Source organism: Notolepis coatsorum, assembly GCF_963971535.1.
Source record: "Notolepis coatsorum genome assembly, chromosome: 15".
In the NCBI taxonomy this organism is placed as follows: domain Eukaryota; kingdom Metazoa; phylum Chordata; class Actinopteri; order Aulopiformes; family Paralepididae; genus Notolepis; species Notolepis coatsorum.
Window position 1 is genome coordinate 12,718,929 of NC_140179.1, and position 144,179 is coordinate 12,863,107.

Genomic DNA, 144,179 nt, shown 5'->3' on the forward strand with positions numbered 1-144,179 from the left:
ACAGCGACTCCTACGGGTCGGTTGGGGCGCCTGCACAGCAAAGTCAGGAAAATGGCGGGGGCAGTGTGAGCCTCCTACACGCTACTCCTCGCCAAATTGGAGTCCGCGCTGGCAGGTGAAAAGATGTGACTGTCTGCCTCCACATGTATCGGAGGGGACATGTGATGCAAGGCTTCTATCCTCCCTACATCCGGCCAGTGGAGGGCACATGCGAGCAACGATCAAGACAGGGGAGGGGAGAATTGGCACGGCTAAATTGGGATGGGAGAAAAAAATTTAAAAGGAGGAGAAAAAAATTGGATACAAATAAAAATAGTGGAGTGCCAGCCTTTTCCTGATGACACCACAAGTTTGAGTTCTCTGGTTTATGGCTTTGGGAGAGAGAGTAGCTCATGTTCACACATGTATTGAATGAACTTTCCTAGGCCTTGGAAATAACACATGGGAATTCTTGATTTGGGGATTGGAGTTTATCCCACCCATGCAAAATAAGATGTCTTTAACCTTCTGTATTGCCGCAGTGAAAGGGTTAACCCTTTGGTAGTGTGGTATAGTGAAAGAGTTGAGGCGAGTCGGCAATCCACTTCCCTCAGTGTTTCCTCCTTGACTGAGACAGTAGGGAGGCTGACGGGCCTTCTGAGTGGAGGACACTGGGGAGGAAATGTACCTTTTATCTCAAACCCTGCCTTCTTCAGGGCACGGACACTTGTGAGGATCGAGAAAAGAGGGCAGAGTTTTGGATGGTTCTGGTTCAGATTGAATCCTATTGGTAGCAGGGGGTACACTAGGGATGCACCGATCCGATATTGATATCGGATATCGGCCCCGATATGCAGGGGTGTAGCTCCAGATTCTGGGCCCCCTGAAAGAATGTATTTGTAGGCCCCCAGTGAATGCGAGCGCGCGTAAGCGCGCGAGCGGAATTTTTTTTTTTCATTTTGTGAATGAAAACGCATAATATGGTTTTTACCTATACATTCGGATCAGCAGTTCAGCACCTGCACTGTTGGTGGGTGAGCCTAGTAAAGGATGTCGCATTGCGTTCATCTTCAATGAATGGACCAATGCAATAGTCTACCAAAGCCCCCCCCTCTCTCTCTATATATCTCACACACACACACACACACACACACACACACACACACACACACACACACACACACACACACACACACACACACACACACACACACACACACACACACACACACACACACACACACACACTTCAGAAACAAACATAGTATCAATGAGAGCATCAATAATACACCTGAGTGATGTCTAGTAAAAAAAGATTTTTTTTTTTTTTTTTTTTTTTTTTTGGGGGGGGGCCCCAGTGCTGGGCCCTTGGAATCATCCTAAGCTACCCCCCCCCCCCCCCCAGCTACGCCCCTGCCGATATGACTAAAATAGCTAGATTGGGTATAGGAGACAATAAAAAAATATATATTTATATATTTTTTGTTATTTAATTTTAATAATAAATAACAATTCAGTACATTTATATCTATGTGTTAATTTGTTACATTTTGTTTCATTAAGCTAGGAAAGTAATGTTTTAAGTCAAGCCTGATGTTGCCTTGCACAAAAGAATGATCCCTTCCACACAGTGAGGCATACAGGTTATTAATTGAACAATGGGTATCGGATCGGTACTCGGTATCGGCCGATACCCAAAGCCCAGGTATCGGTATCGGGACTGAAAAAGTCGGATCGGTGCGTCCCTACGTGGCTCCAGAGGAGAGAAACCTAACCACTGTCTGTCTGTCGATCTATCTCCGGTCTCACACAAAATAGGATGCATAATTGATTTACACCCAGACTGCCAAAGCTGACACTTAACGCTCTGGGAAACCTGACCCCTGACCCCATGCCATGCTGTCTGATCTGGGTCACGACCTCTGCCATCCTAAAGTAATCGCAACTTGTTTGCAAGTTACCATATTGCTCTGTGATTTTATTAAATGTTTTGGACAGTTGTTATTCTTTGTTTACAACCCCATCAAGCTACAGGGGTCCTGTGTAGCTTGGGCAAGGCACTACCACTGCCAGGGTTAGGGGTTTGATTTCCACTGGGACCACTCATACTCTCAACCACTAAAAATGTTACTGTATGCTGTCATTCTATTGTGTAGTACTATAAACGCGCTATAGAAAAAAGCAGTCATTCACATTTTCACATGTGTGAGAAAGAGGGAGAGAGAGGTGTGTGTGTTTACAGTATACACTGTAGTGTACACTGTACGTGTGTCCGCTATGTACACAGCTCAGCCATTCTCTACACACTCGGGCTGGACAATATATCAATATTATATCGATATTGTGATATGAGACTAGATCTCGTCCTAGATTTTGGATATTGTAATTTATTGTGATATAGCTTAAGTGTTTATATTCCTGTTTTTAAAGGCTGCATTACAGTAAAATTATGTCATTTTCTGAACTTACCAGACTGTTGTAGCTGTTATTATTTGCCTCTAGCCACTTGGTTGTTTTATTCATTTTAATTGTTTTTATAAATCTTATTTTGTATCTTTATCTCCTGTAGCAATTTGAGATTGTCACAAATATAAAGTGCGTTACAAATTGAACTTGTTTTTTATGTTATTATTATTAGTCATTATATCCACATTTCTGATGATTATTTATGAAAAGTCCCATTGTGTAAAATATACACTAATCAATAGTCATCCCTACAATATTCTCACAATATCGATATCGAGGTATTTGGTCAAAGATATTGTGGTATTTGATGTTGTCCATATTGCCCACCCTAATACACATACGACCACATTGGGTGCAGGAAATACAAAACAGCCTACAAAAGAAACTTCACAGTCCTATGTTCTTTTTATGACAGAGATGCTTTGGAACCATATAATAGACTAGAGCAGTGGTTCCCAAACTGTGGTGCGCGCACCCCTTGTGGTGCGCGAGCGCCCTCTAGGTGGTGCGTGACATGAAAAGGCTAATGGTGGTAAATCTTTTTTTTTTTTTTTTTTTACAATAAAATGTCATACAAATCTTAGTCAAACCTTTAGTATTATGGATATTAAACATGCTGGCAAAGTATTGTCGTGAACATTTGAATTAAATAAAGAAATTCCCTATCCATTCCCTATCCATTCGCCGTGGGAAGAGATAAAATAAAAAATTGAATCTGTGCACGGAGACCAGCAACAATTTTTTCTAACAGAAACCCATTGGGGGGTGCGCGAGCTAGGTCGGGAGGTGACGGGGGGTGCACGGCCAAAAAAGTTTGGGAACCGCTGGACTAGAGCATCACAGATCCATCATAGGCGCGTCAATGGCCCAGGAGGTAGAGTGGTCATCTGATAATGCGGTTCAATTCCGGTTCCTCCCAGCAGTGTCGAAGTGTCCTTGAGCAAGACACTTAAGTTAACCCCTAACTGCTCCTGATGAGCAGGTTGGCACCTTGTATAGCCGGGCTCGTATTGCCACCTGTGCGTTGTGTGTTAAACTTCGATGCCCCGAGTGAGTTTCCGGGTCAGCCGCACCGCGGGCGACATCACAGAACACTATACCAAGACGTGAATTCACTTCTTGGTAACGTGTCTGCATGCCTTTTAACACATTGTGTGCTGGCAGGGGGTGCGCTATTTATCGCTTTAGTCAATGAGAGGACGGGGATATTTGCGAACGCATAAACTATATCTTATGTGTCTAATACAACCGTCGCTTATCAAATCAAATCAAATCAAATTTATTTATAGGGCCCGACAACACACGTTAATGTCCCCATGGGCCGTACAGATCTTCTTTAAACAAGTCAAGAAGAAAACATAACAATAAGTCAAGAACAGAACAAGAACACCATAAGGTGCAAACATTTTTAGATGGATGCAAATAAATGAAAGAATGCAAGCACTCCCAGACATACCCCACGCGAAGGTAAGGAAAAACTCACTAAAACCTAACAATAGGGAAAAAAGCTCCACAGGCAGTGTGGAGGAGAGAAACCTTAGAAGGGCCATTCAAGGGGGGATCTCCCTTCTTAGATGTTGGTGATAGTAGTGTTGCAGACGGACAGTTGGTAAGCATGCACTCATGTGTGTAGTGGAACACAGATGAGTGCATGCAATAGCAACTGTACATTTTGAAAAATTAAAGATAGAGCTAATAGCGATAGCAACTGAACATTTTGAAAGATTAAAGATAGAGCTGATAGCAATCTATTTGAGGCACAGGGGCGGCGCAAAGAGGGTCACGTCCTCCCCGTCTTAGTCAAGGGACATTTAACACTCCGGTCGTTGCTCAGGGACAGCCGGAGACAGGGAGATAGGGGGCGGCGCAGAGAGGGTCACGAACTCCCCGACATCATCGCGGGACATCGGGCACTCCGGTCACCACTACGAGACCTCCGGAGACAGGGGGGCACGCAGAGGGGGTCGCAACCTCTCGGCCTTCGTCACGGGACGTCCAACACTCCGGTCAACACTCCAGGACAGCAAGTCATAGGGAGACAGGGAGACGGGACAGGCGTTAGACGGCTCATGAGATTGTAGTAGGCGGACATAGCAATAGATACAAGTGGTAGGCATATATGTGAAAGGAGCAGATATATGAAGTAGGCGTATTATGTGAATAGAAATGGAAGTACTTAACCCAGCAATGGAACCGCATTGACTGTTAATCTGTTAACAGTCTGTTAATACTGTTAATCAGTTGACAGGACCACGGACAGACGGCGGTGAATAACTGATCCAAGGCCTCGGAGGTGCATGTAGAGCAGTCACTACAATCTTGGCCAAGACCCCGAGGCATCCATCACCTTAGTCAGCGCCAGGAGACGGGCACTCAGAGAGAAGGGGGGGAGGGGGGGGGGGAAGAGGGGGGGGGGGGGGAAGAGTTAGAGAGTTCCCATGTTTGTGGTGCTGCAAAGGAGCAGACATGTAGTACCCTGTAGTGCCATGTAGTACCATGTAGTACCCCGTAGTGCCATGTAGTACCCTATAGTACCCTGTAGTGCCATGTAGTGCCATGTAGTACCCTGTAGTACCCTGTAGTACCCTGTAGTGTCATGTAGTACCCTGTAGTGCCCTGTGGTACCCTGTAGTGCCACGTAGAGCCATGTAGAGCCATGTAGAACCCTGTAGTGCCATGTAGTACCATGTAGTACCATGTAGTACCATGTAGTACCCTGTACCCTAACTAAACTACCCTGTAGTAAACTACCCAGTGGTACCATGTAGTACCCTGTACCATAACTAAACTACACAGATTAATCTAAAGGTCAGTCCCCGACCAGGTGAGATCAGGGTAGGTTGAAGGAGAGAGAGAAAAGATGAGTCTTAAGCAGGGATTTAAAAGCTTCGACAGAGCAGGCGCCCCTGATGACGGCAGGTAATTTGTTCCACAGGTAGGGAGCGCGGTAGACAAAGGCTCTGTGGCCGGCGGATTTCTTTTTAACCCTAGGGGTCGATAGAAGCCCCGCATTTTGTGAGCGCAGAGCACGAGCGGGCGAGTATCGGGAGATGAGATCGGATAGATAGAGCGGTGCAAGCCCATTTAAAATTTTGTAGGTGAGGAGTAGCACTTTAAAGTCAGAACGGGCTTGGATAGGAAGCCAGTGTAGGGCGGACAAAACTGGTGTGATGTGATCAAATTTTCTAGTTCTAGTTAGTATCCGTGCAGCCGCATTTTGCACGAGTTGAAGATTTTTGATGCTTGAATTAGGTAGGCCTGAAAAAAGTGCATTACAGTAGTCCAGACGTGATGAGACAAAAGCATGAATCAGGGTTTCAGCATCAGCCAGAGTTAAAATGGGGCGTATTTTTGCGATATTACGAAGATGGAAGAATGCAATCTTGGTGAAATTTTTTATATGTGCATTAAATGAGAGGGAGGAATCAAAAATGACTCCGAGGTTTTTTATGGTGGAGCTCTGGGATACATGACAGGTATCAAAGTTGAGGGAGATGTCCTGAAACAGGCCTCTGTGGTTTGGGGGGCCAACAATTAACATCTCAGTTTTATCTGCATTAAGGAGTAGAAAGTTTTGCGACATCCATTTTTTGACGGCAAGCAAGCAGGCCTCAAGGTTTTGAAGTTGGGAGGAATCATTTGGCTTAATAGGTATATATAATTGGGTGTCATCAGCGTAAAAGTGAAAGTTTATGCCAAATTTGCGTATGATATCGCCGAGGGGTAGCATGTAAATCGAAAATAGCAAAGGGCCCAGGACAGAGCCTTGTGGGACACCACATTGCACTGGGAGGGTCTCAGATGTTAAATCATTATAGACCACGCAGTGTGTTCTATCAGTTAAATAGGATTTAAACCAAGCTAGTGCGACACCCCGAATGCCAACATGATTCTCAAGCCGATTCTCAAGCCGACTTGCTTGCAGTCAACATGTACGAAACGGATTGTTTTTTCATCAGTACATTTCCGTTTTATACCATTTTGAATACGAGTATAGTTTTGAAGATTTCTAGTGATTCCAGAAAAATCCACGAAAATAGCCCTTTACTGGAATACACAAAACACGTTGTCATTTTTCGGGCTATTTATGAATCCTTTTCAAATAAACGCTAGATTATCGATAGTATATGTGTACTTATGCATGCTAGAGAAGCGGGCTGAAAAATCGATTATCCATGACCTGGTCAGCGCTAACGTCATATACACACATACACACATAGGGGACACGTTGTGAACGCTGTGAAAAAAAACTCTGATTAACCCAATACTGGTAAAGTAGATTCCTTACCTCAGATCAGATGTTCTGCAAAAAGATTATTCCAATTCCTGATCGCCATTCCAAATATCGATCGCGTTTATTGATCCAACGTTAGACCTCAAAACAGATAATCCACGGTGCGTTCGGTTGCCTCAATGAATGCAATAGTCTCAGGTTACATGGCTCAGAAGTAAAATGTGGAATCCGGAGTATTTTTTTCTCATGCATTTTCATTGACTCCAATCCAATGGGTGCAATACCATCCGGGAGACGATAGGGGGCGGTATTTGCCCGTTTCGAGGTCAGAGCCAGTCCCAATGATAACGTGAGGCTGGATGGATGAAAAATGAATGGATATCGGCGCTAATAAAAGAAATAACGATTAAATAACCAGATTTCTCGTCATTGGCACTCAACGCATGGCGGCCAACAACGAGATTTGTCGTTGCTGGCACCTAATGTGTTAAAGGGTGGATGAGTTTAACTTGCAGTACCGCTACGTGCCACAGTCACTTCACAACACTTGAAGTCCATCGTGACGGTGGATATACTCACGGACCTTCGTTACACTTGCATGGTTGCTTTCGCCGTTGGTGTGTGAATGTGTGAGTGAATGGGTGAATGTGAGGCATTTAAGTTGTAAAGCGTTTTGGATAAAAGCGGTGGTATGGTATGTAGGTATAGAACCACCAGTAGCCTATACCTGGTAACTGATGCTTAACCACGCTCTCTCTGTCGCCCCCCAGATAGCCTCAGCTCTGTGGTGGTACCTGATGCCTTTAACCACGCTCTCTGTCGCCCCCCAGATAGCGTCAGCTCTGTGGTGGTACTACATCTCCAAGGGCATCGAGTTCCTGGACACGGTGTTCTTCATCATGAGGAAGAAGTTCAACCAGGTCAGCTTCCTGCACGTCTACCACCACTGCACCATGTTCATCCTCTGGTGGATCGGGATGAAGTGGGTCCCCGGTGGCCAATGTGAGTACTACGCCAGTGCGTGCGTGTGTGTGTGTGTGTGTGTGTGTGTGTGTGTGTGTGTGTGTGTGTGTGTGTGCGTGTGTGTGTGTGTGTGCGTGTGTGTGTGTGTGTGTGTGTGTGTGTGTGTGTGTGTGTGTGTGTGTGTGTGTGTGTGTGTGTGTGTGTGTGACGGTGTGTGTGTGTGTGTGTGTATTAAGGTTTTGGGGGAGCTTTTCCTTGTAATGTGAAGCCAGTGAAGCATTCACACTGCAAGCCTTAGTGCTTCATTCTGATGTATTGCTCAAATTAGTTTTTGTTTGGCTGTTGAGTATGAACCGTATGAACCGAACTGCTCCTTACGAAGATGGACGTAAGAAATTGTGACACATGTCAACGTAGAGTGACATAAAAGTTGCATTAAGAGACATCAGTAACTGTGATTAAGGTTCTCTAGAACCCTTTGAGACATCAGTAACTGTGATTAAGGTTCTCTAGAACCCTTTGAGACATCAGTAACTGTGATTAAGGTTCTCTAGGAACCTTTGAGACATCAGTAACTGTGATTAAGGTTCTCTAGAAACCTTTGAGACATCAGTAACTGTGATTAAGGTTCTCTAGGAACCTTTGAGACATCAGTAACTGTGATTAAGGTTCTCTAGAAACCTTTGAGACATCAGTAACTGTGATTAAGGTTCTCTAGGAACCTTTGAGACATCAGTAACTGTGATTAAGGTTCTCTAGAAACCTAGGGCGGCTAGGTGGTGTAGTGGGCAAGGCACTCGCCACCAGTGTGGAGACGCTAGGATTCGCGTGTTCGAATCCAGCTTTCCACATTGTTTTCAGTTTAGCTGGTCGTCCGCAGTAATACACATTGGCCGTATTACGGGGAGGGAAAACTGAAGGGTGGGGATCGAACGTTGTGAACAAGCGACTCCTACAAGTCGGTTGGTGCGCCTGCGCAGTAGAATCAGGAAGTGTCGGGGGCAGCGTGAGCCTCCCACGCGTTACTCCTCGACACTGAGAGATCGAGCTGCGCAGGTGAAAAGATGCGACTGCTGTTACGTCAAGTACCGGAGGGGACTTGTGCTATGTATGACTTAGTCCACATTGCAGCCGGCTTGTGGGAGGCAAGAAACAGCGTTCATGACAGGGGAGGGTTGAATTGGATGATACGAAATTGGGATGGGAGAAAAATATAGAAAAATGGGAGAAAAAGTGGATAAAAAAAAAAAGTTCTCTAGAAACCTTTGAGACATCAGTAACTGTGATTAAGGTTCTCTAGAAACCTTTGAGACATCAGTAACTGTGATTAAGGTTCTCTAGAAACCTTTGAGACATCAGTAACTGTGATTAAGGTTCTCTAGAAACCTTTGAGACATCAGTAACTGTGATTAAGGTTCTCTAGAAACCTTTGAGACATCAGTAACTGTGATTAAGGTTCTATAGAAACCTTTGAGACATCAGTAACTGTGATTAAGGTTCTCTAGAAACCTTTGAGACATCAGTAACTGTGATTAAGGTTCTCTAGAAACCTTTGAGACATCAGTAACTGTGATTAAGGTTCTCTAGAAACCTTTGAGACATCAGTAACTGTGATTAAGGTTCTATAGAAACCTTTGAGACATCAGTAACTGTGATTAAGGTTCTCTAGAAACCTTTGAGACATCAGTAACTGTGATTAAGGTTCTCTAGAAACCTTTGAGACATCAGTAACTGTGATTAAGGTTCTCTAGAAACCTTTGAGACATCAGTAACTGTGATTAAGGTTCTCTAGAAACCTTTGAGACATCAGTAACTGTGATTAAGGTTCTCTAGAAACCAACTTGGGACCTCAGTGTACTCACCTTTTTTTAAGCCGATATAAATCTTTCAGGTTGCAGTTTATACTATACATTATTATAGTAAATAGTATAATTTAAATTAAATAAATGAGAGAAAATAGAGGATGATTACTAGATTATTTTTTTCTTATCATAATTTGTGTGTAGACGTAATTCCGCTGTCTGTAAATGATGAAATACACAAACTTGTGTAACAATTGTGAATTTAGCATAATCATATAGTAATCAAATTGCGTATTGGTGTAATCAAACAAAAACGTGCCGTGATCAGTAATGAGATGATCTTCATTTTGTGCTGAGCTACTCATCCTGGAACTCTTGACATGGTGTGCTAGACATGCTTAAGCTGCTTGACCCCTGTGACCTTTAACCCCGTCCACAGCCTTCTTCGGTGCGGGCATCAACTCTTCCATCCACGTCCTGATGTACGGGTACTACGGCCTGGCCGCGCTCGGGCCCCACATGCAGAAGTACCTCTGGTGGAAGAAGTACCTCACCATCATCCAGATGGTAGGCCTGTGTTCTTAGAGCTCTGTGAGACGTTGAATGGATGAATTAATGAATGAATGAAAGATTTTTTATTTTCGAACAAGCATAAAAACGAATATATATCTGTTAATTTGACATATACAAAAGATAATAAAAAAAGAAAAGAGAACAAACAGATAATCAAATCATAGTTTACCCTGTTCGAAAAAGGAGTAGGAAGAAGTATACACTTTAAAAAAATTCCTACCCCTTTTTAACTGTCACAAATGATCATTTAATCTATTGTTAATTATATGTATAAACGCTGTACAATCCAATACATTTATATATAAATATATTTATATAAATATACCTATAAATATGTAATATATAATATATACTAAATAAATACCATCAACACACTTCCTCTTCCATGATACCTATTATATATTTGTTGTAAAAATGTTTAAACTGATTTATGTTTTGAAGGGGAACATCATGATTAATAATATGGATGATGTTATTTCTGTGGCCTATGAATATTCAATTAGTGTTTGTGAACGTGAGCTACAGTACTCTTCCCCCCAAAGCCAGAAACCAGCGAAAATAAGATTTAAAACGTGATGATGATGTTGATGATGGTGACGTCATCAGGGGTAAAGTCTGGAGCTGCTCCGTAGACGATGAATGGGAGACTGATTTGGTTGGACCCACAGAATCTTTTGAGTTTTTAATCCTCAAATGAGCTTCACTATAATGGCAGTGTCATCACTCAGTAGAACATCCCCTGGGTGTCACCTATACCATCCAATCTGTGGGAAACATGTAATAACTCACTCCGTCGAATGGCTCCGGTTAATACGATTTATTAACTCAGAGTGATCAATACAACAACTGATGCTTTTGTTTTTTTTAAACGTGCACCACATTGAAACATCGTGAAAGTTTCCTTGAAAGTTTCTTTGAAATACATGTCCCCTCTTTTTGCCATTTCATTGCACTTCTTGAGATTGTTATTCCTTCTGAACTTCTGAAATGTGTTTTTGTGTGTGTGTGTGTGTGCGTGTGTGTGTGTGTGTGCGTGTGCGTGTGTGTGTGTGTCTGTGTGTGTGCGCGTGAGACAGATCCAGTTCTTCGTCACCATCGGCCACGCCGGCCACTCCCTGTACACGGGCTGTCCGTTCCCCGCCTGGATGCAGTGGGCCCTGATCGGCTACGCCGTCACCTTCATCGTCCTGTTCGCCAACTTCTACTACCACGCCTACCGGAACAACAAGCCGGGCCACGGCCAGAAGGGGGGGGGAGGAGCCAATAATAAGCCCGTCACAAACGGCATCTCCACGGCGACCAACGGCCACAGCAAGGCGGCGGCGGCGGCGGAGGAGGAGGAGGTCCAGGACAACGGGAGGAAGCAGAAGAAGGGAAGGGCGAAGAGGGAATGAAGGGGAGGAGGGGGGAGTCGGCCTCCCTATACGACGACGGGAGGACAGTTGTTGCATCGACAGCCGAGGGAGGAAGAGGAGGAGGGGGGAGGGGGGGGGGGGGGGCAAAGGGAGAAGGTCAGAAGGTCAGAAGGTTCGGGGGGGCCTCCGACACCCTGGCAGAGTGAATGAGGATGTGATTTGTGATTTATATATAGGTGAAAGGGTAGCAAGAGTGTGTGTGTGTGTGTGTGTGTGTGTGTGTGTGTGTGTGTGTGTGTGTGTGTGTGTGTGTGTGTGTGTGTGTGTGTGTGTGTGTGTGTGTGTGTGTGTGTGTGTGTGTGTGTAACTGTGCGTTTCAGACAAAGCGCGATGAGACATTTTGTGTGGGGGGGGGGGGGGGGGGGGGGCTATCGTAACAAGAGCGCTTGGCTTTAGGCAGAGATGTGTTGGGGGGTGGAGTTGGAAAATGGTTGGGCCTTGTCTTCTTCACGATGCGTAGGAAATAGACCGCTATGCAGGGCTTGGCATTAACACCCGCCACTCTGAAGAGTCTCTTTCTCTCTCTCTCTCTCTCTCTCTCTCTCTCTCTCTCTCTCTCTGTATCAAGTAGCCAAAGTTTACACTATAAAAACAAACTGAATATTTGGATAGAGTGTGTGTGTGTGTGTGTATGTGTGTGTGTGTGTGTGTGTGTGTGTGTGTGTGTGTGTGTGTGTGTGTGTGTGTGTGTGTGTGTGTGTGTGTGTGCGTGCGTGTGTGTGTGATTTTTGGCTGGTGAAAATGCTGAGTGGCTAGTGACTTTGGAAAACCTGGTGATCCAAAAAGTTAACGTCAAGCCCTGCTGCTATGAGTGATCTGTAGTCTATAAATATCAAACGGGTTACTGGAAAACGGTGTCCAGTTCATGTAACCCTTGACGACGACGACACTGACGTCATCGATCGAACGTGATCGCATGTATGTTCGTGCCGGTTTTTGCTCGTTTGTCGTTTCCAAGTCAAGTGGTCATGAACTCGTTGCGACTAACGCGAGGCTAAATCTCTCATCACGCTCTGTCTGAACGTACAGGTAAAAGGACGGTTGCGGGGGTCGGGAGGGGCACAAGTGAGGGGTGTTGGTTGTCTCCATATCGGTTCTTTTTTACAGCGAGAAAACAAAACAACGACAACAACAAAATGCTGATCAAGAAGGCTCTGTTGCTACTCTGTTCGCTTGTGTGTTGTCTTGACGTCAGGACTGTGATCAGGACTACGGCCACCATCACAGGGACCCACAAACTGCTCAGCGACTGCTACTTCCTCAACCAAAACTCACCTCTTTTGTATTCTCTGGATTTAAACTTTTTTTGTGTGTGTGTGTTGAACTAAAATCTAATGTGTACGGTAGTCTTTGAAATGCTTATTTATTTTCTAGCATTCTAAAAGAGAGTTTTTATGGATTATTTACAGTGTGTGGGAAAAAAAACGATAATTTATACCAAAGTGGGTTATTTTTATGTCAAAAGAAGGGAGGGGGGGGGGGTAAATGATTGTTGTGTTTAGAGTTCAACATGGTTCTAGGATGAAATAGGTTTGCTTTTATCGACGTGTTCTCAGTTCTCACGACTGCTTTTAATGTCCTCTCGCACAAATGTGCCGTAATAATAATAATAATGTCATGCGTTCCCATCGCTTCCCGTTTTAAGAACGGACATGCAGTGTCACCGCAGTTCACAAGGGATGTCTTTCTCTTCGTATCCATGGCAGGTGAAACGCTCCGGGCGGCACATTGAAGGGTTTAACCCTTTTCACTACCACCCTACCATAGGGTTAACCCTTTCACTGCGACACTACAGAAGGCTAACCCTTTCACTACCACACTACAGACGGTTAACCGTCTGTAGTGTGGTAGTGAAAGGGTTAACCTGCTGTAGTGTGGTAGTGAAAGGGTTTAAAAGGTTGTGAGGGGTGGGAGAGAGACATAGATTATCTAGTATTAAAGCAAAATGTTTGGATATCATTGTCATAATGTATATTATTGTTTGTGGGTCCTCATGAGTTTGTTTACTTTTTTTTGCCGTGCAATGTAGCTACCTGAAAGAGAAACTCAACTCCATACTGCTTCACTGCCATGTAGGACTGAAGGGAAAAACTCATCCCCCCCAAAAAGAGCTTTTCTTTTCTTTTTTTTTTAAAGAAAACAAACAGTATTTTAATTATTTTATTATAAAAATAAAACTCACAGCTTCCTGCTGCAGATGTAATGGAAATAAAGAGGATGCCAACACCCCAAGATTGTGAGTGTGTGTGCGTGTGTGTGTGTGTGTGCATTTATGTGAGTGCATGCAATGTTTCTTGTCTGTGTGTGTGTGCACATTGCACGTGGCAGTATACATGCATCTTACACGGCCATACAGCGTCGTATACATTTGTATTTGCATGTCTCTTGACCAAATAATAGACTTATTGCTAAATAGCTTGGCATAATGTGCTTGATATTGGTGATTGCTAATATCTACCACCCAACCAGTGTGGAGCTCTGCTGTAATGTACGGAAACCAAGATGTCACCCATCAAGAACATGCCAACTCAATCTAAAACCATAAGTAGCTGAACCTAAAACCCACCCTCGCTCGTCTTCCTCGTCCTCTCATCCAGTAATCCCAGTCTTCCTCCCCTCACCCTCCCCAGCCATCCTCCCCTCCTTCCTTTTCCTAGTTATAATGAGAGAAAATCTAAGAATAAAGACACTATGCCAAATTATTCTACCTTTCAATTCGAAGGCACTTTTTGTACCCCAATTTCATGGCCACTTTTTTGCCCTTAAACCCTGTTAGGTTCCCACTCTGGGCCCTAGTGTAGGTGTGAGAGAGAGACCCTGTTTGTTAGGTTCCCACCCTGGCCTTAGTGTCGGTGTGAGAGAGAGAGAAGATGTAGCCTGTGTGTCTTCACCTTGTCCAGACATATCTGCGCTAATCTTGGGGGGTAAATTGGCTTTAGCTGTAAAAGAGCTTAGCTCCCATGTGACGCCACTTGCTGCCCCGGGAATCCAGGTCAGTGTGGAAAAGAGCTAATCTCCTGTTAGGTTGCCACGTTAATGCTCACACACCTACATGTGCAGCACCGTGTCAAGATGTACCTAATACTGTACGTAGATATGTGCATGTGGGGAAACTTTGATTGCACTACATACTAAATATCTACTAACTTCAAGACTGGACATCCACCATAATGTGCCGACACAGCACATTGGGGGACTTGAGCACACGCAAAAAAACACCGGTCTTTGGACTTTGTGGTACCATATGTTGGCACAGAGAGGGCAAGAAGAGCCTCGGTGACATCACTAGCTTCCCGATTTGACATCCAGCCTCTTTCCAGAACCTTATCCCTCCCTCTGTCTTACACCTCTTTATACATTCTCTCTCCGTCCACTTCTCTACCTTTTAAGCACCACCACCACCTATCATTCTCTCACCCTAAATGTGCCCTAAATGTTGTATTTATTTGTTAGCCAACTCTCTCACTTCCACTTCACCTCTCCGGGTTTCTGTGGAGGATTTTGTGCTTCACCTTTATTTCTCACATGTAGAACCATGTGTGTTTTTTTTTCTAACGTTCGATTCCACCCTGCACACATACACACCTCTTTACGTGTATCCTGCACACATACACACCTCTTTACATGTATCCTGCACACATACACACCTCTTTAAGTGTATCCTGCACACATACACACCTCTTTACATGTATCCTGCACACATACACACCTCTTTAAGTGTATCCTGCACACATACACACCTCTTTACGTGTATCCTGCACACATACACACCTCTTTACGTGTATTCTGCACACATACACACCTCTTTACGTGTATCCTGCACACATACACACCTCTTTACGTGTATTCTGCACACATACACACCTCTTTACATGTATCCTGCACACATACACACCTCTTTACATGTATTCTGCACACATACACACCTCTTTACGTGTATCCTGCACACATACACACCTCTTTACGTGTATCCTGCAAACATACACACCTCTTTACGTGTATCCTGCACACATACACACCTCTTTACATGTATCCTGCACACATACACACCTCTTTACGTGTATTCTGCACACATACACACCTCTTTACATGTATCCTGCACACATACACACCTCTTTACGTGTATTCTGCACACATACACACCTCTTTAAGTGTATCCTGCACACATACACACCTCTTTAAGTGTATCCTGCACACATACACACCTCTTTACATGTATCCTGCACACATACACATCTCTATTTCCTCAGAAAGACCCCATTTTCATGTAACTTGCGTCAGTCTAACTGTATATGAATTTCAGCCGTGGAGATTCATATCATCTTTTAACGGTAGAATCTGTAATGTCGGCAAACAGCAAACTCTTTGTTTACATTTTTTTTTTTTGCTTTTGTCTGATTGTGTGGATTGCATTTCAGTGGGAATATAGGGGGAGGTGTTGCTACTGCTGGCTATATACCTCGAGCTCTGCCGAGAGACATCTGGAGATATTCACACTATAATAAGTTACTAAAACTCCAGCCCACGCGTCAGCAATACCAGGCGGTATGTCCTGGTGTTTCCTGTCGCTGTGTTTGCTTATACAATAGCCGACAGGAAGTAAACACGGACCCAAGCTGTTTCCCTCGCGACGCCATTCCATTGGACAATGTCTATAAAAAGGGAGTTTTTTTTTTTACCCTCTACATCAGTGCTTCCCAGTCCTCTCCTCGAAGCACCCCAGCCGTTCCATGTATTTGTTAAATTTCACCACCAGCACACCTGATTCAACTTAACAAGCCCTTTATTAGTTGAATCAGGTGTGCTGGTGGTGGAATTGAACAAATACATGGAACGGCTGGGGTGCCTCGGGGAGAGGTTTGGGAACCACTGCTCTACATCTCTGCTCCCCCTCCTCCCCCCCCCCCCCCCCCCCCCCCCGCGAGGAGAAAGGGTGGAGCGGATCGGGTGGAGATATGAGAGAGGAGGGAGGATGAGATGAAAGGGTGGAGGTCTGGTCGTCGTCCTCCTGAGGGACACAGGGGGATATATGTACCAGGCTTTAAGAGGATTGCAGAAGGCCACAGCTTTCGGCAGAAGCACTTAGCATAGGTCACACTAGCACGTGCACACTTACATATGAACGGACGCAATGCCCGCGCATAGACACAAATAGTGCGGAAAGACCAGATCAATTATTATTAGTAGATCCATACAGTAGTCTCCAGGTTGAAATGCACATCTTGATGTCTGCGACCCAGAGCACCTACTGTAGTGACTTTTCAAATGCAAATGCTTCAAGGTCAGAACTTAACCAGCTGTTACGTAACGTTATGCTAATTACGACAGGACAGAACTCACTCCGGTCCTTAACCCTTTCACTGCTGCACTACCAAACGGTTAACCCTTGCACTGCGACAATACGGAAGCTTAACCCTTTCACTGCCACACGACAGCATGTTAACCCTTTCACTGCCACACTACAGAAGGTTACCCCTTTACTATCACACTACAGACGGTTAACCTTTCACTACCACACTACAGACGGTTACCCCTTTACTATCACACTACAGACGGTTAACCCTTTCACTACCACACTACAGAAGGTTAACCCTTTCACTACCACACTACAGACGGTTAACTCTTTCACTACCACACTACAGAAGGTTAACCTTTCACTACCACACTACAGAAGGTTAACCCTTTCACTACCACACTACAGAAGGTTAACCTTTCACTACCACACTGCAGAAGGTTAACCTTACACTACCACACTACAGAAGGTTAACCCTTTACTATCACACTACAGACGGTTAACCCTTTCACTACCACACTACAGAAGGTTAACCTTTCACTACCACACTACAGACGGTTAACCTTTCACTACCACACTACAGACGGTTAACCTTCTGTAGTGTGGTAGTGAAAGGGTTAACCAGCTATACGTTATGCTAATTACGACAGGACAGCCGTGATGCTGGTGGTCGTTGGAAGCAACGTCCCAGTGGTAGAATGACCAAGATTAAGAGGGAAGGGAAGACATTCTTCTACATGAGTGTTTGGAACTGGAGAAACGATACTGTAGGATACTATGGTGTTGCTGTACTTTATGCACAGACTCACACCTGCTTCGCTATCTCTCTCTCTTATTACATGAAAGACTAGATTTACATTGAGTCATTTAGCTGATGCTTTTATCCAAAGCGACTTACAAGTTCTGTACGACAAGTCAGCAGGAAGGGTACAACTCTATCAGCTGAGTAACAATGTTCATCAAAGTGTTGAGTGCTACAGTGTAGGTTAGTTTATTAGGACAAGTGCATGACAGTACGGTTAGTTAGGGTTAGACTAGAATGATGAACAAGCATACATCGCACCCCTCTACCCTTGACACACAAAGAATTGTATTATTTATTCTATTTTATTCTTATTTTTAATATTATTATATTCTTATGCTTATTTTAGTCCTATTGTATTGACTACCTAAATGTCTATTGTTGTTCTATGTGAGCGATCTGTAGTGCCGAGTTTCCCTCAGGATTATTAAAGGATTTCTATTCTATTCTATTCTATTCTATTCTATTCTATTCTATTCTATTCTATTCACAGTAGCACAGATGATGATCTAAAGACATTGGAAATAGGCTCTTTAACAATTGACTCCACATAAGCCACTAAATCACCTGATGAGGGCGTCGGCCTGTCGGGAGAGGGAGTGTGTAGTTTGACAGGACTTTAAATCCAGGAGACGGGTTCAGAGTCAACCAGTCACTCATCTCATTATCCATTATATGACTAAGGAGCTCATTCTAGTTTTAGAGGAGTTGAAACAGTCAGCGTTTTAACGGCACCCCACCCCATATGTGTGCCACAGATGGCTGCCTTGTGCAATAATGTCAGCTCCATTTATGGGTGGAGACTACCCCCATGTGGCCCACAGAAGTACTGCATGTACAGAGTACAACGAAAAGAGGGTTGCCATCCAACCAGAGTGCAAATGTAACAGTAAAGTGCAATAGTGATATGCAATGTACATTAGTACTACTGAGTAATAGTGCTAATCAGATGTATGTACAGAGTTGAAGTATTGATATGTACAGTGATACAGGAATAAAGACACTATGGTAGTAACTAGTAAGTCATAGTGGCAAGCAGCATAACTAGTAAGAGAAGGAATATGTACAAATATAGATATAGTATCTGCAGATATATAAAAAGGATTATATGCAGATATGTACAGACATATGTGGATATATATATATATATTAGGGCTGTCAGTTTATCGCGTTAATTAGATTAATTAATTACACAGCAAATTATCGCGTTATGAAAATTAACTCAAAATTAATTACAAAAAAAAACGTTTTTTTTTTTTTTTTTTTATATAATATTTTTTTTGTATCTCATTCATTCCATAATAATGTAGAATACACATTTACAGACTTTTTTATTTTTTAATATGGTCCATTTGCATGTTCTTGGTATCTGATTCTAGGGAGATCTATCTCAGGGAATGTATTCCCAGTGTCAGAAATACTGTGGGCTAGATCCACAAAGAATGGATTCCCTGGTCTGCATCCCCTTAACAATTGTGTGCCGTACTGTATTGTACCCATTCTGCAATCTGTTAATAACATTTTCATTCAATCAATCAATCTGCGCGGTGATTGATTGAATGAAAATTTTATTTTGAGTAAATTGTAATGAACCAAATGAGAATATCAATAAATTTTTTTGTATCTTTGACTGTGAATAACACCATGCTCAAATTGACCAGACCTGAAAAATCTAAGCAAATTAATAGATGGAAGATGATTTAACAGAAGGTTTTGTAGATACAGTACTGAATTCTGCCATCCGGACACATGCAATTTGAAATATGATTATATAATATAGAATATCAGGCATAAAATGGTTATGCGATTAAAATGCGATTAATTAGATTAATTAATTACAAATCCTGTAATTAATTAGATTAATTTTTTTAATCGCCTGACAGCACTATATATATATATATATATATATATATATATATATATATATATATATATATATATATATATATATATATATATATATTTATTGTAATGTATAATATAACCGGTAGGGCATACAGACCCTCATCTGCACCTTTGTTTAGACCATATATATATATATACTATATATACTACCTATATATATATACTTATATATATATATGGTCTAAAAAAAGGTGCAGATGAGGGTCTGTATGCCCTACCGGTTATATTATACATTACAATAAATATAGGCAATAAAGAATTTGAATCAGAATATATACTATGAGTAAGAGTAAAAGTAAACAGTATACACAAGGTACCCTAACTGGCATGATATACCGTTTTTTGGTTGTTTACTTCTTGTCTTAAGTCTATATTTTAAGGAAATAAATGATTGCACAGTGTGTGGAGGATTTCAAAGTGATGATGATATGGGTTGGTTCAGGATTCAGTAGTTCTGCATGTTGGTCCATCCCTTCTGCATGGTAGGTCTAAGTAAATAGTATGATGGCAAACAACCAATAAATTCAAATGTAAACAACTAAATATATATCAATAATAATAATAATAAATATGTTTTCTCTAATAATCAAAATGGTATTAATCTATGTTTAAATATTGATTTACTTAAACATAATTGTTGTATAAGCTACTTTTAGACAACAGTGACTTAATCAAACTCATTACTGTATAAAGGTGTGTCCATGTTCAATTCAGCATCCAGCCTATGCGTCGTTAGCCTATTGCATGCAACGTGATTATTCCTGTCTCGTTTATGGAGCACTCAATGACATCACACCTCTATGGCTGTAGGCTACTCTATTATTGGGAATAAATCTGAGTTTAGTCTGCTGCCAAATAGGCCGCACTATAGCAGGCTGTTGCTACATCTACAGTATAGATACACTGATAAGAGAGCGGGAATGTATAGATACACTGACAAGAGAGCGGGAATGTATAGATACACTGACAAGAGAGCGGGAATGTATAGATACACTGATAAGAGAGCGGGAATGTATAGATACACTGACAAGAGAGCGGGAATGTATAGATACACTGACGAGAGCGGGAATGTATAGATACACTGACAAGAGAGCGGGAATGTATAGATACACTGACAAGAGAGCGGGAATGTATAGATACACTGACAAGAGAGCGGGAATGAATAGATACATTGACAAGAGAGCGGGAATGGCAGGCATAAATAAATAAGATTGCATTTGTTTGCTTCCTGGTTTGACGTCATGTTTTTTTCCTGTTTGGCCCGTGCCTCTGCAGTGCCTGGTGGCGCCCACCAGGGTCAGCCTCTGTCTGTCCAGCACACTGTAGTGAGAAAGACTGCTTGTTCTGTGGTTAGAACTCTGGCCTGTACTGGATAAATTCCACTGTATAATAATACGAGACAAAATATTTAGTTTGAGTGCATTATAAAGTTTTCAAATTAGTGGGCCTATAATTGGCTACTACTACTACAGCCTATACAAATCCCAATGAATTTAGATGGTCTACTAGTACAGGCCATTTCAAAGTCAAAACGAGGCTATATATATTCAGTTGTCATATTGCAGACTTGTTTATAATGCAGATGAAGTGTTTGCCCTATTTCATTTGAAAAATAGGCTTTTGTCCACCCCAAAAAGGGGGGGGGGGGCCCTGATGTAAACAAGACAAAAGTCTTTCTCTGGTCTGCATCCCCTTAACAATTGTGTGTATTGAGCCGTACTGTATTGAACCCATTCTGCAATCTGTTAAATAAAGTTTTCAATCATTCATTCATTCATTCATTCATTCATTCATTCATCCCAATACTGCAATTATAGGCTTAAGTTAGCCTTACTCAGTCATGTCATGATATGCAAACGGAGGTTTTACTGAACAATTTCCCCAGTGGCAGTGCTGCCCAAGATGAACTAGAACTAGAAGAAGTGAGCTTTGACAGATGAGAGAGGAGGATGAACCCGCAAAGAAGAGCTGCGGATTTTCCACCGGTGCCAACAGCAGCAGAGTGCAGGGAAAGTAGAGGCGCAAAAAGCAATAGCATAAAACTGCAGTGCCGCAGCCCCATACATAGGAGGGGCCTGTACTGTTCGTTGGGGGCCTGTACTGTGCGTTGGGGGCATGTACTGTGCAGTGCACTACTGCGCAGGCCCGGACTGGCCATCGGGAGCACTGGGAGTTTTCCCGGTGGCCTGGCCTGCACAGATAAAAAAAAAAAAAAAATTATATATTTTTTTTATAATTATTATTTTTTTTTGCCAGGCCATTGTTTCTAGTTGTGGCGGCGGCGCGGCGCGATAGTTAGATAACCTAGGTGGGTGGGGAACAACCAGGATTTCACTGTCTGCGACAGAGTTGGAGAACTATCTGACTCTCTCCCTCGGATCACACACACACAATGGAGCCGTGCTGCCGCTTGTGATTGGTGGAGGCGGGACCAGGCGATACAACTGATTGACAGTGGAGGCGGCGAATGGAATGGCAGATGGCACTCTGCAGAATACTGTAACAGCCAGGCAGTGAGCCAGGTAGTTTTGTAATAATGAAAGGTCTGTTATTTAATGTTTGTGTAAGGGCTATTTTAACTGTTGATGGGTAGTGCATCAGTAAAGTGAATATGGTATTGTGCTCTTGCTCTGTTTGAATAGGTGGAGAGAGTGGTTAACTGTATTATAATAGTAAATAGACAAATATGTTGTGCTCTTGCTTTTTTCTTTTTGAAGGTGGAGAGAGTAGCATTGCTAGTGCCACAACAGTTTTATTTGAGGTTCATAACAGTACATTGTACTAAGCAATTGTTGGCTCATTAGTTTGTGATTCACATGCACTAAAATGCACCAGAATGCAGGAAATTAAGTCTTTGTAACAAAAGAAATCCTGGTGGGGGACCCCCAGACCCCCCGCTTAAAAAGTGGCCTGACTGGGGCTATATTTCGTGCTATATCTCCCGGTATGAATTATTTCCCCAGTCCGGCCCTGCTACTGCGCATGCAAGAAACAAAGTAAAGTAATTATAATCTAGTCTAAGGGTTAAGTTTAGGCCCTCATCCAGAAGAGGTTAAGCTTAGAGTAACAGTCAGGGCTGGTAATCCAATTGATATTCAGTTTAAGATAAAAATTCTAGTCTATAGACAATTGGTTGCATTGAATGCTTTATTTGGTTACTCCTAATCCAATTGATATTCAGTTTAAGACAAAAATATTTTGGACATTAGGTCCTATTTTCCGTATGTTACTTTATGTTCCGTATGTTACTTTATGTTTCTAGTGTCCTATATTATGTTACTTTGTTTCTCGCATGCGCAGTAGTGCACCGCACAGTACAGGCCCCCAACACACAGTACAGGCACCCAACACACAGTACAGGCCCCCAACACACAGTACAGGCCCCCAACGCACAGTACAGGCCCCCAACACACAGTACAGGCCCCCAACACACAGTACAGGCACCCAACACACAGTACAGGCCCCCAACACACAGTACAGGCCCCCAACGCACAGTACAACAACAGATGAGGTACTCAAAAAACTGAGCGCCCTCCAACCAAACAAGGCCACTGGCCATGACAACATCCCCTCCAAATTCCTCAGAGACTCAGCAGCCGCCATCACCCCAGTCATCACACACATAATAAACCTCTCCATAAAACAGGGACACGTCCCCAAGGACTTCAAAATTGTGAGAGTGACCCCCCTGCACAGAAAGGGCAGCAAATTAGACCCAGGCAACTACCGCCTTGTTTCTATTCTTACCTCCATCTCGAAAGTCATGGAAAAATTGTATACGAACAGGTCGAAAAGTACCTAGCGGGAAAAAATCGAATCTACGAATTGCAATCTGGCTTCAGAACATCCCACTCCACTGATTGATTGATTGATTGAAAACTTTATTAACAGATTGCAGAATGGGTACAATACAGTACAGCTCAATACACACAATTGTTAAGGGGATGCAGACCAGAGAAAGACTTTCGTCTTGTTTACATCAGGGTCCCCCATTTTCAATTCATCAGGACATTTATGACATACATGACATACAGATAGTCAGTACTGCTACATCTATACATTTATGACATACCAGATTTGCAAATACAGTACTGTTTGTGATACAGAAGGAGTCAAGAAAAGGGAGTATATACATTTGACGTAGAAACTGTACATTGGAGGAGGTTGGGTGGGGGGGGTTGGGTACATTGGGATATTGACAACCATACTGGGTAATTTACATTGGAGGTGGGGGGGGGGGGGGGGGCACACTGTATAAACAAGTAAAACTGTACATTGAGGGGGGGGGGGGGGGGGGAGACACTGTACAAACAAACAAAATTGTACATTGGACTATTGACAAAACCATACTAGGTAAATGACATTGGAGGGGGTTGGGTTAGGATATTTACAGGGGCCAGTGTTGAATTGCAGTCTCCCGTAGGTGTCCCTTGAGAGAGGTTTTGAAAGTGGATAGTGATCCACATTCCTTTACAGCTTTGGGTAGGGCGTTCCACATTGATGTGGCATAATTGCGAAACGTGTTTAGTCCCTTATTTGAGCCGAATCTGGGTTTAACATGATTTGTGGAGCTCCCTCTGGTGTTGTGATCGTGGTATTCACTGACCTTTGGGAAGTATTTTGACATGTACATGGGTACCTTGGTCGTGTAGTGTATCTTGTAGACCAGGCCCATTGCTAGTTGCTGTACTCTGTCGTCTACTCTAAGCCATCCTAGGTTGTCAAAGTGGGCAGGGGTGAGGTGGGTTCTAGGAGTAAGGTCAAGCAGTAGTCTGACCAGTTTGTTTTGAGATGTTTGTAATTTTGTTTTTAGCGCCTTTGAGGTGCTTTGGTACCATGAGGTGCAAGCATAGTCGTAGTACCCCTGAATGAGTGCTCCTGCCAGAGTCTTCAGGGTATTCTTGTTTACCAGAGAGGAGATCCGGTACAAGAATCGAGTTCGTTGGTTGACTTTTTTTATTACATTGGATGCCATTTTGTCACAGGAGAGATTAGCCTCTAGGATGGAACCCAGGTAGGTAATTTCATCTTTCCTTGTGACAATATTGTCACCCACTGTAACTGAGAAGCCGTCGGTCTTGCTGAGTTTGTTATTTGAACCGAAGAGAATGGACTCTGTTTTGCCCATGTGTAATGATAGTTTGTTATCAGCGAGCCATATGCAGATTCTGCCTAGTTCTGACACATGCCTTCTCTATTTGAACGACCACATCAAACAAGAGGTGGCCGCGGGCAAATACTGCGGCATGGTCATGCTGGACCTACAAAAGGCCTTCGACACTGTCAATCACTCCATTCTGATTGACAAGCTAAAAGCAATTGGTTTTGATAGTTTATCAGTGAGCTGGATGCAATCCTACCTTGAGGGGAGAGAACAGATGGTGGAGGTAAACGGTACTCTATCCCCCCCTCACAGTGAGCTGTGGTGTTCCACAAGGAAGCATACTAGGACCGCTACTGTTCCTAAATTATGCAAATGACATGTTGTCAGCTTGTGACTGCAACTTGTTCTTGTTCGCGGACTACTCAGCCCTGCTGGTCTCTGACAAGAACAAGTTACAGGTTGAAAAAACCCTCAGCTCAGAACTCGGCAGAATCTGGACCTGGCTCGCTGATAACAAACTATCATTACACCTGGGTAAAACAGAGTCCATTCTCTTCGGATCAAATAACAAACTCAGCAAGACCGACGGCTTCTCAGTTACAGTGGGTGACAATATTGTCACAAGGAAAGATGAAATTACATACCTAGGTTCCATCCTAGAGGCAAATCTTTCCTGCGACAAAATGGCATCCAATGTAATAAAAAAAGTCAACCAACGAACTAGATTCTTGTACCGGATCTCCTCTCTGGTAAACAAGAATACCCTGAAGACTCTGGCAGGAGCACTCATTCAAGGGTACTAGTACGACTATGCTTGCACCTCATGGTACCAAAGCACCTCAAAGGCGCTAAAAACAAGACTATACAAACATCACAAAACAAACTGGTCAGACTACTACTTGACCTTACTCCTAGAACCCACCTCACCCCTGCCCACTTTGACAACCTAGGATGGCTTAGAGTAGACGACAGAGTACAGCACAAGATACACTATACGACTAAGGTACCCATGTACATGTCAAAATACTTCCCAAAGGTCAGTGAATACCATGACCACAACACCAGAGGAAGCTCAACAAATCATGTTAAACCCAGATTCGGCTCAAACAAGGGACTAAACACGTTTCGCAATTATGCCACATCAATGTGGAACGCCCTACCCAAAGCTGTAAAGGAATGTGAATCCCTAACCACATTCAAAACCGCTCTAAAAGAGCACCTACGGGAGGCTGCTATTCGAAACTGGCCACCGTAAATGTCCAAACCCCTCACCACCTCCTAATAGACAGTCTCCTCCCCATCATATGTTCTCTGTTAGGTATGGGTAACAGTACTGTATATTTGCATATCGTATATGTCACAAATGTAACAGTACTATATACCTGTCATGTAGGCCTACTGTATGTCCCTATGCCATAAATGTCATGATGTCATGTATGTTGTGTATGTCATAAATGTCACTATGAATTGAAAATGGGGGACCCTGATGTAAACAAGACAAACGTCTTTCTCTGGTCTGCATCCCCTTAACAATTGTGTGTATTGAGCCGCACTGTATTGTACCCATTCTGCAATCTGTTAATAAAGTTTTCATTAATTCATTCATCCCAATACTGCAATTAGGCTTAAGTTAGCCTTACTCATGTCATGATATACAAACAGAGGTTTTGCTGAACGTGGCCTGCAAATCCTATTTCTAACAATTTCCCCAGTGCTGCCCAAGATGAACTAGAACTAGAAGAAGTGAGCTTTGGCAGATGAGAGAGGAGGATGAACCCTGCCGCAAACGGCGCTGCAGGGAAAGTAGAGGCGCAAAAAGGGTAGTTTAAACCCTTTCACTGCCACACGACAGAAGAAGGGTTAACCCTTTACTAGTCTATCACACTACTACCGACGGCGACGGGCGACAGTTGAACCTTCTGTCGTGTGGCAGTGCAAGGGTTATTAAAGACCTCTGATGACGTAGTAGTGGAGAGGAGAGGGAGCTGGACGTGGCAGCTGTTCTTTCCCCGGGTGATGGTGCTGAGGCTGACGCTGCTGCCGCCTGCAGACCGAGGAGGAGCAGGGCGGATGATGCTGCTGTAGAGAAGATAACGGCGAGGAGAGAGAGGCACCCCGCGGCGACAGACAGACAGACAGGCGGCTCCCGGTCCCGGTCCCGGTCGCGAGTCTTCTTTACAGCTGTCCTGCCTGCCTGAAAGAAGGGCGATTATTCGTCCCGGTCTTATACCGTGTGACTGAGATCGGACCGAGCAGCTGATGATAGCCTTCATGCGTCGGCCGGTTCGTCGCGGCGAAAGAATTAAACGCAGAAACGGAGCGAGGAGGAGGAGGGGGGCTGCACGGCGCTAGTAGCGGGCATCAGCCGCCGGGAGAGGAGGGCTGCGGACCGGGCTTGTTGAGCTGCAGAGGAGGAGGAAGGATGCTTACTACAGGCCGAGCTCATCCAGTTCCACCTGCACACACAAGAGGCTAGTGCGGAGGGAGAGGCGGTGGGGAAGATGCAAACCAAGGCGGCTGCTGCGGGCTCCGTGCAGGGAGGCGAGGCCGGCGCTCAGGCCGCAGAGCTACAACCGGCTGCAGAGGCCACAGAGGCGGGGTCCGTGACACAGCAGCAAGACCAGGCCCCCCTCCACCACGACGAGATGATGGAGAGACTGCTGGAGGAAAACGAAGATCTCAAGGTTTGACGATAATCTGTAAATCTGCGTTTTATAGACCGATAGTTGGCTAGATTAACAGGGTGCTGTCCAGGCTATTATGATTATTATGATTACAGGTAATTGCAGACATAATAAGCCATGGAGCCAGCCTATAATCCTGTTACACTGGACATATCTATGCACAGCAGCTACTGTCATTTTGTTGACAAGGTTGACAAAACAAAGTCTTCTAATTCTATATTTCATCCAATTGCATCATTTGTCCCAAACCCTTTCATATGTTAACAGTCTCACCATATTAGCCCTATAGATACTGATTGACATAGAAACAAGTAAACACCAATTGATTTTTCCAACCATCGTTCGTGTCCCCATTGGACACCCCCCCCCCCACATCCACATCCATAGAATCTTCACACAAGCCGAATCAATGCAATAGGGATTACATCACACAGGATATAACTGATCACTCTTGCATTGATCTAGTGTGTCTGTGTCTTATACCATGTTCAAATATATAGGGAAATGACTACAGCGTTGACACCATGTGCTGTGCCTGTGTATAGGTGTAACCACGACATTGTAAGCACCCTACAAAACAAATGCCTTCCTATACACTAAACATACTCATGCATCTTCCTTCCTACACTAAACTCATGCATCTTGCATGCAAGACTCTGACGGGGTTGTCTGTTGGTGTGGAGAGATGACACTTAAAATGGCTGATGTTCAAGATGTCCATTAATTGAATTAATTAATTAATTAATTAATGATCATTGCATTTATATAGGGCAATAGATACTCAAAGTGCTTTACAATTTAGGGTGGACATGGCCTCTTTCTCCTTCATTGACATGTATGTGAATTCCATGTAGATTGATCAATACAGTCAAGTGACTGTGACATATAGGCCTCTAAATAAAGGCTTTTATTATATAGCCCACATCTGACCGGTCCTGGTTCTGGTCCTGTCTTCTTGTGTTGCCCCTCTTAGTCCAATAATCAACGATTCAAGATTCAAGATTGTTTATTGTCATGTGCACAGTTAAACAGACAGTTTGCCATACAATGAAAATCTTACTTTGCTATAGTCCGCCCTTCACACAAAATCACACAATAGTTAACTAAAACATATTTAAATACAAGCGAGTGCTAAGAAATAAGGTAAAAATAGATAAATATAATATATACAAGGCACAGTGAGTAACATTGCCTGTTCCGATTCAGTGTTTACAATATAAATGGAGGTCACAGTCACAGTGGGTCACAGCAGCAGCAACGGGTTGATTCATCGGTCAGTTTGGACTTAGTTGACAAAGACTTTGTTGGTGGTTTCTTAGTTTTTTTTTCTCCCATGCTGACTGAGTTATTTCTTGATAAATGATAAGCAATCTTAGTTGAGTCTAGATTCTAAGATCTATGCTCGCTGGCATAATTGCGGTAATAGAGGCTCACTACGCCATCTGCTGTGGAACTATGGCCAGCCTTCGAAACAGGCAGAAGCGATATCAATGATGTCAAACGTGTTCAATGTTAACTTCCCTGTATGGCCAGAGGGCGTCGGAGCCACTGCCCACCCGGCTGGGGACTGGGTTGTTGCTCGTCTGTTGAAAGACTATCATAATTCATTGGGGGGAAGGAGAACCAGCCTGCTTCTCTGTGGACCCTCGGTTGGGGGATTATTTGGGCCTCGTGAATATGGAACGTGCAGCCGACCAATGCTGGGGCACTTTGACAGGGGTCGTTGTTAGAGATCCAAGATTCAAGAGTTTATTCATCACATACATACCAGTGCATACAGTGAAATGCGGTCGGCCATGCCCACTACGATTGTGCAATAAAACGATAAAACAATAGTAATAGTAATAATAATAAAAAGATAACTAGAATAGACATGGTAAATAGACATGTTAATAAATCGCTTAAAGGCTTAGAGATCATCTCGCCTGGCAACAGGGATCCTGTGATATCATATTTATACATGAAGCATGTAGATAATGATTGATTGATAATGATGTAGATTGTTGTTGATATCCGGCACTCTTATGTAGGCCTAGTGCAGGCCTCTGGGTATATAGAGCAGTACATGCTACACTGTAAAAAATGAAACTGTAAAAAACTGTCTGGCAGCAACGGTCAAATTACAGTAAAATCAAATACATTTACAGATTACAACCTTTATTTAATGGTTAATATTTTGATAAAAGGTAATTTACTGTATTTTTATGGTATTTACACTTAAAGTAGAAAAACAAAAGTAATATGTAAAATAAAACAGTGAATTTCCAGTGTACAGAGTTATATGGGTTATATGCAGGTATATAAATAGGTATATAAAAAGGATTATATGCAGGTAGCCTATATGCAGACAGATGTGGATTCTATTCAGACAGAGGTGGTCTTGTGTTTTTTGGTTGTTTTGTTTTGTATATTTTGTATGTGTGTTTGGTTACTTGTGAAAAATAAACATTTAAGTACAAAAAAGTCTAGATGTAAAGATAAGTCTAAAAGAGGTCCATCTCCAACTAATCGATCAGTCAACAAAGTCCTACAATTGTTAGTCGACTATAAAAAATTGTCGAGGATATCCCTAGTAGTATAGCCGTTTATTTGGCCTAGTTGTGCTCACATTTAGCCTACAGGACACTATTTTAAATTAGAGGAGAGAATGAAAGGCAAAATGGAAAGAAAATAGGCAAAATGGACTTAAAAAAATTATTAACAAGGAGGTAACAGCACTTGCACAACAACATGGCGTCTGAGGTAAAAATATATTGTTCATAACAGACATGCTATTACGTTTGAATCCAATCTATTAGCTCAAGTGAAGCTTTAGAATCAACAGTTAAAGAACATGATGGGCATGAAACTGACTTAGGAAATACATCGGGGGAAAAAATGTCTCCGCTTGGAATCTGCTTAAGGGGATATGTTTGGGATAGGTCAATGGCTTAAACTAGAGAGCGTTTACGCGCTAAACCTGGTCAGATTAGGACTATATCATCCTAAACCTGTTCAGATGAGGACCATATCATCCTAAACCTGTTCAGATGAGGACCATATAGTGCTAAACCTGTTCAGATGAGGACCATATAGAACCTGTTCAGATGAGGACCATATAGTGCTAAACCTGGTCAGATTAGGACTATATCATCCTAAACCTGGTCAGATTAGGACTATATCATCCTAAACCTGTTCAGATGAGGACCATATAGTGCTAAACAGGCACGTGCATACATAGGGGTGAAGGGGTGCCCGGGCACCTGCCTTTTTCGTTTCTCATTAGAAAGTGCCCTTTTTATGCCACCCTCTTTTCTTTTTTTTTTTTACAGTTGCACATATATATATATACTGCCCTGCCCTTCCAAATGAAAGATGTCACGATAGAATCTAAATATTAGGTAAAGAAAGAGAGAGAAATGCCACCCCTCTCGTAAATAATAGGTCCTTCCAGCCAACATGTAAACCGCGCAGGGCCAGCAGTGCACTGAACAGGAAATTGATATCCAGCTGTTGTTGAGCTCACGGTGCCCTCACACTCGAGTCGAGACCTCTTTTTTTACAGTTACTATTTCAACTAAAACAAAGCAAGAGTACACATCAGGTAAGGTATTTGCCCAACAAAATAAAATGTCGGGTTTGCAGTGCACTGTATATTTTCGTGAAACACGTCGCCAGCCCCTCCCTGTCTGCTGCTGCTAGTGCAGGAAAATCACGGAGCATACTCTCTCTCTCTCTCTCTCTCTCTCTCTCTCTCTCTCTCTCTCTCTCTCTCTCTCTCGCAGCTGTTGGTCTGGAGCGCATATTGTGTTATTAAAGGGACACTATGTAGTTTTGGTGACATCTATCGGTGAAACTGAATGTACCATGATATACTTGTATTAACCCCAAAAATCGGGCTCGCGCGCTGCGCGCACTCGCATTACATTTACTAAATAATGCCCTTTTATGATTTCAGGCACCTGCCTTTCTAAGGTCTTGTGCACGTCCCTGGTGCTAAACCTGTTCAGATGAGGACCATATAGTGCTAAACCTGTTCAGATGAGGACCATATAGAACCTGTTCAGATGAGGACCATATAGTGCTAAACCTGTTCAGATGAGGACCATATAGAACCTGTCCAGATGAGGACCATATAGTGCTAAACCTGTTCAGATGAGGACCATATAGAACCTGTTCAGATGAGGACCATATAGTGCTAAACCTGTTCAGATGAGGACCATATAGAACCTGTTCAGATGAGGACCATATAGAACCTGTTCAGATGAGGACTATATAGAACCTGTTCAGATGAGAACCATATAGTGCTAAACCTGTTCAGATGAGGACCATATAGAACCTGTTCAGATGAGGACCATATAGAACCTGTTCAGATGAGGACCATATAGAACCTGTCCAGATGAGGACTATATAGAACCTGTTCAGATGAGGACCATATAGTACTAAACCTGTTCAGATGAGGACCATATAGAACCTGTCCAGATGAGGACCATATAGAACCTGTTCAGATGAGGACCATATAGTGCTAAACCTGTTCAGATGAGGACCATATAGAACATGTCCAGATGAGGACCATATAGTACTAAACCTGTTCAGATGAGGACCATATAGAACCTGTTCAGATGAGGACCATATAGTCATCAAAAAGGAAGGTACTGAAGACACGGATCATCTTTAGAAAAATATTTAATAGGATGCAAAAGATTCACTGACGTTTCAACACAAACGTGTCTTCTTCAGAGCGATACATGGCATTAGAAACATAGACCATTTGAACCCTTGGCCATTAGACCTATCTCAAACCCTGCCCTCTTTTCTTGATCCTCCAATCACAACTGTCGCTTACCTCGGACAAACTTGGTTTGTCCGAGGTAAGCGACAGTTGTGATTGGAGGATCAAGAAAAGAGGGCAGGGTTTGAGATAGGTCCTTGCTTATTGGCTAAAGACAAGGTCAATTTCTGTTTAGGTGAATTTTCCATGCAATAAAAAAAGCATAGTGCACTGCTAACCTCCTCCGCGAGATAAAGCCTGGTAAAGAACTACGGCCGTAAGTGTGTACAGGGTAGAATTTCCGGTGTATGTACTTCCCCTGGAAGCTGCCTCCGAACGGACTGAACTTTTCCCGAATCGGCAAACAAGCTATAGAACGTCCCGGTCATGTAGTAAATTCTTCAGGCAAAGCCGTTGCAGTGGCTTAAACGAGGAAATATTGTGCACTTCACACGTTTCTATAATTGTCTTGTCGAAACCGGAAAGCCTGTAGCCGCCGGTACTTCCTGTACTTCCGCTTAGACACTTTAGGAGGCTAGTCTTCTCCTCGATCAATAGAATCAAGTGACCGTCTGTGACATCTCCCCCCGGGTGTGTTCAGTGTGACATCGAGGAGATGAGGACGGAGATGGACGAGATGCGCGACACCTTCTACGAGGAAGACACCTGCCAGCTGCAGGAGATGAGGCGCGAGCTGGAGCGGGCCAATAAGAACTGTCGCATCCTGCAGTACCGCCTGAGGAAGGCGGAGAGGAAGAGGCTGCGTTACGCCCAGGCGGGGGAGATCGACGAGGAGCTGCTGCGGAGTCTGGAGCAGGACCTGAAGGTGGGGAGGGGGGAGGGGGGAGGGGTGTGTGTGTGTGTGTGTGTGTGTGTGTGTGTGTGTGTGTGTGTGTGTGTGTGTGTGTGTGTGTGTGTGTGTGTGTGTGTGTAGGTGTGTGTGTGTGTGTGTGTGTGTAGGTGTGTGTGTGTAGGTGTGTGTGTAGGTGTGTGTGTGTCTGTCTCTCTTGTGTGTGTGTATGTGTTTGTGTGTGTGGGTGTGTTAATGTGTGTGTATTAACATGCATGTGTGTGTGTGTGTATGTGTGTGGTAGAGAGAACAAGAGAGATACATGAAGAGATGGAGAGAGAGCTGGTTTAATCTAATGTAGTAATTGAATGAGATCCAATTGTGTAGGTAGAAGTGCATGGAGACACGTGTGTGTTCGTGTGTGTGTTTGTGTGTGTGTGCGTGCGTGCGTGCGTGTATGTGTATGTGTGTGTGTGTGTGTGCGTGTGTGCGTGCGTGTGTGTGTGTGCGTGTGCGTGTGTGTGCGTGTGTGTGTGTGCGTGTGCGTGTGTGTGTGTGCGTGTGTGTGTGTGTGTGTGTTCATACTAACTAAGGCATACAGGGGGTGCTGGTGAGACCAGACCATCCGTATCCACAGGACTAATCAATGTGACCATCTCTGCCAGTGTCCTTGAGCAGCGAGTGGCTGAAACTACTCTCCTATACTTTAACCCTTTCACTGCCACACTACCAAAGGGTTAACTCTTCCACTACCACACTACAGACGGTTAACATTTCACTGCGACACTACAGACGGTTAACCTTTCACTACCACACTACAGAAGCAGGGCTGTACGCTAAGCTTTTTCACTAGGGGCACACTTGCCCCTAAATGAGAAATTTAGGGGCAAAGAATATTTTTTAGGGGCAAATTTTTAAATAACTATTTTACCATTATAGTAGGGCTGGGCGATATGGCCTCTAAATGATATTGCGATATTTTTTGGCCATATCACGATACACAATATATATCGCAATATTTTGACATTTCCTAAAGCACTTAAAAATGCTTGATTTAACCCTTTGATGCATACAGTCACGCCAATATGATGATTATAATAAGTCCCTGCAACATATGTTTGCATTATTAAACCATGAAGATGCTTTAAAAAATTATTTAATGAAAATGTACTAAGAGTAGTCTACTGACACACTAATAAAAAAAATTATTTACATCTAAGACTATTTATATAAAAACTCTTGGGTGCCCTTTTTTTGCACAGTACTGTGTTTTCTATCCACTTTAGCCAAACACACACACACACACATATATATATATATATATATATATATATATATATATATATATATATATATATATATATATATATATATATATATATATATATATATATATATATATATATATATATATATATATATATATATATACTACTGTGAGAAAATAATAATTACACACAAAGGGATAATGGCTTATAGCAGACTTAATGATTTTAGAATATTTCAGATAATGAAATTAAATGTTTATCATCAACTATCCAGTTAGTATTTATACTGTCTGTAACGTTTGGCTACTTTAAATCATTGAATGTAGAGAGAGAGCGAGAGAGAGAGAGGGGGCGAGAACGCACAAGAGAGCCAGCCCCCCCCCCCCCCCGGGTTTTGTTCTAGGTTCGCGTTTTGATCGTCTAAGCTGCCGTAGGTGATGACGTCACACTCGAATGTAAACAGGAAGAGTCTAACACGGAGATGGAAAGTCACAGTGGATGATATACAGAAACGAATAACTAATAAATATGAAGTTATGTTTAAACTTCTGTTGTCAAGCGTTGTCACTTGTCAATATAACCCACCCCCTTTCCTCACTTTTCCACCGTCCCTGCTTCACTCGGGACCACCAGCTAACGTTAGCCTATAGCTCCGCCGTCCCTGCTTCACTCGGGACCACCAGCTAACGTTAGCCCATTGCTCGTGTCAATTAAATTGCATGTTATTAAATGTCCGCGCTGGTCTGTCTAATGAAATTACAACCGCAACATTATGTCGCCTGTACAGCCCTGGTTGTAGGCTAATGTTAGTGTAGTGAAATGCGAATGAAGGGGTGAAATCACTATTCGCAAGCTTGCGAGTAGATATAATTTTTCATTCGCACCGGCCAAATTAGGGGGCAATTTGCGACGATCTCGTCGCAGCGTACAGGCCTGAGAAGGTTTTAACCCTTTCACTACCAAACGGTTAACCGTCTGTAGTGTGGTAGTGAAAGGGTTGACCCTTTGTCGTGTGGCAGTGAAAGGGTTAACCTTCTGTATTGTCGCAGTGAAAGGGTTAACCTTCTGTAGTGTGGCAGTGGAAGGTTAACCGTCTGTAGTGTGGTAGTGAAAGGTTAATCTTCTGTAGTTTGGTAGTGAAAGGGTTAACATTCTGTATTGTCGCAGTGAAAGGGTTAACCTTCTGTAGTGTGGTAGTGGAAGGTTAACCGTCTGTAGTGTGGTAGTGATAGTGAAAGGTTAATCTTCTGTAGTTTGGTAGTGAAAGGTTAACCGTCTGTAGTGTGGTAGTGAAAGGTTAACCTTCTGTAGTGTGGGAGTGAAAGGTTAATCTTCTGTAGTGTGGTAGTGAAAGGTTAACCGTCTGTAGTGTGGTAGTGAAAGGTTAACCTTCTGTAGTGTGGTAGTGAAAGGTTAACCTTCTGTAGTGTGGTAGTGAAAGGTTAACCGTCTGTAGTGTGGTAGTGAAAGGTTAATCTTCTGTAGTTTGGTAGTGAAAGGTTAACCGTCTGTAGTGTGGTAGTGAAAGGTTAACCTTCTGTAGTGTGGTAGTGAAAGGTTAACCTTCTGTAGTGTGGTAGTGGAAGGTTAACCTTCTGTAGTGTGGTAGTGAAAGGTTAACCTTCTGTAGTGTGGTAGTGGAAGGTTAACCGTCTGTAGTGTGGTAGTGAAAGGTTAACCGTCTGTAGTGTGGTAGTGAAAGGGTTAACCGTCTGTAGTGTGGTAGTGAAAGCTTAATCTTCTGTAGTTTGGTAGTGAAAGGGTTAAGAATATACTTCGAGAATATATTTTGAGAGTATCCTTTTGAGTATACTTGAAGAATATACTTCGAGAATATACTTTACACATATATTTTGAAAATATATTTTGAGTGTTTACTTGGAGATGATAGGCCTACATGAGAATATACTTTTAAGAATATAGCTTGAGAATATGCCTTAAGAATATACTTTGAGAATATACGTTAAGTATACTTTGAGAACATGCAAATATAATTTAGGAGTAGCAACATACTTTGAGAGTAATTATAGAGTATATCTTTTAGAGTATACTTTAAGAATATACTGTATATTTGTTTCTCAGAGGGATATGCAATGAAATGAGTGTGTGTGTGTGTGTGTGTGTGTGTGTCGTGTGTCTACAGTAGAATAAAAAAAAAAGTGACTATAGCCTATTTCTTAAATGTATTGTGTGGAATCGCGATTCGTCCATTGCAGGTGGCGAAAGATGTGTCCGTGAGGCTGCACCACGAGCTGGAGAACGTGGAGGAGAAACGCACCAAGACGGAGGACGAGAACGAGAAGCTGAGACAGAAACTCATACAGGTGGAAGTGACCAAACAAGCCCTGCAGAATGAAGCGGACAGAGCCAAAGAGGTGAGGACACACACACACACACACACACACACACACACACACACACACACACACACACACACACACACACACACACACACACACACACACACACACACATACACACACACAAGTCAAGTCATGTCAGCTTTATTTATATAGCACATTTACAAATGACTAAAAGCCAACCAAAGTGCTTCACAGGAGGTAGGACATGATAAAAACACATACAATGCACTAACAAGTAAAATACACTAAAATTACAGAAAAAGGTATTGTACACTAAGAAAACAAGAGCAAGGTGCAATATAAAAGAGACAAGAAATTAGATAAAAAGTCCAGAGTAACAGCGGACGTCATGTACAAGTGGCAGGCTAACTCTGGTCCAAGGCCAAGGGAAAGAGGTGTGTTTTAAGCAGCGATTTAAAAGCCTCTAGGCTCTGGGCAGATCTTATGTGAGGGGGGGGGGGGCTGTTCCAGAGCCGAGGGGCAGCAGCAGCGAAGGCTCTGTCCCCCCTGGTTTTGAGCCTGGTCCTGGGCACCTCCAGCAGCAGCGAAGGCTCTGTCCCCCCTGGTTTTGAGCCTGGTCCTGGGCACCTCCAGCAGCAGCGAAGGCTCTGTCCCCCCTGGTTTTGAGCCTGGTCCTGGGCACCTCCAGCAGCAGCGAAGGCTCTGTCCCCCCTGGTTTTGAGCCTGGTCCTGGGCACCTCCAGCAGCAGCCAAGGCTCTGTCCCCCCTGGTTTTGAGCCTGGTCCTGGGCACCTCCAGCAGCAGAGAAGGCTCTGTCCCCCCTGGTTTTGAGCCTGGTCCTGGGCACCTCCAGCAGCAGTGAAGGCTCTGTCCCCCCTGGTTTTGAGCCTGGTCCTGGGCACCTCCAGCAGCAGCGAAGGCTCTGTCCCCCCTGGTTTTGAGCCTGGTCCTGGGCACTTCCAGCAGCAGCTGGTCAGCAGACCTTAGGGCTCTGGACCTTCAAACTATCGGTGGTGGCAAAGAGGAGGACGAGGAAAAGCTGGACGCTATACTCGAAAACCATGAGGAGCTAGCCAAGATGACACACCACAACCCGCCTCGCCCAGTCCTTCATGCCAGTAGCCATCAGGCTCCACAACCGTGGGCACGGACTGCTGCCAACAGCTGGTGAACCGTTAGGACCGTCTGACTCTTAATAATAAACACTGTTAGGACTGTCTGACTCTTAATAATAAACACTGTTAGGACTGTCTGACTCTTAATAATAAACACTGTTAGGACTGTCTGACTCTTAATAATGAACACTGTTAGGACTGTCTGACTCTTAATAATAAACACTGTTAGGACTGTCTGACTCTTAATAATAAACACTGTTAGGACCGTCTGACTCTTAATAATAAACACTGTTAGGACTGTCTGACTCTTAATAATAAACACTGTTAGGACCGTCTGACAAAAAAAACCTGAGCTGACTTCACTGTGTTCTTGCTGAGTAATGTAAGTTAGTAGTCAATCCATTGTATATTTTGATAATTGTTTGTTGCTAATCAATCAGGCTCTGTGCAACCCCATTGGGTTTGACTTGAGCAGCCTGTGGTAATTAGTCCAATCAGTCAGAGGCAAAGCTTGTTTAAATACATTTGCCTGTGCACACATTTCTCTAAAACCTGAGCTGACTTCACTGTGTTCTTGCTGAGTAATGTAAGTTAGTAGTCAATCCATTGTATATTTTGATAATTGTTTGTTGCTAATCAATCAGGCTCTGTGCAACCCCATTGGGTTTGACTTGAGCAGCCTGTGGTAATTAGTCCAATCAGTCAGAGGCAAAGCTTGTTTAAATACATTTGCCTGTGCACACATTTCTCTAAAACCTGAGCTGACTTCACTGTGTTCTTGCTGAGTAATGTAAGTTAGTAGTCAATCCATTGTATATTTTGATAATTGTTTGTTGCTAATCAATCAGGCTCTGTGCAACCCCATTGGGTTTGACTTGAGCAGCCTGTGGTAATTAGTCCAATCAGTCAGAGACTAGCCCCCTACAGGTGTGGGACAATATTCAATAGGGATTTAAGTGTAGTCTATCCAAGCGCCAGCAGAGCGCCGGCGACCGACTAAGACAGACAAAGACTTGGAGTTTTCCTGCTGGAGTTAACCGAGGAGGCAACCGAGTGCACTAGAGTATCTACTGCCCCTCACCTGCCCTCCTCTAGCAGGCCACGCCTTTGTACCTGCATTTTCTGGTCTTGCCTTGTTAGCTTGTCAACTTACTCGACCCACTGGTTTTAGCTCATTAGCTAAACCTTCAATCGGCTTCATACACATAGCCTTTAGCAGTTGATCCATAGTACTTCGTATCTTTATTTGTTCCTGCTCTACCTGGTGTAAGCATGGCTATGTGTTCTGTCTGTCCCTCTCTCCTAGAAAGGTTAACTCTGTTAGAGAGTCGTGTCCTTGAACTTGAGTCAGGAAAACAGTCAGCTTTAGACGTCTCGGACACTATAGGCTTTTCTGAGGAGCCTCTAGCGGGGTCTTCTCGTCTGGAGAGTCCCAGACATAGTGCTCAGGACAAGGCCTTTGCGCCCACTACGAAGCGGCAGTGTAACCGCTCGGCCTTGGCCTCAACAGCACCTGCTCCGCAACATGATTTTACACGTGTTGCGGGTTCCGGTCCCAGTACGCAGCCGGTTCCACTGCAACCCCGTCGTTCCGTCCTTGTGATTGGCGACTCCATCACCCGGCATATTTTGCTAGACAAGCCAGCCGAGATCAAATGTTATGGGGGAGCCAGAGCTACCGACATTGAAGCCAACCTGAGATTTCTGGCGAATAGCATAGTCAAGGCAAAAGGTAACCCACGTATCACACCCACTGAAGATAAATTCGACCATATTGTTATACACGTCGGAAATAATGACTGTAGGATGAAAGTCTCTGAGGTCACAAAGATCAACATAGTTAGGCTTTCTGACCTCGCCAGAAAGATGAGTCGGCATCGAGTAATCTTCTCTGGCCCCCTGCCTGTAAACCGGCATGATGATGAGTTCGTGAGTAGGACAGCTTCTCTACACCGATGGCTGGAAAAATACTGTAAAGAACAGGGCTTAGGGTTCGTGGATAATTGGTCCTCTTTCTGGGGGCGCCCTGGCTTGCTGAGAAAGGACGGCGTGCATCCTAACATGCAAGGCGCCTCTCTCTTATCTCGCAATATAGACAAGATTATAGCTTCGGGCTGACAGCCACCCCACAAGCATGCCAGGGTGCAGGCTCTTAGCGAGCCTGCTAGTCATGCTAAACTGATGGACCCTGCCAATCCTTATACCTTTCTTGCTCGGTCCCTCCTCCACCAGGCTCCCCACTCCTCTCTTTCTATCTCTACCCCTAAACCTGTATACCCAATCAAAACTAGAATATCCCGTTACGCTCCGCTTTACCCAGCTCGTCCTTGTGCGATAAACCATGCCAACTTAATTGCGATTAAACCTACCCACATGGCTGAAAACCGCGCTGCTAAGTATACAGAGAGTGTGAAGGTTGGCCTTATCAACATCCGCTCTCTGCCAACCAAAGCTCTTTTGGTAAATGAACTGATAACAGACCATAGTCTCGACCTATTTGGCCTCACTGAGACATGGCTTAAACCTAATGATTTTCTGCCCTTAAACGAGGCCTCACCCCCTAATTTTTGTAGCTCCCACATCGCACGCACCTCCAAGAAAGGAGGCGGAGTTGCTCTAATTTATGACTCTAAGCACAACTTTACATCCGACGCAAACTGTAAGTTTTCCTCGTTTGAGGTGCTCCTGTTGCATCCCTCTCCACCCAACAGAAAGTGTGGCGGTCTGATTCCTACCTCCACTGCATCCTTTGTAATGGCTGTCCTATACCGCCCCCCAGGCCCTTACACCCTCTTCCTAGATGAATTTTCAACTTTCATCTCTGAGCTTGTTATGCGCTCAGATAACATTTTAATTGTTGGTGATTTTAACATTCATTCCAATAAAACTCTAGATCCCCTAAATAAGGCTTTTACCGACATCATTGACTCTGTCGGTCTCATTCAAATCGTTGACCAACCCACTCACAGTGGTGGGAACACCCTTGACCTAGTCCTAGCCCGCGGTCTCACTGTGTCAAATTTGACCGTCTCCCCCTATGTTCCTGCTCTCTCAGACCACTACCTCATCAAATTTCAAATTGATCTGACGGTTTCTCGCCCAGACAGTGTAGAATCCTACATGAGCCGTCGTATTAACGCCTCAACTGTCCCAATTCTAGTTAACTGCCTACCAGACACCCTCTCTCCCTTCCTCTCTTACTCTGGCCCCCTTGATCTCTTTACAGACAAACTTAATGCCGCCCTTCGTAGCACCCTCGACATTGTCGCTCCCCTTAAACCTAAAATTAAACGTGCTCCGCAAAAACTAACTCCCTGGTTTACGGAGGAAACGCGCTCCTTTAAAAAGGCTTGTCGCAAACTTGAACATAAATGGCGTTCGACCAAACTCGAAGTATTCCGCCTCGCCTGGAATGATAGTTTACGTAACTACAAAAAGGCACTCTCACTTGCCAAAACCTCTTATTTTTCCAGGCTCATAAATGAAAACAAAAACAACTCAAAGTTTCTGTTTGACACAGTTGCAAAACTTACGCAGAAACAACCAAGTGCCCTAAACCATGCGTTCTCGGCTAACGAATTCATGACATTTTTTACCAAGAAAATTGACCTCATTAGAGATGAAATTGTTGCTTTACTCAACAATCTGAGTCCCTCCCAACCCTTGACGGGCATTCCCCCTGACTTTGATTCCAGTCATACGCTATGCTGCCTTGAAAACGTCTCACTTAGTGCCCTCTCTAAACTGGTTGGCGCGGCTAAACCTTCAACCTGTCTGTTTGACCCTCTCCCAGCAACTCTCATCAAAAAACTCTTCCCAACTCTAGGCCCTGCCCTACTCAATATCTTCAACACCTCTTTGTCTACTGGCGTGGTGCCCCTGGCCTTTAAATCAGCCGTCATTAAACCATTACTTAAAAAACCGAACCTCGACCCTCTAATCTTGAAAAATTACAGACCTATCTCCAATCTCCCATTCCTATCCAAAGTGTTAGAACGGATCGTCGCAACGCAACTTACTGACCATTTATCAAACAATAATCTTAATGAATCATTTCAATCTGGCTTTAGAGCCTTACACTCCACCGAAACGGCGGTTACCAAAGTCACAAATGACTTACTGCTCTCTCTTGACTCAAACCTCACCTCTGTGCTCTTATTGCTTGATCTCAGTGCAGCCTTTGACACTATCGATCACTCGATTCTTCTAGGTCGGCTTGAGAACCATGTTGGCATTCGGGGTCTCGCACTAGCTTGGTTTAAATCCTATTTAACTGATAGAACACACTGCGTGGTCTATAATGATTTAACATCTGAGACCCTCCCAGTGCAATGTGGTGTCCCACAAGGCTCTGTCCTGGGCCCTTTGCTATTTTCGATTTACATGCTACCCCTCGGCGATATCATACGCAAATTTGGCATAAACTTTCATTTTTACGCTGATGACACCCAATTATATATACCTATTAAGCCAAATGATTCCTCCCAACTACAAAACCTTGAGGCCTGCTTGCTTGCCGTCAAAAAATGGATGTCGCAAAACTTTCTACTCCTTAATGCAGATAAAACTGAGATGTTAATTGTTGGCCCCCCAAACCACAGAGGCCTGTTTCAGGACATCTCCCTCAACTTTGATACCTGTCATGTATCCCAGAGCTCCACCATAAAAAACCTCGGAGTCATTTTTGATTCCTCCCTCTCATTTAATGCACATATAAAAAATGTCACCAAAATTGCATTCTTCCATCTTCGTAATATCGCAAAAATACGCCCCATTTTAACTCTGGCTGATGCTGAAACCCTGATTCATGCTTTTGTCTCATCACGTCTGGACTACTGTAATGCACTTTTTTCAGGCTTACCTAATTCAAGCATCAAAAATCTTCAACTCGTGCAAAATGCGGCTGCACGGATACTAACTAGAACTAGAAAATTTGATCACATCACACCAGTTTTGTCCGCCCTACATTGGCTTCCTATCCAAGCCCGCTCTGACTTTAAAGTGCTACTCCTCACCTACAAAATTTTAAATGGGCTTGCACCGCTCTATCTATCTGATCTCATCTCCCGATACTCGCCCGCTCGTGCTCTGCGCTCACAAAATGCGGGGCTTCTATCGACCCCTAGGGTTAAAAAGAAATCCGCCGGCCACAGAGCCTTTGTCTACCGCGCTCCCTACCTGTGGAACAAATTACCTGCCGTCATCAGGGGCGCCTGCTCTGTCGAAGCTTTTAAATCCCTGCTTAAGACTCATCTTTTCTCTCTCTCCTTCAACCTACCTTGATCTCACCTGGTCGGGGACTGACCTTTAGATTAATCTGTGTAGTTTAGTTATGGTACAGGGTACTACATGGTACCACTGGGTAGTTTACTATAGGGTAGTTTAGTTAGGGTACAGGGTACTACATGGTACCACAGAGTACTACTTGGTACTGCATGGCATTACAGGTTACTACATGGCTTACATAGCTCTACATGGCACCACAGGGTACTACATGGCACTACAGGGTACTACAGGATACTACGGGGTACTACATGGCACTTTGGGGTACTATAGGGTACTACATGGCACTACGGGGTACTACATGGCACTACAGGGTACTACATGTCTGCTCCTTTGCAGCACCACAAACATGGGAACTCTCTAACTCTTCCCCCCCCCCCCCTCTCCCCCCCCCCCCCCCCCCCCCTCCCTCCCTCTTCTCTCTGAGTACCCGTCTCCTGGCGCTGACCAAGGTGATGGATGCCTCGGGGTCTTGGCCAAGCTTGTAGTGACTGCTCTACATGCACCTCCGAGGCATTGGATCAGTTATTCACCGCCGTCTGTCCGTGGTCCTGTCAACTGATTAACAGACTGTTAACAGATTAACAGTCAACGCGGTTTCATTGCTGGGTTAAGTACTTCTATTCTATTCACATAATACGCTTACTTCATATATCTACTCCATTCACATATATGCCTACCACTTGTATCTATTGCTATGTCCGCCTACTACAATCTCATGAGCTGTCTAACGCCTGTCCCGTCTCCCTGTCTTCCTATGACTTGCTGTCCTGGAGTGTTGACCGGAGTGTTGGACGTCCCGTGACGAAGGCCGGGAGATTGCGACCCCCTCTGCGTGCCCCCCTGTCTTCGGAGGTCTCGTAGTGGTGACCGGAGTGCCGGATGTCCCGCGATGATGTCGGGGAGTTCGCGACCCTCTCTGCGCCACCCCCCTTCCCCCTGTCTCCGGCTGTCCCTGAGCAACGACCGGAGTGTTGAATGTCCCGTGACTAAGACGGGGAGGACGTGACCCTCTTGCGCCGCCCCTGTGCCTCAAATAGATCCGCTATCAACTCTATCTTTAATTTTTCAAAATGTACAGTTGCTATTGCATGCACTCATCTGTGTTTCACCACACACATGAGTGCATGCTTACCAACTGTCCGTCTGCAACACTACTATCACCGACATCTAAGAAGGGAGATCCCCCCTTGAACGGCCCTTCTAAGGTTTCTCTCCTCCACATTGCCTGTGGAGCTTTTTTTCCCTATTGTTAGGTTTTAGTGAGTTTTTCCTTACCTTCGCGTGGGGTATGTCTGGGAGTGTTGCATTCATTCATTCATTTATTTGCATTCATCTAGTATTCTTGTTCTGTTCTTGACTTATTGTTATGTTGTCTTCTTGACTTGTTTAAAGAAGACCTGTACGGCCCATGGGGACATTAACGTGTGTTGTCGGGCCCTATAAATAAATTTGATTTGATTTGATTTGACTCTTAATAATAAACACTGTTAGGACTGTCTGACTCTTAATAATAAACACTGTTAGGACTGTCTGACTCTTAATAATAAACACTGTTAGGACTGTCTGACTCTTAATAATAAACACTGTTAGGACTGTCTGACTCTTAATAATAAACACTGTTAGGACTGTCTGACTCTTAATAATAAACACTGTTAGGACCGTCTGACTCTTAATAATAAACACTGTTAGGACTGTCTGACTCTTAATAATAAACACTGTTAGGACCGTCTGACTCTTAATAATAAACACTGTTAGGACTGTCTGACTCTTAATAATGAACACTGTTAGGACTGTCTGACTCTTAATAATAAACACTGTTAGGACTGTCTGACTCTTGATAATAAACACTGTTAGGACTATCTGACTCTTAATAATAAACACTGTTAGGACTGTCTGACTCTTAATAATAAACACTGTTAGGACTATCTGACTCTTAATAATAAACACTGTTAGGACTGTCTGACTCTTAATAATAAACACTGTTAGGACTGTCTGACTCTTAATAATAAACACCGTTAGGACTGTCTGACTCTTAATAATAAACACTGTTAGGACTGTCTGACTCTTAATAATAAACACCGTTAGGACTGTCTGACTCTTAATAATAAACACTGTTAGGACTGTCTGACTCTTAATAATAAACACTGTTAGGACTATCTGACTCTTAATAATAAACACTGTTAGGACTGTCTGACTCTTAATAATAAACACTGTTAGGACCGTCTGACTCTTAATAATAAACACTGTTAGGACCGTCTGACTCTTAATAATAAACACTGTTAGGACTGTCTGACTCTTAATAATGAACACTGTTAGGACTGTCTGACTCTTAATAATAAACACTGTTAGGACCGTCTGACTCTTGATAATAAACACTGTTAGGACTGTCTGACTCTTAATAATAAACACTGTTAGGACTGTCTGACTCTTAATAATAAACACTGTTAGGACCGTCTGACTCTTAATAATAAACACTGTTAGGACTGTCTGACTCTTAATAATAAACACTGTTAGGACTGTCTGACTCTTAATAATAAACACTGTTAGGACTGTCTGACTCTTAATAATAAACACTGTTAGGACTGTCTGACTCTTAATAATAAACACTGTTAGGACTGTCTGACTCTTAATAATAAACACTGTTAGGACTGTCTGACTCTTAATAATAAACACTGTTAGGACTGTCTGACTCTTAATAATAAACACTGTTAGGACTGTCTGACTCTTAATAATAAACACTGTTAGGACTGTCTGACTCTTAATAATAAACACTGTTAGGACTGTCTGACTCTTAATAATAAACACTGTTAGGACTGTCTGACTCTTAATAATAAACACTGTTAGGACTATCTGACTCTTAATAATAAACACTGTTAGTGTTGTGAAGGGCCAGATTAAACCGAATATATATATTTATTTATATATATATATTTAATTGTATTTGTATATTCTCTAATATTCCCTGATATCCCTTGTATATTCCTTGTACAATATGCATTGAATATCCATTCTAGCCTACTGAACATCCCATAATAGTCTCCATTCTACTATTGGTCGAGACCTTGGTGCCAGGCTGCCATACCCCTCAGACCCAGTTCAAACGTACCGCTCCACATGTACGAACAAGTCCTAGTCCTAGGAATCTGGCTACCGCACCACTAATGGGACTATTTGTTCATAGTGCGTATATATACTGCGCTACTAAAGTAGGACTTCCTTTTCAGTCCAGTTTCTTACCCTCCAATAGAGTCACAGACGTAAAGCCTCCCCGCGACGCCACGTGTGGGAGTAAGGCCAAGTTCGCCTACCATCGGTATTGAGACATCGTGTATATTAATATTTGAATAGTCATATTTGGCACTATATCGTCGAGTTGGACGTAGTCTATTAAGCTAATAATAGTCTGTTAATATATAGTGCTTCGTGCGGTGAGAATACTACCGTAGTCAGTACCCCATCGTTTCGGGCAGAGAACTGGCTGCTTACCCAGGGTGGTTGACCCCATGTGAAGCTGCACCCGAGGAGCCCCAGAGCCGACGAGCGAGTGGACCTGTATACCGGATTATTCTACCGACGACAGCCCGCCTTCCCAGGCACGGATTATGCTTTGTATACTTTGATTATTCCATGGATAAAGACCCCCGACACTGCCGTGTGTTGGAACCCCCCCCCCTGGAGAGGACGCAAGGTGAGGAGACGCTCTGCAAGACGAGGTCGCTTCACGTTTCTCCCCCGTGGACCGGAGAGAGCCGGCCCACAAAGAGTCCACCTGCTTTCATCTGTGGTCCAAGGATCGCCGGCGCATTGAACGGCACTACAGTGGGTTCACCTGGGATACCCTTGGCCGGACGAGGCAGCCGGATTCTACCCCCCCCCCCCCCTCCTACTCCTGTCGGCTTACAAGCGACCGGATTAACCCCCCCTTAGTGTATCTAGTATATAATCATTAAAGTATCATTGCTGTTATTCCTTAACTATTCCAGGTCGTATATTTACCACCTGCGCCATCAGAGATTGGACATTCTCTATTGATATACCGACGAATACTCTTTGCCATAAAAGTGCATACTATTTCAATTCATAAATGTAATTAAGTGATTAAGTGCTTGCTCTACACACCATTGCTGTGTAGTAATAAACGCATACTTCGACTTCGTACATTTGTGTTGGATCCGTTTCATCTACGTGAGAGTGTTTATGATAATATATTTATGCCGTGTACTGGGTGGCCGAATATTAAGTACAAAGGTAGTGGTAGTAAGTATCATATCTAGTAATACAGTCAGGGAATTGTACCCCTCAGTTACAATTGGTCCTTCGAGCCGGATGGTAATTAGTGTAATATTAATATAGTGTTATTAATATTGAAATGGCCTATGATGAACACTCCACGAAACGATCCTCCTAACCAACGCCCGCAGCGCGAACGACGGCTCCCTCAGTACTTAGAGGCTTACGCTGTCAGTCAACAACCTAGTCTTCTACTAACAGTAAACGCGGTAAAACTAGAAAGTAAAAGTATGTCTAACCCCAACGCCCAGACTACCCCGACCATAGAGGCCCCTACGGGTTCTAATGTAACTGACCAAGTTCACGGTGGGGACCAGTGGGAACCAGACATGACTTCACACCCCGCCAGTACTGAAGAAGTAGTCCCAGATGAGTCCCGGGAGGAATACAACGCTACCGAGAGAGAACTCGGCACGGAAGAAGACGGGGAGAGCACCGTGGAGATAGAGCTCCAAGGCTCCGCAAGGAGTACCCCGAGGGAAGGCTCCCCTATACAACCGCCCTCTCCCAGCGAGGCAGAGAGGACCCTACAGCAGGCCTTCCTCATCAGCCTGAACACCGCTGCTGAACGCGACCGACTGCAGATCCAGCAGCGAAGCGAACACGAGCAGATACGTCTAGAAATAAGACGCATTCAGATGGAAGAGAATGTGGCCCGAGAACGAGCCGGTGCTCAACGGGACGCAGCGCGCGACAGACAGCAGTCGCAACTAATAGAACAGCTGATCAGACGGACAACACCCTCTCCCTCCGCCAGAGGCTCCAGGAACTCGTCTAGACACACCTCCAGGGCGGCATCCCCTAGCCGAGTAAACAACCCTGAACTTGACCAACAGACGAGGTCTATACCCCCCACAGACCACCTCCCCCCACCGGTCCAAGCGAGACCTAGCAACCGGGAAGGAGCAGCATATCCTGTGGAGAGGCTAAACCAGAGACTACAAGCACTGGATGACCTAACTGAAGACGAAGAGGAAGAGGAGGAGAACCACGCCCGAAGACAGCACAGTACTCTACCGGACCAGGAGGTCCGGTACAGCCCAGGCTATACTCCCGCGGAGCTGCGCTACAGACCCCCGACTCTATACACGGGTGAGCACGACGCACGACCCGCACCGAGGAACAGCACCTGGACAAGCGAGCCATGGTACACTGCCGGTACCAGCCCATACCAAGGAGCGGGAGGAGACTCGCCTAGGAGGCCTCTCCCCCAACGCTCGCCGATGTATCCACAGTCAGCGTCATACATTGGCACGCCTATGGTACCTGACTTCACCCAAGAGAACCGGGCCCAGTATACAGAACTCCGCATGTGTCTGGAGACCAGGTTGGTGGATGTATTGGATGAACGCCACAAATACGCCATCCTACTGAAGCACTTAAAGGTACCCCGCGCACATAATATAGCGCTCGCCTACGCGACTTCCACCACCCCATACACAGCAGCGCTGGTAGCATTGGACCAGAGGTATGGGCGCATATGGGATTACGTGATCCAGGAGATCCGACACATCGACCGCCTACCCCCAGCAATAGACAATCGAGCACTGGACGACCTGTCCATCAGAGTGCAGTCCCTGGTAGGGATGTTGGGAGCGCAAAGAGAGAAGGGGAGGCATGAACTTTACGCCAACTCAAATGTGGAAAGGATTCTGGAGAAGCTGCCGCCCGCTCGTCAGGAGTGCTTTAGGCGGCAGAGGGACCACAGAGACCCGAATGGCCCCGAACCGAACCTCCTCGATCTAGCAGACTTCCTGGCGAGAGAAGTCAGCAGCCTACGGCTAGATACATTCGGACGGAGCACCCCTGGCTCCAGAGAAGGAACCAGACGACTAAATGATGGAAGAAGATCGGTGACTGTGATGCACCAATCGGAGTCAGTACCGAGCAGCAGGAGCCACAGTACCCCCTCCAGAACGGAGAAGTGGAAGATAGTGTGCCCCTACTGTGAGAAAGAACACTGGCTAGCGCAATGTGACTCCTTCCCCAAGCTGAACGCGGAGGAAGCAGGTCAATGGATAAAGTCCAACAAGCACTGTTTTCGCTGTGCGCGCTCACACATGGCAGCCGAATGCCGCTTAAAGAAAAGGTGCACCAAGTGCGATGGAGCCCATCTGGACATACTTCACGACAGTAACAGACGGCGCCCTTCACCTGCACCATCCAGCCGCAAAGCGAGCGTCATGTACATCGATCCCGCCAGCAGCAGTGGAGCCCGAGTACTCCTAAAAGTAGTGCGTGTGACACTAAGCTACCAGAATAAAGTCCTGGACACTTACGCCGTCCTCGATGACGGGTCAGAGAAGACCCTGCTACTCGCCTCCGCTGCGGCCCAGCTAGGGCTGCGGGGAAGCGAAACCCAAATGACAATTCGGACAATAAGACGAGATTTGAAGACGATAAAGGGCGAGAAGGTCTCATTCTCTATCGCAGCAAGCGGCCAGCCTGAGCGACGGTACCAGATTACAGACGCTTTCACCAGCCAAGAAATAGGACTGTCGCGGTACACATACCCCGTCGCCAAGCTGATGGAGAAATATGCACATCTGCGCAAGTTACCGATCCCGCTCATAGACAATGCTATGCCGACCCTGTTGATAGGCTCCGACCATGCAGACCTCATTGTCCCGATAGACCGGGTTCATACCGGACCCAGAGGCTGTCCTGCAGCAGTCGAGACCCGTTTGGGATGGACTCTCCAAGGCCCGCTCGCCAAATCTCTCAACCGAAGTACAGCCACTAGATGTCTCCACTCCCGAGTCACAGAGGGAGAAACCGCACTCCTGCAACACGTAGAGCGGCTATGGACCTTGGAACAAATGCCCTTTAAGAACGGAAAGAAAGACATTCGCTCTAAAGATGACATTTACGCCATTCACCTCCTCGAGACAGGGACCAAGAGAGTCCCGGTCAACGGCGTGTTGAGATACGCCACGCCACTCCTGCGGCGAGAAGGAATGCCTACTTTCCACGCCAAGACAGACGCCACAGAACGGTACCTGCTGAACACGGAGCGGCGCTTAGCCAAGAACCCCGCCCAAGAGAGTGTATACCGCGCTGAGATTGAGAAGCTCATCACAGCGGGACACGTCACAAAGATGGACATTAAAGAGGCTGACCAGACCACTGAATCGTGGTACGTGCCCCACCACAAGGTCCATCACAACGGTAAAGACCGCATAGTATTTAACTGCAGCTACCAGATCGGATCCCAAAATCTAAATAAAGAGTTACTGCCCGGTCCCACACTCGGCCCCTCCCTACTCGGCGTTCTACTCCGCTTCCGCCAGGAAAAGGTGGCCATCAGCGGGGACATTAAAGGAATGTTCCTGCAGGTGAGATTAGTAGAGGCGGACAAGCCCCTGTTACGGTTCCTATGGAGAGAGAAGCCAGGAGATGAGCACCCAGCCATCTACCAATGGGAAGTCCTCCCCTTCGGAACGACGTGCAGCCCCTGCTGTGCTACATTTGCACTACAGAAACATGTAGCAGAGGACCCAGCAGCGGACGAAGAGGTCCGACACAGCGTAAAGAACAGCTTCTACGTAGACAACTGTCTACAAAGCCTTTCAACCCAAGAAGAAGCCGAGGCTCTCCTGATTAAACTCCGCGCCTCATTGATCAAAGGCGGCTTTGATCTCAGGCAGTGGGCCAGCAGCGATCCGCAAGTACTGCGCAGCCTCTCCTCCGAGGACAAGGCAGCCAGCAGCGAGACCTGGATGGCTACAATCCCGGGAGAAGCCCAGGAGATGACCCTGGGATTGGTGTGGCGATTCAAAACAGATTCGCTTCACTACAGACACAAGCCCCTGACTACGGAGCAGGGAAGGCCGGCGGCGGCGCCGACCACCAGACGGAGTGTGTACACAACACTCGCCCGACAATATGACCCGCTAGGATGTATTCTACCGTACACCACCAGGGCAAAAATTATTGTACGAGCATTGTGGGACAAGGACCAGGGCTGGGACGACCCCATTCCCGCACACCTTGCATCCACCTGGAGAGAGTGGGAGATGGAGCTCCACTCACTCCCAGGCGTTAATATGCGCCGAAGCTACTTCCCACCCATGGTGAGGCCAGAGACATGTAAAATGGACTTACACGTCTTCAGTGACGCCTCAGAGGTCGCATACGGATCAGTAGCCTACTTACGGGCCCAAGACCAGGGGGGAGAGATCTACACAGCATTTGTCCTCGCCCGCTCGAGAATAGCCCCACGCAAGCAACAATCTATCCCACGTCTAGAGCTCTGCGCAGCCCTAGCCGGAGCGCACCTAGCCACGCTCATCCAACGTGAGCTCACCATACCGGTGTCTAGAACAATCCTGTGGTCAGATTCCACGACGGTACTCGCCTGGATCAAATCGGACTCATGCAAGTACAAAGTCTTCGTGGGAGTCAGAGTCACCGAGATTCAAGACTTAACCGAAGAGTTAACCGGAGAAACAGAGTGGCGCTACGTTGATACAAAACAGAACCCAGCTGACGTCATCACCCGGGGGATGCCCCTGGATGACCTCACCCGTCGCAATGTCTACAGTGACGGCCCCGCATTCCTAAGACTCCCGGAAGGACAGTGGCCCATGCCTATCCCGAGGGAAGCAAGTCCAGAGGAGGTGGAAAATAAGAAGTCTGTGTTCTGTGGATTGAGCACCGTAGCCTCCACCGACCCTAACATAGACGATTGCACGTCCATAGAGAGTGCACAACAAAGAACATTCCTGCGGTACCACCCGGAGTGCAAGCCCCTCGGATATGTCTCCAGTGATGTGGCGGATATCGACCCAGTTACCCCCAACACACTCCTGATGGTGCGGCTAGATCCTGCATTACCCCAGACAATGTACCGGCCTGAAGAAGCGAACGGCCGACGAATGTGGAGGTACAGCCAAGTATTAGCCGACAAGTTTTGGAACAGTTTCCTACTGCACTACCTACAGTCTCTACAGACCCGCCAGAAGTGGGTAAAGGAGAGAGACAATTTGACAGAAGGAACAGTCGTCATGATTATTGATCAATCACTGCCCAGAGCTATGTGGCCGGCCGGCCGCGTAAGCAAAGTGATCACCGGTGCCGACGGCAAGGTCCGAGCAGCTGAAGTGCTCGTCCAGGGTCGCACTTACACCCGTCCCGTGGCGAGGCTCATAGAACTGCCTCGACTCCCAGACACAATCGATGATGACCATGACCCTACAACCCTATGACTTTGTGAAGTTGACTGACCCCTACAGCAAACCCTTATGTGTAAATAGACAACGCGATTAATCTGTCTCTGTTTAACTGATTAGGTCTGGGACCTATTCAGGGGGTGGCTGTTGTGAAGGGCCAGATTAAACCGAATATATATATTTATTTATATATATATATTTAATTGTATTTGTATATTCTCTAATATTCCCTGATATCCCTTGTATATTCCTTGTACAATATGCATTGAATATCCATTCTAGCCTACTGAACATCCCATAATAGTCTCCATTCTACTATTGGTCGAGACCTTGGTGCCAGGCTGCCATACCCCTCAGACCCAGTTCAAACGTACCGCTCCACATGTACGAACAAGTCCTAGTTCCGCGTAGGAATCTGGCTACCGCACCACTAATGGGACTATTTGTTCATAGTGCGTATATATACTGCGCTACTAAAGTAGGACTTCCTTTTCAGTCCAGTTTCTTACCCTCCAATAGAGTCACAGACGTAAAGCCTCCCCGCGACGCCACGTGTGGGAGTAAGGCCAAGTTCGCCTACCATCGGTATTGAGACATCGTGTATATTAATATTTGAATAGTCATATTTGGCACTATATCGTCGAGTTGGACGTAGTCTATTAAGCTAATAATAGTCTGTTAATATATAGTGCTTCGTGCGGTGAGAATACTACCGTAGTCAGTACCCCATCGTTTCGGGCAGAGAACTGGCTGCTTACCCAGGGTGGTTGACCCCATGTGAAGCTGCACCCGAGGAGCCCCAGAGCCGACGAGCGAGTGGACCTGTATACCGGATTATTCTACCGACGACAGCCCGCCTTCCCAGGCACGGATTATGCTTTGTATACTTTGATTATTCCATGGATAAAGACCCCCGACACTGCCGTGTGTTGGAACCCCCCCCCCCTGGAGAGGACGCAAGGTGAGGAGACGCTCTGCAAGACGAGGTCGCTTCACGTCTCTCCCCCGTGGACCGGAGAGAGCCGGCCCACAAAGAGTCCACCTGCTTTCATCTGTGGTCCAAGGATCGCCGGCGCATTGAACGGCACTACAGTGGGTTCACCTGGGATACCCTTGGCCGGACGAGGCAGCCGGATTCTACCCCCCCCCCCTCCTACTCCTGTCGGCTTACAAGCGACCGGATTAACCCCCCCTTAGTGTATCTAGTATATAATCATTAAAGTATCATTGCTGTTATTCCTTAACTATTCCAGGTCGTATATTTACCACCTGCGCCATCAGAGATTGGACATTCTCTATTGATATACCGACGAATACTCTTTGCCATAAAAGTGCATACTATTTCAATTCATAAATGTAATTAAGTGATTAAGTGCTTGCTCTACACACCATTGCTGTGTAGTAATAAACGCATACTTCGACTTCGTACATTTGTGTTGGATCCGTTTCATCTACGTGAGAGTGTTTATGATAATATATTTATGCCGTGTACTGGGTGGCCGAATATTAAGTACAAAGGTAGTGGTAGTAAGTATCATATCTAGTAATACAGTCAGGGAATTGTACCCCTCAGTTACAGTTAGGACTATCTGACTCTTAATAATAAACACTGTTAGGACTGTCTGACTCTTAATAATAAACACTGTTAGGACTATCTGACTCTTAATAATAAACACTGTTAGGACCGTCTGACTCTTAATAATAAACACTGTTAGGACTATCTGACTCTTAATAATAAACACTGTTAGGACCGTCTGACTCTTAATAATAAACACTGTTAGGACTGTCTGACTCTTAATAATAAACACTGTTAGGACTATCTGACTCTTAATAATAAACACTGTTAGGACCGTCTGACTCTTAATAATAAACACTGTTAGGACTATCTGACTCTTAATAATAAACACTGTTAGGACTGTCTGACTCTTAATAATAAACACTGTTAGGACTGTCTGACTCTTAATAATAAACACTGTTAGGACTGTCTGACTCTTAATAATAAACACTGTTAGGACTATCTGACTCTGAATAATAAACACTGTTAGGACTGTCTGACTCTTAATAATAAACACTGTTAGGACTATCTGACTCTTAATAATAAACACTGTTAGGACTATCTGACTCTTAATAATAAACACTGTTAGGACTATCTGACTCTGAATAATAAACACTGTTAGGACTATCTGACTCTTAATAATAAACACTGTTAGGACTATCTGACTCTGAATAATAAACACTGTTAGGACTATCTGACTCTTAATAATAAACACCGTTAGGACTGTCTGACTCTTAATAATAAACACTGTTAGGACTATCTGACTCTTAATAATAAACACTGTTAGGACTATCTGACTCTGAATAATAAACACTGTTAGGACTATCTGACTCTTAATAATAAACACCGTTAGGACTGTCTGACTCTTAATAATAAACACTGTTAGGACTGTCTGACTCTTAATAATAAACACTGTTAGGACTGTCTGACTCTTAATAATAAACACTGTTAGGACTGTCTGACTCTTAATAATAAACACTGTTAGGACTATCTGACTCTTAATAATAAACACTGTTAGGACCGTCTGACTCTTAATAATAAACACTGTTAGGACCGTCTGACTCTTAATAATAAACACTGTTAGGACTGTCTGACTCTTAATAATAAACACTGTTAGGACTGTCTGACTCTTAATAATAGACACTGTTAGGACTGTCTGACTCTTAATAATAAACACTGTTAGGACTGTCTGACTCTTAATAATAAACACTGTTAGGACTGTCTGACTCTTAATAATAAACACTGTTAGGACTGTCTGACTCTTAATAATAAACACTGTTAGGACCGTCTGACTCTTAATAATAAACACTGTTAGGACTGTCTGACTCTTAATAATAAACACTGTTAGGACTGTCTGACTCTTAATAATAAACACTGTTAGGACTGTCTGACTCTTAATAATAAACACTGTTAGGACTGTCTGACTCTTAATAATAAACACTGTTAGGACTGTCTGACTCTTAATAATAAACACTGTTAGGACTATCTGACTCTTAATAATAAACACTGTTAGGACTATCTGACTCTTAATAATAAACACTGTTAGGACTATCTGACTCTTAATAATAAACACTGTTAGGACCGTCTGACTCTTAATAATAAACACTGTTAGGACTATCTGACTCTTAATAATAAACACTGTTAGGACTGTCTGACTCTTAATAATAAACACTGTTAGTTCTATCTGACTCTTAATAATAAACACTGTTAGGACTATCTGACTCTTAATAATAAACACTGTTAGGACTGTCTGACTCTTAATAATAAACACTGTTAGGACTGTCTGACTCTTAATAATAAACACTGTTAGTTCTATCTGACTCTTAATAATAAACACTGTTAGGACTATCTGACTCTTAATAATGAACACTGTTAGGACTATCTGACTCTTAATAATAAACACTGTTAGGACTGTCTGACTCTTAATAAACACTGTTAGGACCGTCTGACTCTTAATAATAAACACTGTTAGGACTGTCTGACTCTTAATAATAAACACTGTTAGGACTATCTGACTCTTAATAATAAACACTGTTAGGACTGTCTGACTCTTAATAATAAACACTGTTAGGACTGTCTGACTCTTAATAATAAACACTGTTAGGACTGTCTGACTCTTAATAATAAACACTGTTAGGACTGTCTGACTCTTAATAATAAACACTGTTAGGACTGTCTGACTCTTAATAATGAACACTGTTAGGACTATCTGACTCTTAATAATAAACACTGTTAGGACTGTCTGACTCTTAATAATAAACACTGTTAGGACTGTCTGACTCTTAATAATGAACACTGTTAGGACTATCTGACTCAACAACGAGATATCTCGTTATTGGCCGCCATGCGTTGGTTGCCAACAACGAGATTTCTCGTTATTTAATCGTTATTTCTTTTATTAGCGATATCTATTCATTTTTCATCCATCCAGCCTGACATTATCATTGGGAATGGCTCTGAGCTCGAAAAGGGGAAATACCGCCCCCTATCGTCTCCCGGATGGTAATGCACATCATTGGATTGGATTGAGTGAAAAAGTGCACCAGAGAAAAACTCCGCCCCAGGGTTTCCCCACCTCTGGCAAGCAGTGTCGTGTTACCAGATACACTGGCGAGGCTGGAAGCAGCTTGGATCATGCGTTTCGGACTATAACGTTGGATCGATAAACGCGATCAATATTTGGAATGGCGATCAGGAATTGTATTCATCTTTTTGCAGACCATCTGATCTGAGGTAAGGAATCTATGTTACCAGTTTTGGGTTAATCAGAGTTGTTTTTCACAGATTTCACAACCTGTGTGTGTGTGTGTGTGTGTGTGTGTGTGTGTGTGTGTGTGTGTGTGTGTGTGTGTGTGTGTGTGTGTGTGTGTGTGTGTGTGTGTGTGTGTGTGTGTGTGTGTGTGTGTGTGGCGTTAGGCACTAAATAAATGATTTTTCAGCCTGCTTTTGTATCGTGCATAAGAACACAAATACTCTCGATAATCTAGCGTTTATTTGAAAACGATTCATAAATCAGCCGGAAAATGACAACATGTTTTGTGTATTCCAGTAAATGGCAATTTTTCGCAGAATTTCTCTGAAATTACTAGAACTCTCCGAAACTATACTCGTATTCAAAACGGTATAAAACGGAAATGTACTGATGAAAAAACAATCAGTTTCGTACATGTTGACTGCAAGCAAGTCATTGATAAGCGACGGGTGTATTAGACACATAGCCATAATTTAAGATATAGTTTATGTGTTCGCAAATGTGCTCGTCCTCCCATTCATTAACGTGGTGGCGTCCAAGCGATAAATCGCCATATCCGGCTGGCAACCAATGTGTTAATGATAAACACTGTTAGGACTATCTGACTCTTACTAATAAACACTGTTAGGACTATATAATTACTGTAATTACTAAACACTGCACGCAGTGCATGGATTCTGGTGCAGTGTATTACTACGGTTTTGACCATGTATACCATCATCACTATTACTACTGTCTGATTGAATTCACTACTGTGAGGGCTGGCCCAGTACTGCATGCTTCTCAGCGTCAATCAACATCACGCACCTGAGATGAATTCCAATCAGCTCGTCGGGAGGACTCATATACGCTGACTGCAGGTCACTCGTTGTCGGGTCGTCTTGTCTCCACCATCTGCTGTCGTGTTCTCCCGTGGTCTCCAGTGTGAGACGGTTGTTGCCGCCCTGCTGTGCACGCGCTCTTCATTTCCATGGACCCTTGCTTTCGAATTGCCCGTCGGCAGTACTCTGGGTGAGTCTTGAATAAGACTGTCTCTGAACAATTCCACGTTAGCACTGGACTCTGTGCCTTCGCTCGCCTTCGGGTGTTTTCCATATCCTGTGAAGATTTGTTTGATTCTACGTTTACTGGACGCCTGAATGCCGCCTACAACAGAACTGCGTTTCCGCGTCTCTGATTGGCCAGGTCATTTCTGGTCATGTGACATGTACGCCCAATCGTGGGACTGCAAGTTTCTACACTGGTTAAGCTTAGGCGCTCGTTCGAAGTTGGTTAAGGTTAGAGTTTGTCTTAGAGCATGGCAATAGAACGCCAGGTAGTTTGCAGGCTGTTAGACCCGGAAATAGGCGCAGAACTTGCTGTCCTACGATTGGCGCATATGTCACATGACCTGGCCAATCAGAGCGCAAAACTCGAACGCGGAAACGCAGTTCCGTCGTAGAAGGCATACACGCTTACTGGACGCTGCCTTGCTTATTCCATTTGGCATATTGACATCCTCCCTTAAAGGGGACGTTCCTAATTCCCTCAGTTACTGGACGCTGTTTGTTTTCTCACATACATTTTTGTCCTTAAAGGAACAGTGTTGCAAATTCTGTTGTTCAAATAAATACGCCCTTTGTTTTGGCTAACTCTGATTTACCTGTCTGTGTCGTGCTGTTGGGGTCGCATACAAACCATAACAACTACCACCCTACCAAATGGTTAACCCTTTCACTGCGACAATACAGACGGTTAACCCTTTCACTGCCACACGACAAAGGGTTAACCCTTTTCACTACCACAATACAGGTACAATACAATACACTACCTTCTGCAGTGTGGTAGTGAAAGGGTTAAGTCCAACTGATCCACAAGATGAGATACAATTCTTCAACATTTCAGTCCATAATATGAGATTCCCCAAGAAAAGCTTGTGTGTAACTAATATCTATCCATCCAAATATTTACCCATATCCACATCTATCCATATATTCACAATCATCTCACTGTCTGAAATGGGATCAATCACCCAAGCAAACCATCGTATCGTTGTGAGTACTGACATTATTTGAATATGTGTGTGCCTCTCTCAACAGACCCAGAAGAGGAGAGGAAGCAAGGAGGCTCAGAAGCCAGATAAGAAAGCAGCACAGACTACAACTGAGGTGAGAGGTTAGATTAGATCATTCTGTATTGTCTGGTGGTGTTCTTACTGTGGTAATGTTCTTACTGTGGTGGTAATGTTCTTACTGTGGTGGTAATGTTCTTACTGTGGTGGTAATGTTCTTACTGTGGTAATGTTCTTACTGTGATGGTAATGTTCTTACTGTGGTGGTAATGTTCTTACTGTGGTAGTAATGTTCTTACTGTGATGGTAATGGTCTTACTGTGATGGTAATGTTCTTACTGTGGTGGTAATGTTCTTACTGTGGTGGTAATGTTCTTACTGTGGTGGTAATGTTCTTACTGTGGTGGTAATGTTCTTACTGTGATGGTAATGTTCTTACTGTGGTGGTAATGTTCTTACTGTGGTGGTAATGTTCTTACTGTGGTGGTAATGTTCTTACTGTGGTGGTAATGTTCTTACTGTGGTGGTAATGTTCTTACTGTGGTGGTATGTTCTTACTGTCGTGGTAATGTTCTTACTGTGGTGGTAATGTTCTTACTGTGGTGGTAATGTTCTTACTGTGATGGTAATGTTCTTACTGTGGTGGTAATGTTCTTACTGTGGTGGTAATGTTCTTACTGTGGTGGTAATGTTCTTACTGTGGTAATGTTCTTACTGTGGTGGTAATGTTCTTACTGTGGTGGTAATGTAATAATAATAATAATAACTTCATTTTATATAGTGCCTTTCAAAAGACCCAAGGTCGCTTTACATAGGGGGGGGGGATAACAAAAGTAACAAACATAGTGGACAGACACAACATACTATCCTCTGCCCTTAGCTGTGGTTTTGGTGTCCCCCAAGGATCTATATTGGGACCGCTGTTGTTTAGTCTATACATTAATGATCTTCCAGCTGTATGCAATAAGTCTGACATCCAGATGTATGCAGATGATACAGTCATTTATGTCCATGCAGAAACCAAGCAGCAAGCTGCAAACAAGTTAACAGCGGTGATGACATCGGTCACTGAATGGTTGACTAACTCATGTCTGCATTTAAACACCAAAAAGACTGTTTGCATGTTTTTTACAAAGAGGCTGATGAATACTGTCTCACCTGATGTCTATGTCAGAGGAGAAAGGTTGACAGTTGTATTAATATGCTCCTTCTACCGGCCAAGTCCATGTGCAGTATGTGCTGAGAGGACGCTGGCGTTTGATGTCGCCGCTTCTCAGTCGCTCCACTGAGTTAACGTTCCTTCCCTTACTAAACATTTTTTGTCTGGGCTGCTAACGTTAGATTCAGATCTTTTTTACTTTGCCATAACAGTGTGATAATTTTCATTTATCCGGTTTTTGTGTTTACTCACCCTCTCTGCTGATCAGCTGGGCTAGTGTTTGCTACCTGCCCGCTGTCAGCGTCAGCTGTTAGCATCGTTAGCCCTGTTGTCAAACTAGCCAGCCGGCTTCCCTCTACTCCTGGGTTTTTGGTTTGGATCATCTTTTTTCCATCACATGTTTTTCCCCAACTGGATTAACTCTCTACATGTACCTGGATTGTTCGTGAGTTTTGATCACTCCACCGCAGTGTGCTGTTGCCCGAAGCTGGATTCGTTGTGTGTGGCTGGTCGTTAGCCGGTTAGCTGCTCCGGTCGATATGCTGACATACTCCTCTCACCAACTTCGGAGCTTTTTCAACGCAGCTGCGCCAATCTGGCTGGATACCATCAGATCTCTCGGACTCCTTCAACGCCCCCGCTATATACATCGAGCATCCCGCTACAAACTCATCTGCACAGATTCCACTATTCCAGTGGTAGTTTCTGCTCCGCGCTTCCGTGTTGTTCATCAACGTCATCACAACACACCTCACGTGCGCACCAGCTGTCTGAAGCCCCTGGTCTGCTCAGACAGTAGCACCCCTCCCACTCTGCCTGTCTCCTCCACAGCCACGTTCATGCTGCTCAATACTCGCTCCCTCAATAACAAGGCACTACTCATCCATGATATCATCACTGAAAGAAAACTGGATTTTTTATGTTTGACTGAAACATGGCAAAATAAACAGGATTTCATCACACTAAACCAAGCTACACCCCCCGGTTACATCTACCTCCAGAAACCGCGCTCCACGGGCCGTGGCGGCGGGCTGGCTGTCATCCATCGTACAGACTTCCAGGTCAAGGAGATCCCCACTCCTGATCTCACATCATTCGAATGCATTACATTCTCTCTCTCCGGATCTCCTGAACCTCAACCTCAATTCGCCCTGATTTACCGCCCCCCCAAAGCCTCCACCACCTTCCTGTCAGAGCTAACCGAGCTCCTGTCCTCCTTCTGCTCCAGGTCCCTGACCACCTATCTGCTCGGAGATTTCAACATTCATGTTGACTCCACCAACTGCAACTTCGCAGCTGATTTCCTGTCGCTTCTGGACTGCCTCAGCATCACGCAGCATGTCCAGGGCCCCACCCACTCCAAAGGTCACACTCTGGATCTGGTCTGCTCCACCGGTAACCCCCCCTCCCACCTGCAGTGTCTAGACCTTGCGGTATCTGACCACCATGCCATTCTTTTCACTGTCCCTATCCCCCCGCCCAGGCAGCGCCCAACGCGCACCCTCACATTCAGGGACACCAAGTCAGTGTGTGCATCAGCCCTATCTGACCTCATCACTACCCACATGGCCCCGGTTCCCTCCGATACCTCCCCGGACACCTTAGCGGCCTGTTACAATGCCGCCCTCTCCCTCAGCCTGGACTCTCTGGCGCCCCTCAGAAGCCGGAATGTGTCCTTTCCTCGCCCTGCCCCATGGTTTACCTCTGACCTCCGCTCTATGAAAAGAGTGGGTCGACAACTGGAGCGACTCTCCAGGCGATCTGGCCTCACCGTCCACCGTCGACCACGTGAGGTCCTACAAAGAGGCTCTCTCCAAGACCAGGACCGCATACTACTCCATCTCATCACCTCACAGCAAAATAACCCCAGATCGCTTTTCTCAACCATAAATCGTCTCCTCCGCCCTCTCACTGCCTCCCACACTGATGCTCCTGACCTCTGCTCTAAGTTCCTGGACTTTTTCCAGGCTAAAGTGACTTCCATCCACCAACAACTCATGGTGCCCGCCCCCTCCCCTCCTCACTTACCCCTGACGCCGGACTACATGCTCCCAGCTACATCCCTCCATCCCCAGTGCTCTCTCTCCTCCTTCTCCCCAGTGGATGTTCCGCTGGTCATGAAGCTGGTTACCAGAGCCAAAGCTTCCACCTGCTCCCTCGACCCCATGCCTACGGTACTGGTCAAGGCCTGCCTTCCTACCCTCTGCCCCATCATAACGGACATCATCAACTCCTCTCTGTCATCTGGAATAGTTCCCTCCTGTTTCAAAACCGCCTCCATCACTCCCATCCTAAAGAAGCCTGGTTTGGACCCTGAGGTGCTGGACAACTACCGGCCGATCTCCAACCTTCCTTTCCTTAGCAAAACCTTGGAAAGGGCAGTCGCCGCCCAGCTTCATCAACATCTGTCCAACCATGAGCTCTACGAACCCCTTCAGTCAGCCTACCGAGCACATCACAGCACAGAGACCGCCCTCATCAAGATCACTAATGACCTCTTCCTTGCTGCAGACTCCAAGTTCAAGTTCAAGTTCTTTAATAGTTGTCATACAGAAGTACAGAATACTTTCATACAAAATGCTTCTTACTGTTACGCTCCAGAGACTGTGCTAGACAAGATAGTATCAAATAACATAATAACATAATATAGCATGAATTTAGAAGAAGAAAATGAGGTCACAGTGTTCGGTATAGACATATGTACAATGTTCTGAGTTACCATATAATATACAATACACAATACTATGCAGTGTACTAATGTACAGTACTATCTAGTGCAAAGCAGAAATGGGATGAGGTACAATTTTAGGTACAATTTACAGTAAGGTGTACGAGTTGTAGTGCAATCCTTCATCCATAAATATAAAGTGTGGGGAGTGGGTGCTACAGTGTGTTTGTTTAAAGTGGGTGTGTGCTATAAGTGTGTGGAGTGGGTGCTACAGTGTGTTTGTTTAAAGTGAGTGTGTGCGTGTGGATGTGTGTGCTATGTGCGTTTGGTGGTTGTTGTTGTGTAGTGTTCATTCATTGTTCGTTTAGCAGCCTGATGGCCTGGGGATAGAAGCTTCTTCTGAGTCTTTCTGTGCTCGCCTTGAGACTCCTGTATCGCTTGCCTGACGGCAGCAGTTCAAAGAGGCAGTTGTTCGGGTGACTGGAGTCTTTAATGATTCTCTTAGCCTTGCCCTTGCAACGCTTGTAGTAAATGTTCTGGAGGGTGGGGAGCCCCCCTCCAATTGTGCGTTCGGCTGAACGTGTCACTCTTTGTAGTCTGCTTTGGTCTTGTGCAGTGCTATTCCCAAACCAGGAGGTGATGTTGCCGGTCAAGATGCTCTCTATTGTACATGAGTAGAAGTTCTTAAGGATCTTCTGGCTGACTTGGAACTTCCTTAGGCGCCTGAGGAAGTAGAGGCGTTGTCGTGCCTTCTTCACAACACTGTTAATGTGTGTGGTCCATGTCAAGTCCTCGGATATGTAGGCTCCGAGGTACTTAAAGCTGTTGACTCTCTCAACCGGTGCCCCGTCGATGCTGAGGGGGCTGTAGTCCTTGACCCCCGACCTCCTGAAGTCCACAATCATCTCCTTTGTTTTGCTGACGTTCAGGGAGAGGCTGTTTTCCTGGCACCATCCCGCCAGGACCTTGACCTCTTCCAGGTAGGCCCTCTCGTCGTTGGCAGAGATCAGGCCCACCACCACTGTGTCGTCAGCAAATTTGACGATTGTATTGCTACTCCGCTGAGCCACACAGTCGTGTGTGTACAGGGAGTAGAGGAGGGGACTCAGAACACAGCCCTGGGGGGCCCCTATGTTGAGGGTGATGGATGAGGAGGTGCAGTTGCCTGCTCTCACCACCTTGGGTCTGCCAGTCAGGAAGTCCAAGACCCACTGGCAGAGGTCATAGCCCAAGCCCAGGTCCCTGAGCTTGGCTATGAGTATGGAGGGGACTATGGTATTGAATGCCGAGCTGTAGTCGATGAATAGCATTCTCACATAGTTCCCCTGCCTCTTGTCCAGGTGTGATGCTGCTGTGTGCAGCACATGGGATATGGCGTCCTCCGTGGACCTGTTGGGGCGGTATGCAAATTGCAGGGGGTCCATGTTGATGGGGAGGGAGGAGCAGATGTAGCCCTTTACTAGCTTCTCGAAGCACTTCATGGCTATGGAGGTGAGAGCTACAGGGCGGTAGTCGTTGAGGCAAGCAGGCTTGGATTTTTTGGGTACAGGGATAATAGTGGACTTCTTCAGGCAGGTGGGGATGACAGCCTGTTCTAAGGACAGGTTAAATATGTCAGTGAATACTGGGGCCAGTTGGTCGGCACAGACTTTTAGGACGCGGCCGGGGATGCCGTCTGGACCTGCTGCCTTCCTGATATTCACTTTTTTAAAGGTCCGCCTCACCTCATGCTCTGTTACCCTGAACACTGCGCCTCCATCAGCAGCCGACCCCCCCCCCCCCATTGCCGAGGCTTGTGAGCTGGTGTTGTTATTACCAGCATCAAACCTCGCATAGAGGGTATTGAGGTCATTTGCTAAGGAGATGTCACTGTTCAGTTTGAGGGAGGCGCCTTTGTAGTCTGTCATCGTTTTGAGCCCCTGCCACATAGCTCTAGAGTCAGCTTGTTCAAACTGGAGTTCAATTTTATCCCTGTAGCGTCGTTTGGCCTCTGACACAGTCCTCCTTACGTTGTATCGCGCCACCTTGTGGTCATTCATGTTGCCTGCCTCTAGGCCGTCGTTGTATGCTTTGGTGCGCTCTCTCAGAGCTTCACGGACGGATTTGTCTACCCAGGGTTTTTGATTTGGGTAAACTTTCATTTTGGTAGTGGGGATTGTTTCTTTCACCCTAGTACAAACATAGTCCAGCACTGTCTCCGTGTAGGCATTAATGTTATCTGTGTCGCGGAACACATTCCAGTCTGTGTTGTGAAACACTGACCGGATCGTATCCTCTGACGTCACATCCCATTTCTGCACCTCTCGCGAGACTACGGGAGTACTTTTAATTCTCTGTCTGTACTTCGGTGTAAGAAAAATTGATGCGTGATCTGACTTACCGAAGCCACTATCAGAATGAGCCTTGTAGCCACCTTTAAATTGCGTGTAACAGTGATCTAGGATGTTACCGCCTCTGGTGTTGCAAGTCACATGCTGATAGAAGTCGGGCAATACCTTTCTCAGATTGGCGCTATTGAAATCTCCCAGAACTAAAATGGCGGCGTTAACATTCGCCTCTTGGATTCTATTTACCTCGTCGTGTAGTCTGGAGAGCGCAACCTTGTTGCTGGCTTCAGCTTGCGGTGGAATATACACTCCGACCAGGACGATCGCCGTTAACTCCCTCGGGAGGAAGAAAGGACGACACTTGATGGTTATATATTCCAGTTCTGGGGAGCAGTGGTTGGATAGTTCCTTCACATTAGTTGGGTCACTCCAATTTTTGTTCAACATGAAGGCAATACCTCCTCCACGTTGTTTACCGGATTCTGCTGTTCTATCCTTGCGGTGAATGAAGAAATGATCGGCCGGTAGGATGGCGTGGTCTGGGACTTCTGGCGCCAGCCACGTCTCGATGAAGCAGAGAACGTTACAGTCCCTAACGTCTCTCTGGAATTGAATCCTTGCTCGGATGTCGTCTAGTTTATTGTCTATTGATTGTACATTGGCTAGCAATATACTGGGTAGTGGTGTCCTGTGCCGCCTGGTTCTCAGCCTGTTACGGACTCCAGCTCTCTTTCCTCGCCGTCTGGGTCCTTTGTCCCTGGGGGCGAGATCCGGTCCTGATGTCCTCAAGATCTCAACGGGCCATTGTTGCGGTTCAGAGAGCTGATCCAGAGAGTAATCCAGTCGGTAAGTTTCCCGTAATCCAATGTCTATTAGTGACTGACGGTCATACACATTAATTGCACCTACTGTTGGTACAGACAAAACTCTTAAAACTATAAATATTAACAAAAGTATGCACAGTCTCGACGGAGCGCACAGACAGGCAGCCGGACGTAGCGGCGCCATCAGCCTCCTCATCCTTCTCGACCTCTCCGCGGCGTTCGACACAATATCCCACTCAGTCCTCCTCAAATGCCTCTCCGACAACCTAGGCATCACCGGTACAGCTCTGTCATGGTTTCATTCATATCTCACTAATAGATCTCAGTTTGTCAGCGTCAGCGGCTCATCCTCCCCCCCGGCCCCAGTCAACCACGGTGTCCCCCAGGGCTCTGTGCTGGGTCCCCTACTATTCACCATTTACATGCTCCCCCTCGGTCAGATTATACGTCACCACGGACTCAACTTCCACTGTTATGCTGATTATACTCAGCTCTACATCAGCACCTCCCATCCTCCCAGCTCCCCCCACAGTCTGTAGTCAACTGCCTCCACGCTATACAAACCTGGATGGCAACCAAATTACTCAAACTCAACAGCAAAAAGACAGAGCTCATGGTTGTGGCCCCCAAGGCACTGCTCGGGAAGGTTGGAGATCTCCTCCTCCACGTTGACGGCTGTTCCATCTCCCCGTCTCTCGAAGTCCGTAACCTGGGCGTCACCCTTGACTCCACACTTTCATTTCACTCCCACATCAAATCTGTCACCAAGTCTGCCTTCTACCACCTCAGGAACATCTCCCGTCTCCGACCCTCACTCTCAGACTCTGTGGCTGAGACCCTGATCCACTCATTTGTCACCTCCCGGTTGGACTACTGTAATGGAGTCCTGTTCGGGGTACCCAGCAAAGCCCTGGACAGGCTCCAGTATGTCCAGAACTCAGCTGCCAGGGTTCTCACTCACACCAAGCCCTGGCAGCACATCACCCCCACCCTCATCCATCTCCACTGGCTTCCAGTCAGGTTCCGCATCACCTTCAAACTCCTGCTCCTCACCTACAAATCCCTCCATGCCCTCGCCCCCCGGTACCTGTCTGATCTCCTCCACCAGTACACTCCATCCCGGAACCTACGATCCTCTGATCTAGGTCTCCTCTCCATCCCTCGCACCAGGTTACGGACTTTTGGGGACAGAGCCTTCAGCGTGGCATCCCCTACCCTCTGGAACTCTCTCCCCCCCCAAATCCGCAACGCCCCAACCCTGGACACCTTCAAATCCGCTCTAAAAACACACCTCTTCACCAAGGCTTTCCCCATCAGTTAGTTTTAGATTAAATTAGGTCCATTATCCCCTACTTTCCCTCATCCCCTTTTCCCCCTCCCCCCCTACTTTCCTTGCCCTATTTTTTGTCCTGATTGTAAAGCGACCTTGGGTTCTATGAAAGGCGCTATATAAATTTGATCTATTATTATTATTATTATTATCCGAATATAGATACCTTCGGATAAAAATGGACTCCAATCTTACATTTAAAAAAACAAATCAAATCGGTAGTAAACAATGCAAAGTTTCACTTATCAAACTTCCGTCACATCAGAAACTCTGTCAACAAAAGCAGCAGCACTGTATTTTAATGCCATTATTATGTCACACTTAACATACTGTCTGACTAGCTGGACACAAGCCTCCTGTACAACATTACGATCTGTACAGGTAGTTTACCATCAGGCTGTGAAAGTTCTGGACAGGAAAACAAACAGCCACCACCAAACCAGAACCTACTGAGCTGGGACAATCTTGTCAAATTCAAAGATGCCTGCCTTACCTATAAAATCCTACATGGCTTGGCTCCTCCCCCTCTGTACTTTCATAAAACAGAAAGCATCTGCTGACAGATATACCAGGTCTGTAGTCAGAGGGGACTGTGTAGTCTCAAACAGGAGGTCTGCTTTTAGTCAGACAGCCTTTTCCGTGAGAGCAGCCCACACCTGGAACAGTCTGCCAACACGGCTCAGGGAGTATCAAAGTTACATCTCATTTAAAACTAACTTAAAATCATGGTTGAGAGATGGTCAAGTGTGCGACCATTTTAACTGAGGGGTTGTATTTTAATGTATTTATTTGTATGTATTTTTTTTAGTGTATTGTAACCTATACTGATTCCTACTGTGTTTTAATTATTGTACTATGTTTTAATTATTGTTGTGCTCATGTCACCTGCCCCAGAGACTACAGTTGAAAATTAGCCAACTTGGCTAAACTGGCATATTTACAGTCAAATGTTCCTTAATATGCACTGTCTCTGTATTTTAAACCAATAAATACAAAATACAAAGTGAGAAATTAGGGGTTAAAGGCCAAGTTGAAGAGGTGGGTTTTGAGCAGTTTTTTGAATGAGTTCAGAGTTGGGGTGTTGCGGAGTTCTGCAGGGAGGGAGTTCCAGTGGGTGGGAGCTGACACACTGAAAGCTCTGTCCGCTGTCTGGTTCGGGGGATGGAGAGCTGACCAGTGTCCGTGACTGAGTGTAGGGGTGGAGGAGGTCAGTGAGGTACTGAGGTGCCAGAGCGTGGAGGGATTTGTAGGTGAGCAGGAGGGTTTTGTAGGTGATGCAGGATTTGATGGGGAGTCAGTGGAGGTGGATGAGGGTGGGGGTGATGTGCTGCCAGGGTTTGGTGCGGGTTAGAACCCTGGCAGCTGAATTTTGAACATACTGGAGCCTACAGTGGAATTTTGAACATTCTTACTGTGGTGGTAATGTTCTTACTGTCTGAATGTCTGAGGAAAACACTGCAGCCTGTATTCTCTCCGTCTCCCAGGACGACGACAACGACGACCTCAAGTGCCAGCTCGCCTTCATCAAAGAGGAGGCGGTCATTATGAGGAAGAAGACCGCCCAGATCGACAAGGAGAAGGACCGGCTGGAGCAGGAGCTGCAGAAGTACCGCTCCTTCTACGGCGACCTGGACAGCCCACACCCCAAGGGCGAGGCCGGGGGACCCCCCAGCACCCGCGAGTCGGAGCTGAAGCTGCGGCTGCGCCTGGTGGAGGAAGAAGCCAATATCCTGGGCAGGAAGATCGTGGAGCTGGAGGTGAATGAATGAATGAATTATTTTATTTTCGAATGTTTACAAATACAAATAAATAAACATAAACAAATATTCTTTAGAAAATCTTTACAAATAAACAAACGAAAACGATAGGTTTGAAGCCGAAGGCTTATAGAGCAACCTACCCCTAAAACAAAAAAATCAACAATAAAAAATCAACAAAAACCAATCCCGAAAAGAACAAAACAAGTTAAAGTTTGCAAGATACTATTGTATAAAATTGTATGTACTAAATAAAAATCAAATCAAATCAAATCAAATCAAATCAAGATAAAACAAACAAACAAACAAAATCAACAATCAACAAAAAACGTTCCCGAAAAGAACATAAGCCAACATAGGAAAATCAATACTTAATCTGCAATACCAGAGTTTCATGGTAGAGAAATACAGATTCTACATGTAGGTTACATTTGACTATAAGATTCTAGAACCCTGTTTTTAAACATCTTTTTACACTTAAAAATACTCCTGCTGTTTTGTATTTCACCCAGTAGATTGTTCCAGAGTTTCACTCTGTTAACTGACACAGCCATACTTTTAAGTGTGGTTCGAGCTCTAGGCTGTTTCAAATTGAGTGCTCTTCTTAAATTCTTTCTCTCGTTCTTTAAACAAAATGTGTAAGTTACTTGGCAGTTGATAACTTCTAGCTTTAAAAACTATCTCTGCTGGGCGGCTACGTGGCGTAGTGGGCAAGGCGCTCGCCACGAAATCTGGAGACGCTCTACCATCCCCTGTCTCGAACGCTGTTAGGCCATGCCTCCCACAAGCCGGCTGCAATGTGGACGAAGCCTTACATCACGTGTCCCCTCCGGTACTCGAGGAGGCAGCCGTCGCATCTTTTCACCTGCACAGCGCGATCTCTCAGCGGCGGGGGTCTGCGTGGGAGGGACACGCCGCCCCCGTCGCTTCCTGATTCCGCTGCGCAGGCGCACCAACCGACCTGTAGGAGTCGCTGTCCACAACGTCCGATCCCCACCCATCAGCTTCCCACCCCCTAATACTGCCAATTGTATTAGTATGAACGACCAGCCAAGCTGATAGCAATGCGGAGAGCTGGGCTCGAACCCAGCGTCTCCTGCATTGGCGGCGATCGCCTTGCCCACTACACCACCTAGCCGCCCATAACCTTACCTATTTGAACCAGAATCTACAGAGGGGACTCCAGGTTCTGAAAGCGGAGCGGGCAAGAGGGGGGGGGGGGGGGGGGCAGAGACAAAGTATTCCCTTTTTTTTTTTAGATATATATATATATTAGAGGTGGGCATAGATTAATTTTTTTAATCTAGATTAATCTATCTGCAATCCTGGATTTAATCTAGATTTAATCTAGATTAAAAAACCTGCCGAAGGCATTCAAAATGTGTGTTCTACCCAAATAATGACCAGAAGTAAGTCCTTACTTTTTCTTTCCTCCTTATGTTTCTCAGGCCAGGTGGCCCATTACACCATGAGCCCATCTACCGTTTCCAAAATGCATTACAGACTGTTTTATTTGAAGTTGTTTTATTCAGAAGTTAACACAAATAAATAATGTTACCAGTACAGTACAGTATCTAGCAAAACAGAAAGAATCATTTCAAACTTGAACTATGTGACATGGCTTGAATCAACTGCTCCAGTGGAGTTGCTCAGTGGTGGCCAATGGTGTCAACTGGTTGTACTGGGCAGCTCCCAGGTGTGAATGGAACTGTGTGAATGTGAAGCAGGGCGTTCCTGAAAAAGAGCATCTGTGCTCAGCGAACCTACCCTGGGTAAATAAAGGTAAAAAAAAAAATGTAATTTTTTTTTTCTTTTTTTTTTTTTAGATTAATGCGTTAATTATATTATCGCGCGATACTAGTATAGCGTTAACGCAGCACGTTAACGCCGTTAACGGCCCAGCTCTAATATATATATATATATGTTTTTGTAGATTTTTATTGGTTTGTACTACCGGGCAGTCCGGTAGAGAGAGAGGGAGAGGAGGAAATGGGAGACAGAGCAGGGGAAGACATTCGGCAAACCCGGGTCGGCCGCTTCGCGACACAGCACGTTACATGGTGTGCTACTAGAGCGCCCCCAAAGTATTCCTTTTAACCTTTTCACTGCCACACTACAGAAGGTTAACCCTTTCACTGCCACACTACAGACGGTTACAGACGGTTAACTGTCTGTAGTGTGGTAGTGAAAGGGTTAACCTTCTGTAGTGTGGTAGTGAAAGGGTTAACCTTCTGTAGTGTGGCAGTGAAAAGGTTAAAAGGAATACCTTCTGTATTGTCACAGTGAAAGGGTTAACCTTCTGTAGTGTGGTAGGGAAAGGGTTAGTGAAAGGGTTAACCCTCTGTATTGTCGCAGTGAAAAGGATTAACCCTTTGGTCGTGTGGTAGTGAAAGGGTTAAGATCCACCACTGACTTAACTCCTCTCTCTCCCCCAGGTTGAGAACCGCGGCCTGAGGGCGGAGCTGGACGACCTGCGCGGCGAGGCGGAGGGGGAGGGGGGCGTGTCCGGGGGCGTGGGGCGGAGCCTGGGGCAGGATGTGACGGAGCTCCGGCAGCAGCTGCAGCTGGTGGAGGACGAGGCGGAGCTGCTGAGGAGGAACCTGGCCGACACCGAGGACCACAGCAAGAGGGTGACCAACGAGCTCAACAAGCTGCGCTTCAAGGCTCACGAGGGCGGGGGGAGGCACGGGGGAGGGGCGGGGAGCGGCGGGATCGACGCCGCCAAGGCGGAAGCGCTGCAGGAGGAGCTGAAGACGGCGAGGCTGCAGATTAACGACCTGAGTGGCAAGGTAGGAGGGGTTCATTATCTCTGCTGCGTTGTTTTCATACAGTTTCAAGTTCAAGTGTGTTTATCATTTGTCACAATAAAATACAGAATACTTTATGATGAAATGCTTGTTTCTGTATGAGCCCCTGAGAGTGTGCTTCATACAGTAAAAAAAATAAGTTATTAAGAAGTAGGTAAAAAGTAAGTAAAGGAATGTTCAATATACATATATACAATATACAGTACTGTACAGAGTAAAATGGGTAACAGTGAGGTACAATGGAGAAATGAGGTACAAACAATATCTTTGATTTGTATGATCTTGGATTTATATAGAGATTTATAATATGGCTGATGGATGACTAAACTAAACAGCAAGGTAGTAGGTATTATTAGTCAATGAAAGCTAATTACACGTATATCTTTTTCGGTTTAACCCTTTCACTGCCACACTACCAACGGGTTAACCCGTTCACTGCGACAATACGGAAGGTTAACCATTTCACTGCCACACAACAAAGGGTTAACCCTTTCACAACCACACTAACAGTCTGTGGTGTGGTAGTGAAAGGGTTAACCTTCTGTAGTGTGGTAGTGAAAGGGTTAACCTTATGTAGTGTGGTAGTGAAATGTTAACCTTCTGTAGTGTGGTAGTGAAATGGTTAACCTTCTGTAGTGTGGTAGTGAAAGGGTTAACCGTTTGATTAAAGATTCAAGAGGTTTATTCATCACATACAGACCCAAGACATATAGTGAAATGAAGATGGCCATGCCCGCTTCGATTGTGCAAAAAAATACAAATAATAATGGAATAAAATAGTCTGTAGTGTGGTAGTGAAAGGTTAACCTTCTGTACTGTGGTAGTGAAAGGGTTAAAAGATACAATCCAGATTTAGTTTGACCATCTAATCATCCTCTTGATATATTCACAGAAAAAAGTATTTGAAGAGTTTGACTTGTAGCTGGAACGTAAAGCTGTTTCACAACTCAGTCATAATTCAAAACCTGCGTCTGTTTCACTGCAGTGTTTACAAACATTATCCATGTAAACTAACCTTTTACACCCACTAACGTCGTGTGGAACTAATGATTATGCGCCGTCAGCGTGCTGTCAGTCCTTGTATTAAAGGCTCAGATGATACATTTCACAGTGAAACACTGTTCATTAAATCACTATGTAAACAAAGCCAACAGTGTTTCAACAGAGGGCGCCATACTGCAACCACGGATTGTGCCTTTAAAGGAACACGCCAACTTTTTGGGAAATTTTCTTATTTGCCATCTACCCTGGAGTTAGACAAGCGAGGGGCGACAGTGGCTCCGGGGGTAGAGCAGTCGTCTGGCAATCCGGAGGTTCCCGGTTCGATTCCCGCTCCTCCCGGGCTGCGTGTTGATGTGTCCTTGAGCAAGACACTTAACCCCTAATTGCTCCCGATGAGCAGGTTGGCACCTTGCATGGTTGCCTCCGCCGTCGGTGTGTGAATGTGTGAGTGAATGGGTAAAAATGTGAGTAACAAATTGTAAAGCACTTTGGATAAAAGCGCTATATAAAAAAGCAGCCATTTATATAAAAAAGCAGCCAAGCAGATGCATACTCTTTTCTTCTCTGTGCATGCATTAGGCTTAGGGAACAGCCGCACCGTTAGCCTAGCGTAGCGTCATTCACTGGAAGTAGGTGTGCCAGTGTAGCCTAGTTCCCAACAGTCATGAAATACACTCCAAATACAACTCCAAAATGTTCCTGTAAACATGTTGTGACCTGTGTATTTACCACGTGGAGAAATAAAAATAAATGTTACATTAAAAATAGACATTTTCATTTTCTAAGCAGATATATACTCGGAACTATCTTTTGCCGAACCGCTGCTGCCTGGGCGCAGTGATTTCACGCATCACTTCAAAAGCCCTGTTGTAACTATAGAAACTGTGAAGACACTTTTATGCTCTTTTCTTTGGTCATAGACCTGTTCATATAACCTAAACTTCTGAGTAAACAAAATAGGTTATCCAATTTACGAGTAGCCTAATGTTAGTCTAATTCTTTGTGTTACATCATGTAACGCCAGTCAGCAAACGAACGTAGCAATCATTTAATGGGATGCAGGGACCGCTGAGGATTATACTAGCATAGTCCAGCAAAGTTACGTCCTATTCATCAATCTCACAATATTCGCTAACGTTAGACAGATGGAATACAGCCTTCCATCTAAAAACATAACTGAAAACTTACCACAGTCATGGTTGCCAGTGTTTCACTTTCTCCTGTCTGTGCGATGCCGATGGATGGGATGGCCGTATGAATGAATGAATGAATGAGAAATGTATTTAACAGATTGCAGAATGGGTACAATACAGTACGGCTCAATACACAAGGGGATGCAGACCAGAGAAAGACGTTTGTCTTGTTTACATCAGGGTCCCCCATTTTCAATTCATAGCGACATTTCTGACATACACAACATACATGACATCATGACATTTACAAAACTGATGCATGACATACAGGTATATAGTACTTTTAAATTTTTTTTTTTTTATATATTTTTTGGCGTTTTATCGCTTTATTTATTCTACTGGGCAGTCCAGTAGAGAGAGACAGAGGAGGAATGGGAGACAGAGTGGGGGGAAGACATTCGGCAAATAACGACGCGTTCGGGAGTCGAACCCGGGTCGGCCGTGTCGCGGCTGAGCGCGCTATGTGGTTCGCCACTGGGACGCCCAGTACTTTTACATTTGTGACAAATACGATATGCAAATATACAGTACTGTTACCCAGAGATCCTAACAGTAAATATATACATATGATGGGGAGGAGACTGTACATTAGGAGGAGGTGGGTGGGAGAAAATATATACATACGGTGGGGAGGAGGCTGACTATTAGGAGGGGGTGGGGGTGGGGGGGGTTGGACATTTACGGTGGCCAGTTTCGAATTGCAGCCTCCCGTAGGTGCACTTTAAGAGCGGTTTTGAATGTGGGTAGGGATTCACATTTTTTTTACGGCTGTTGATAGGGTTTTCCACATTGTTGTGGCAAAAAAAATTCAAGTATATATCTACTTACATAAAACCCTGCGTTCGTGTGGACATGTAGGGCCTAAGCTAGGCTGTTCCCTAAGCCTAATGCATGGTTGCACAGAGCGATTGTCTAACTCCAGGGTTCCTTTAAGGTGAATATAATATAGATTTGAGAACCAGGGCCCAGTTGTTCAAAAGGTTTAATCTGGATAAAACTGATCCTATGTTTTGCTATCCAGGATCACGTAATCCAGTTTATTTTTGTGCCGTTTTTGGATTGGATTACTCTGATCCGGATACAAACTTTTCAGGATTACCAAATCCGGATAACCAGTGCTCGAAATGCGATAGGCTATCACAGTGTAGGCTACTAGCTATGTAGACAGGTAGAATAGCCAGCGTGGGGTCACTTCAAGTGTTTTATTTTATTTAATTTTATGCTCACCACTCTCTCACTCTCGCTGCAGGTGATGCAGCTGCAGTACGAGAACCGCGTGCTGCTCTCCAACATGCAGCGCTACGACCTGGCCTCCCACCTCTCCCTGAGGTCCAGCCCGCGGGACAGCGACGCGGAGAGCGACGCCGGCGGCAGCGGCGGCGGGGGGCGGCGCGAGAGCAACGACGACGACTCCGCCTCCCTGCGTCTGCTGCCGCCGCACCGCAAGCGCGAGGGCCCCGTGGGCGGGGAGAGCGACTCGGACGAGGTCCGGAACACCAGTGGTGGCAGCCGCTGCCTGACCCCCACCCGCTCCCTCTACACTCCCACCGGGGGCCCCGAGGGCGCCGCCTCCTCATCCTCCTGCTCCTCCTCCCCCGCCGCCTGCTCCTCCTCCGCCATGGCGCGGTTCCTGGGTCCCGGGGGAAGCGGCGGCCGCTGCGGTGGGGGTGGCGGCATGCCGCGCGACCGGCAGCAGATGATGGACATCCGGCTGGAGGCGGAGCGGCTGGTGAGGACCGTCGACCGGCTCATCGCCGACACGGCCGCCATCATCGCGGAGGCGCCGCGGGTCTACGTCGTCTCCAACGGCGACCGGATGTTCGGCCGAGGAGGAGGAGAGGACGGGGGGGGAGGGGGAGACGAGGAGGGGGGGGGCATGGTCAGGGAGCACGAGCTGCTGTACCGCATCAGCGCCCAGATGAAAGCCTTCCGCAAAGAGCTGCAGGCCTTTATAGACAAGCTGGAGCTGCCCAGGCTGGAGGAGCGGGAGAGCGAGGAGCCGCTGTCGGTGAGCGAGCGAGCGATGCTGTGTGTGTGTGTGTGTGTGTGTGTGTGTGTGTGTGTGTGTGTGTGTGTGTGTGTGTGTGTGTGTGTGTGTGTGTGTGTGTGTGTGTGTGTGTGTGTGTGTGTGTGTGTGTGTGTGTGTGTGTGTGTGTGTGTGTGTGTGTGTGTGTGTGTGTGTGTGTGTGTGTGTGTGTGTGTGTGTGTGTGTGTGTGTGTGTGTTTAAGATTAGATCAGATAAGATAGAATATTCCTTTATAAGATAAAATAAGATAAGATGATCCTTTATTAATTCCCTTGGGGAAATTTGGGTGTCAAAGCAGCATGTGGGGGGGGGGGTACAGGGGGGGGGGATACAGAGCTTCACAGTCCTATACAGTCCAGTATCTAACTGAACGTAAGCCACTACCGTCCACTCAGAACCAACCTATCCAAATTCGGCCACGCCCCCTTTTGCGTGGCATTCTGGGGCTTTACTCAAAGCCCAGTCGGATTTTGACGTCGAAAGGTAGGTGATGTGAAATAATACTTATTTTAGAGTATATATATATCAAATTCCACGAGTATTCATCTATATTTAGTCATCTAAAGACTATTAGATATGAACGTATGTTACCAGTAAGAAGTGGGAATCTCTAGAATGTGTTTGGGGCGACGGGGGTCTAACGTTATGTGCACTATCTTTCTGTTGTCAGTAGATGGCAGCATTGGTTTAGAAGGTGAAAATGGTATGTCAAAACAAAATGACTACAAGTCCCAAGACCTTTGGCACCTTAGTTCACAGGTCGGCACCGGATTAAAGGTGAGGAAAACGCGATCTGAACACGGGAGTGTTAAACTATTAATGCGACCTCAGTACAGTGACCGAGAATGGTCACCTAATTATCTTAACAAAAGTGCATCATTAGCATTATGTTTGTTGTCTAAAGGGAAACATAATGGTACAATTTAAGATTTTAAATGTTATCCGCATATAAAGGACAAATAAAACATCGTTAATTTGTAAGAAACCTCAATGAAAACGGCGCAGGGTAAGTTATATTCGCTATTGTTATGAAAATGTGATAGAATCCTTTGCATTTGGTCACCGTGACGTTATATACACTATAGATACAATATCAAATATCAAATATAAATACAAATACAATATAATTAGGGATGTCCGATATTATCGGCCTACCGATATTATCGGCCGATATTGGCATTCAAATGTGATATCGGAAAATATCATTATCGGTTTTCAAAAAGAAAAAAAAAGTTTTTTAAATTTTTAAATTTTATTTCTATAACCTTTATTTACCCAGGCAAGCAAGTAAGAACAAATTCTGATTTTATTTATTGTCAAAAGTATGCATAATGTTGTGTTAATTCCACAACAAGAGATATGTAATGTTAATGACCTGAAATTATTCAGTTTTTTGGGGGGAGGGGGCCTGCATATTATCGGTATCGGTTGATATCGGTATCGTAAATTAAGAGTTGGACAATATCGGTATTGGTAAAAAAAAGCCAATATCGAGCATCCCTAAATATAATATAAAAAAGTACAAATACAAGATAGTCCAGTGATATGAGTCTCTAGTTCTCAAGTCCCGAGTTCTGACAATGATGGTTCTGGCAGCAGAGCCGGCCGTGCTGTCTGTGTGTGTGTGTGTGTGTGTGTGTGTGTGTGTGTGTGTGTGTGTTTTTTGTTTTTTGTTTTTATTAAGGATCCCCATTAGCTGGTGCCGTGGCTCCCAGCTAGTCTTCCTGGGGTCCACACAACATAATACATAAAACAGTTAATGCATAGATCGATACAAAAGATAAAAACAAGGATTTAGTATACAGCAAGTAAGCTACTTTCACAGATGCTATAGATAGAAATAGAAAACAAAGCAATTAACTAAAACATATAAATACCCATTTTTAAAGATACAAAATGAGAACTTGTAGGCTAATAGGCAAAAACCCATACACAAATGCAATACACACATTAAGGCAACAGCTGAAAGTGTGATTTGAGTTTATTTTTTAAAATCAATTTACTAAAAGTGTAGAGATAACTAGGTAGGCGTGTTAACCACCTATACATAAAAGACCGCTTTAAAGCATTGGTTCTAGGTGTGTTGTGTGTTTAAGATTAGATCAAATAACCTTTATTGATCCCCTTGGGGGAAATTTGGGCATCATAGCAGCATGAGGGGGGAGGGGAGGTACAGGTATGGGCAGGGTAATAGTAGAAAGATATAAATATAGGCAATACAATTAGATCTGAATGTAGAAATATGAGAAAAATAAACAGTGTAAACTACAGTATATAATTAACTCTGAATGTAGAAATATGAGAAAAATAATAGCCCTATCGGTGATATTATGTGTGTATATATATATATTGAAATTCTTTATTGGGAATAACCCCTTGAGATGTAGCATATGGTGTTCAAGGGGCTCCTAACACAATACAATGTCTGCACATTTTCAAAAAACAAACAAACGGCGGCTAGGTGGTGTAGTGGGCAAGGCACTCGCCACCAACGCAGGAGACGCTGGGTCTGAGCCCAGCTCTCGGCATTGCTACCAGCTTGGCTGGTCGCTCATACTAACACAATTGGCAGTGTTAGGGGTGGGAAAGCTGGTGGGTGGGTCCTGGTCATTGTAAACAGCAACTCCTACAGTTCGGTCGGGGCGCCTGCACAGCGAGGGAAGGATCTGGAGGGAGGTAGTGTGACCTTCCACACGTTACACTCTCCCAGTGAGAGTCTGCGCTGCCAGGCTGGCTGCCGGCTGGCTGCACATGTGTCGGAGGAAAGCACAACACAACAACACAACAAAACACAAATCAAGCAAGGATAGGAATGGATCGTTACTTCGGAAGAGATCAGTCATGCTAGTATGCAGTATATAAATGATAAACTAAAAACATGTACTTTGGAAGGCTTCCGTAGAGAGAGGCAAACGAGATGGCTGCTTGAAGTTATAGCTCCCGACGGTCAATTAAAATAACCTCTCCAAATTCAGAAGAAAAGCTAAAACAATAATGAAATACTCTGAAATGAGTGAGAGGACATAAACAATGAGTCGAAAGAGTCAAAGGAATCGTAAAAAACAGGAGAACAATGACGAAAACGGCGAGATGGACGAAGTAAGGCTAGCTAACGAGGATGAAGATGGCGACGGTGAAAACACAACTGAAACAATTCAAGAGGGACTAGCCAACATTAGCAGAGAGATACGCAATCTTAAGACAGAACTGAACGATTTGAAAACGACACAAGAAGAATTAAAGACAGAATTGATGACAAAAACATTGATAGTAAGAAGACAGCGAATTTTTTTATAAATAAAAAGAATTTTAATATTTATTTTAGTATTTGCAGGTAGGTCATTCCAATCAGAAGGGTCTTTGATTTTGGCTGTTGCTTTTGAGAGTATGTGTGTGCCTACCTGTGTATGTGCTTTTGCTTGTTTACATGCATACAGTATGTTTTAACGATGGCATGTCTGGAATATAAGACATCTTGATCAGTCTAACGGTAATTCTGTATCTTTCTTTCCTCGCTTACCCCTCCGTCTGTCCTTCCTCTTCTCTTCCTCCACCCAGATGTTCCAGCCTATCATTTTACTCATCCTCATCCTTGTCCTGTTCTCATCCCTCTCCTACGCCACCATCTTTAAGCTCGTCTTCCTCTTCACCCTCTTCTTCGTTCTGTGATTTTACACCTCCCTTCTTTTAGCGTCATCCTTTGTTTGTTTCGCTCTGTTGATTATTTTTTTAACCCCCCCCCACCCCCCACACACACACACACATTTGTTGCCAAGGTTACCAAAAGCACAGGAAATGCCACCACTCGCCCTGCAGTGCAACAGTACAGCTATAGGTCTTCAACACAACCCTGGAGTCTCTACTACCCCGTAACATGTTGCTGTTGACGTCCGATGCCTTGGGAAGGTAAGTTGTAAACAATATCCTCATGGTTCAACTTCGGTGGTTGGGAATCAGAGCTGGGGTGCACACCCCCCCTCCTCCTCCTTAGGGCTAGGGGCCAAGCTGTACTTGATGTCATCCAAAGTAGTCTCCTTGCAATGGCAGAAATTCAAGCAGTACATGTCACAACTTTATCCCGTGCTATAGCTACTAAAAATACCATATTTTGTAACTCTGTATCGGAGGAGTCGTGAATAGGGATGGGAATCGAAAACCGGTTCCCGTTGGGAGCCGGTTCCTAATTGTCCGATTCCTGGAATCGCATGCCTCCGTGACTATCGATTCCTCTTATCGATGCCAGGTTTTTCCTACAGTTGCGCATAACGTTAGCGCCACGCATGTAGCCATGGCAGACTATTTGATTCCTTAAGGGCTCGAAATTGCCTGAGTTTTGGTCATATGCTCCCGAAATGCTCCCGCTGTTTGACTGCTTCTATGTGCAGTGAAAACTACTCCAATGTTTTAGAACCTAGTCATTGATTTAATTCAGGGTAACCTAAGATTAGCCGCGGAGCTAACGCTAGCTAATGCTAGCTAATCAAGCTCACAGAGAGAGATAACAGCTGACAGCAGGTAGTACAGGTACAAATAAAATAAAAAAGGGTGTGGGGGCTGTTGTGTAAACCTTGTACTCTTTAGTTCACATATAATAAGAGACGGAGAGCGTGTGATCACGTTGACTGTTTGTTTACAGGAAGTACCGTGCAACATACAAACATGTCTGTGTAGCAACACGAGCCAATACCTTACAGGACAGGGGAGGGAGCTCTGTGTGTTTGTGTGTGTGTGTGTGTGCACGCGCTGGTGTTCTGAAAGACCAGAGACAGAGAAATCAGAGGAATAACGACCTGTTGAATGCAACTACGGTTCAATAGATTAAATTAGTTTAAGATATTGAACTGTAGTTACATTCAACAGGTCGTTATTCAATAGATGAAATTAGTTCAAGAATAAAAAAAAAATTCAGGAATCGACAAGGGAATCGATAAAGAATCGGATCGATAAGCAGAATCGATAATGGAATCGTATCGATACAATCTTATCAATTCCCATCCCTAGTCGTGAATTATTATTCTCTTTCACAGACCTACCAGATACCCATGGATATTTCGCTACACTGCTTTCATCTCAACGATGTAAGAATAGTTACATTTCGTCTTTGGTCACGTTCTGCTCCCTTAGGGCCCGCGTCCACTTGGCGCATATTTCTGACCGCACGCATCTGTTTTCAATGTATTCCAATGGGGAGGGAGCGCATGCGGCCGCATGCGGCCGCCTCTAGGAAGTGCGCTGCCGTCGGCTTCTTTTCTCAGCTTTTTTGTGCGGACGAAAGTTGAAACTTTCGGAACTTTCAGAGCGATGCGCTGGGCTCATTTTCAGACAACCAATCACAGCCATTCATCTACCACTCTGTTTGTAACCTGACACCGGAGCTGCCTGCCTGTCTGGCTGTCTCCCACAGACCATTGAGATTCGCGACAAAACTAATAATAATAACTACACGAATACACTACTAAAAAGCTAATAAAAAGCAAAGGGCGAACTGTGGTGTCAGGCAATAACTATATATATAATTAATATACAATAAAGTTATTCAAATATGCTATAATATGTGCAAAACCGCGGCATGGCTGTAGATTTCTCTCTGTCATCTACAAGATGCGCTGCATGCCAGCGCTGCCGGCGCACTCCCAGCATGTTTCACGGAGAAATATGCGCTAGGTGGACGCGGGCCCTTACGGGATATCCCGTGTCATAAGGGAGCAGAACGCTCCCAAAGACTCATGTAACTACAGTTATAGGATAACCTCCGTTTTCAAAGCACACACCGCTATAATCAGCTCCTAATGTTATTAGGGGGGGGGGGGGGGGGGGGGGGGGGAGCAAGTGGGTGGGATGGAGATGAGGATTCGCTCCCAAACTGAACGGGGGGGGGGGGGGGGTAGTCTGAACTGGGGGCCCCGGAAAGTCTGGATTACTGGAGCTTTTCTCAAGCACCAAGGGTTATATCTTGTCAGGAGCCTGGCATATAGCCCAGCCTTGCCCTGACGAGACCTGGACGGACGTACCATAATTGATGGCGTGACAGTTGACTGGTGACAACTGTCTCCCGCACATCGCCGCGGTGTGAGCATGAGTCAATAACACGGTCAGCTGTTTTCAAGTTCAGCTTTCTTTAGTCTGAGAATTCACACGTTTTGTTGGTTTCCTTCACGGAGATATTAAAATTTGTTTGCAGTATATCCGATGCCTTTTTTTGCGTTTTTGCGTGTAGACAAGTATTTAGGTTACTGGGCAAAGAAGTGAGCTTCCTAATGGCGTTAACCCTTTCACTACCACACTACCAAGATGGTTAACCCTTTCACTACCACACTAGAGAATGTCAACGTGAAACCTTCTGTAGTGGTAGTGAAAGGGTTAAAACATTGTACAAATTTGTGATCGATGAATAATTAAAAACGCATGCCAATGTCCTCATCACTATTTATTTCACATAAATCACCTTGATGATGGACACAAGAGTCCTCTTTTGTTTCTCTGTTGCTGTTACCGTAGCAGCCCAACAACTCAGCCCTTTACAGCAGCGAATAACAGACATATTGATCATGAATAACACACATATTGATCATGAATAACACACATATTGAACATGAATAACACACATATTGAACATGTTACAGAATAACACACGTATTGAACATGAATAACACACATTGATCATGAATAACACACATATTGATCATGAATAACACACATATTGATCATGAATAACACACATGTTGAACACATTACAAGCTATAGGTACCTGGGAGTCTGGTTGGAATATAAGGACCATCACTTCAAAGAGCACTTCTGACCACATTCCAAACATTCACTTCACCACTCAGCGTTATACGTTTTAGGACTAATCTCTTGATTCACTTCACCACTCAGCTTTATACGTTTTAGGACTAATCTCTTGATTCACTTCACCACTCAGCTTTATACGTTTTAGGGACTAATCTCTTGATTCACTTCACCACTCAGCTTTATATACCTTTAGGGACTAATCTCTTGATTCACTTCACCACTCAGCTTTATATACCTTTAGGGACTAATATCTTGATTCACTTCACCACTCAGCTTTATACGTTTTAGGACTAATCTCTTGATTCACTTCACCACTCAGCTTTATACGTTTTAGGACTAATCTCTTGATTCACTTCACCACTCAGCTTTATACGTTTAGGGACTAATCTCTTGATTCACTTCACCACTCAGCTTTATATACCTTTAGGGACTAATCTCTTGATTCACTTCACCACTCAGCTTTATATACCTTTAGGGACTAATCTCTTGATTCACTTCACCACTCAGCTTTATATACCTTTAGGGACTAATCTCTTGATTCACTTCACCACTCAGCTTTATACGTTTTAGGACTAATCTCTTGATTCACTTCACCACTCAGCTTTATACGTTTTAGGACTAATCTCTTGATTCACTTCACCACTCAGCTTTATACCTTTAGGGACTAATCTCTTGATTCACTTCACCACTCAGCTTTATATACGTTTTAGGACTAATCTCTTGATTCACTTCACCACTCAGCTTTATACGTTTTAGGACTAATCTCTTGATTCACTTCACCACTCAGCTTTATACGTTTTAGGACTAATCTCTTGATTCACTTCACCACTCAGCTTTATACGTTTTAGGGACTAATCTCTTGATTCACTTCACCACTCAGCTTTATATACCTTTAGGGACTAATCTCTTGATTCACTTCACCACTCAGCTTTATACGTTTTAGGACTAATCTCTTGATTCACTTCACCACTCAGCTTTATATACGTTTTAGGACTAATCTCTTGATTCACTTCACCACTCAGCTTTATACGTTTTAGGGACTAATCTCTTGATTCACTTCACCACTCAGCTTTATATACGTTTTAGGACTAATCTCTTGATTCACTTCACCACTCAGCTTTATACGTTTTAGGACTAATCTCTTGATTCACTTCACCACTCAGCTTTATACGTTTTAGGGACTAATCTCTTGATTCACTTCACCACTCAGCTTTATATACCTTTAGGGACTAATCTCTTGATTCACTTCACCACTCAGCTTTATACGTTTTAGGACTAATCTCTTGATTCACTTCACCACTCAGCTTTATATACGTTTTAGGACTAATCTCTTGATTCACTTCACCACTCAGCTTTATACGTTTTAGGGACTAATCTCTTGATTCACTTCACCACTCAGCTTTATACGTTTTAGGGACTAATCTCTTGATTCACTTCACCACTCAGCTTTATATACCTTTAGGGACTAATCTCTTGATTCACTTCACCACTCAGCTTTATATACCTTTAGGGACTAATCTCTTGATTCACTTCACCACTCAGCTTTATACGTTTTAGGACTAATCTCTTGATTCACTTCACCACTCAGCTTTATACGTTTTAGGACTAATCTCTTGATTCACTTCACCACTCAGCTTTATATACCTTTAGGGACTAATCTCTTGATTCACTTCACCACTCAGCTTTATATACCTTTAGGGACTAATCTCTTGATTCACTTCACCACTCAGCTTTATACGTTTTAGGACTAATCTCTTGATTCACTTCACCACTCAGCTTTATACGTTTTAGGACTAATCTCTTGATTCACTTCACCACTCAGCTTTATACCTTTAGGGACTAATCTCTTGATTCACTTCACCACTCAGCTTTATACGTTTTAGGACTAATCTCTTGATTCACTTCACCACTCAGCTTTATACGTTTTAGGACTAATCTCTTGATTCACTTCACCACTCAGCTTTATATACCTTTAGGGACTAATCTCTTGATTCACTTCACCACTCAGCTTTATACGTTTTAGGGACTAATCTCTTGATTCACTTCACCACTCAGCTTTATACGTTTTAGGACTAATCTCTTGATTCACTTCACCACTCAGCTTTATACGTTTTAGGACTAATCTCTTGATTCACTTCACCACTCAGCTTTATATACCTTTAGGGACTAATCTCTTGATTCACTTCACCACTCAGCTTTATATACCTTTAGGGACTAATCTCTTGATTCACTTCACCACTCAGCTTTATATACCTTTAGGGACTAATCTCTTGATTCACTTCACCACTCAGCTTTATACGTTTTAGGGACTAATCTCTTGATTCACTTCACCACTCAGCTTTATATACCTTTAGGCACCCGAATATTTACCCTGAGGACAGCTGACCAGGATCTGTTGGTCACTCCGCGCACCAGGTTGATCACCAAAGGTGACAGAGCCTTTCAGTCTGTAGCGCCTAGACTCTGGAAGGCCCTTCCTCGTGGCCTAAGAGCTGCAGCGTCTGTTGACATTTTTAAAAATCAGCTAAAAACATTACTGTTTAAACAGGCCTTTGGGTAATGTTTGAGCTTATCCTCCAGGTATAAAATATGTCTTTTTTATTATTATTTTTTTTTCTTTGTGATGCATTGTGTTTTTGTTCTGTCTCTTATCTCTTGAATGGTTCTTGCTTTTTATTTTTATATTTTATGTCTGCTGTATGTAAAGCACCTTGTGAGTTATCTCTGTGAAAAGTGCTATATAAATAAACTTGACTTACTTAATTAGGGACTAATCTCGCACGTATCAGAAACTACACTGGAACTCATTAGCCACCAGAATATTGATGACTGGTACATTTTTATTTATAAAGCCATCATTGGTAAACTGCCCTCTTATACTTGACCGCACTCTACAGATATCCACCAATGTCTATAAACTAAGATCACAGCCCTGTGTTCTGCAAGTCCCTATAGAGTCAGAGCTGTCTTTGGTGAAAAAGGTGTTTATTCAATCAGTGACATTTTCTCCATGGCTGTTCTAGTGTTAACTCTGTAGTGTGGTGGTGAAAGGGTTAACCTTCTGTAGTGTGGTAGTGAAAGGGTTAACCTTCTGTAGTGTGGTAGTGAAAGGGTTAACATTATGTAGTGGTAGTGAAAGGGTTAACCTTCTGTAGTGTGGTAGTGAACGGGGTTAACCTCCTGCAGTGTGTTAGTGAAAGGGTTAACCCTTTGTCGTGTGGCAGTGAAAGGGTTAACCGTCTGTATTGTCGCAGTGAAAGGGTTAACCATTTATTCGTGTGGCAGTGAAAGGGTTAACCTTCTGCATTGTCGCAGTGAAAGGGGTTAACCCTTCGGCAGTGTGGTAGTGAAAGGGTTAAATCAGTTCAAACAAATCATCATCAGCGATCATAAACAAGATGTATGCAGCTGTTTCCGATCCTTATTGTGACTCGATTGATGACTTTTTTTTGCTATATATTTTACCACTTTGTATTTCTATTGTATAGTCTGTTTCCATACATGTGTTCATTGTGTTATTATAACCTCTGCTGCCATGTTCTGGAAAATCTCAATGGGACAACCTCGTAAAATAAAGACTAGATAAATGAAATAAACCCAGACATCTGTTTGGCAGCCCTTTTCATGGGGCGACCTTAAATAAAGATATTATTGACAGCGACACGTTATTATTCACAGTGTCGCCTATAACTATTTGGCATCTCGCTCGGTCCTCGCGGTCACAAGACAAAATCTGCCCCAAGCATCCCAAAGGAGAGTAGCAACAGAGGAGCCCATTGGCCGAGAGCTGCAGCAACTGAAATAGCTACTGTGTGTGCAAACACGTTCCACTCACTCCGTTAGCCCTGTAATTATAGACATGGATTATGTGTGACGAGTAGACAGTTGTCCCATCGAGACCCCAGATGCTGGAATAAATTTAACATTATGATATTTGATCCTGGCTCCATCGACGTCGCCGCGTAAATACTGACGCGCACTATAAAGGCTGGTCTACCCCCCGCCGGAGGAGAGGTTGTTTACCCCCTCACTCGTCTAGGCACCTGCTCCCAATTTAACCCAGCTATAGAGGGGCGGGACGGGGAAGGGTCTCTTTAAATCCAATCCGCGGGACTTTTACGTAACAACAGAGTCAAACCGGGGAGGAGGATCCAGCGGGGGGGGGGGGGGGATTTCACAACGAGGACACGCGTTTGGAGCTGTTTGGAGAGGAGAGGAGAGGGACTGCTGGCCGGAACGCACATCGCACATCCGAGCCAAGAGATTCACAGCACGGGAAGACCGTTAGACTATAAGGAATACCTGGGCGCGTCGTTGCATTACTAAAACTCGGCACGAATAAAAAAGATTTGCAAGGTAAGGGCTCATGATGAAAGGGTGAAAATGGGGGACCCTGATGTAAACAAGACGAAAGTCTTTCTCTGGTCTGCATCCCCTTAACAATTGTGTGTATTGAGCTACTGTACTGTACCCATTCTGCAATCTGTTAATAAAGTTTTCAATCAATCAATCAATCAATGCAAGTGTAGAGATGTTTTCTTAATTGTTATCCTATAAATAAATACGAACTAGTCTAATTATGTACATATGCGTGTTTCCAATACTATATATACTGTAGTCGATTTATTGTGATCATGATATGTTAAAAGAAATTATAATTATTATAAGGAGTAAATTGCAAAACTAGCATACGTGTTGTTTAACTTTAGCCTGATGACGTATAACCATCTCTAATAACCATATCTATCTGTGGGAATTGTTCAATTAATATCCAGCGTGAATTTGTTGGTATATTCTCTCTCTCTCTCTCTCTCTCTCTTTCTCTCTCTCTCTCTCATAACCGCAGTCCCTTACACACACAAACAACTACTTTAAATTACGACACATATAGTTACAAGTTTATAAATATAGTACTTTCCTATTTCTTGATGGCAAAAAAAAAAGCAACTCCCGTTTGAATTATTATTAATAGTTGATTTGCTCACCGTAAGCTCAGTGGAACCAGTACTTAGTGTTCTCATCCGGTGTTATGTGTCTATATATATATATATAATACCAAAACATGATGCAATGGTGAGTCAGTCAGTGTGTAGGCAACTGTTTACTGGATCCAAGATTGGTTTGGAACCCATAACAGTTAGTGGAGCAGTGGCCTTTATGATGAGCCAGGGGACGCAAAGGAAGTGTGTCTTCTTTACGGGGTAACAACACGAATGCATCTGAGAAAGATGACACTGTGGCATTCGGAGGAGGGCCTTTTTGACGTTCGACCCCTCTTTTGAAAAATGGGGAATGCTTGCTCCGTTGGGTCACATTTCGGGGCATGCGGCCACCCATGTGCGCACCGCACCGGTCATCCCCCTCTCTCCATGTTCCACAGTGGGTGGGTATAGGGCCGGGACGGGCCCCCTCTCTCCGTGTTCCACAGTGGGGGGGTATAGGGCCGGGACGGGCCCCCCTCGCTCCATGTTCCACAGTGGGGGGGTATAGGGCCGGGACGGGCCCCCCTCGCTCCATGTTCCACAGTGGGGGGGTATAGGGCCGGGACGTTCCCCCTCGCTCCATGTTCCACAGTGGGGGGGTATAGGGCCGGGACGTTCCCCCCTCGCTCCATGTTCCACAGTGGGGGGGTATAGGGCCGGGACGGGCCCCCTCTCTCCGTGTTCCACAGTGGGTGGGTATAGGGCCGGGACGGGCCCCCTCTCTCCGTGTTCCACAGTGGGGGGGTATAGCAGGGCCGGGACGGGTCAAAGTGACCAGGTGAGAAAAGCACTGATGTTATCACATGACTCTATACATTCCTGTCCTCACGTGACATATTGCAATAGGCTTTGGATAAGAATGTTGAGGTAGCTGACTAAAATAACTAACCTTTGTGAAGGATAGCAGGGTAAACAGTGGGGTAATCATTTCTTCACCTCCTGAGTTAAAATAAATAGTGAGAATTATTTGGATGAAGATGACTTTTTTTTTACATGATGCATTGAGACGGTATTGGATATTTTATTCAGCTTGTTGATACATTACATTCTAGGGGCCATCATCCCAGGGTAGCCCCCTTTACAACATTTTACATTTAGTTTCATAATAACAAAGTTGTAGTCTGTTGTGATTTAATTTCCCTCTAAATGTGTTAACTTAAGCATACTTCTTGTGTACATTGTATTAGGGATGTTCGATGTTGGCTTTTTTACCTATACCGATATTGTCCAACTCTTAATTTCCGATACCGATATCAACCGATATCAACCGATATCAACCGATACCAATATATGCAGGGTCCCCCCCCCCCCCCCCCCCCCCAAAACGGAATAATTTCAGGTAATTAACATTACATATCTCTTGTCATGGAATTAAAACAACATTATGCATACTTTTGACAATAAATTAAATCAGAATGTGTTCTTACTTGCTTGCCTGGGTAAATAAAGATTAAATAAATGTTAAAAAAAAAATAATAATAATAATGATAATTTGAAAACCGATAATTTCCGATATCACATTTTAATGCCAATATCGGCCGATAATATCGGTAGGCCGATAATATCGGACATCCCTAATAATAACAAAGTTGTAGTCTGTTGTGATTTAATTACCCTCTAAATGTGTTAACTTAAGCATACTTCTTGTGTACATTGTATTCATATAAAAATGATATGTATTTGAATAGATAATAGACCTTATAGACTGTACTTTCTCATATTTTTTTTATATTCAGAGTTAATTATTATCGTTTACACATCAAATTTGATTGCCTATATTTATGTATTTCTACTATTACCCTGCCCATACCTGTACCCCCCCCCCCCCCTCCCCCATGCTGCTATGACATCAGAATTTCCCCAAGGGGATCGATAAAGGGATATATCTGATCTTATTTGCAACTGAATTGCATAATATAACACCCCACGCCGCGGCTAACAGGAGACGTATCCATAACCTGCGACTAAGCTGCATAATAGTTGTGTGTAGTATAACTCTGACCGAACACTGTGTTGTTGTTGTTTCAGTTCCCGACCCATTCATCCCTTCTTCACCGGCGGCCCGCGGTTGATCGCTGACGGGAAAGCGACACGGGGGAAAAGGGGACATAGTTATTTAATCAAGCCTTGGGGGTGCCGCCGCACGTGGCCTATAATGGCAGCCATGGATCTGCAGCGAGGCTGGGGGCAGGAGAGGCCAGAGCTCAACGACAGCTTTGACTCAGAGATGCAGGAGTGGGAGGAACAGCTGCAGGACATGCAGAGAAAGATAGAGGAGGTGAGTTCATATTAAATATTCATATTCATATTAAAGACAGAGGAGGTGAGTTCATATTAAATATTCATATTCATATTAAAGACAGAGGAGGTGAGTTCATATCAAACATAGAGGAGGTGAATTCATATCACAGATAGAGGAGGTGAGTTCATATCACAGATAGAGGAGGTGAATATTCATATGAAAGATAGAGGAGGTGAATATTCATATCACAGATAGAGGAGGTGAATATTCATATGAAAGACAGAGGAGGTGAATATTCATATGAAAGACAGAGGAGGTGAATATTCATATGAAAGACAGAGGAGGTGAATATTCATATGAAAGATAGGGGAGGTGAATATTCACATCAAAGACAGAGGAGGTGAATATTCATATGAAAGATAGAGGAGGTGAATATTCATATGAAAGATAGAGGAGGTGAATATTCATATGAAAGATAGGGGAGGTGAATATTCACATCAAAGACAGAGGAGGTGAATATTCATATGAAAGATAGAGGAGGTGAATATTCATATGAAAGATAGAGGAGGTGAATATTCATATGAAAGATAGAGGAGGTGAATATGCATATGAAAGATAGAGGAGGTGAATATTCATATGAAAGACACAGGAAGTGAATATTCACATCAAAGACAGAGGAGGTGAATATTCATATGAAAGATAGAGGTGAGTTCATATCACAGATAGAGGAGGTGAATATTCATATGAAAGATAGAGGAGGTGAATATTCATATGAAAGATAGAGGTGAGTTCATATCACAGATAGAGGAGGTGAATATTCATATGAAAGATAGAGGAGGTGAATATTCACATCTGATAGAACTGGGCTACGCTATCAAACCCAACTCGATAGGTGAATCGTGTCCAAAGATAAACAGCATTTATTTTAGTGGCTTAAGGCATTTTTTTTTTCTTTTTTGACAAGAGAGACTGGCCTTGGATTTTCTTCTATGTTTTGCGACTGAGACAAAGTGTTAAAGACCACCTCTCCTGTTGAAAGCCAGTGGGACAAAAGTCACTGTAGTAGTGCTACGGTGCCTCCATGAAATTGGGGCTCTCATCTGCACTGTACTCAGTGCTGGAAGTACACAGTTCCTTTACTTAAGTAAAAGTAGAAATACCCAGACAAAATAGTACTCTGGTCAAAGTAAAAGACCTCCATTCAAAATTCTACTTAAGTAGTTAAGTGTTTGATATTGAATGATATTGAAAGTAAAAGTATGCATTCTACATGATGTTTGTGTATTCCATCGGGTTCGGAGCATTCAACCTTTGAACCATTGACCTTTAAAGGTTATGTTAAAGTGGTATGTGGTCCATCCATTTTCCCAATGATAAATCCCTAAACGGGTGGACCTCGTGGGCGGTCCTAAGTGATGTCAGACTACACCTCCCTATAGGGTCTGACATCACTTTAGTTTCCCGCGCGGTCCACCCCTATAGGGATTTATCATTGGGAAAATGTATTATCGGCTATTGTAATAATTCTGCCTCATGAACATTGGCAAGCTTTCCATTTTTGCACAAAATGAGTTCCCTTCTATCACTGACATTATTGTTTAAGCATTTTTGGTTGAAATAAAATTATACGTAATTATTTTACGATTAATTGCGAATTGTTTCATGTTGAGCTATAGCTATATATATATATACAGAAAGGTACACCATGCCAATGTTCATGCTTTATTTGTTTTAAACGAGACGATTTAGAAATGCGTCCATTGGAAATACATTGTAATATCAAGCGAAGTGGACCGGCCGGAAAAACAACAATGACGTAACCAACACTACACCTCCCTATAGACCAGGAAGTAACCACTACACCTCCTGCGTCTATACTTTCCGTAGCCGCATTTCTGCAGGACGCTCTCTGATTGGCCGACTTCAGTTTCTACACTGGTTAGGCTTAGGCACTCTTTCGAAGTAGGTTAAGGTTAGAGTTTGTCTTAGAGCGTGACGGCAAGTTCTTTCGACGGTTAAGCTTAGGCACTCTTTCGAAGTTGGTTAAGGTTAGAGTTTGTCTTAGAGCATGGCGATAGAACGCCAGGTAGTTTGCAGGCTGTTCGACGCGGAAATGGGCAAAGACACAGCTCGTCACGCGATTGGGCAAACATGTCAGTGGCCAATCAGAGAGCGTCAGTCAGTGGCCAATCAGAGAGCGTCCTGCAGAAATGCGGCTACGGAAAGTATAGACGCACACCTCCCTGTAGACCAGGAAGTAACCACTACACCTCCCTATAGACCAGGAAGTAACCTCTACACCTCCCTATAGACCAGGAAGTAACCTCTACACCTCCCTATTCCCACCCTCTCTGTCCCTCCTCTGTCTGAAGTAGAAAGTATTTATCGCCGCAGGATGAGAGCAATCTGAGTCTAGTCATGTTTATTTTTTTTTATTTTTTTTAACCTTTATTTATCCAGGCAAGCAATTATAAGAACAAATTCTTTACCGCTAGACGAGGAGAGCTCAGCCTCGTGGGAAATTATTCAACCTCATTTCCGAATAGCCTGAAATACGATCGGTATAGTGATCCAGGTGGGGTCGGAATAGACTCAAATATTTAAATGTTTTTGACGTGTAAATGTGACACTGTGTGAACACTGACACTTTCAGTCTAATGGTTTTGTTATCAGATTATCAAGGCTGCCCCTATTCCCTAGAGATGGTTTTAATTGGTGCCAGTAGTGTGTAGTGGTGTGTAGTGGTGTGTGTGTGTGTGTGTGTGTGTGGTTGCTTCCTATAATAAACTGTTGGCAGCTCCTGATTTCGACCTCATGGCCTCGCTGCTGGAGGAGTGATCCAGACAAATGTTAACAAGCTAATTAAAAACCGTGACGTGCTGGCACGCGCACACACACACACACACACACACACACACACACACACACACACACACACACACACACACACACACACAGTATATGAAAGTGGATACTAATGAAAGCATAAAAGGCAGTGATGGCCCACTCAAAGTAAAATTAGCATGTTCCGATTATAAATATAATCCGGGTTGCACAACCGCTTTGTAATTAATATACGACCGGTTTGTTTTGTAAACAATGTCCGTGTTGTAGGGCGCGATCTGCCTCGACCACGTTGCAAACACCACATGTGAAAAAAAATTCAAATAAAATAAAATAAAAATCTAACCCTAACTAACCTTACTGTCATGCACTTGTCCTAATAAACTAACCTACACTGTAGCACTCAACACTTTGATGAACATTGTTGCTCAGCTGATAGAGTTGTGCCCTTCCTGATGACTTGTCGTACAGAACTTGTAAGTCGCTTTGGATAAAAGCGTCAGCTAAATGTAAATGATATGATACATACATGTAAGCAGGCCTAAATCTACCTAAATATTTGGTATGTTCTGTGATGTTTTATTATACGTAGTTTAATGTTTCCTCGTATCTTTATATCCTAGCTGTACAGTGAAGTCCAGGCCCGTAGAGGAGGAGCGAACGACGTCTCCATCGACGACAGGAAGAACGGAGGAGGAGGAGTGACGGACTTTGGCCCGGAGCACCGCGGCCACGGCGTTTTCGACGCGCCTGGATGCCATGGCAACAACGGTAACGACAACAAGGACCACCCGAAAACTGGCGCCGTGCCAAATCACCGTGGCAACAGCTGTAACTATGGCCCCAACGATGGCTACGGCTATCCCGTGAATCATCAGAACGGCTACGGTTATCCGCGCGCCGACGGAGGAGGGTCGGAGATCGGAGACCTACTGCAGGATTATTTGGCGCAGGGCAAAGGAATGACGAGGAAGAGCAGCAGCAGAGCGCGCAGAGTGGTGAGTGTTGTTGTTTTCCTCTGCAACTTCCCAGCCTCGTGCTCCCTCCTGTTGGCATTTGCCGTAGGGCTGGGCGATATGGCCAAAAATTGTATCGCGATATCTCACGATAACATTTTTTATATCGTTCGATATCGATAATTATCGATATTTTTATTAGTATTAAAAAAAGATTTTTCTTTTTTTAATTATTATTATTTAAACAACAAATGTATGTTTATTTTGCAGCAATTCTTTGTCGTTGCCGGCATCTAGCCACTCCAGTTCTCAGGCTGCAGCTGGTTTGAAAGCGAAAGTAAACCGGCTTCTCTGCTGGCTGTGGCACCAGGGGGGTTAAACAGTTCTGGCTCTGCTCGTTTCTTTTCTATCTTTTGGCGCTTTTTTGGTGGACAAACCACCGTACACGTGCACCGTGACTCGTGACTGGAGTCTAGCTCTGCTAGCACACATAGCCTACTGTGTACAGACGGTTTCAAACTGTATTTTAAATTAGAAAGCAAACTAAATAAATCTCAATTTGGTCAGTATTGTCATTTGGACAAGCAAAGCCATTACTTTAAGTTGCAGGCAAGAAAGATAAGTCTGTCCACTGTCTCTGGTTGCAGGTCACAATACAAAAAAATTATAATAATTATTTTTAATTATCGATATTATTTTTATTATCCATTATTGAAATATATCGCGATAATTATCGTTATCGTTTTATCGCCCAGCCCTAATTTGCCGATCTAAAGGAAATCAGATAAGCGTCTGCAAGACGATCTCATGTCTGAGTCACGTCACCGGCATATCGGTTTACACCTCGCCGGTTCCTCCAAGTCTGCTAACAGACGAGGGCTTCCTGCCAAGGCTCTCTTTCAAACGCTTCAGTCAGCTGTTTTCCTATGATGAGGGTCAGATCATAAAACAAACGTGCCACTGTCTTGTCTACCAGTCAAGACCAGACTTGATTGATTGATTGATTGATTGATTGATTGATTGATTGATTGAACATTTTATTAACAGATTGCAGAATGGGTACAATACAGTACGGCTCAATACACACAATTGTTAAGGGGATACAGACCAGAGAAAGACTTTCGTCTTGTTTATATCAGGGTCCCCCATTTTCAATTCATAACAGACTCCACCCCTACCTAGAACAAATAGCCTGAAAAACACTGTCAATCACAGGGCTGTGAGGTCATGGAATAACCTTCCAAGTAACATTCGTTCTATCAGTGGAAAGGCATGTTTTAAGAAACAACTCAGAATCCGCCTACATTCTTTAGTGTAAATAGAATGAACATTATTGTCTGTCTTTGAATTTAAATGTTTTTCTATGACCAATGCAATTGATTTGTATCTTTTTGTTATTAGGATTATGGATTGCTTGATTATATATGTGTTTATGTTTTATGTTTGTGTATGTCTGTCTTGGACCCCAGGAAGACTAGCTCGACGTCAAGGCGTCCAGCTAATGGGGATCCTTTTAATAAACAAACAAACAAACAATCAAACAAACAAACAGTCTACTATAAATGTTTTGGATAGTCGACTTTGATTGGCCGAAATGAGCCGATAGTCAACTATTAGTCGACTATAAAAAAAATTAAAAAAAAAGTATAATCTTTTATAATTTTTTTGTTGGGGGGTGCTTAATGTCTGAAGGAGTCGACGGAAGGCTTCTTGTCCTCTGCAAAAGCATGCAATTGGTCCACTGATGGATACATCTTGATATTTGTCTAGTCTAGTGTGTTCATTAGACGGGTGAAATCCTCTTTCAGTGCCTCTGTGCCTGTTTTCTTAGGCAGTTAGCCTCTGGTATGTGCGCCATTAGCGTTAGCCAGGCTTCTAGGCCTCTTTTATTTGGGAAAGAATGATAAAAAAATAAAATAAAATAAAATTGCATTCGACTAAGAGGTTGGCAGTCGACTATGGCTCCTTTAGATCGATTAGTCGACTATTCGACTAATAGGGGTCAGCCCTATAATATTTGAACAGATCTTAGTCCCCCCCGACTCTTAGGACAGGGCTGGTGGTATCAGTCAGAAGTCTCAGAGTAGTGGTGCTGAACAGCCGTTTTTCATCCAAGATAATAATCAGTGAGGTAGTCCGGGGGGAACTTCACTGAGTACATGTTTCTTCTCTTGTGTACATTATTATTATTATTATTATTATTATTATTATTATTATTATTATTATTATTATTATTATTATTATTATTATTATTATTATTATTATTATTATTATTATTATTATTATTATTATTATTATTATTATTATTATTATTATTATTATCATTACATGTTTCTTCTCTTGTGTACCTCAGCACTTTGACGATGCCAGCGAGCTGAGCCAGGACCCTCACGTCTACCAGGATGAGACCAAGAGAAAGTCTGGGAACGAACGGTAAGAGATCTATCTACTTCAGGCACGCAGCATGTTTCTTCAGCTATGTATTAATTAACCTCTTACCCGGTACAGGGCCAAGATTCATATCACGCCATAAATAGATCAATACAGAACGTATTAATTAATGTTGTGTTTTTTTCTCTCTCAAATGTAGCCAAGAGTAAAGACCCTAACCCTGTCAAAACAGCAGTCAACGTGTTTATTTTCAGCACTACGTTTGTTTACCAATGATTTTAATTGTTATTAGTGAAATATGAGTTTATAGAAATCTCAGCGCATCGAGTCGGAAAAAGGCGCATATTGACGCGAGGACTTGACGCAAACTTAACTTGAGTGTAGTCTTTTGAGAGAAGAGACCCAGGGCTTTCGATGGGCTTTCGAATTTCATAAAACTACACTTCCCAGCTCACGTCAGCTGTCAGGGGCGCCTGGTGGTACTAAATCCAGATTGAACTCTGCCATTGGAAAGAGAAGATTTGGCCCGATCCATAGATCCATATGACTTGGCCATAATAAGGTCATTTATAGGCCTGATATTCTATATTCTATATTCATATTTCAAATTGCATGTGTCCGGATGGCAAAATTCAGTACTGTATCTAAAAAACCTCATGCAAATCATCTGCCCTTTACTCTTTTGCGAACATTTTCATGTCTGGTCAATGTTAAGATGGTGTTATTCACCGTCAAAAAAAATTTAAATTATATTCTCCTTTGGTTCATTACAATTTACTCAAACCTAGTAACAGACACAATATTTTTGACACTGGGAATACCTTGTAGAAGTGGAGCAATCTTCCATTTATTTAGGTATGTATTTGTAGCCAAATTTTCTGAAGATATGGCTAGGGCTTAAGCCAGGGGTCAGCAACCTTTACTATCACAAGAGCCATTTCCCCCCCCTCCCACAAAATAAAATTCCTCTGGAGCCGCAAAACCAATTTACCCTTAAAATGAAGATAACACAGTGTATACCATTTTATATATAGTTATCCCCAAGCATACCCCACATTTAGCATAAAACGCCTGACAATTGCATACCCAAAGTAATTTGCGATTTATTATACTTTATACTTATAGCACACAGTTTGTTGCATTAATGGAATTATAAAGCAACAAAAAGAAGAATTTTGACTTTTTATTGCTGTTTTTACCTGTTATAACAAAGGAAAACCTCAAACTCTTATGAAGAGGAGAAAAAAGACTGGCTGTCTAGACCTTCCCTTATTTATGGAACATTTATAATAAAAAGTAGTCCACTTTGAAAAAAGACTACCATGTGTAGACCTACTTTGAAATAAAACACAGAAGAGGAGAAAAAACATTGGCATCTGTAGACCTACTTTGAAATAAAACCCTGAACTATGCAGCTCTATTTGAGTCCTTCCCTTATTTGTGTAAAATCTATCAAATAAAAAGAAAATGTTTTGTTGTTTGCAAATTTCTCACCACATATCAAAAGCCTGCATCGTTAGTCGTGAAAGCAAATTAATCTGTCCACACTGAAATAAACCCTCTATTTTCCTCAGACTTTCCTTTTTTTGGATTTATCCATGGTTAGCTTTTTGGGGGGTCGGAAACTCAAGATTAGCAACTTGAAGAAGGCAGGGAGAGGCACGGGTGTGACGTATATTTTAGTTGATGAAATATTTTAGTTGATTTCAGTGTCATAGTATGACATCGATCTCCAAAATAAGAGATACAAAAAAAAACATTTATTTTTTTGTTTAAATAAATAAATGTGGCCAGGGAGCCGCAGCTGATTGGCTAAAGAGCCGCAGGTTGCCGACCCCTGGCTTAAGAGGTTAACACAGGGGTATACGATACAACCTGTAAAACTAGCATAATATGGAGTGGACCTAAGAGATTGTTAAGATCTGATCTACAAAATTATTATATCCAATGTAAAAATATCGTTATAGTTATGCTGTTTCTCCTTGATCTCACATCAGGATTGGTCCGGAGCGGTTTGCGGGAAGCTTTGAGGAAGCCGAAAACACAAAGAACCGGACGTCACACCCAAAGAGTTCCCCCTGCAAGGAGGGTTCCCCCAACAAGGAGAACACGGACGCCAAACCCCCTCTCAGACAGAGAGATGCCCTCCCCACACCCCCCCGTGGGGTGGTCCCCCAGTCCCCCGCAGACTCCCCCGCCCTCGAGAGGAAGTCCTACAACTCTGGGGTCCTGGTGGACAACAGGAAGGGTGGCAGCCCCTCTGTCCTCAGGAAGTTCGGCGCCATGTTGCAGGAAAACGAGGGCAAAACGCTCACCGATAACGGGGTGGTGACCCAACAAGTACTCGCCCCCGAGCCCAAGTGCCTCAGCCCTGGCTGTCAACGCAAGGGTCTCTGGGCCCCCGCCGCCAGCGGCAGGGCGCCCACCACACGCGTGCCTGCCCAGAAGTGCCAGGCAGATTCCAGTGCAGCCGAGATGGACCCCGGCCAGGAAGGGGGGGTGGCGGTGGTGGACTCGGGTAGTAGACACAGCCGGACTATGGAGCAGAAAGGCGGTCACGGCCACCCTAAAGGACCCCAGCAGGCCCAGAGGAGGGCCCAGCAGGTGCCAGGCAGCCCCAAACCCAGACCCAGGGCGTACAGCAGTGGGACTGACAGAGACACAGGGGTGGGCCAGGGCGAGAGGGCCAGGAGGCCTGCACCCCAGCTCGGGACTACAGCAGGAGACTACAGGGTCTTGGGTGGTTCGTCTGGAGCTCAGAGGAGCCAGAGAGTTGGGCCGTCGGGTCAATCGGGACCGGGCAACCAGGACGATGGACTTATTGAGCTTCTGGAGATGCTGGAGATTGAACACCGGTACAACTGCAGTCCTAGAACAGGACACACAGCTCACAGACAGGACCCAAAGCAGGTAGGTTACACCCATTTGGTCGCTGGCGGAAGAAAACCTCCTAACTCCAAAAACCCAACTTTTCAGGAGATGGGAAAAAAACGAACACAGATTTGAGGGCGAATAGAGTTACGAGGTTTAGACAGATGATTGGTTTAATGCTTTCCCATTGTTTAAACTTTGTAAAACCACACACACATATGGAGGATGATCTACTGAGTTAATTTATATAAAAAAATTATATATATTTTAAATGGAGTTACAAGGTTTTCTTCCGCCAGCGACGCATAGCTAAGTGGTAACCACTTCTCATTATGTTAAATACACATATCCCACCCACATTTTGACTTTATTAGTAGCTTTAAAAGAAAAATCAATCAAATAAACACACACACACACACACACACATGTGCCCCACTCGACTCACTCCGTCTAAACGTCTCTCACCAGGTGAGCCCAGCTGATTCGTCGGGGCCAGCGACCCATAACAGGAGCTTCTCTCGTCCCGCCAGGCCGGCCAATCAGCGCCCTCCGTCCAGATGGGCAAGCTCTACCCCCACCGCCACGATCACCGCCCCCTCAGGCCCGATGTGCCGCGCTCCGAGCCCCCTGGCCCGGCCCCCTAACCCCATGGCCCGAACCCCGAGTCCCGCCCGGAAGCAGCAGCAGCAGCAGCAGCAACCTCCCTTCCCCTATTCTCGTCACACCGAGACCATCATCATGTGATGCTACTTCCCCCGTTCACCGGTACCGGCTTCCTCCACCCCCCCTCTGTGTTGTGTACAGTTCCTTCCCACTGGCCCCCCGGTGAAATGATACAGTTCTACGTTCCCACCCCTTTCTGTAAATATTAAAAGACTGTTCTTTCTATGAGCTTTAAAAGAAGTGCTTTAAGAGAATTCCCCGAGAAGTGGTTCACTTTACTGTACAGTGTACATGCTGTGTTGAACATAGACGTCGGGCTCTGGACGACTCCAGTGTTACTGTGGGGCTCTCCTCCTCCTGTGCCCCCCCAGCACCCCCCACCCCATATTTATTTATTTATCTGCTTACTCTTTTTCTTTTTTTAGCATGCTCCCCTACTTTGAGGGTGCATGCCCCCCCCCCCCCCCCCCGTATCTACCTGTACCTTGATCCTCACAGTTGCCATTTTGATTCAAACTCAAGATGGCCACCCGCAGCGGTCAGGAGACATTTTGAGTTGCTAACCATCGCTATGACGCGCGCATTACTGTTTCAGCAGCGATGCGCAAACTGTCTACCACAGCGTGCATTACTGTTTCATATTATTGTCTTTGTCAGCATTGAAGATATTTGAATTAACCATAGTGAGAAATGGCTATGTGACGCTGTATTATTATTTTTCTTTTCTTATTAATAAATATGACAGTGCTTTGATTTAGGCGAGTCTGTGATCTGTACTATATCCCCTGCATTGCACTGTATTGTTCGATAAGTGTCGGGGGTCGTATTTCGGACGCGTTGATGAATTAGCGTGTTGTCAAGGCCATGGACACCTGATGCCATGCCACCAGGAGCTCCCCGCATTCTGGAGCCACGGTGCGGCTCGCGCCCTGCGGTCTCAGCTTATAGGCGACACAGTTGGAGATAAGATAACGAGCCTCATTAGCTGCGTCCAGCATGCTCATGTGACCCACCATACCAAGCTGTCACTCAAACTCAGTGGTTCGGTCTGAGACCCTTAAGTTTTTTTTTTTTGTAGAGTTTATTTCATGCACTCAAATTCAAAACGTGTCTATTAATCAAAATGTTGACCCTAATTAGATTAGATTAGATTGATTTGATTTGACATTTTCCAGAGATTCCAGAAAACATCAAGGATCCTACACAAAAAAGTCAAGACTTATTTCCATTGTGGTCCTTGGTCTCAGACAGACAAGCGATACAAAACAGGACCATAAATAACAATTTGACAAACTACATAGACATGTACATTTTAAATGCAGTACAAACGTAGCCACAGACAACAATTTCATGTCATCATACAGCACAAGTATAGAGTAGCTACAACAAAAATAAGTTTGGCATCCAACCAGAGTGCAAATGTAACAATAAAGTGCATTATTACATGGCGTTTTCACATTCGCCGAAATGCTTGCTTGTGATTGGTCAATAGCGCTCCGTTACCCCTAGCAGCGGTCAATTATCACACAATAATGACCGCTGTGCGCAGCTGTTCGCAATCAAGCCCACAATAATGACCGCTGTGCGCAGCTGTTCGCAATCAAGCCCACTGACATCAGTGCTGCTGCCGGCGAAGCTGCCGGCGATGACAGGGGGCGGAGCGACGAGCGGAGCCAGAAGCCCAGAACCAGTGTTGCGAGTCGATGTAAAATGAATTAGGTATATTGTTAGTAAGTTAGCCATGTAATAAGCGGGATAATGTATAGCTATACTCGATCATTGTCGCAAAATTATTGACCTTCACTGACGTTTAAAACACCTCGGCGAGGCGCCTCGGTATTTTAAACTCTGTGTCGGTCAATTATTTTGCGACAATGACCTCGTAGCTATACATTATCCCTTACATAACAAATATAGGAGGATTAAACTGGGTATAAAATATATAAATGTGTACTCCTGAGTAATAGTGCTAATCAGATATGTGCAGAGTTGCAGTATTAATATGTGCAGTGATACAGGTATAAATACACTATGGTAGTAAGCAGGGGTGTAAAGTACTTGAGTAATTGTACTTTGTTACAATACTTAAGTACTGTTTTGGGGGATTTGTACTTTACTCGAATATTAGGTTTGTATACTTGCACTTTTACTCAATAACATTTCAGAGGGAAAAAAACACTCTTTACTCCTTACATTTAAAATGCAGACATACAAAGTACAAATCTTGCAGGTCCAACTATTTTAATTAGTATATTTGTTTCTCTGGCCGAACTAACGTTAACATTATTAATCCTGCGACGCTCTTTATTTAAAAACAGCCAATCAAATCCCCATCAATGGAAAATGAACCCGCCCATACCCATGCTGATTGGTCCTTGTGCAAGACTAGAAAGCTGGGATCTTTGATTAAACACCTGCTATCAGAAGAATAGACAGTCAGAAAAAAAGTTTTTACTTTAACTTTTTAGTACTTAAGTACATTTAAAAGTAGAAACTTGTGTTTTTAGCCAGATACTCTGACTTTTACTTGAGTAAGATTTTGAGACTGTACCCATACTTTCACTTAAGTATAATTTCTGGGGGAGCTCCAGTAGCTCACCACGTACCGCGAGTGCTATTTCAGCGCCGTGGACAACCGCGCTCGCGCGGATCTGGGGCTGAGCGCGTTCGAATCCCGGACGGCAGCCGTGCTTTTCCCAGAGTGTCTTCCCCCCCATCTGAACCCTTTCAGCCTGCTTCTGTCGGTCGAACTTGACCAAGTATGAGTGCGATGAAAAAGCGATAAACGCTAAAAAGAACCAGCTGACTGGTCAAAGTTAAAAAAAAGAAAAAAAAAAAAAAGTATAATTTCTGGGTACTTTTTACACCCCTGGTAGTAAGTCATAGAATAGAATAGAATAGAAATACTTTAATCATCCCGAGGGAAATTTGGCACTTCAAATCGCTCAGAGGTAAACATTTAGGTAGACAAAACAAATCACGAATAAGAATAACAAAAAATTGCAGAAGAATATAATAATAATAATAAAATAAAATTCACATTTCCTATGTAATGTATGTACATTCTAATATAAATATACAGTAAAAAGAAATACAGAGATCTACATTAAGTGTACTGTAAGTGTAATATTGACAATGTTGTTTTAATACTGTTTCATACTGGCCAGCAGCGTATTAATACACACAGTATCATTGTGCAGTGTTTGGCTCGAGGACGATTGTCACGTCGTGGGGCACCTCTGAGTCCTTGTTTACTAGGATGAACATGATGGTAAATAATAGACTGGATGAGTCTGGAGATGGAGAGAGGACTCTAGTATTGTTAGATCACTCTGTGGTTCTCCCCTCGTAAAACCACATGAGCGACCACTGGCCTCCGCCCACCCTGCCTTCTCTCTCAACAGGTGGCTAATGCATACGAGACACACACACACACGCACACACACACACACACACACACACACACACACACACACACACACACGCACGCACACACACACACACACTGTACACACAAACACACCACATATTGTCACCTTAAAATAATGGCTTATGTCATGTTTTCAAGTTTTAAGAAAAACGGAATAAACTGAACCAAATATAGAATATAATGATATGTATTAATACACAGTAAATTTCGCAGAGTACATTTTTTTGTTGTTGGTGGGGATCATTCCATTTGGGCTGTGGGGGGTGCTTAATGTCTGAAGGAGTCGACTGAAGGCTTCTTGTCCTCTGATGGATACATCTCGATATGTCTAGTGTGTGAAATCCTCTTTCAGTGCCTCTGTACGCGTTTTCTTAGGCAGTTAGCCTCGCTGGTATGCGAGGCCATTAGCGTTAGCCACGCTTCTAGGCCTCTTTGCTTTTGGAAAGAATTATAAAAAAAAAATATATATATACCCTAATCTTTTTTTATTTCTTTTTTTGCATTCGACTAAGAGGTTGGCAGTCGACTACGGCTCCTTTCGATTGATTAGTCGACTATTCGACTAATCTGGGTCAGCCCTAGTGTGCACATACACAAACAGCATTTTTTCCCTCTACACACAGACACACACACACACACACACACACACACACACACTGTGTTCTGAAGGAGGTGTACTGTAGCAGGAGTGTGAAATGTCATGTCCAGGGAGTGTAGCTGCACGGAAGTCCCTCTCGCCCCCCCGCAACGCCTCGGTCATCCACCCTCCCGGCGCTATGTGGAGCCTCAAACACAAATAGCAAGCGTGTCGTTGTTTTGGTGCCAGAAATCTTAGCCCGCTGTCCCAGGGTGGTATATAGTCCATGGGCCAGAGGCCAAAATTTCACTTGTTGGTGCCACTCAGGGTGAATAAACTTACATATCATTTTTTCAAAGATCTATGTCTGTAGATGATATTTTTGTATGATAGCCCTTCCAGAGTGGTAGCTTTATCATACTTATCAAGTCATGAAGTATACCTACCCCCTCAGGAAATTGCATTTCAGATGCTGGTGCATATCCTGTTTAGACTTACATAGAGGACATCTGTCAATGTTTCACAATATTGTGTTTGGTGTCATCTTAAAGGGGACTATGTCATCTTTCATTCAAGCTAAGATGTGAATCTTTCTGACCAATATAGAGGTCACTGGAGCTCTTTGAACAGTCAACAACACACATTTCTACATGATTTTCGCCTAAATGATATACTATATTTTAGCCTTGTGTCATCTAGGAGCAACAGAGACACAAAATACAATAACTACAACACTCAGGACCATAAGGATTCAGGAAATGTATAATATGCCTATACTATTTCATTGTTACAGGTCATTGTGAACCTTAAATTAGAAGAGCAGTATTAGGCTCCTATTAAACTATAGAGAACAGCCACTATAGTCTAGAATGGAAACATAGGTCCACCTGCATAGGGTGGATTCTTTTTCACCACCTGTTTTTTATTAATCCTTGAAGTGTCTATTTTAAGATTCTGACAGGTAACAGGTTGGAACCAAAACCTGAAAAATAAGAAAAAGAAAACAGCATAACTTTTGAAGTTAACAACAAAACTACAAAAGAGCAGAACAGCCAATATTCAAGAGGCCCAAAGCCTATGATCAAAGTATGGACTGGAAAAAACAATGGATGAGGAGGTGTTAGAACCTATAATTATAACATACTGCTATATAATTATACTTTACAGTGTAATTACCCGGAACATACACACAGACACAGTATGAAGTAGTATAGATGGTTTCAGTGCTAGGGGGAACAGCTTGGACCCAAGCTTGTTCCCTATAGGGAGGTGTAGTGGTTACGTCATTGTTGTTTCCCGCGCAGTCCACCCCACTTGAAATTGCAATGTATTCTCAATGGACACATTTCTAAATCGTCTCGTTTAAAACAAATAAAGCATGAACATTGGCATGGTGTATACCTTTCTGTGTATTCATCCACAATCTATAGCTTAACATGAAAAAATGCACAATCGTAAAAGTAGCAAAATAACAACGTTTATGTTTTTGTTCGCTGAGAAACTACACAATGGCCGTGACGTGTATTAGGCCACAGCACTGAACGACAGGCTACTGAACTACACTTACTACTGGTAAGTGTAGTTCTTTTTTTACGACAAATTAAACAACCTTTTAACTAACTTTATTTCAACCAAAAATGCTTAAACAATCATGTTAGTGATAGAAGGGAACTCATTTTGTGCAAAAATGGAAAGCTTGCCAATGTTCATGAGGCAGAATTATTACAATAGCCGATAATACATTTTCCCAATAAGAAATCCCTATAAGGGTGGACCCGGACCGCGCGGGAAACTAAAGTGATTTCCCAGAGCACCACAGTCGTTTACGGTTTTGTCATAAGAAGGTTTCCGTAGAACTCTGATAATGTTGTCATGGAAATTAACATTTCATGTGTAGTCTTTTTACTTTTTGTAGAACTATTTGGTTGGCAGACGGACAAAATGAGACTCAAAAACATTTAAGATAAGATATTCCTTTATTGATCCCCTTGGGGAATCAATAATCAATAATAGCAGCATGGGGGAGGGGGGAGGAGAGGTACAGGTATGGGCATGGTGATTGATTGATTGATTGATTGATTGATTGATTGATTGATTGATTGATTGATTGATTGATTGATTGATTGAAAACTTTATTAACAGATTGCAGAATGGGTACAAACAGACAACTGTTAAGAGGATGCAGACCAGAAAAATACTTTTGTCTTGTTTACATCAGAGTCCCCCATTTTCAATTCATCAAGACATTTATGACATACATGACATACAGATATATCCCAGGTGGCCAAAAAGTTCCGGCCCATTAATGGCCTGAATCCGAAATTAATAGGCCCTAGTCCGGTTGCCAGAATCAGCCAAGTAGGCGGCAATGACTGACTGCCCGATTCCGGCCCGAGTACACTGGGCCAGGTCCGGCAGGCCGGAAGCAGGCCAGCAGGGACGTGCACAGGACTTTAGATGGGCAGGTGCTCAAAGGCTGAAAAGAGCACTGGGCCTGTGGTCTTTTTGGGGGTCCTTTTTGGGCGGGGGGGGGGGGGGGGGGGGGCTTTTTATGCTTTTGGGGGGGTTTTGGTGATCAAATATTGAATATTGAACTATAATAATCAGTGCAGGAGCTCACTTATCCTTGAAAGACACTTTTATCACTGACTTAAAAGGCCCATACATCTCCATAAATGTTCAGGGCAGAGGGAATAAGTGTTTACCCTACAGACCCCAAGTCTGTTAGGACAGCAGACTCGGTTGGCACTGCTCAAAACATACCTTTTTAAAATAGCTTTTAAATGAATTATTATCTTTATTTCATTGTCTTATTTTTCTTTATTTCTATACATTTTACTTAAATATTTTATTATAATTTGTATCATTGTTTTATGTAGTTTTTTTTAATCATTTTATTTGTTCTTTTTTAATGTGAATATATTATTTAAATTATTCAAATGTAACTCAAACATGTTCCGTTGTGATGTCACCAGTGTTGGGCAAGTTACTTTTAAAAAGTAACTAGTTACAGTTACTAGTTACTTCTTCCAAAAAGTTACTAAATTACTTACTCAGTTACAAATTATAAAAGTAACTAGTTACTTCAGAAAGTAACTATTGCGTTACTTTCAAGTAAATTTGTTACATAAACAACATACACAAATCTAAACTATTTTAATGTTGCTGTGGGACAAAGTGAGACTAGCCTCCAATCAAATGCCATGTATGTAGATATTATAATTACTATGTTTATATCATACAAATACAAACACAATAGATGTTTTGGAACTTTTTATATGTATTGCCCCTCAACAGGCCACAACTGGGCAACATTAAATTATGCTTGTTAAGCACTATACCAAAAATAAATAACAAATATATACTGATTGATTGTACATTTTAATTAACAGATTGCAGAATGGGTACAGTACAGTACAGCTCAATACACACAATTGTTAAGGGGGTGCAACCCAGAGAGACTTTCGTCTTGTTTACATCAGGGTCCCCCATTTTCAATTCATGACATTTATGACATACACAACATACAGATATAAGAATCTAATCTAATCATCTAAACTAATCTAATCATGACATTTAAGACATGCATGACATACATATATATATATATATATATATATATATATATATATATATATATATATATATATATATATATATATATATATATATATATATATATATATATATATATATATATATATATATATATATATATATATATATATATCTGAGCACCTGAAGACTGTGCTATTAAACCAGGAAGTGCAGCACTGTTGATAAGGCTGTAGCCTCCACTACTGTAGTGCCCTGCGCTGCAACACAACTCACACAAGAGTGAACAAAAAACGCTCATGGACCCGCGGTCTGTCGTTGACTGCTCGCTTGTGTTGTTCGTTGGATTAGTTTTGGATTATTTGGGCTCGCCAAACAAACTATCAAAACATACACATATGCGTCTGTCTGACTATTTCCACGGGAGCGTGTGCAGCATTGGAGGTTATGCCAAGACGAAGAGGACGGTCGTTCGGCAGATGGACTGAAGATGAAAGTTGTTGCATGTTAGAAAGTTCAGTCAGGCTAGCCATGTCGGCTTAGCTAAAGGCAGGGACAGCTAGTTAGCTTTAGCTACGGTATCGAGTGCTAACGTGTGGTTCAGTCGGGTTAGCCATGTCGGCTAGTAGCTTAGCTAAAGGCTAACTAGCGTTAGCTAACCTAGAAAGAGCGCGTGCAGCATTGGAGGTTATGCCAAATATGCCAAGATGAAGAGGACGGTCGTTCGGCAGATGAACTTCGTCAACTCTCCTTCCTCTTGGACGTTTGGTGAGTTTTTAATGCACTCTATTCTATTCCCGCCGTGGAGATCTCTCTCTCTCTCTCTCTCTCTCTCTCTCTCTCTCTCTATCTCTCGGGCCGGCTAGCTATCGTGGCTAATGTTATGTTGGCTAACGTTATGTGGAGCCAGTGGGCCGGCTAGCTGTCGTAGCTAACGTTATTATTGAGCCAAGCGGGCTGGCTAGCTGTCGTAGCTAACGTTATATTGAGCCAAGCGGGCCGGCTAGCTGTCATAGCTAACGTTATATTGAGCCAAGCGGGCCGGCTAGCTGTCGTAGCTAACGTTATATTGAGCCAAGCGGGCCGGCTAGCTGTCGTAGCTAATGTTATATTGAGCCAAGCGGGCCGGCTAGCTGTCGTAGCTAACGTTATATTGAGCCAAGCGGGCTGGCTAGCTGTCGTAGCTAACGTTATATTGAGCCAAGCGGGCCGGCTAGCTGTCGTAGCTAACGTTCTGTCGAGCTAGCGTCAGTACCTGGCCACTCTATTTGCAGTTAGCCTCTTTAGCTGATGTCGGCCGTTGGCTCCTTGCTACTTTGTTTTCTCTGGTATAGACCCTCTTCTCTTTGGATTTATTATTAAGATTTGTTTATTAAGGACAATGCAAATTAATGAACATCATTTACATGTGTATGCATAACATCACGCATGATAAGGACGTAAATATGCCGAGAATAGCACAGGGCTATTTCCACCCGTAGTCCTAACATAAAACAAACACAAAACGGACCATACAACGTTCATTCATAAAAACTGACATCACTGACATGACCACACTAACATGACATTCAGTCAGTACAACATCACTAACATCCCTAATGAGTGCATATTTGGCTGTCCATTTCCTGAGTTGGCCCTTAAAGGTGGACAGGGTGGGACATTCCCTTAAGGGGACCGGAAGGCTGTTCCATGTTCCACTTCCCTTTATCGATAGACAATTTTTGCTGAAGGCGGTCTTTCTAAAATGGACCTCACAATCCCCTCTGGTGTTTGATCTAGTGGCTAATCCAGTGTTCCTTTTCTCATGGATAAACTCCTTGAGGGGGGAGGGGCTAATCTGTGCAGGCATTTATATACAAAGCAGGAACTTTTATAACGTCTGAGGTTGATCTTTGTCCTTTTGGATCTATGTATATTCATGTTGCCTTTGTGAAGTTATCTTTCCCTTCTGTTTTGTTCTTCCATTAAAAGTTGAATATCCTAAAGTTTAGGGGATCATCTTAGCTGTCTTGCTTCTCTCTCTCTCTCTCTCTCTCTCTCTCTCTCTCTCTGTCTGGACCACAGACTCATCTCTCTCTCTCTCTGTCTGTCTGGACCACAGACTCATCTCTCTCTCTCTCTCTCTGGACCACAGACTCTCTCTGTCTGGATCATCACAGACTCTCTCTATCTCTCTTTCTCTCTCTCTCTCTCTCTCTCTCTCTCTCTCTCTCTCTCTCTCTCTCTCTCTCTCCTCTCTCTCCTCTCTCTCTCTCTCTCTCTCTCTCTCTCTCTCTCTCTCTCTGGACCACAGACTCATCTCTCTCTCCCTCTCTCTCTCTCTCTCTCTCTCTCTCTCTCTCTCTCTCTCTCTCTCTCTCTCTCTCTCTCTCTTCTCTCTCTCTCTCTCTCTCTCTCTCTCTCTCTCTCTCTGGCCTTGCTCTGGTGGAGGGTGTGCCACTGTGTGTGTGCCATCATGTTAACGTTAGCCTCAGTTAAACCTGGCGACGCCTCGTTAGATGAAGCTGTGTTCTGAGGTGTCCTGTGTTCTGAGCTGTGTTCTGAGCTGTGTGCTGAGCTGTGTTCTGCATGTGTTCTGTGTTCTGAGTTTATGTGTTCTGAGCCTGTGTTCTGAGCTGTGTTCTGAGCTGTGTGCTGAGCTGTGTTTGCATGTGTTCTGTGTTCTGAGGTGTCCTGTGTTCTGAGCTGTGTTCTGAGCTGTGTTCTGTGCTGTGTTCTGCATGTGTTCTGTGTTCTGAGCTGTGTTCTGAGCTGTGTTCTGAGATGTGTTCTGTGTTCTGAGCTGTGTTCTAAGCTGTGTTGTGTTCTGAGCCGTGTTCTGAGCTTATATAGTGCTTTTACTAACTATTATATTTCTCTCTCCTTTGGTCAGGGGCATTGCCGGGTCTGTGCAGCGATAACACTGTATATTGACTGTAGAACGGGAGCTCTCTCTTGCTCTCTCGCTCTCTCTCTCTCTCTCTCTCTTGCTATATGTTGACTGTATCATGCCCAGCCTCGGGCAGCGCTATATTTAAGAATATGTTGACTGTATAAAAAAAAAAAAAAAAAAAAAAAAAATTATATAATTTTTTGAATTTTTTTAGCTTTAGGGGGGGGGGGGGGCTCACGTTTAAATCTCGCACAGGCCTTGCATTTCTCCCAGGCGGCCCTGGGTAACGGCGTTCAGATTGGAAGAGTAATCCATTAGATTACTTGTTACTGAAAAAACTAACGCCGTTAGTAACGCCGTTATTTATTCCCATCACTGGATGTCACAGTATGATGTCATAATAGGACATTCTAGAACATTTGTGATGTCACAGTATGATGTCATACTAGCACATTCTAGAACATTTGTTATGTCACAGTATGATGTCATAATCAAACATTCTAGAACATTTGTGTACCGTAAAGGCCCTCCCATAGTCGAGCAGACTGTACACAGAGCAGACTCCGTGGAGGTCCGCACGGACTCTTTGAGCTTTGATCTCAGCGGACAGCAGACCCACAGCAGAGTGCAAAGTGCGAAGCTCCTATTTTCTGACGCGCGGACGTCCGCTGAGATCAAAAGCTCAAAGAGTCCGTCACTCTGTGCTCTGTGATATCAGAAGACAAGTGAAGATCTCACTTGTTGTTTCCGGCTATTTGTCTGTAAGCTTGAATATATTCTGTAGATACAATTTAAAATCCCCACATGGAAAAGGAAACAATGTCTTGTACAATCCTTAATGAGCTGCGTCTGGAGGGAAGGTTCTGTGATGTGGTTATTAAAGTCAACAGCACTGAGTTGAATGCCCACAAGGCCCTCCTGTGTGACTGCAGTGACTATTTCAGGTAAGTTTAGCTTGGTTCAGGTTAGCTTGGTTCAGGTTAGCTTGATTCAGCTTAGCTTGGTTCAGGTTAGCTTGGTTCAAGTTAGCTTGGTTAGTAAACAGATACCATACTGTACTTTTACTGTAAACAGATACTATACTGTACTTCTACTGTAAACAGATACTATACTGTACGTCTACTGTAAACAGATACTATACTATACTTCTACTGTAAACAGATATTATACTGTACTTCTACTGTAAAAAGATACTATACTGTACTTATACTGTAAAAAGATTGTAAAAAGATATACTGTACTTCTACTGTAAACAGATACTATACTGTACTTCTACTAGATAATATACTGTACTTCTACTGTAAACAGATAATATACTGTACTTCTACTGTAAAAAGATAATATACTGTACTTCTACTGTAAACATATACTATACTGTACTTCTACTGTAAAATGATACTATACTGTACTTCTACTGTAAACAGATACTATACTGTACTTCTACTGTAAACAGATACTATACTGTACTTCTACTGTAAAAATATACTATACTGTACTTCTACTGTAAAACGATACTATACTGTACTTCTACTGTAAACAGATATGCTACTGTACTTCTACTGTAAAAAGATACTATACTTCTACTGTAAACAGATACTATACTGTACTTCTACTGTAAAAATATACTGTGAAAGATACAGTGAAAAGATACAGTGAAAATATATGACTACACAGGACAGAATGTTGCTTACTGTTTACTCATCAGATTTCTCTATACTCTGCGTCCCACAGAGCCCTCTTCACTCGCTGGAGCGACTCAGAGAAACCAGTCTACACTATCCCTGGGGTGTCCCCGGGTATGATGCAGCTCATCATAGAGCACTCCTACACACGCTTTGTGCTGGTGACAGCAGAGAACGTGGAAGAGCTTCTGGTGGCTGCAGACCAGCTTCGCGTCACTGGCATAGTAGGAGCGTGCTCTGACTTCCTAGAAGGCCAGCTGTCTCTGGAAAACTGTGTCGGCATCTGGGGGTTCGCGGACAACTACAACTGCCCTGACCTGAGGCGCAAGGCCCATCTCTGCATCGTGTGCCACTTTGAGGAGATGTTGCACGTCTCACAGGAGTTTGTTGAGCTGTCCCTGCAGCAACTGGTGGAAATCATCGAGAGGGATGATTTGAACGTGAAGAGCGAGGAGACGGTGTTCGAGGCCGTCCTCCGTTGGATCGACCACTCCCGTGAGGAGCGTAAAACACACATCCCTTTGCTGCTTCCCAAGGTATAATTGTATTACTGTGCATTACTAGTACAGTGGTTCTCAAACATTTGGGTCCAAACTGTTCCCTAGCAACAGAAACGTCTACAACCACTGTCTAAGTTGTACCCGCTGTCTGCTTGTCTCTTCCCAGGTTCGCATGGGCTTGATGAGGCCTGACTACTTGCTGAACAACGTCCAGAACAACCCTGTGGTGAGGGACAGCCACGACTGCAGGCCCCTCATCCTCAGCATCCTGAACCCCCCTGGCTCTGACAGTCTCCCAAACCCCCTGACCCGCCCACGCCTGCCCCAGGAGGTCCTATTGGCCATCGGAGGCCTGGGTGGCGGCATCCTGCCCATGGAGGCTTACAATATCCGAGCCGGTGGATGGATGGACGTGAGCGCTGAGGGGGAGAGTCCCCGGTGGTGCCACGGCACCGCTTATCTCCATGGTCTGGTCTACTGTGTCGGCGGCTTGGACGGCAGAAAGACTCTCAGCAGTGTGTGCAGGTTCAACCCCGTCACTTGCAGATGGCTGCAGGCGGCTCCCATGCACTCACGCCGCAGTGGGCTCAGCGTGGTCGTGTTGGACGACTGTATCTACGCCATGGGCGGGAGAGACGGATTCGTGCATCTGAACACCGCCGAGCGCTACGAGCCTGAAACCAACCAGTGGACAGTGATCTCACCCATGCTGGAGCTCAGGAACATGGCAGGGGCAGCAGCCCTCCAGGGCAAGGTGGGTGGAACTGAGGGACACAGGGTGCTAGATGAACACAAAGAACGTTAGATCAGAAATAATAAATGTCTTTATTGCCAAGTGAGCTTGCACATACAAAAGATGTGTCTGGGTCCTTTGGTGCATCAACATTAACAGACAATTAAAGTAGAATGAAATAAAATGGAATATATAAACTAAATTAGAATATTCTTTTTCTTATTACAGGTTTACATCTGTGGTGGCTGCAACAGGACGGAGTATCTGCTCACAGCTGAGTGCTACAGCCCAGACACCGACCAGTGGACTCTGATCGCCCCCATGAGCAGCAGGCGTGGCGGAGTGGGAGTCGCTGCATACGGAGGACAAGTCTATGCGGTAGGTGCACACAGAGACAAATGCTTTATACTAGATATTTCTATAGATATGTATCATTTGACTTGCAATGCTGCTGTGATGCCCTCATTTCCCTAAATGGATTAATACAGTGTCTGCCTGCCTGAGCCACACACTAAAACATTCCTCTCATGTGTCCTGTCCTCAGGTGGGAGGGTGGGACGGTAGAAACGACCTGCCTAGCGCGGAGGCCTACAGCCCCTTGACTGACTGCTGGAGCGCCCTGCCCGACATGCTCACCCCCCGCAGAGACTTTGGCATCGCGGTGCTGGACGACCTCCTCTTCGTGGTCGGAGGCTACAATGGCTCCACCGTCCTCTCCAAGGTGGAGCACTACGACCAGAGCAGCGACAAGTGGACTGTAGCCGAGGACATGGAGATCCGGCGCTATCGCCTAAGCTGCTGCATAATGCATGGCCTGCCATTTTACATGAGCCAGTATGCTGCTCCCCGTGGAGGAGGAGGAGGAGGAGGAGGAGGAGGAGGAGGAGGAGGAGGAGGAGGAGGAGCAGGAGGAAGAGGAGGAGCAGGAGGAGGAGCAGGAGGAGCAGGAGCAGGAGGAGGAGGAGGAGCAGGAAGAGGAGGAGCAGGAGGAGGAGGAAGAAGAGGAGGAGGAGGAGGATAATGAGGAGGAGGAGCAGGAGGAGGAGGAGGAGGAGCAGGAAGAGGAGGAGTAGGAGGAGGAGGAGGAGAATGAGGAGGAGGAGGAGAATGAGGAGGAGGAGGAGGAAGAGGAGGAGGAGGAGGAGCAGGAGGAGGAGGAGGAAGATGAGGAAGAGTAGGAGCAGGAGGAGCAGGAGGAGGAGGAGGAGCAGGAGGAGGAGGAAGAGGAAGAGGAGGAGGAGCAGGAGGAGGAGGAGCAGGAAGAGGAGGAGCAGGAGGAGGAGGAGGAGGTGGAGCAGGAAGAGGAGGAGCAGGAGGAGGAGGAGGAGGTGGAGGAGGAAAAGGAGGAGGAGGATGAGGAGGAGCAGGAAGAGGAGGAGCAGGAGGAGGAAGAGGAGGAGGAGGAGGAGGAGGAGGAGCAGGAGGAGGAGGATGAGGAGGTGTTACAAAGATGAAAACAGGAATGTCCAGTCGTTGCTTTTCTTTTGAATCAAATCTTAAGGTCCTTTATTTTCTATTAGTTACAATTTCTAGTTCAGTTCAGTTCGTTTTCTTTCAGTTCAGTTCAGTTCAGTTCAAAGTCCTTTTACATACTGTGTGCTTGACGAGCCACACCACATATATCGCAGCTGGTTCCAATACAGTAATCAAAGCAATTCAGCACGGCTGCAGTGTTTAGACACTGTGTTGGCAGGAGCTGTCCACTCTTGCGTGGTGCTGAAAGATAAATGTGTTAATTTTGTTGGCGAACAAGCATTGCACTTTCATTGTCATTAAAGTAAATGAAACAAATAAAACAAAACGTTATCACCAATTAACTATGTGTGTGTATTATATTTTATTTTATGAGTCTGAAATGAAAATGTATTTTATCTATATAATAGTTGCAACAAAATCCGGCCCGATGAACACTGTTCATCAATTAATCTCAAAGTTATACAATAACTGTATTGGCCGTCTGATTATTTTTCTTCCTGGTAACTGTATTGAGCAACTTCTCGTTTTTCCATCACAACCTGGGAATACTTCATGTATCCTACCCATTTTCCAGAGTTGTCTTGGCAACATGTGTTCGTTCACTAGTACCACATCACCTTCCTTCAATGGTGTTGTTTTCTTTGTGGAGGATGCGTGAGCAGATCTAAATTCCATCAGGTATTCACTTCTCCACCGATTCCAGTATCCATTGACGAGACGTTCTCTGTACCGCCATCTCTTGTTCATGTCCTTTCGAGTTCCTTGTTGTATGTTTGACTCTTTTACCGTCTGTGGTGGTAGTGTCGTCAGTCGGTTTCCTACCAGGAAGTGAGCTGGGGTTAGAGGTGCCACCTCGCTTTCGTGGTCCACATAAGTGAGCGGTCTTGAATTTATCACAGCCTCCACTTCAGTCAGAAAGGTCTGCAGTTCCTCGAAGCTCAGAAATGCCTTTCCCACAATTCTTTTGAGGCTGGTCTTGACTGAACGCACCATACGCTCCCATATACCGCCCCACCATGCAGCTCTTTCCACAATAAACCTCCAGTTTATCCGTTTTTCTGCAAAGAAGTCCTTCACTTGGTTGGATTTAATTGATTTCCATATTTCGTTCAAGTCCTGTGATGCCCTTTTAAATGTCTGTGCATTGTCTGAATAAATTGTTGAGCAAATGCCTCTTCTTGCAATAAACCTTCTGAAGGCCAAAAGAAAGTTAGGTGTCGTCAAGTCTGACACTAATTCTATGTGAACAGCTCTGGTTACTGCGCACGTGAATAAAGCAATGTAGGCCTTTTTGTGGTTAGGTCTGACGTACAACGGCCCTGCAAAGTCAACTCCTGTCACTTCAAATGGGGCAGCTTCAGTTGTCCTGTCCGTAGGTAAAGGTGCTGTTATTTCTTGACTGGCCTTGGTTGTAAACCTTTTGCAAATGAGACATCGGTTTAGAATCCGTTTAGTTGCTTGTCATCCTCTTAGGATCCAGAAACGTTCACGTAGCTGTGTTAAGGTGTTCTGAAGTCCATTATGCATTACCTCTTCATGCGCATGTTTTATTTCCAGTTCTGTAAATACGTCATGCGTGGGTAGAATAAACGGGTGCTTTTGTCCATATCTGAGGCTTGATTTTTGCAATCTACCTCCAACTCGCATTACTCCATTATCCAAGAATGGGTTTAGATCTTTAATTTTCGAGTGCTTGTGAATATCCGTTCCCTTTTGCAATTCCTTCATTTCTTGTGAGAAAGCTCTTTTTTTGCGTTTCAGCAATCCAGTATAACTCTGCTGTGTTCATTTCCACTGCCGTCAGTGGCCCTTGGCATTTACTTTTATTGCGCGAGTTATACACAAATCGGTTTACCCATGCAGTAAGTCTGAGAACTGTAGTTAGCCTACTGTAATTTTCAAGCGGAATAATTGCAGTTTCTGTTAGGTACGTTTTCGTTTCAGTCACAACATGGTACTGTTTGACAGTCTCCTCAATGGGCTCTTGTAGGCTATGCCCGTTGGTCTCCTTTTCTATTTGACGGGGGTCCGCGTCTCTTAGCCATTGTGGTCCATTCCACCATAAGCTCTGAGTCTTTAAGTTTTCCGCGGATATTCCTCGCGTGCCTAGATCGGCTGGATTATCTTTACCAGGACAGTGTCGCCAATCTTCTGGCTCGGAAAGCTTTTGGATTTCAACTATCCTGTTTGCAACGAATGGTTTCCACTGGTTGGCGGAGCCTTTTATCCAGTGAAGTGCGATTGTTGAGTCTGTCCAAAGGTAAGCTTTTATCGGTGTGTCTCTGGTGTCCAATATATATTTACAAAGTCTCGCTCCTATTAGAGCTGCTAATAACTCCAGTCTTGGTAGCGTCACCTTCTTCAAAGGGGCTACCTTCGTTTTGGCACATATTAACGTGCAGGTGCTTTCGTCATTCCCAACCGTGCGTAAATAGCCTACGGCACAGTACGCGGTTTCACTGGCATCGCAGAATACGTGGAGTTGTCGCTCTGTGATTGAACTCGTGGTTCCAGTGTCGTAGGGTCTAGGAATTACCATATTCTTGACAGTTTGTAACTCTCCATACCATTCTTTCCATTTTGACTTTAAATCGGTGGGCAAGTCCTCATCCCACTCTAGTCCTCATTCCCATGTTTCCTGGAATAGTCGCTTGGCCCTCACCGTGAATGGTGACAGGAACCCGATAGGGTCGAATAGCCTGGCGGCTGTTTGCAGGACTGTCCTCTTTGTGCATTTTGTATTCTTTGATTCTCGTAGAATACTTGTCAGATCAAACATGAAATCGTCCGATGTCGTTCTCCACGTCATTCCCAGAACCTTGACTGGGGCATTCTGGTCCAATTTCGTTTCCTGTAGTTTGTTCTGTAGTTCAGGTGAATTAGTTTTCCATTTACACATCTTCATCGCGGCCTTGTCCATGATTATTTTGGATTCTTTATACAACTTGTATGCATCTTCTACTGTATCCGCTCCATTTATGAAATCATCCACATAAAGAGTTTCTCTTAATGCTTTTACCGTAGAGGGGTATGTTGACTCCAATCCCTCCAGATGATGTCTGATAGTTGCTGACAGCAGGAATGGGCTGGCAGTCGCGCCAAATGGAACCCTTGTCATCCTCATTATGCATTCATTATGTTCGTTTTCATTCTCTGTATGAGGTGTCTTGTCTGTCCACAGGAACCTCAGTGCGTCTCGATCTGTCGGGTTTATTGAGATTTGTAGGAAGGCCTTTTCAATGTCCGACATGAAAGCAATTTTGTGTTGTCTGAATTTCAATAGAACACTCAATACTGCACTGTACAAGCAAAACTGTACATTGGAATATTGACAAGACCATTGACAAAGCCAGGTTAACCTTTCACTATCACACTACAGAAGGTTAACCCTTTCATTACCACACTACAGAAGGTTAACCCTTTCACTACCACATTACAGACTGTTAACCTGTATTGTGGTAGTGGAAGGGTTAACTTTCTGTAGTGTGGTAGTGAAAGGGTAAACTTTCTGTAGTGTGGTAGTGAAAGGGATAAGCTAGTGATAGTCAGGGGTTTGCCATAAAAAAATAACCATTTTCCTAAGAAATGTGACTACTGCATGATACTATGGCTCACCTCGACTATTGAATATTGTAGAGAAGGTAAACGACCAACATGGATTCTGTTTCGCAGGTGAATATTGTAGAGAGGGTTAACGACCAACATGGATTCTGTTTCCCAGGTGAATATTGTAGAAAAGGTTAACGTACGGTTATGTATATAACCATAGTTATATGAGTATAGTGACGCTCTGCATCATACTGCAATACTCTTCACATCAGTACTAGCACTGAATAAATTCTCACATGCACCTTTACATACCTCATCTGTCTGGCCACACCCCCATCCGCTCCTCTACATAAGCAGGGGTGTGGCCATACCATCAGCTCCTTCCCAAGTCTTTCACCACAAAGCAAGACCATGGGGTCCTCAGTGAGTCCGACGCAGAGCGTCACTATACTCATATAACTATGGTTATATAAATAACCGTACGTTATAGTATCGTATAGCTCCGCTCTGCGTCATACTGCAATACAGGAGCTGAGCAGAGCGGAGCTCGACAAATGCACCCGCTGAGGCCCCCCACAACCATCAGAACCGGGGAGGACCCGAGCCCCCGGACCCCCCTAGCGGAGGACGGGAGGGTGTCGGATCCGACTGCGCGAAGAGGAGACTTCAGCAACTCAACGCACAGGGTGAGCAGACCGTGGGGCGTACCCACGACTACACAAACGCGCAACCCGCATGCCACTAGGGAACAAACGGAAGGAACAAACCCCCCGTTACCACCCCTAACATCACGCAAAAAAGCAAAAGCCCAACTCCGTGGCAAGGCCGTAGCAGCGGAGCGCGAAGGAGGACCCAGACCCAGGAAGGGACTGGACCCCCCCGGAAAAGGGGGCCTGGAGAGGCCAATGACGCCACAGCATCAAGACCTCACCAGGCGGTCACTAGTGACACCGCCCCCCACATCGCCAGCGTATTCGGACAGGGCCCATCCAAGAGCAGGCCCTTCCCCCCTATAGCACGCCGCCTAGCTTACTGAACCTGGTATACCCAGGCAGTCTCCCATCCAAGTACAAACCAGGCCTGAACCTACACAGCTTCCGAAATGTAAGCTCGAAGCACTCAAGAGGCTACACCCACAGCGGGAGCAGGCAGCGCACCGGGGAGACAACCCCCAAAAAAGGTTGATCCCTCAATCCAGGCAACAGGCCACTCGACCTGAGCCTGGAGCACTGCGGACTAGACAGGCGCCAAAGGGGTCTGCTGAAACAGCACCCCAGCGGAAGGGGCGTATGCTGGCATTGTTGTGCACCATGTCACAGCCTCCACAAAAACCCCTCGACTCTCTAGAGGGGCCGAGGCAGAGAAGGCTGACATGATTGGCAGACGTCATGAAAGGTGCGGGGGCACACTCACAGGTAGACAGGGCCAAACCCGGCCTACCCCGAGAGTTGACTCCGCTACCAACACACCAGGGAACCAACCACCCCCTTGGTTCTAACATGAGGTGGTTGTTCCTATAACCCCCCCAAGAAAAAACTCCAAAACACAACTGCGATTATACACTGGCTATACCGCAGTACAAGTGTTTCAGTTTTCAAAAAGGGGTTAACCCAGGCCAACGGGTCGACGAAAACAATTTCGAACCCGGGCCTGGCGGACCTGGACGTACACAGGGATGCCAGAGGAGTTCTATAAGAACCACCTCAACAGCCCCCTCCCAGCCCTGCCTAAGCAGGAGAAGAGAGGGGCGAAAAAGAATGGAGAAAGACCAGGCTTCTTTAGCACAGCGCAAGGTACAACACAACATGGACCAAGCAACAGTGAGGGGTAACACGTAGTAACACAACCACGAACATCTCCATAACGTCAAACCCTGCAACGCCCGGGCCGACCGGGCATTTTCCCCCCCGAAAAAAGCACAAGTCCCTCAGGGTACCAGAACAGTAGATCTGCGCCCCGGCGGACAACGGGTTAACTGACCAGGTCCGGCGTGACCAGAATCAGTCCCGTGCCCTAATCACGCTGCCATTCCCAGTCCCAGGAGGGGGATAGGTACGCGTGTCGATCCAAAACATTATAGAGGGCGCCACCCAGACGGTCCCTTTCGTACCGCGCCCGGTGACCCACCCCAAGTGCGTGAGACCCCTCTACCTATGCTTTGATCTATTCTGTTAACATCCCCCAGATATGAACGAGAATTCGTCGAGACAAGCCTAGTACGCTGGCGCTCGGAAGAGACAAACTCCATCCCAGTTGCCCCATAAAAACGCTTTTTCAATGATGAGCAACCAAGGCGCGCAAGCCCATGCGTGGTTCCTATCAGAAGCACCCAGGGCCAGCACTATGTACACGTCGAGACCCAAAACATATCAATGGACATTCTAACAAGAACCCAGATACCGTTCCTCCAAGCCGCCTGGGAGAACGACAAGAAGCCGTTTTTTCACAGAAAAAAATACAGACATGGGTCCCATACGACGCGGCTGAGGGAAAACAACACCCCGTCAACCATGCTCCATAAAAGAGGGGACGGGGAGCGACGTACCGTATGACGGGGGGAAACCCATGACTCAACAGACCATTACCGGCGAGGAGTCAGGGAACTCCCTAAACAATACCCCGTCAACCTGCTCCATAAAGGAGGGGACGGGGAACCCCCAGAGAGACTTCCCACGTGAGCAATAGATTGAAAAGACATATTGCAACATTGAGCTATGCAACAATTGGACTAGGACTCTCCGAGGAGGAGGCTCTGAAACTCTGAGGAGGCTCCCTCACTGAGAGGGAGGCTCTGAACTCACAGAGGAGGCTCTGAAACTCCCTGAGGAGGAGGCTCTGAAAACTCCCTGAGGAGGAGGCTCTGACCCAATACCCACACTACTAGTAGGGAGCAGAGCAGAAGAACAAATCGTCTCTACTGCGTTGCATCACCCACCAAGCTCAATACACATACAACAGAGCAGAACTTCTTTTTAAGTTCTACTCACCTTGACAATCTGAGGAGGAGGCTCTGAAACTCTGAGGAGGCTCCCTCACTGAGGGGGAGGGTCTGAACTCACAGGAGGCTCGAAACCCCCTGAGGAGGAGGCTCTGAAACTCCCAGAGGAGGAGGCTCTGAAACTCCCTGTAACAGAGGTCCATAACATGGAGCCTGAATAACTCACAGAAGTCTAACCAATAGAAACGCACCCAGTGACGTACTCTATGGCGGGGGGATTTCCGCCAACTGATCCAGCAACGTGACAGGAAGCCCGAAGGACAGGGGGTTTTAACCCCTGACCAATCAGAAAAATGGGAGGAAGGTTTTACCAGTTCACCCCCTCATGACCCCTCACCCCTGATACGATGTAATGACAAAGCAGAGCCATGACACCAGTCATAGCATGCTACATGAAGCGTTAACAGCTTCACATAGACTCATGTGCGAACCTGCCATCTGAATTTTTCAAAGGAAGAAAAACACAGACCAAGAGAGGGCCCCTTTAAGGGCCCCCGGTACAAGAGCTTACACATGTGACTTCTGTAGGCCAACACCTAACCCAGTTGTGGATCTTAACGACACACACAACCCTCCATCACAACAAAAAAGGCAAAAGTACACTCTCACTACCGTAAGAGGAACGCCGTTTTTCATAACGAGAGGAGACACAAGTCCTCGATTAAGTACTGGCCACAGGCCTTGCTAAGTCCACATGACAGCGACCAAACAAATTTTTTCTAGAAAGAAATTGCTTCTCTAAGCAGGAGCACAACCCCAGCAGAAGCTGAGGGGTTACACCGTATCCCCACAAACATAGTGAAACAATATATTGTAAACAAAATCATGTTTGAGGGGAGGGGGGGGGCCCAGGGTAAAACCGGGGGGACCACCCCTCACCACCTTACCCCTGATACGACTCGGTTGAACAGGTACAGCCCTGTTAATATGTGAACACGCCACCTGTTTATTGTCATCACAGGCTGAGAGAAGGACTCACCCCTCGATCACATGCCACTATGCATAGCTTTGCAGGGTTATTAACCCAGCTAGTTGTGAGCTCAACTACGTTGCCTAACGTAACATGAACACACAATTTCTCATCATACAACAAAACCAGTTCATTTTTACTCACGTAAAAAACAAAGCCGATTTTCTAGGTAGAGAGAAAGCTATACCAGCGACAAGACAATTCACACACAACACATGTCGCATCCCCAATGTAGTGAAGCAACATACGTTTTGGAAAAAAACATCGTTATTACAAAACATTTAGAAGGGAAGGAAGGAAGAGGCGTTAAGTGTCCAACGGACCCTTACCTGCACCAATGAACGCAGGCTGAGAGGACCGCAACAGGCTGGCCTCCTTACGTTGACGAAGGCCCTCGCTGGCGGGGCAAAGAAGCTAGGGTGACCAAACGCCCTCTTTTGTCCGGACATGTCCTCTTTTCACGCCCTGTCCGGGCCGTCCGGGGGGGGGTTTATAAATTCATGATAATGTCCGGCTTTCGCGGGCAATTTGCATATACTTAAATTGACTGGCGCATTGCACAGAATACTACGGTAATCTGTTGCGTGTGTGACGTAATCCCTGAGAAGCTTTGTGGGCGGCTCTACAACTACGCTCACAAACAGAGGAAGAGAAAGGATACACGCAGAGGGGACAGAGCGCACCGCAGCTCACGTTCACAATGCCAAAGAATGTACTGGAAAACAGAGGATGCTGTAAAGTAAATGCAGCGGAGGAAGGGTGCGTTTGCATTTCATACTCTGAAACATCACAATCTATGGATTGCACAAGTGCCTTGCTAAAAAAGGCATTTCCAGACTCTGACACTGCCAAAAAGTTCAGTAGTGCGCGCACTAAATCCGAAGCCAATTGTTATAGCGCCCCACTCGACTCGATTGATGTCGCACATATTCCCAATCATAATACAGTACTTTGACTGGAAGAGGGGTGGGCATGCAAACAAAATGAATCGAGGTTAAATACATCAAATGAGACAGCAGATTAGAAACCATTGCACAATATCTCATTGAAACATGGCAAGAAAAAAACGATTTGTCTGAAAAATATATTTGTTAACCGGATTTTCTATTTTCTATTATTTCATATATTTTGTTATTTATTTTTGTCCAGTAAGACTTGAAAAGAGAGCTATTATTTTGTTACAGGTTGATTTTTAAGTTATTATTGTGCCATTGAGATTTGTCTAGGCATAATCAAGCATGCTGATTGCTGAGTAACATTGGTTTGGTGTGTCTAGAGAGATATTGTTGTGTTATATACAGTAAAATAATACTTGTATATCCATAGAGAGGAGGCATACTTTAAATATATTAAAACAATAATGCATCTTTGAGTAAACGTTGAGTATCATCAGGCATGCGTTGCTCATGGAATGGGGGTTGCACACCTGCAACCAGTCTGTGAGCAGAAGCACGCACATGCACGGATGTGCACACGCGTGCACACAGGAATGTGCTGCACTCGACTGATGAGCCAACTCGCTAAGTACTACTTTGCATAACAATATGGCCGGTCGTCAGGTGTGTTCAAATACGTTCTCAGATACATTCACACAAAACTTGTGAATGAAATGTGTTACATTCCATTCGTAGAGGCAATTAGGCACTGTCTTTAGTCTGTGCTATGCGAGGGAACATCTATGCGCATGCGCGGGAGCGTGCGCACGCGGCATCATTAAAACATAGTGCAACCAGTCGTCCCATGAGCAACGCATGCCTGAGTATCATTAAGTATCTTGAGGCTGGGGGGACATGTCCTCTTTTTTGGAAATCAAAATATGGTCACCCTAAAGAAGCTCTTCAAGGCCGGAGCAAGGCTCCGGCGAAACACCCCCCTCCAACAGCCGATCATAGTGCAGGGTCGACTACATCCTCTGTCAAAGATGACGTCGTAGTCAGAGTGTTATGGCCTGCTATTCTCACGGCTAATGTTCAACGGTGTAGCGTAAGCTAACAGCCAACTCCAGGCCAACTGGTAGCATCAAGCTAACGTTCCTAGCCTAGCGAGCGTACAGAGCTAGCACCGCAGCTAGCAGGTAGCTCACCCAGCTAGAACGCAAGCTAAGCAACTATCACCGAACTGCACAACGAGAGAACACAATATAGGCCAACACTTCAGACAGCCGCCGTCTGTCCCCCTCCTCATCCTAAGAGAGAAGAGAAAAAGAAGTTAACACAGTTTTCAGAACGGTGATTAACAGATATACAGCGGTGCCGGCGCAATTCCCCATGGGTTGCAGCCGACTTGGGCGTGGAGAAATTCCAATAACGAAACACCAAAACCCACTTCCCTTGCGCTGGGTAACTTTCATCTTGAAAGATGGGGCCATGCACGGTGACAGAGAGAAATCCGTTCGTCCAAAGATCCGGGGGTTTGAACCGCAGATTTGGTCACGGTCCCACGCAAGTAGAGCTCCCGAAGAGGAGCTCATGTAGCGTGGGCGTCAAACCAGAACCCCTCTCCCTGCCGTTTAAGAGGCCGAAAACATGGCAGCCCTTCCTATCTCGTTTCAAAACTCATATGACTCCTTCTAAACTTGGGACCCCATGACCCCCCTCCTCCTCCTATCTACCTTCCTGACACTGCTAGCCCACGTATGGCTGGAACAGCAATCTTCAAGACTAACCAGGAAGGCTATGTGTATTTCTCTGTGTGGAGTTACCTTGTGGAATAATCTGGAGGAGGAGATCAAATCCAGTCAATCCATAAATATATTAAAGAGGAAGTTCAAAATGATGGCGTTCACAAAATATACCAGGGAGGAAGACCAACGTATTGTATGAGAATGATTTGAAGGGTGACATGAGAGTATAGTCTAGTGTGTGTGTGTGTGTGTGTGTGTGCATGTGTGATTGTGTTGTGTGTAGTTGAAGTATTTGCAAATTGTATTGTATTATATGTATTGGTAATCGTGTCATATACTTGCTGAAGTATATATAATATTATATATAATATAGTTATTGATGGGGGGATGGAAACATATAAGCTTTGCTTCTTCCATCTCCTTTTCAAACAGTGTATAGTTTCTGGCTGTTTTATTTTTTTACTTTTTGGGGGGGGGTTCCTCTTTTCCCATTTCATTTATTTTCAAATGTTGTTTTGCCGGACAATGGTAAATGTAGCCAAACTAACACTGTGGTTTGAAATAAAACGATTGAATCTTGAATCTTGAATCTTGGAGATGGCATTGTGGTGGTCTGCTAAGGGTGTTAAATTTACTTTCCATTTTATTTGTTTCACCATCTGGAAATTACGCTACTAAAATGGAGAGTATCGCTTATATTATATATTATTATTACGGTCTTTCCTATTTATATATACATATTTTTTTTATTTTATTTTTTTTATTTTTTTTCTTTTAATTTTACTTAATTTATTTTTGCGTAGCTTTGTCTGTCACATCTGTATTTATGTTTAATTATTAAAAATATATATATATTTTACATGTATGTTTGTCGTCGCCCTCACTGGGTGGGATGGGGTGGGATTAGGGGATAGGAATGGGGAAGGAAATGGAAGTTGTATAATTTGGATAACTGAAATGTATAAATATGTACAAATTCTTCCAATAAAAAAAAGATAAACCTAAGAGGCCGAAAAAAGGGGACCAGCCTGGGGCCGGCTTTCGTAAATCGTGTAGCTATTCCCCTCATAACAACACAACTGGCGCTCGCATATCAAAACCATCACTCACCTGGAGGCATCTATATTAAAGCCAGCCCAAGAGTGCTTCCGCATTCGCCTGATTGGCCCCGGTAACGCAATGCAATGCGCATTTTCTTTTTTGCCACTCACTCGCGGAAATGGAATACATATTATCCAAACGTGGACCAGATTCACTCATAACGCCATAACGTTATTTCGCGAGCCCAGCTGTCAGAAACTGTACATTGTAACGTTAACACAGCCCAGCTGTCAACTGTACATTGTAACGTTATGTTATTTCGGGTGTTTTATTCATAACGTTATTTCGCGCGACTGTACATTGTAACGTTATGTTATTTCGGGCGTTTTATTCATAACGTTATTTCGCGCAACTGTACATTGTAACGTTAACACAGCCCAGCTGTCAACTATACTTTGTAACGTTATGTTATTTCGGGTATTCATAACGTTATTTCGCGTGACTGTACATTGTAACGTTAACACAGCCCAGCTGTCAACTGTACTTTGTAACGTTATGTTATTTCGGGCGTTTTTGTCATAACAAACATTGACGCGATTCCGCCAACACATATGTAATATTAATAGGTTTTGCTATGCATAGAATAACAGAACAGATTGACAGGTGGTGACAAAGCACTGGGCATTTATTTTAAAAGCTGTCAACTGTACTTTGTAACGTTATGTTATTTCGGGCATTCATAACGTTATTTCACGCGACTGTACATTGTAACGTTAACACAGCCCAGCTGTCAACTGTACTTTGTAACGTTATGTTATTTCTGGGCTGTGTTAACGTTACAATGTACAGTCGCGCGAAATAACGTTATGAATGCCCGAAATAACATAACGTTACAAAGTACAGTTGACAGCTTTTTAAATAAATGCCCAGTGCTTTGTCACCACCTGTCAATCTGTTCTGTTATTCTATGCATAGCAAAACCATTACATATGTGTTGGCGGAATCGCGTCAATGTTTGTTATGAATAAAACGCCCGAAATAACATAACGTTACAAAGTACAGTTGACGTTACAATGCGAAATAACGTTAGGAATACCCGAAATAACATAATGTTACAAAGTACAGTTGACAGCTGGGCTCGTTATGGCGTTATGAGTGAGCGAGTGAGTGGCAAAAAAGAAAATGCGCATTGCATTGCATTGCGTTACCGGGGCCAATCAGGCGAATGCGGAAGCACTCTTGGGCTGGCTTTAATATAGACGCCACCTGGAGAGGCAGCTAGCTCTCACAACAGCCGAGCCTCTCAAACAAAGTCCAACTGCAGCAGCGGAGGTAATACCTGTCCAGCTGCAGCTTTGGAGGAATGCAGGTGGGGAATAGGCCAGCGACGTGAGCCCCTAATACGAAACAACCGGTGGAGGTCAGAATGATCATCATCTTCTAGACACCCCAGTGGCGAAGACATTATCGCTGTATTTCCTCGAAAAATTGTGAGAAAGAAAACAAAGATATAATGTTTCATCGTAACTCCTATTCTCTTCCTCAAAATTCTAGCAATCTTCAAAGTGTGGTACATGCAGGCACTTGACGTGGTGAAAACTGAAGAAGGAGCTGATGGTATGGCCACACCCCTGCTTATGTAGAGGAGCGGATGGGGGTGTGGCCAGACAGATGAGGTATGTAAAGGTGCATGTGAGAATTTATTCAGTGCTAGTACTGATGTGAAGAGTATTGCAGTATGACGCAGAGCGGAGCTATACGATACTATAACGATCAACATGGATTCTGTTTCCCAGGTGAATATTGTAAAGAAGGTTAACGACCAACATGGATTCTGTTTCCCAGGTGAATATTGTAGAGAAGGTAAACAACCAACATGGATTCTGTTTCCCAGGTGAATATTGTAGAGAGGGTTAACGACCCACATGGATTCTGTTTCCCAGGTGAATATTGTAGAGAAGGTTAACGACCAACATGGATTCTGTTTCCCAGGTGAATATTGTAGAGAGGGTTAACGACCAACATGGATCTGTTTCCCAGGTGAATATTGTAGAGAAGGTTAACGACCAACATGGATTCTGTTTCCCAGGTGAATATTGTAGAGAGGGTTAACGACCAACATGGATCTGTTTCCCAGGTGTTGTTGCAGCGTCTTCCTCCAACAAGTGTCCTGTTAGGAAACACATTTTCATTTGTCTCTTTGAGCCGTGACACTTCATCCTGCGACTACATTAACCCTTTTACTGCCACACGACAGCTGGTTAACCCTTTCACTGTGACAATACAGAAGGTTAGCCCTTTACTATCACACAACCAACGGCGATGCTCCATCATTAGCATCATTAGCTCCGCGGATGTGCATCGCCGTCGGTTGTGTGATAGTAAAGGGTTAACCTTCTGTCGTGTGGCAGTGAAAGGGTTAACACAAAGGTTATTTTCTCTGACATTACAACTAATGCTGTGTTATTGCTGTTGTGTTTTGTTGTTGTTTGTTTGTTTGTTTTGGTGACATATATAGGTAGCAGATAAGCAGTTATTGTTTGTTGTTTGTTTTGGTGACATATATAGGTAGCAAAACAAACAAACAACAACAGCTATAACTGCTTATCTGCTACCTATGTGGTATTATGTCACCAAAACAAACAAACAACAACAAAACACAACATCTATAAATGCTTATCTGCTACCGATATATGTTACCAAAACAAACAAACAAAACGGGGTCTCTTTCCTCTGGTCCCATTGACCCAAACAAAACAGATTTCCATACATATTCCAACATTCTATTGCAGCAACTCTAAGGTGTGCCAGCCAAATTACCATTCAATCAATTATTATTGGATACATATATACCCCCAGATAAGATACAGATAAGACATGTTCCCAGGTGGAGAGGTTATTTGTACCTGTGTACATGAGATACACAGAGAGAGAGAGAGAGAGAGAGAGAGAGAGAGAGAGAGAGAGAGAGAGAGAGAGAGAGAGAGAGAGAGAGAGAGAGAGAGAGAGAGAGAGAGGGGGGGGGGGATGGGGATACAAGGATACAAGAGAAAAAACAGAGACAGGCAGAGAAAGTAAGAGAGTGAGACAGACAGAGAAATTGACAAAGAGACAAAGAGACCATGAGAGAGAGAGAGAGAGAGAGAGACAGACAGACAGACAGACAGACAGACAGACAGACAGACAGACAGACAGACAGACAGACAGACAGACAGACAGACAGACAGACAGACAGACAGACAGACAGACAGACAGACAGACAGACAGACAGACAGACAGACAGACAGACAGACAGACGGTGTGTGCGTGTGAACAGTACACTGGCCAGGCCTCGACCAGCAGGAACACTGGCCCTCGCACGCAGACCGACGCCAACGCAGATGAAACCAAAATTGGCCCGTCATTTGTCACATGTTGTTAAGTAGTCTACTATAGAGCCACCACTCTGCCAGGCAACGCCACCAGCAGCTAATCCCGCGAGTGCGCCGCCGCCGCTCTTGTTTTGAAACCCGAGCCGGCCCCGGATCGCCTTTCAAACGGGGGAGATTTTTTTGGGCCCCTTTCTATTTTAATGGAAGAGGACTGGGATTCTCAAGGACCCTTCGGGGACCGTTCAGCTGTCCTTGGCGGGCCCCTCTCTCTCCGCGGAGGACCATAAGGTCACGGGGGGGGCCTCGCTCCGCTGTCGTCATCATCAGGCATCTGAGACGGCCACCTCTGTCGGCGCGAGAGACGGACACACTGACAGGTCGGACAGACGCACACGGAGATGGACCGTGTCAGAGCGTGACTGGGACTTTGTGTAGATCAGACGTAAAGTGAGGTGGGAAAAAGGTGTGGAGAGGTGGGTCTTATGAACTACATTTACACCGTAAAAGGCTTGACCCCTGGATTCATAATTTTTAAACCCTCAACACTTCAAGGGAAGACAAACTGCTCACAAATCCACGCTTCTCATATCTGGGCTACATGTTAAAGAGGTGCAGGCTCAGGCGGCTGATTGGCGCAGTGGGCAAGGCGCTCGCCACTAACACAGGATATGCTGGTATCGAGCCCAGCTCTCGGCGTTGCTACCGGCTCTGGCCGGCCGTCATACTAACACAATTGGCAAGTGTTAGAGGGTGGGAAAGCCGGTGGGTGGGGATTGGACGTTGTGGACAGCGACTCCTACAGGTCGGTTGGGTGACGCCGGTGCGGCGGAAACAGGAAGTAGCAGGGGCAGCGTGAGCCTCCCACGCGTTACTCCTCGCCACTGAGAGTTCGAGCTGCTGCGGTGAAACGATGTGAAAGGCTGCCTCCTCGTGTACCGGAGGGGACACGTGATGCAAGGCTTCTATCCTCACTACAGCCGACCAGTGGGAGGCATAGTCTAGCAACGTTCAAGACAGGGGAGGGGAGAATTGGATAATACGAAATTGGGATGGGAGAAAAATAGAAAATGGCGAGAAAAAGTGGATAAAAAAAGAAGAGGTGCAGGCTCGGGACATAGTCAGGTTTAACTGGTTTGTAACCTGTACTAACTGGTTTGTAACCTGTACTAACTGGTTTGTAACCTGTACTAAGCTTGAAATAGGTGATATTAACACAGCTGCCATTTTTCTCTCATATCATGCTCAGGATGGGATTCCTTTCCACCCTGTTCCCAACAACAGCTTCTTCTCACACCTCTCACACTATCTCATTGATTGATTGATTGAAAACTTTATTAACAGATTGCAGAATGGGTACAATACAGTACGGCTCAATACACACAATTGTTAAGGGGATGCAGACCAGAGAAAGACTTTCATCTTGTTTACATCAGGGTCCCCCATTTTCAATTCATCAGGACATATATGACATATATGACATACAGATAGACAGTACTGCTACATCTAGACATTTATGACATACCAGATATATATCATGACATTTATGACATACAAGACATACAGATATACAGTACTGTTACATTTATGATATACAAGATATACAAATATACAGTACTGTTAAACAGAGATCCTAACAGAAACTATATACATTCGAGGGGGAGGAAACTGTACATTAGGAGCGGGTTGGGTGGGTGCGGGGGGCGTTTGGACATTTACAGGGGCCAGTTTTGAATTGCAGTCTCCCGTAGGTGCTCTTTGAGAGCGGTTTTGAAGGTGGGTAGGTATTCACATTATTTTACGGCTGTGGGTAGGGTGTTTCTGTACATGGGTACCTTAGTGGTGTAGTGTATCTTGTAGACAAGGCCCATTGCAAGCTGCTGTACTCTGTCGTCTACTCTAAGCCATCCTAGATTGTCAAAGTGGGCAGGGGTGAGGTGGGTTTTAGGAGTAAGGTCAAGCAGTAGTCTGACCAGTTTGTTTTGTGATGTTTGTAATCTTGTTTTTAGTGCCTTTGAGGTGCTTTGGTACCATGAGGTGCAAGCATAGTCGTAGTACCCTTGAATGAGTGCTCCTGCCAGAGTCTTCAGGGTATTCTTGTTTACCAGAGAGGAGATCCGGTACAAGAATCGAGTTCGTTGGTTGACTTTTTTTTATTACATTGAATGCCATTTTGTCACAGGAAAGATTTGCCTCTAGGATGGAACTCAGGTATGTAATTTCCTCTTTCCTTGTGACAATATTGTCACCCACTGTAACAGAGAAGCCGTCGGCCTTGCTCAGTTTGTTATTTGATCCAAAGAGAATGGACCCAGGTGTAATGATGTTAACCTTCTGTAGTGTGGTAGTGAAAGGGTTAACAGGGAACAGAAATGCAAAACGCCGTAGATATGAAAGACATCTGCAAACGTCCACCATTTCAGACGTGCAAACTTCTGGGGGGCCGTTAAAAAATGTAACAAGAACTAAAACACTCCATGGAATGCAAAGTGTAAAATTCTGCATCCTGATTGGCTGTAAAATAACTCAGAAAGAACCCGCACTTCCAGTTCCCGTCATATTTAACCTCTGGGAACAAAGTGGTCCTGTGTGTGTGTGTGTGTGTGTGTGTGTGTGTGTGTGTGTGTGTGTGTGTGTGTGTGTGTGTGTGTGTGTGTGTGTGTGTGTGTGTGTGTGTGTGTGTGTGTGTGTGCATATTCACACACACACACACACACACACACACACACACACACACACACACACACACACACACACACACAAGCATGCACATAGGTTAAAGTGTCAGTTAAAAGTCTATTTTGAGTCTGTCGCAGTGGCAACTGACGGAGGAGCTGGGCTATAGGGGCTGACAGTGCAGACCTTAGTGTGGTTCAAGTGAACGAGAGGCTCAACAGGGCGGTGAAATGAAGGGGGGGGGGGGGCAGGACAGGTGTATGGGGGCAGGAGAGGGCAGGAAGGAGCATGAGAAACACACATGGTGCCCTCAGACCACCGGCGAGAACGCTCATTGTCACCCCGGTCACCGGGGGCTTATTAAGTTAAATGCGGCGCTTGTGAAGCACAAGCTGTTGAGACACAATATAATGGATTGGTCGAGGCTCCTGAGTCTGCAGCTCTTGATCATTCTATAACGTGAGGACTTTGGATTTGGCTTTAGAGCACTATTGTTGCACACGGTTTGATTCGGAATTAACCCTTTCACTACCACCCTACAGAAGGTTAACCCGTTCACTACCACACTACAGATGGGTTCTGTAGTGTGGTAGTGAAAGGGTTAACCTTATGTAGTGTGACAGTGAAAGGGTTAACCTTCTGTAGTGTGACAGTGACAGGGTTAACCTTCTGTAGTGTGATAGTAGTGAAAGGGTTAACCTTCTGTAGTGTGGCAGTGAAAGGGTTAACCTTCTGTAGTGTGGCAGTGAAAGGGTTAACCTTCTATAGTGTGGTAGTGAAAGGGTTAACCTTCTGTAGTGTGACAGTGAAATGGTTAACCTTCTGTAATGTGGTAGTGAAAGGGTTAACCTTCTGTAGTGTGGCAGTGAAAGGGTTAACCTTCTATAGTGTGGTAGTGAAAGGGTTAACCGTCTGTAGTGTGACAGTGAAATGGTTAACACTCTGTAATGTGGTAGTGAAAGGGTTAACCTTCTGTAGCGTGGTAGTGAAAGGGTTAACCGTCTGTAGTGTGGTAGTGAAAGGGTTAACCTTCTGTAGTGTGGTAGTGAAAGGTTAACCTTCTGTAGTGTGGTAGTGAAAGGTTAACCGTCTGTAGTGTGGTAGTGAAAGGGTTAACCGTCTTTAGTGTGGTAGTGAAAGGGTTAACCGTCTGTAGTGTGGTAGTGAAAGGGTTAACTGTATGTAGTGTGGTAGTGAAAGGGTTAACTGTATGTAGTGTGGTAGTGAAAGGGTTAACTGTATGTAGTGTGGTAGGGTTAAAGCTGCGCTATGCAAGATTGGGACCCCCTTTTCATGAAAAGTCACATGGTGCAGTTTTTAATGCGTCTGCACAATCCTCTGAGAAACATGTAACTCCACTGAGGGTGGGGGTGAGAGCACATGGTCAGCCATTTGCTAAGTGTTACGTTTCTTGCTCAAGGGCACCTAAGCAGGGATTGGCACACTGACTGTCTCAGGGGCTTGAACTTGTGACCTTCTGGTTACAGTATGGTTTCTCTAACCACCAGGCCACTGTTGTTGATGTTGACTTACATTTACATTTAGTCATTTAGCTGACACTTTTATCCAAAATGACTTTGAACCCAAGAGCAGAACACAAGGCTCAGGAGAATGAGGCGGTTTAGGTTATTTAATGTGAAACCCAGAGGATGACAAGGAAGGCAGGTGGTGAACAGCTGGGAGTGAGAGGAGACAGACGGGCGACGTGTGTCCATGCGGTCCCGGGGAGGTGCAGGCTGGTGAGGTCCGTTGGTGGGGGTGCAGGCCGGAGGGGTGAGATCCTACCCACAGGAGAACAAGGGTCTATAGTGGCGGCACGGTGGTGTAGTGGTTAACCCTGTCGCCTCACACAAGAAGGTCCAGGGTTCGATTCCCGCCTGGGGACCAGGTTTCCGTGTTGCCAGGTACCCAGGTGGGGTATCTCCCGTCCCGGGCCTCTCTGTGTGGAGTTTGCATGTTCTCCCCGTGCTCGCAAGGGTCCCCCCCCCCCGATAAGAGAAACCCAATGGAAAAACAAGCAAAACAACAGATCGCTGACGCTTGGGGGGAAGGACGACGGGATGGGTTAAGCACAGAGGAGTATCGCATTGGCGATCCTACAGACAATGCATGCGTGTGTGTTCCGGTGTGTGTGTGCCGCTAACATTGAGTGTCGTTGAATGCCAATTAAAGACCTCTGCGACAGGTCCTGCATTATTATTATTATTATTATAGGGTCAATATGACTCAGAGTACTCAGAGCCTCACAGATATCACTAGGAGTAACACAATACGTGTGTATCAGGTAACTAGAGGTCCAGAGAAGGGTCCTACTACCTCAGACCAGGAGTGGTAGGGGTTAAAAAGATTTTTATTTTGTAAAAAGCATGGGACCACAGGGATAAGTGCAACAATTAAGTCCAATATTGTGCTATCACCATTTTAAATAGTTTTTTTTTCCATCCGTGGGCCATGTCTAATAGGTGGGGGGGGGGGGGGGGGGGGCTGTGTAGTTAAAGTACAGTATAGGCGTAGGTGGCGTAGTCGTTGCTTGGCCGGCCACCTCACATATATATCATATCATAATCGTATTATGTTCATCCTATTCTTTGTAATAAACCAGCTTACTGGGCATGAATTCTCTAGCGTACAGACAGAATGTTTTGTCTGTCTCTCATAACAAAATGTCTAAGATTTTGTCTAGGCCGAGGTGCAGCTTATCTCTCCATGCTGCTCCCCTCATGATAACTTCTTGTGTTTTGCATATGTTCACCTAGCCACTTTCTGTGAGGATTGGTTCTATCCCCGCCACACGCTTCTTGGGGTGCTGTGATGATTGGTCCGTTGCCTAACGCACACTTCTAGGTTAAGTATCAATTACCATCACGCACCTGTGTGCTAATCAGCGCCCCAGAGGGCTTTATATACCTGGACCTTCTTTCTATCGATGTCGGGTCGTTCTGGAATACAACTGCATTTGCCTGCTTTTTCCCCGTTGCTGTTCCTGGTCTACTTTCTCTCCAGGACCTTTCTGTGGAGAACCGCTGTTGAGAACCTTGTTCCCCGTTTGGAGCTGCGCCTCGTTTACCCGCTTTACGCGTTGCGCTTGGGTGAGTGGAACCAAACCCCTCTGGATTATTCTGATTGTGTGTTTTAGAAGAGACACTGAAGATTTCGTTTTGTTTGCACTGACTCAGCTAAATTGTGTGTTGTGGGGAACACTGAAGACTGTCACTGTCAATTGGTTCTGGACACAGCTAGGGAGGAGGGAACCACACTGCCTCTGTGTTTCGTTGGACTGTTTCTGATACCTCTCTCTCTCCGTTTTCCACCTTGAGTAAAAGCTGGGAGTATCTGCAGAGCCGCTACAACGTCACATGCCAATTCCCCACCGCTATCACCAGGAGGATTCTGCAGAGCCGCAGATGACTCTGCCGAAGGCAGTCTCCCTGTTTGTTTGATAATTGTACTTTACCCTTTTTTTTGACTCTGTAAATAAATACGCCCTAGTATTTGGCTAACTCTGAACTACCTGTCTGTGCCGTTGCGTTTGAGGTCGGTTACAAACCATAACACTTTCGTGACTGTGATGCAACCCTTGGTTGAATACGCAGTCACTTATTGCTCCGTAGTAGCCAGGTTAATTTGCACCACCAAGCACTGCTTAAAATGGGTCCAAAATATATCAGATATAAATTTCAAAGATACCCAGCGTTCCATTAGGGTTTCACACACACGCGCGGCAGGGTTTGAAAGCTCGCCGTTGCTAATAAACATTTTAAATCATTTTTATAAACAAGTAAAAAAATCACTGAGCTAGCCTTCGCTAAAATGGCTACTTCCGCATTTTACAGTAGGAGCGCTGTGATTGCTGGCTGCTTTGTCACGTGTCTGGTGCGCCCAGCAATCACAGCGCTCCTACTGTAAAATGCGGAAGCAAGGGGCTAATGTTCACCCTCTTACTGCTTTGTTAAACCTTTAGAAACCTGCTTACTATGGATCGCTCTGACATCATCTATAAATCTAGCTTCCCATGACTCTGAGCACACTTCTCAGCCAGAGACAGAGCCAAATATGCAGGATATGTCCAGATAACTACTTGAAAACATACCCTAAAAACTACACTCAAATTCACCACTAGGGGACACTACAAATGTACAAAATGTGTGTGGAATAACGCAAATCAGATTACATTTCAACGTTTTCTTATTCAAACATTACAATAACGTTGAGGTTTGTTCGACCCGTGAGATATAATCACTATTAATACAAAAAAATCACGTCAAGCGGCTGCAGCTTTGACTGCCATCGAAAGCCCTGGGTCTCCTCTTTTTTAGCACCACAACAATTTCATGACACCGTCGTGTCTTCGCGTCTAAATCATCCGTTTTCCGGTACAGTGTGCGGAGATTTTTATAAACTAATATTTCCCTAATAACACTTAAAATCATTGGTTAACAAACATAGGGCTAGATCCACAAAGAATGGATTGCACAGTGCTAATTGCACCCTTACTTACAATTCATTATGAATTGAAAATCAATCTCCTGCCCGGTGAGATTACAGTACGGCTCAATATAAGACCAGAGAAAGACTTTTGTCTTGTTTACATCAGGGTCCCCCATTTTCAATTCATAAAGAATTCTAAGTAAGGGTGCAATTAGCACCGTGCAATCCATTCTTTGTGGATCTAGCCCATAGTGCTGAAAATATACACTTTGACTGCTGTTTTGACAGGGTTAGGGTCTTTACTCTTGGCTACATTTGAGAAAGAAATGCAACATCACTTAATAATACAGACTGTATTTTGATCTATTTGTGACGTGAAATAAATCTCGTACCGGTACAGATGATTTGGTGCGTCTGCGTGTTCTTGTATGTCGTTACTGATCCCGCCACGGCGACACATCGACACGTAGCCGACACACGGTGAACCCGCTCTAGCTATAACTCATGGAAAGGGCAGATCAGCGGCACACATGCTGATCAAAGCCACGATTATCGTCAGAGCTATCGCACAGCTCTCTGCTCAGCTAATGTACTACAGTATTATGTACAGTAGATAATACATCACAGGGAGTACATTCGTACATGTCTGTCTATTAGGGGTGTAAAAGTACACGTATCCGTACCGAACCGTTTCAGTTTGTACCGTACCGAACGGCTGTGTAGTGTACCGAACGAATACAACGGTATGTTAACCACTAACGACCACCCACCGGGGGCTGTTTTTTTCACAATCTAATCTAATTATTATTATTTTTTTGTATTATTAATTTCAATATAGAATATTCGTTGACAGCCCTACAAGTACAATTAGTTACTGCACACTACATCACCCCTGAGTGGAACATGGAAAGCCAAAATGTCCCCCACTGCACCGAAAACCCCGTACCGAACCTCGACTTCAAAACCGAGGAACGTACCGTAGTGTGGTTTTTGTGTACCGTCACACCCCTACTGTCTATACACATCGAATGGATGGTATCGTGAAGCGCAGTCACAAAGGACTTCAGATGTCGTGAAGTGGCTGGGGTGAGTAGCTAGCGGTACTATGGGTTAAACTCACTCTCATCCTCAAAAGACAGATAGACACGTTGCAAAGTAGTGAATTCACCTCTTGGTATAGCGGTCTGTGCTGTTGCCAGCGACATGGGAGACCCGGGTTCGAAACTCCCTCGGGGCATCGAAGTTTAAGGTGACGATGTCACAACCGTTACACACATATGTAGCCGTATAATGTTAGTGCTTCTGTACAAGCCGCAGGTATGTGTATCAGGTGATGTATAGTGCAGTAGTGCTATGAACAACACAGTCAGCAGATGTATAATGGACTAATAAACACAAATTTTACCATGTTTTTTCACGGAGATCAAGGATCTCTTTTGCAAGGGAATAATAATATAATAATAATGCAGGACCTGTCGCAGAGGTCTTTAATTGGCATGCAGACGACTCTCAATGTTTAGCGGCACACAGCGGTTAGTTAGCACACACACACCGGAACACATACGCATGCATTGTTCGTAGGATCGCCGATGCGATACTCCTCTGCGCTTAACCCATCCCGTCGTCCTTCCCCCCCAAGGGCAGCCGGGAGCAGATGAGGGCTGTGGCGTGAGCCACGCCCGGGGACCATCCAAGTACTCCTGCCCGTCTTCGTCACGGACGCGACAACGTTAGCGATCTGTTGTTGTGCATGTTTTTCCATTGGGTTTCTCTTATCGGGGGGGGGGGGGGGGGGGGGGGAGGGAGGCACGGGGGGAGAACATGCAAACTCCACACAGAAAGGCCCGGGAGAAACCTGGTCCCCAAGCGGGGATCGAACCCTGGACCTTCTTGCTGTGAGGCGACAGTGTTAACCCCTACACCACTGTGCCACATAAGGGAGATCTGGGACATAGGTTTCAGATGGGAAAGATGACGTGGCCCCAACTCTCTAGACACAAAACATTTGTGGTTTGGTTGGAGATTCATGTCCGATTATTATCACACGTCCTCCTCACAACAGAATGGTGGGATTTAGGTCAACAATTTGTGAAATACCACTTTACCCCCCCCTTTATACCGGCAGTCATCAGGCTCTACAAGAAAGGGACGGCCGGCTCTGCTGCCAGAACTATCATTGTCAGAACTCGGGACTTGAGAACTAGAGACTCATATCACTGGACTATCTTGTATTTGTACTTTTTTTATATTATATTGTATTTGTATTTGTATTTATATTTTATATTTTATATTGTATCTATAATGTATATTATAGATACTGGACTGTATAGGAATGTGAAGCTCTGTAGCCATGCTGCTTTGACACCCGAATTTCCCCAAGGGGATTAATAAAGGATCATCTTATCTTATCGTAAGTAAGGCTTTGTAAATAAATGTAGGGTGTATACGTCTGGGCTTAAACACGTTCACAGACCTATAAAATAATGTAGCGACGAGTGAGCGCTTCACAGCTAGTAAAAGAAAAAAACTCAAAGCACTCAACGCAACATGATAAACTTAAAAACTATAAATATAAGAAACAATATCTGACATGTGAAGAAGAATATACTCCGCCTTGACGAGTTCGACAGATTGGACTGCAGGTAAAAATGTATAACTGCTGCAATGTGCGACGACCGCCATTTTCCTGGCCTCAAAAGAGTGTTATGTGTACAAGATGTTACTAACTAAAGAGGCTCCTCAGTGGCCCGCTGGGCTGTTATGTAAGCCTGTTTTATTATGGGGTCCATTCCGTGCCAGGGGATTGGAGTGTCTATGATAACTCAGTGTGCCCAAGCGGCTGGTCTTACGTCAGTGGAACCACGGATACTGTTCAGCTGTCTGTCACTGGGGCCTTTCTGTTCCGTTCCTGTCTGTCTGTCTGTGTGTGTGTGTGTGTGTGTGTCTGTCTGTCTGTCTGTCTCTCTCTCTTTCTCTCTGTCTCTCTCTGTCTCTTTCTTTCTGTCTCTCTCTCTCTCTTTCTGTCTATTTCTTTCTGTCTCTCTCACTCTCCCTCTCTCTTTCTTTCTGTTTCTCTCTCTCTCTTCCTGTCTCTTTCTTTCTGTCTCTCTCTCTCTTTCTGTCTATTTCTTTCTGTCTCTTTCTCTCACTCTCCCTCTCTCTCTCACTATCTCTCTCTTTTTCTGTCTCTTTCTCTCACTATCTCTCTCTCTTTCTGTCTCTCTCCCCCCTCTCTCTCTCTCTCTCTCTCTCTCTCTCTCTCTCGGTATCTGGTATGTCATAAATGTATAGATGTAGCAGTACTGTCTATATGACAGTATATGACTATATGACATACACATCTGTATGTCGTGTATGTCATATATGTTATGATGAATTGAAAATGGGGGACCCTGATGTGAACAAGACGAAAGTCTTTCTCTGGTCTGCATCCCCTTAACAATTGTGTGTATTGAGCTGCACTGTATTGTACCCATTCTGCAATCTGTTAATAAAGTGTTCAATCAATCAATCAAAACTCTTTCTCTCACCATCTCTCTCTCTCCTCCCTCTCTCTCTCTCTCTCAATTGAAATTGAGCTTTATTGGCATGATACACTGCGGTACATATTGCACGTTTTCGTTCAAACATGAAATCACGCCTGTGTCTCCAATCTCAGTTATCACTGTTTCAAAAGTATTTGTAAATACTGTGAATTAAAAGATGATATTCACCAATGTGTTCGTAATCAAATTAGCCTGCGGTAATCCCGTTACATTAAATCGGTTGCTCCCCACCCCTGGTCTCATGCACATGTAGGCTCCACACACACGACCACCGAGGCAGAGTCAGAGAGTTGTCCTGAGGGACAGTGAGTTCACACTGGGACGTATATATTCAGTACATGGCAAGAACAGGTGCTATGAACCGGAAAAGGAGAGCGCACATACATCATACATCTGTCTGTGATCGGGGCGTGTCTCTGCACAGTTGACAGGGTACAGAATAGTGCAGAATAAGGAGGAAGTAACTTGTCTGGTCTGTTTAACGGCCACACGGCAAAGTTAAATGTCACTGTATGGTAATATAACAGAGAGGTGCTGTATGTGAGCACATGAACGTACAAAAGGTCATGCGGTATAAGTCACGTAACTTACAGCTCATGTATGTACAGTATGGGCCATACACACGTGCACGCGCGCACACTCGCACACACACACACACACACATTCAGTCATTAGAGTTAGACCAAAGAGTTCTAATACTCTACATTCCATTAGACCCACTACACTTTATAATAACTAGAATGGGAGCTCAGTGGAGGTATGCTATAGTCGGTAATAAACATTTCCCCCCAATGAATGAAGGACGTATTGTCATGCACCTACAAGCGGCACGGTGGTGTAGTGGTGTAGTGGTTAACACTGTCGCCTCACAGCTAGAAGGTCCTGGGTTCGATTCCTGCTTGGGGACCAGGTTGCCGTGTTGCCAGTTACCCAGGTGGGGTATCTCCCGGGCCTTTCTGTGTGGAGTTTGCATGTTCTCCCCGTGCTCGCAAGGGTTTCCCCTCCCGATAAGATAAACCCAATGGAAAAACATGCACAACAGATCACTAACGCTGTCGCGTCCCTGACGAAGACGGGCAGGAGCACTTGAATTGGTCCCCGGGTGCGGCGCACACTGCAGCCCTCGTCTGCTCCCAGCTGCCCTTGGGGGGGGGGGGGGGGGGGGGGGATGATGGGATGGGAGGTGCAGAGAACATTTCATTCAGCGACTCAGTGCATGTGTGTGTGTGTTCCTGTGGATTTCCCAGTGCATGTGTGTGTGTGTTAAAATCTGCATGACAAATAAAGACTTCTTCTTCTAAGCCTCCAGGCTTTCCATCTCCTCTACCCCCTTGGTCTTCCCCCACTCTGTCCCAGCACTGTGGTCTCTCTCTCTCTCTCTCTCTCTCTCTCTCTCCCTCTCTCTATTGAAATTGAGCTTTATTGGCATGATACACTGCGGTACATATTGCACGTTTTCATTCAAACATGAAATCACGCCTGTGTCTCCAATCTCAGTTATCACTGTTTCAAAAGTATTTGTAAATACTGTGAATTAAAAGATGATATTCACCAATGTGTTCGTAATCAAATTAGCCTGCGGTAATCCCGTTACATTAAATCGGTTGCTCCCCACCCCTGGTCTCATGCACATGTAGGCTCCACACACACGACCACCGAGGCAGAGTCAGAGAGTTGTCCTGAGGGACAGTGAGTTCACACTGGGACGTATATATTCAGTACATGGCAAGAACAGGTGCTATGAACCGGAAAAGGAGAGCGCACATACATCATACATCTGTCTGTGATCGGGGCGTGTCTCTGCACAGTTGACAGGGTACAGAATAGTGCAGAATAAGGAGGAAGTAACTTGTCTGGTCTGTTTAACGGCCACATGGCAAAGTTAAATGTCACTGTATGGTAATATAACAGAGAGGTGCTGTATGTGAGCACATGAACGTACAAAAGGTCATGCGGTATAAGTCACGTAACTTACAGCTCATGTATGTACAATATGGGCCATACACACGTGCACGCGCGCACACTCACACACACACAGACAGACACACACACACATTCAGTCATTAGAGTTAGACCAAAGAGTTGTAATACTCTACATTCCATTAGACCCACTACACTTTATAATAACTAGAATGGGAGCTCAGTGGAGGTATGCTATAGTCGGTAATAAACATTTCCCCCCAATGAATGAAGGACGTATTGTCATGCACCTCCAAGCGGCACAGTGGTGTAGTGGTGTAGTGGTTAACACTGTCGCCTCACAGCTGGTCCTGGGTTCGATTCCTGCTTGGGGACCAGGTTTCCGCGATGCCAGGTACCCAGGTGGGGTATCTCCCGGGCCTTTCTGTGTGGAGTTTGCATGTTCTCCCCGTGCTCGCAAGGGTTTCCCCTCCCGATAAGATAAACCCAATGGAAAAACATGCACAACAGATCACTAACGCTGTCGCGTCCCTGACGAAGACGGGCAGGAGCACTTGGATTGGTCCCCGGGTGCGGCGCACACTGCAGCCCTCGTCTGCTCCCAGCTGCCCTTGGGGGGGGGGGGGGGGGATGATGGGATGGGAGGTGCAGAGAACATTTCATTCAGCGACTCAGTGCATGTGTGTGTGTGTTCCTGTGGATTTCCCATCGCATGTGTGTGTGTTAAAATCTGCATGACAAATAAAGACTTCTTCTTCTACTTCTTCTAAGCCTCCAGGCTTTCCATCTCCTCTACCCCCTTGGTTTTCCCCCACTCTGTCCCAGCACTGTGGTCTCTCTCTCTCTCTCCCTCTCTCAATTGAAATTGAGCTTTATTGGCATGATACACTGCGGTACATATTGCACGTTTTCGTTCAAACATGAAATCCCGTTAAATTAAATGGGTTGCTCCCCACCCCTGGTCTCATGCACATGTAGGCTCCACACACACGACCACCGAGGCAGAGTCAGAGAGTTGTCCTGAGGGACAGTGAGTTCACACTGGGACGTATATATTCAGTACATGGCAAGAACAGGTGCTATGAACCGGAAAAGGAGAGCGCACATACATCATACATCTGTCTGTGATCGGGGCGTGTCTCTGCACAGTTGACAGGGTACAGAATAGTGCAGAATAAGGAGGAAGTAACTTGTCTGGTCTGTTTAACGGCCACATGGCTGCTAGTGTGCACGCTCACACACTAGCAGCCACTTTGACACTTTAACATGAGCGGGCACACACTCATGCCGCACACACCCACACTTATTGCCAAAAGGAAAGGCCACTTTAAACTAGTATTAGCAACAGTAACAGTGTATTGCACTACCAAAGCTACCTAGCATGTCCTATATACTCTGTAAATAACTATGTACAAATGCCGAGATGTCACGCCATGTTGCCTGTTACCTGTTATTGCACAATGTTTTTTGTATTGAATTCTATTATATGTTGTACCACTGTATTGCACATCGTTGCGGGCAAGACCACCCGCATTTCATTGTATACTCGTATGCCGTGACAAATAAAACTCTTGACTTGACTTAAATGTCACTGTATGGTAATATAACAGAGAGGTGCTGTATGTGAGCACATGAACGTACAAAAGGTCATGCGGTATAAGTCACGTAACTTACAGCTCATGTATGTACAATATGGGCCATACACACGTGCACGCGCGCACACTCACACACACACACACACAGACACACACACAGGCACGTGCACACATAGAGGCCAAGGGGTGCTTGAGCACCTGCCTTTTTGAACCTCATCAAAAAAGTGCCCTTTTTGAAAAAAATAAAAATAAAAAGAAAATTACCGTTACGCATATAGACTGCCCTTCCAACTGAAAAATGTCAGGATAGAATCAAAATATTAGGTAAAGAGAGAGAGATGCCCCATATTCCATTGCAGTTTGCACGGCCTCCTCAGCGTGCCTCTCCGCGGACGTATATATTTTATGCATAGCGTGGGTGGTGATGATGATGATGATAGAAACCGCTGTGGCGCATACAGTTGAATGCTGATATTATACTCACTGAGGGACACGAAGAAGTCAAGTCCGATGGGATTTGGGAATCTCAAATACAAATCGGGATTGGAATAAAAAATGCATTTATATTAAACAATACAGAATATACAGCACTTCTTGGGGTCTGTAGGGTAAGCACTTATTCCCTCCCCCCTGAACATTTATGGAGATGTATGGGCCTTTTAAGTCAGTGATAAAAGTGTCTTTCAAGGATAAGTGAGCTCCTGCACTGATTATTATAGTTCAATATTCAATATTTGATCACCAAAACCCCCCAAAAAGCATAAAAAGGGGGCCCCCGCCCGAAAAGGGACCTTAAAAATCGTGCTCGCGCGCTCCGTTAATATATACACACAAGTGTAGTGCCCTTTTCAGCCTTTGAGCACCTGCTCCTCTAAAGTCCTGTGCACGTCCCTGCACACACACACACACACACACACACATTCAGTCATTAGAGTTAGACCAAAGAGTTCTAATACTCTACATTCCATTAGACCCACTACACTTTATAATAACTAGAATGGGAGCTCAGTGGAGGTATGCTATAGTTGGTAATAAACATTTCCCCCCAATGAATGAAGGACGTATTGTCATGCACCTCCAAGCGGCACGGTGGTGTAGTGGTGTAGTGGTTAACACTGTCGCCTCACAGCTAGAAGGTCCTGGGTTCGATTCCCGCTTGGGGACCAGGTTTCCGCGATGCCAGGTACCCAGGTGGGGTATCTCCCGGGCCTTTCTGTGTGGAGTTTGCATGTTCT

The 144,179-nt window shown here is 44.6% G+C and overlaps 2 protein-coding genes across 2 annotated transcripts in view; both read left to right on the forward strand.

Annotated features, from left to right (window-relative positions):
- The window catches only part of LOC311241758 (very long chain fatty acid elongase 4-like), a gene marked incomplete at its 3' end in the record, with an annotated part of 36,404 nt that extends 24,993 nt beyond the window's left edge, over positions 1 to 11,411 (forward strand). Inside the window, exons 5-7 of the mRNA XM_084330660.1 lie at positions 7,510 to 7,681; positions 9,884 to 10,011; positions 11,094 to 11,411. Coding sequence (XP_084186786.1) covers positions 7,510 to 7,681; positions 9,884 to 10,011; positions 11,094 to 11,411 — 618 coding nt within the window. The remainder of the gene's footprint in view (positions 1 to 7,509; positions 7,682 to 9,883; positions 10,012 to 11,093) is intronic.
- A 15,770-nt stretch (positions 11,412 to 27,181) lies between these two features.
- On the forward strand, positions 27,182 to 79,334 carry LOC311241737 (microtubule cross-linking factor 3-like; the record flags this gene model as incomplete). The annotated part of the gene is made up of 8 exons (XM_084330630.1): positions 27,182 to 27,220; positions 32,572 to 32,796; positions 36,245 to 36,403; positions 58,600 to 58,668; positions 68,367 to 68,636; positions 71,072 to 71,425; positions 74,888 to 75,646; positions 79,224 to 79,334. The coding sequence occupies 8 exons, from the start codon at positions 27,182 to 27,184 to the stop codon at positions 79,332 to 79,334; spliced, it is 1,986 nt and encodes a 661-aa protein (XP_084186756.1).
- Positions 79,335 to 144,179: the final 64,845 nt, after the last annotated feature.